This window comes from Vulpes lagopus, chromosome 1, assembly GCF_018345385.1.
Source record: "Vulpes lagopus strain Blue_001 chromosome 1, ASM1834538v1, whole genome shotgun sequence".
Lineage (NCBI taxonomy): Eukaryota > Metazoa > Chordata > Mammalia > Carnivora > Canidae > Vulpes > Vulpes lagopus.
Window position 1 is genome coordinate 66,619,026 of NC_054824.1, and position 132,885 is coordinate 66,751,910.

Here is a 132,885-nt window from a genome sequence, read left to right on the forward strand (position 1 = left end):
CCTGCAGCTCCCCACTCCAGGGGTGTCAGAGGTCCCCTCCCATCCACCAGCTTTTAGACTCATGACAAACACCTGCACTCCATACCCACAGCAGCTCCAGGCAGGCAGAATGGCTCCCTTTTTATCTCCACCTTTGTAGTCTTTGTGCTTCTTACCAATCCCTACACACACACACACACACACACACACACATACACCACCACCAGCAATGACAAACAAACCAGAACCACAGGAAGAATGTCACCTCAGAGTCATATCTGCATGGCTGAAATCAGAGGGTGAGATGCATGAGAGCATTCTTATGGCCTGTTTACAGTCACTGAGAATCAATACTTACTTTTGAGAAAGAAATACACACACCACGTGCACCCACGTGCACACGCTCCACACACGCACACACATATATAGCCATGGTGGATGGATGGATGGATCTCTCTCACCCTGAAAACCATGACAGATGAGTTTTGTTCGGACCTCTATGCATTTTAAAGGTGCATTTAAACTCGCTAAATTAGAATCTGGGTTGGTGGTGGCACCCACCCAGCCCTGGCCTGGCCTCCGCTCTCCCTCAGCAGGGGGGCAGCCAACCAGGGCTTTGTTCAGAATTCAATCTCGCCTGAGTGGTGTGACTGCTTCTCCCTCTGCTCAGTTTCCATAATGAGAAAAGCTGGGCCCTCTCCCCAAGAGGCAAGCCTCGACCAGGTGGGTTTATAAGGGTAAAGGCAGAGGCCCCACTGCCCTGTGATCTTCAGAGGCTCTGACCCCACTGCAGTGGTGACTCCAGGCTGATTGGGATCATGGCAAGCAGTCCACGCAGGCTCCAGAAACACAAAACTCATTCTGACACTCATTCTCTTGCTCAAGAACCTACAGTGGGTCCCAGTTACCCACAGCGGCTAAGCTTCTTCTCCATTGCAAACCATAGGCAGGGATAGAGATCCAAGGCCCAGCGTGGCTCAGCAGGGAGAGTATAATGATTGATTGGCAGCATCTGCCATGGATGAAGGTGGGAGATGGGAAGCACCCGTGCTGAAGAGCTGTCTTCCCTGGATTCCAGAATTAAATCCAAATACCTCTGCTGCTTTTTCAAATCCCTCCACTGGCTGGCCCCCTCTTGTGTTGTCACCTGCTTTTCTCCAACAAGGCCACCTGTCTCATGCCAGGCTTCACACTGTACCTCGTGTGGGCAACCTTGGTCTAGCTTCTGTGCCTTTACTCCAGATGGCACTGCCAGCCTCCTGCCATCTCTCCATCCCTTGCTATGAGTTCAATTCCTACTACTTCCTATGGTCCAATTCAAACCCCCTTCTCCCATTCAGCTTTCTTATCTGCTTCAAACTGTGCTGGCTCTCAAGGCACCCAAGGGCACTACCGTGTATTGAAATATCTATGTCTTAAGCATGTTTTCTATTTCCAAATGCTCATCTCCCCAACATGATTGGAACCCTCACCCCACCATTACCTCCAAATAAGAATCACATCTTAATTTGTCCTTGTACCCCCCCATAGCACTTCACACGATTATGGCCAAGACCCAGCCTAGTCATAGCACTTGCTGATTATGAGGCCTTTTACAGGTTTGAACTAGCACTTTGAGATCTCTGGGGTCGGGATCCCTGGGTGGCGCAGCGGTTTAGCGCCTGCCTTTGGCCCAGGGCGCGATCCTGGAGTCCCGGGATCGAGTCCCGCGTCGGGCTCCTGGCATGGAACCTGCTTCTCCCTCCTCCTGTGTCTCTGCCTCTCTCTCTCTCTCTCTATGTCTATCATAAATAAATAAATAAATCTTTAAAAAAAAAAGAGAGAGATCTCTGGGGTCTTCGAAGCCAAACCCATAGGGCCAAAGATGGAGTCAGAGTGGCTCACCCTGGACTGGGAGTCCCCTTGACCCAAATTCCATCCTTGACTCACTGTGCAACCTGTGGCCTGGGCACAGCTTAACCAAATTTCTGGGCTTTGATGTGCTATCTGCAAAACAGGAAGCCACTTTTTGCCCCCCTCTCACCCTGCCCACTAGGCCAGGGGCAGAGTTTCAACTTCTCAGCCTGCTACCGACAAGCCAGAAACAAGGGGCCTCCTCAAGCTCCAGATCCTCCCCAGTAACATCCTCAAAGGAGAATAGGTCTTCAGAAAGGGTTTGCTCCCTTCTCTGGTCCTACTTCCTGAAGCACAGTGAAGGGAAACTGGGGAGGAGGTAAGGAAGGGGGAGGTGGGAGAGATACAAGGCCTAGCATCTTGCCTTTGGTAATACTTGCCTTACTCCAGAGTTCTCTCTCTCTCTCTCTCTCTCTCTTTCTTTTTTCTTCTGTTGTTGAGAGGAGGAAGGTGGGGAGGAGCAGAGAGAGAGGGAGAGGGAGGGAAAGAATCTTAAGCAGGCTCAACACCCAGCATGGAGCCCTTTGCAGGGCTTGATCTCACGATCCTGAGATCATGATCTGAGCCAAAATCAAGAGTCAGATGCTTAACCAACTGAGCCACCCAGGCACTCCCAGAGTTCCCTTATTCCCTCCATCTCTCCTTTGTCTAGGGAAGGGTTTGGGAAGACAGATATGTTCTACAGAGTCCATAGGGTAGGGGTCAGGGAAGCCCTTAGGCCTCTACTAGCTGAAGGCAGAAAACTACCTTGAGGCCTAGAAGTCAGTCATAGGACAAGTCAAGGGAGATAGGGAAGGCCGAAGGCCCAGCAGCCTCCCTGAGAAGCTGGGTCAAGTGGAGAACGACTGAGAAGACAGATCCCAGTTGGAGGGTCAAAGAAGGATAGAGAGCAGAGGTCCTCCAAGCCAGCAGGGCCCTAGGCCTACTAGTCACAGGCCCCTCCCAATCAGATACACATAGACCCTTCTTGGCCCCAGACAGGGGCCCCCCTCTTCCCCTACAAGTAGACCACAGCTATTCTGTGGTCCCACCTTCCCCCAGGCGGTCACTACAAATGGTGATTACAAAAATTATGGGAAAATATCTGTGGCACAGCTAAGTGCAGAAAGCCGGACACAGCACAGTATGTGCAGTGAGAGTGTGTGCAGTGAGAGTACCAAATGTGCACTGAGAGTACCATAGTGTGAATAATGTTAAGAAGTGATATCCAGCTGACACTAGGAGAACAGGCTCTAGAGCCAGACCACCTGGGTTTAATTCCCTTCTCTGTCTCTTCCAAGCTGCATGACCTTGACAAGGTGCTTGACCTTTCTAAGCTTCAGTTTCCTCATCTGTAAAATAGAGATGACTAATATGACACCCCCCTACCCCCTGCAGTGAGTTAATATTCAGAAAGCACTTAGCACAGTGCTTCATATCACAGTAGAAGCCACTGGCTCAGAAGGGTGCAGACTTTCACCTCTTTGATCTACTGCTTTATCCCTGCACCTAGAATACCACCTAGCACATGGGAGGCATCAACAAATTATATATGAATGAATGAATGTTGGTGGTGAGGGTAGACACACAGATCAATCAGAGGCTGCCACACACCCACACTTGAGAGAAACAAATGTACACTCTGTTACAGTCTATATGAGTCTATCTTTCCACAAACACTGAACATTCACTCTTTGCCAGTCAACGTGCTATGGGGTGGCAGGGGTACCACATGGGGATAAAGGAAGCCAGGGCCCTATGCCAAAGACTGCTAGTTATCTCCATTCCTTTCTCTCCTTCTTCCCTAGTCCTAGAATTTTTGGCAGATCATAAGGCCAAATAGAACAAAGACTAGATGTCCCAGCTTCCCTTGCAGCTAGACATACTCGTGTGGCTAAAGTTTGACCAATAATGTTAAAGGGAAGAGTCAAATGACAGCTTCTGAAAGTCTCCTTAATAGATAGGTGGCGCTCACTCTTCCCTCGGTTGACCGGAAAATGAATGTAATGACTGAAATTGGAGCAGCCATGTTAGACTGTGAGGGGACATTGGTGATGAAAGCCATCTGTCACAGAGCAACAAGATGGTAGGAGCCTGGATCTCAGAGGATCAAATGGAGCAGAGCCATCATACTAGCCCTGGATGCCAGATTTTCCGGCGACAAAGAACTCAAACCTCTAAATTGTATAAGCCAACATTTGGGGGTTTACTATTACCTGCAGCTCATCTCAATCCTAGCTGAATATCTCTCCCATCACTGGAAGGTCATGGTCAACTAGGGGAAATACATAGGAAACAGACCAACTCTGCCCAGTGAGGTGGTAAGGGACATGCCGAGGGTACTTACTACAGGAAGTACGCAGAGGATGGGAGACCACAACCCACCTGGGAGGAGGATGTGGGGGAAAGGGATTTCAGGGAATGAGGAGGAGTTTTCAAGATGGTGGGAGGTGGGAGGAGTGGGAAGGACTGGGGGGATGCTGAATGGGAGAGTGGAGAGAACTCTGGGGGGAGGAGCAGTGGACTTTTGTCCCAAGAGACCAGGGAAGGTTTCCCAGAGTGAGTGGAACCAGACTGAGCAAAGGGATTTTGTCAGGCCAAGGTTGGGAGGAAGGACATTCTTGGCTGAGGAACAGCAAGTGCAAAGGCAGAGAGGCCACAGCTGAGGGACAGGGCTCATCTGGTGTGGTTCGAGCACAGTGTGCATAGGGATGGGGTAGGAATCATGGAGGATGAGTCACAAGTGTCTTAAACCTTGGTTGGAGTAAGACAGGAAAGCTGTGTACCAGGTGGCGAGTGTTTCAAGTGTTGTGTAACATGTGTAAACTCCCTCAGCCTCACTACGACCCAACAAGGCGAGCACTCTTACAATCTCCTTTGCAGCTGCAGAAACCAGGTGCAGACAGACTTAAACCCCTTGCTCCAGACTGTCCAGCAGTGAATGGCAGGCTTCAGATAGGAGCTGGGCAGTAGGACTCCTCAGCCCGCGTGCTCCCCCGAGACTCTACACACTCTCTCAGTCATGGACTTCACGCGGTTGGTACTCTCAGCCTTCTGCCTCCACCTGCCCTGCACCCTGCCCCATCCACACCTGGATCCTCTGAAGGCTCACATCCGCCCCCGTCCCGCTTATAGCAATGCCACGAGATTTTGGTCTTGGTCCTGAAGGGAAAGGGAGAGAAGGGGCTCCACGAAGGCCCAGCAAAATCCAAAACAGCCCGAGAGAGTGGCACGTCTGAAAAGGGGAACTCTCCAGGGTCCTAGTTTCATTTTAGGGGGGATATTTCCCAAAGGAAACATCTAGTATCTAATCTCTAATCTCGTTTGTGCAATAGAGAGGTAACAACCATCTATGTGTTAATCCTTTTCTTACATGTTCTCATTTACCCCTCACATCAACTCTATGAAGTTCATCCTCTTGGGGCCCCTGGGTGGTTTCATGATTGAGCGGCTGTCTTTGGCTCAGGTCATGACCCCGGGATCCCAGGAGACGCATGTCGGGCGCCCTGCATGGAGCGTGCTTCTCCCTCTGCCTCTGTCTCTGCCTCTGTCTCTCTCTCTCTCTCATGAATAAATAAAATCTTAAAAAAAAAAAAAGTTCACACTCTCACCCTCGTTTTATGGACAAGGTGAGGCACAGACATGGTAAGTAACTTGCCTGAGGTTGCCCGACTCCTAAACGATAGAGCCCTTCTGTGTGACCCCAAGCCCGCAAGCCTGCTCTTGGTCTCCTGGCTCTTACCAAGTTCCCTGTCAGAGATCTTTATTTCGGGGACAGAATTCCCTTCAGCTGCTGCTGCATCCTCCCTCCCTGCCCTCCCTGCCCTCCCCTCCCCCTCCCTCCCATCCTGCTACCACAATCTGTAGTCAACATATGCCTGGAAAAGGCGACAAAGCCACAGACATCCTCAGAGGCTTTAAAAAAAAAAAAGTAATATTATTATGCAAGAGCTGAAAGAATCTTTGCTAGAAACACCTCTTGCCTTACTCAGTCCTGGCACGTTTGGAAAACCCGTCCTAAAAGGAGAATGTGAGTGCCTTGGGGCACCGAAGACCTTGAACTAGTCCCCCTCTGTCCCCTGCCTCAGGGAAAGAGGCCTCTTAGATAGGTGCTGAGCGGGGAAGGGCCCCTCTGGCGGCGGCGATGTGCACCCCCTCCAACCCCCCCCCCCCCTGCTGAGCGCCAGCCAAGGCTTTGTAATCACCTCCCCGCAGGGACAGGCCCAGAGCCAGCAGGGCCAGCCTCTGGTGCTGGCTCCGTGGGCAGCAGGCCACCCCTCTCCAGCTGGCCTGGGCCCCTCCGTCCCTGGGGGCCCCACTGACCAGCCGGCGGCCCTCTAGGGCTCCGCAGGGCTCAGGGGCCGCCTGCTCTAGACCCTTGGCATTTTAAGCCCCCACCTGAGGCTGACGCTGGCTGCTGCCGGGCGGCCCACACGTCTGGAGTTCTTCCCGGGAGAAGCCCCAAGTACAGCCCAGTAAATCAATAAACAAATTAATAAGCAAATACTGCTGTCTGCTGAGCCGAACTGGGACTCCCGGCGAACAGATTTCAAATCAACAACAGACGGCCACAGGGCATGCTGGGAACCAGGGCACCATTCCGGGGTGGGATTTTCAAGGCACAACACCCCCCCACACACACCTTGCTTCCAGGACCAGAAACAAGGCTGGGGGCGGGAGTGGAGCCCGACAGAGGCTGTTGTGAGGAAAGCACCCTCCGTCCTGAGCTCACAGCTCGCCTTCATCCTCACTGGGGCCATCCGCCGTTCCCCGCCCAGAGGCAGGCTCAGTGCACAGCTGGCAGCAGCTTTGATCTGGGTACCACAGATGATGATGTGGGTGACAAAGGAGCCCTGAATCACAGAAGGCACCAATTAAGGGACGCGGCCCTCTACTGCTGACTCCAGCTACACGCTGCAGCGTGGGGGAGGGGGGGGCTGTTCACTTCCTAGAGGGGCCCGCAGAGGGAGGAGGAACGGGTCCCCTAGAGGCAGGAGGGAAGCCAGGTGGATGCATGTGCCTGCAGCAGGGCCCCGACCCCCGTGGACGCCACCCCCATCACCCCATTTGTGAGAAAGTGTGCAAGTAGCCGGCGCCTGGGGAAGACGGTACCCCCAGGGCTGGGCAGCCCGCAGCAGGTCCTCCAGGCGGCCAGGCGCTCCCCCCCACCTCCCACCCCCGCAGTGCCCAGGGGCCAGGGTTAGGATGCAGACAGAGATGCCTGGACGGCTGAAAATAGACTCAACCGGACCTCCAGAGAGCCTCCAGCCAGGAGGCCTGCGGCGCCCTTTTCTGAAAGGGCCTCCAGAATGCTCGTGTCTCCTCTTTTGTGCTCACAAATGCCACCCAATCGCCGCGAGGCCACTGAAGCTGAATAATAAGGCAGCGAGAGTGTCTGCCTGGGGCGCCGGCCTCTGGGCTGTCTGCCAGGGCTGTCAGGCCGCCCAGACTTCAATGCCCACAGAGCTGAGCGACAAGAAAACAGCTCCGGTAAAGGCTTGGAAGCCGGGGAGGGAGGTGACCTGTCTTGTGAAGGGACAGAGTTCAGGCTGCCCAGGGCCCTGTGCCGGGAGGCTGCCGCCAGGAGGCCCGCGTGGCCGCCGCCCTGCCTGCTTGCCTGTGGCTCCTCTGCTGAGGAGCCCGGGCGCAGCGTTTCCTTCACAGCCACCAGGAGGGGCCTCGGCAAGACCCCTCCTGCACTCAGAAGGCAGGGAGGGGGCCCCCAAACACCCCTGGGCGCTGGGAGAATTCTGCTCGCCTGATGCACCGGCTCACAAAACGCCCAAGATCTTGATCTGCCTGCCGTTGGCTCACAGAACCACAAGATTCACGAACCTCCCAGCATCCCTCTGCTGATTCAGTCACACGTGCCAGCTCCCTCCTAAGCACCTGTGAGGAAGGAAGGTGTCCAGGGGGTGACAGTGAGCAAGACGGACATGGCTCCTACCCTCCCTGGAGGAGGCCCAGCTTCCAGATTCAAAGGACAGGGTGGGGTGGGCAGGGCACTCTCCTGAGGGAAGGTGGGATTTCTTTTTCTTTTCCCTCTTTTTTTTTTTTAAGGTTTTATTTATTTATTCATGAGAGATACAAAGAGAGAGGCAGAGACACAGGCAGAGGGAGAAGCAGATGCGGGACTAGATCTCGGGACCCCAGGATCACGACCTGAGCCAAAGGCAGACGCTCAATCACTGAGCCACCTAGGCGTCCCAGGAGGATAAGTTTTTAACAGGACTCAGAGGCAGGCTGGGCGGGCTGAACTGGGCTGGGCTGGGGGCAGAATGCATTGCACAGGGTGGGGAGGAGGCTGGCAGAGGGCAGAGGCCAGAATCAACCAGTCAGAGAGAAGAGGAGGCCAGCCTGCCCAGAGAGTGAGGGTGTGGGGCAAACATAAACCTCTCCTTCTTCCAGACCAGGGGAAGCACAGAGGGCCCAGGCCCTGGGCCCAAGCCCTGCCTCCCAGGCCACTTGTCCTGAGGGGCTCCTCCCTAATTGGCACACCACTGCCCACCCAGCCCGGACTGGTCCCATACCAATCACCACATGAGAGGAAGAGAGTGGGGTTTATTTATTTTTTTTTTTTAAAGATTGATTTATTTATTCATTCAGAGAGAGCAAAGAGAGAGGCAGAGACACAGGCAGAGGGAGAAGCAGGCTCCATGCAGGAAGCCCGATGTGGGACTCGATCCGAGGTCTCCAGGATGAAACCCCGGGCTGCAGGCGGCGCTAAACCGCTGCGCACCGAGGCTGCCCTGAGAGTGGGGTTTAAAGGAAGTGAGAGAGGAAAAAGAGATCAGGCCCAAGACAGCTTCCTTGCTGGCCCCAGGGAAGCCAACAGAAGCTGCCTAGCTGTGGAGCACAGACCCAAGGGCCAAATCCTAGCTCTGCCTCTTGCTAGCTGTGTGGCCTTGGGTGAGTCACTTCCCTTCCCTGTGCCTCAGTCTCCTCATCTGTAATATGAAGGTAAAAATAATACCAGTGTTCATAGGTTGTTGTGGGGACTAGATAGGTTCATGTATATGAAGTGCCTGGAGCAGCTCCCAGTGCCTCGTGAGAGCTATGGAAGCGTGCCTCGTTAGTCTGAGAGAACAAGGTGGCTGGGTCTCCTCCTGAGGAAGCTACATTGGGCCCAGCCACTTGGACCATGTGGCCAAAGGGAGAAAAGAAAGAAAGGAGGAGAAGTAGCCCTGGAATGACCGGCTACTTCAGCCTTTTGGATGGATCTTGGAGGACAGGTGGGAACCCACTGGGCTCCAACATGTGTGTGCCCAAGCGTGCATGCGTGTGTGTGTGTGTGTGTGTGTGTGTGAGAGAGAGAGAGAGAGAGAGAGAGTGAGAGAGAGAGAGAGAGAGAGGGAGGGATCTGTACAGTCAAATGCACTAATCTGAAGTGTACAGCACGGTCAGTTTTTACATATGTGTACACGAGTAGAATCACTGTGCAGGTCAGGGTAATATTTCTATCACCCCAGAAGGTTCCTACAGGGACAATGGCCTTTAATACAGTCTTCATCAAGGCAGGGAACCCACACCCCAAGGAGGCATGAATCTATTGGGGTGCCACTTCTTTTTTACCTCATCCTTTTCAATTTGGCTTTTTGTGTGTAGTTTATAATGCATGTAATACATTAGCACAGTTGTGCATGTTTAGAATTAATAGATAAACGTACATTTGCTGGAGATCTAGCTGAATATCTCTCCTGCGCGTCCCGTAGGCTTCCTTGGCCTTCTTCTGCTCCACCCGGCGGCTACCTGCCCTGGGGTTTCAGGTAAGATTTGGCTAATAGGAGGGCTGGCAGGAGGATAGTCCAGTGAGGGAATTTATTCTCAGGCCTCCCTCCCTGCAGGGCCACCTCAGATGGCTGTGTCTCTTACTGGGCAGCTCCTCACAGGTTGGCTCTCTCCCTCCAAATTTTGATACTCATTCCCCCCTCTACCCTATGGACAGAAGGGTGGCCCTTGCTCTGCTTACTGCACAGTCCCTTGTGGTTCCTTTGTATATAAACTTCCTTGGATGACCCTAATTTGAATATGACGTCTTTCCTGCTGGGACCCCAGCTGATACACACGCACGTTGTCAAAAATTATTTACCCACAGGGGTATGTGATCAAAACATTTGGAGATCGCTGTTCATTGCGTAGTCTGCCCAGAAATCTGGACTCCACGGGGCAGTCTTCCTCTTCCTAGGGGAGAGGTGAAGGCAGCAGGTTTCCAGCACTTGCTTCCCCCTCCCCACTCAGGAGCAGCAGGTGTCCAGTCCACTGTGGAGATGGAGTTGACTGAACACCCACTTGTGGCTCTGCAGGGGTTCCTCCCTCTGGGAGACCTGGCCTAGGAGCCTCCTCCGGCTCACCTGGCTGCCTCTCAGTCCTTATTTCCCATTGGTGAAGGGAGCTTAATAGTTTGCTTACAACAGTGTAGACAGGGCTTAGGGAAACCCACAAGGGGTACTGTGGGGTACTAAGGCTGGTGTAAGTGGAGACCCCTGAGAGTAGCAGTGTGGAAGGGGCCGCCTGACACGGGTAACTGCAGGTAGAGGGATGCAACCAGCCCATGGTGATCTCGCCAAGAGAGAACTAGGGTCATAGATTCCCTGTCCTCACTTCTTCCCTGCCTCCAAACCCAATAGGGGGCTGGAGGTCAGGGGATCCCTTGGATGTGTCCAGAGACAACAGCTTTCTGGGCCAGGCAGCAAGGTGTGGAAAAGTGGGGCTCAGATCTGGGAGGACAAAGGGAAGGTTTCATGCCAGCACCAGAAATGACCTCTGTTCCCAAAAGGCTTTGCCGAGACCCCTCAGGGCCCCTGGTCCCCCAGGTGCTCAGCATGACCCCAGCCAGCCTCCAATATAGCCCTCCAGGTATGGAGCAGGAGGGGCTCTCACCCCAAGCAGAGGCTGGATGAGTGAGTGGGGGGTCCTGGCACGTGGAAGGTTGGAGAAGAAGTCTGAGCCTTCCTGGCAGACAGGTGGAGGCAGCTGAGCAGTGATCTAGCTAACTCTCGCCTGAGCGAGATTCCAGCACTGATGGAATCTCTGATTCCTCACAGCCTCAAAGAGAGGAGGTGAGGGAGAGGGGAGCCGGAGATAAAAATGCTGCTGCCTCCAGCAAGCCATTTAAGAAGAGCTTCTGAGCCTTTGTTCACTGCAAATACAAAGAGCTGGTTCCCGCTTCCCCTGGAGCAAGGGTTCTGGTGTTTATGGCAGGGAAGGAGAGGGGAGGGGGGAGAAGGGGAAAGACAGCTGGCAGAGAGGGGGGAGGGAGTTAGTTGGCTCTCATTCATGGGAGACCTCAGACCCCCCCTCCCCCCAGACCTGGCCAGCGGCTAACATCTTTCTAACCGTGTAGCTCTGGGCAGGTTCCTGCATTTCTCTGGGCCGCAGTGTCCTCATCTGGAAAGTGGCAATCATAGCACCCTCTTCCCAGGGTTCTTGGAGGAGTAAATGCGACGACACGTGTGCAAGCATATGTTCCTCACCAGAAGAAACGGAGGATGGTGGGCAAGTGCCATTTTATGGAATGCCCAAAAGGAATACTCATCTCTAAATGCGTCTTGTTGAAATAACAGGATACCCCCCCTATGGGTTTACTGAGTATCTTCCTGCCCCCACTCCCCCACTCTCCCCCCACCCTGCTTGGTGGGCTGCCTGGGAGTGCCCGAGAGGATGGGGGGCTGGCAGCTGGGCTGGAGATCAAACAGACATAAAAGGAGGGAACTCTGGGGGTGGGGACACAAGTTCTGTGTGTGGTGATTCTGGGAAGGGGGGAACCAGGCCAGAGGAGGCAGGGAGTATGCCTAAGCAGTGCTAGAGTCAGAATTCCAGGTGAGAGGAGTCACTCAGGTAGAAGCAGGAGCATTGGAGTAGGAACAGCACCCGGGAAGGGAAGCAAGACAGGGAGCTCTGTGTGCTGGGGTGAGCATACTCTCAACACCACACCACGTGCCTTTTTTTTGTATGTGTAAAAGTTTATTTATTTATTTGAGGGGGGGGGGCGGGATGGGCAGAGAGAGAGAATCCAAGCAGACTCCCAGCTGAGCATGGAGCCCAACCCCAGCACTGGGCTTGATCTCACCACCCTGAGGTCACGACCTGAGCCAAAACCAAGAATCAGATACTTAACTGGCTGAGCCACCCAGGCACCCCAGCACACCATGTGTCTTGAGCAGCATAGATGTAGAGACCCTACCCCGGAAAAGCCTCTTCAAACTTGTGTTCCTCTTGTTTTTTTGCTATTCCCTCTGAGCAAAGCCCCAACCCTGAATTAGGCCAGCCATCCTCCTTTATTCTCCAGACTGCTGATGTCTGCCAGAGAAAGTAATTTCTTCTTGTTAGTCCTGGAGTCCCTACAAATTCATTCATTCATTCATTCACTCACACATTTATTTGTTTAATAAATATTTACTGAACATCTACTACTTATGTTCAATATTTCAGGCCCCAGGGGATACATCAGGGAATGAAATGGAGCCATGTCCTAAGGTAGAGAAACAACAAACAAAATAAATAAGCAAAATACATAGGAGGTGCTATGGAGGAAAAGGAAGCAGAATAAGGGGACTTGGGAGGGGGGTCAATTTGAAGAAAGTAGCTAGAGAGGATCTCATCAGGAAAGTGACTTCTGAGTAAGGGAATGAGAGAGGAAGCCATGTAGGCATCTGGAGGGAGAGCATTCCAAGCAGTGCAAACAGCAGGCACAGACATTGAGGTGGGAGTGTGCCTGGAATATCTGAGCAACGGCAAAGAGCCATTTGCACTGAGAGTGAGCAAAGGAGAGTAAGAAGAGGTAACATCAGAGTTAGTTGGGGGGTTCCAGTTGTGGAGGGTCTTGGAGGCTATCGCAAGATCCTCACCCTCAACCAGGCCCTTAACACTGCATTTGGTTTCCCTCTTTCAAGCCACACGAGTTATTTCAAAACTTCAAAACCCCTGTATCAATTAGGGTACATTTGGCAATTAGGTTACATTTGAAGAACCAACAGTCACTGGCTCAGATCATAAGGATCTATATTATGTACTGGACAAGCGTCTAAAGGTAGTGGGTCCCAAAACTAGTTTAACAGTTCACAGATGTCATCCAGGCCCCCGGCCTCTTCTTGTTTTTTCGTTCTGCTACCCTCTGCTGCTCTAAGCCTTACATCCCCTCTCAACAGCTTCCCAAGTAGAAATGAAAGCCTGAGGCAGAGAAAAATGTATATGTACAGTGAGAAGACAAGAAGACTTTACTCTCACATATGTCTCTTATCATAGAGAAAACAGTTTCCCAGAAGACCTTTTGTCTCATTGGCCAGAATGGGTCTCATGTCTACTCCCAACCCAATCACTAGTAGAAGGCAATGGATGATCATTGTTGATTTGTACCAATCATGGTTCATCTTGGACCTCAGCACATGGACTGGTGGAGAAAATTGGGGCTCTTTTAGAAGGGAGGAGGAATGCTGTGGGGTAGGTGATGTGTAGTGTCTGCCCTGCCCATCCCAGTCCCTACTACACTCCTTCTGGAGCACAAAGAAAACAATGACCTTCAGGCTCCTTCAGCCACACGTCTGCACTCCCAGCCCATCTAAGATCCCTTCAGCTGGAGTCCAGCCCTCAGGGTTACCAGTCCATTGAACTCATCATTGTTATTCCAAAATTAGCCACTCTGCTTGGCTTTCCTGTCCCAGCAAATGGCAACACCATCCACTGGTCTAAGACAGAATTTCATGCTTAATATGTCAACCAGTACACCAGTTCCATACTGCATTAGCATTACATTACTAATGTAATGAATGTGATACAAACAGTTTTTAAGTGTACTTGTATGGTTTAGCTTGGCCTCTTGCAGCCTTGCCATTTTCTGCAAGAAGAGCAAGTTCCCAGCAAGCTGTTACCTCTTCAGCCTGAGTCCCCAAATGAGAGAGACATGGATCAGATGTGAATCTGAGCAGAATCACCTCAACTAACCTCAATTCCTATGAGAAAGAAGTAAATGTTTATTGCTGTAAGTCACTGAAATTTTTTAAGGATTATTTGTTACACAGCATTACTGCAGCAGTAGCTGACTAATATAATGGACATTTAAGTTGTTTCCAGTTCTTGGCTATTGCAACAAGGTACATGCTTATAATATGTCACTGAGTGCAACAGTGTATCTTCAAGTTTTCTAGTAATGCTGATTTGTTTTCCAAAATTTTGGACTAATTTACACTCCACCAGCAAAGTATCAGAGTTTCCGTGGCTCCACATTCTTGACAACAGTTGGTTTTGTCAGATGTCTGCTGACCTGATGGGATGTAAAATTGCATTGTCTGTCTCTTACTCATCTTTCCCTTCCTCTGAGCCTCCTTCCCTAACTCCCCAGCCTGAACTAGGCCCACATTCTCAGTGTTGAGATTCCCTAGCTCCTTACGCTTTCCTCTCTCACAGAGCTGGTAGTCTGTCACCAGACGGAGAGCCCCTGTCCCGCCAGCCCCAGCATACAGATCAGCACTTAGTAGGCACTTAGTCAAAAACTGTTGAATGAATGTTTGATGAGAAACTTTAATCAAGCTGGTCAGCTCCTGAATCTTAGAGTTGAGACAACTGGCTCATCACAGGTACAATACACACATCAAGATGTGTAAAATGTCAGAGACTGATTGCTTTTCATGTGGGTATCTGATTTGGGCTTTGAATGCTGCTGGTTTTTATGCTGAAAATGTGATCAGACCAAGGTGGATCTCAGGGGACCAGCAACAGCTACAGAAGTGAGTGAAAGCTAAACCCTAAGGGCCTGGGAATGTTTTGTGGGAAAATGCGATCTAAAAAAAGCAGATAATAGTAAATAGCTAGAATTTACTATTGTTGCACACTGTTCTAAACACCTATACATATATACATCTATACATATATGGAGGCTTATACAACCCAAGGGGGGTAACTATCAGAGGAAGAAACTGAGAAAAGCAGCTTGCCTGAGGTACACAGCTGGTGAGTGAGGACCTCGACTGGTTTGAACTCAGGCAGCTGGCTTCAGAACCTGAACTTTTAATCACCATTCTCTGCAGCTGTTCTGGAAACCATCACATATACCCCCAAGGCAATTGCTTTAGAGATCATGGAACTTGGCACCTCCCAGAGATCCCTTCCCTGAAACTCTGAGAACCCCTTTGGATGGCATGGTTTTGATATATCTAAGATCATAGTCAAAGGTCAGTGTTCTGAGCCATCCTTGAAAATGCATCTCTGCTGCCAGTCAGAGTGATGGAAAGAACACAGATCTGGGAGCCAGGAGACTTGGGTTTTAATCCACTCTTGGCCACAGTCTTAGTTTAGGTTATTTTTGTTGCAAGAAGAAAAAAAAACTTCAAAATTCCCAAAATGAAGAGGAAAGCTGTATTATAAAGGATGGGTGGTGCTGGTGGGACATCCACCCGTTGAACCAAAGAGTGGTGCACTGATAGGACCATGCGTTCATTCTGTGCCTTTCTCTCTGGGCTTAAGACCAGCATCCCATTCCAGGGTCAAATTCTTGGGTGATGAAATCTGATCAGTCCAGCTTCAGTTAGGTGTTTTCCTCAGGTTCAATCAGCTGTAGTGACAAAGGTAAGATCACGTACACCTCAGGAAAGGGAGATCATTGTGAGCTAGGCAGATATCTCTGGAAAGTGTCTAATAAAGTTGCAAACTCACTGTAGACCTTCAAGAAGCCATCTTCCTTCCCGGGACTCAGTTTCCTCATTTGTGTCTTGTTTACCATTATATTTGCTATGCCTGGCACATAGTAGACATTTAACAAATGTTTGTTGAATGAATGACTAGGGTCAAGCAATCTCTATGTTACTTTCTGATTGTGAGAGTCTGTCTTCTAGAATGCTTATATGTGAGCTGTGGGAGTTCTGCGAGCTGACAATGAGGAAGAAGAGGGAGAGGAAGGTAGACACGCTGGCCAGAGGTGCCTAGGGAAGCCAATTTAAGCAGTCCTTTCTCTGGGCATCTTTCCAGTGTCAATCCTCTGTCCTCACCAAGCAGCCTTCTGGACAGAATTTGGCTTCTTTAATGGACTCTGCCCCTGGAGGGATCGTGCCCTTTATAAGTTAAATTGGCTTCCTGACAATAGCCAGCACAGTGTCATTTGGTAAACATGGTCTTTTTTTTTTTTTTTTAACCCTGGATTTGACTCCATTGTCTAGGCTCTTCTAGTTATTATATGACCTGGGTGGGTCACTTAACCACTGTGAACATCGAAGTCTTCATCAGCCACACAGATATGAGAATATTTGTTCTGCCTCACTCATAGGGATATTGCACGTAAAATTATCCAAAATAATTGAACCACATTTATGATGTGCTAGTTAGATGCTAGGGATAGCATTATATGCTAAAATGGATGATTTTGTATAATCCTCACAAGAATTTTAGTAGGTACCTGGTATTATTATTCCTGGTTTGTTTGTTTGTTTGTTTGTTTGTTTTGCAAATGAGAGAACTGAGGCTCAGATGTTAAGTAACTTGCCCAAGTTCACACAGTTGATGAGCAACAGAACCAGGTTCAGAGCCATTCTGAACTACTAAGCTCCACGGCCTTTGTCTATGGCCCAGCTATAGACAGATGCATGAAAATGTGGTGATAATTATTATTACCAGGGCCTAAGCCCCTTTGGTCAAGCTACACATTGAGTTCCCGGACAAGGGACCTAGGAAACCAAAACTTGGACTCCAGAGAAACAGAACTTTGGGGTTTCTTCCCTCAGAAAAGAAAAAAAAGTCTAATATATATATGAATTGAGAAGTCTCTAGGTTAAATGAAAGAAACTCAGCTCAAACTAGCTTCCTCAAGAAAGGAAATTTACTGGCTTCCATTTTGGGAGGGGGCAAGGGTGAGGACCCTGGAACCTGAGCTCCAAACATCTTCTGGGCACTCTCTCTCTCTCTCTGTCTCTCATAGCTGCTACTTTGTGCATGCTGCCCACCTTCTCCCATCCTTCACATGAGCTTTTTCTTCTGGAAGAGAGTACAGCTAATGTACTTTCTTCTGGAAGAGAGTACAGCTAATTCCAGGATCATATCTCAACAGCTCTACAACCTCAGAGGTGAGATGGGATTTCATTTCCCAGCTAGAGGTTAAAAATCTCAGTGAAGAACTCCATTGGCTCAGTTCAGATAATGTGTCCTCTCCTCTGAACCAATCACTACATGGCCAGGAGCATGTGAGTCTGTGATTGGTTGCCCATCTTGAGTCACATGCCACCCACATGAGCAGTGGGAGTGGGTCTGTTATCAGAAAGGAGGGGACAGTGGAGATAGCTGCACCGATAAGGATTCTGGGGGAGGGGGGTGGATCTCTGAAGCCAGTGGTCACCCCAGTTTGTGTCCTCTCCAGCTGATGACTCCAAACTTGGTTTCCTCCTTCTCAATCCACATGTATAAAATAAAAGTCACCTGATGGTTGTTAGTTCCATATTCTTGCCTTTTTCTTCAAAAGGTATTCAGGTGGTCTTCTAGATAGATGGAGGGGTGGGTCTGTCCTTTCCTGCAAGCCACTTCATCATGGATGTACCTCAGCGTCCTTGCCTGCAAAATGGGACTGATGGAGCCTCTGCCCAACTTCCCTTACAGGAAGGGGTGTGGGAGGACCCACAGAGCTAATGGATGTGAAAATTGCTTTAGAAAGAATAAAGTGCCATATTTACAAACACAGGGTGTATTTATTGACTTACTTATGCTCCTTTGTGTTCCAAAAAAGGATTTGAAGTGGTTTACCAAGACGCACACAATACAGTGAGATAAAAATAGATAAAGTGATAGAGCAAAGGGATAACAAGGGTAGAAGAATAAAGCCAGGGAAAATGCTGGTACATGGAAACCTATGCTCAAAATCCCTGAACAAGTTCAGTTCAGATCTGAGCTTCCTCATGAACAAAAATGTGGGAAGCGTAATCAGTTATGAAAAGTATAGTAACCATTAGTATCTGATCAAATGGATATTATGGATATCAATATATTACGGATTTGCATATTCAAATATTTAGATCTCTGTCCTTTTTCACAATATCACTCGACATCTACTTCAGGGTCTCATGGGGGATTCATCTTTTTTTTTTTTTTTTTTAGAATTTATTTATTTATTCATGAAAGACACACAGAGAGGCAAAGACATAGGCAGAGGGAGAAGCAGGAGCCTGAAGTGGGAATCGATCCTAGGACCCCAGGATCATGACTTGAGCCAAAGGCAGATGCTCAACCACTGAGCTACGCAGGTTCCTCTGGAGTCATCATTTATGATTTGATTTAATTTAGCTAAAAACTAGATACCAATCAAATAGCAAGCAAAAACCTCCCTTCCATCTCTTTTGGCTCTGTTTTTATGGTAAAATGAGATTGGGTGCAAGGAGTGGTACATGAGTTCCCCAGCGAAGTACAGGACAAAAAAGTTCGAGCATCTTGGCTTAGCTGAAACATACAAAAATCACCAAGACATAAAACTGATCCAAGCAGGCCATAAAGACACCGCTGCCTTTGCCTTAGAACTTGGGCTATAATCTGCTGTCCTGGAACAAAATTCAAACATAAATCAGTCTCCACTGTATTTTTAACCACCTACGAAATTCTTCATTTCCTGCCTGAAATGCTTCTGACAGTGAACGATTCCACTCTCCCCCACTCCTGCTCTGAGAAGGTGCCCTCAAGGCAGTGGTGGGAAGGAGAGGCCTGAGGACAAGGTCTGGGCCCCACAGGTCAGGCAAGCCCAGGATGGAACAAGGGGTAGAAGAATGCACCCAAAGGCCTCCGTGATAAATAAGCCAGGACTGTGGGTAGCCTACACAGGGATTTTGTGCAAAGCTGAAAGGGTTACTCTGTAGGCAGAGGAAGCCCTTTGGGGTCCCACCTAGGGGGCCCTCTTCCCCATCTTCAACTAACCTAATCTCGTCTATCCTCTGAGACCCATAGCCTCCACAAAGCCCACGGCATTCTCTTTTTTTTCTGAGCTCCTAATACATCCACAGTACGTACCAGACAGATGGCATTTAATTATATGATGTCTGGCATTCACTATTTCATGTTGTCAGTCTGTCTCTCTAACTAGATCGAAGATATCTTGAGGGTAATGATTGGTTCTTACTTCACATATCTACCTTACAGCCAAGGAGGGCGCCTTATGTCTAAATGCTTTACATATAATGAGGTCATTAAAACAGAATCTCAGGGTGTCCAAGCTGTCTAGTTTCCCCCTGCCCCCTGCCCCCTTCCCCATGCCCATTTCACAGATGAGGAAATTGAAAGTCAAAGAGGGGGCTCTATCTGCCCAAGTCATGCAGTGAGCATCTGGCCTAGCCAGGAATGAACCCATTATCCAGCCTGCCAATGCGGTGCCCTATTTCACTTAAGCACTTAGCTCTAAAACTCACAGATAGACAGTTCACAACCACAGCCCACTAGAAAACAAAGACAGACAACTGGTCCCTAGTAATCCATCTGCATGCGGGCAGAGTTTCCAGCACAAAGCCAAATCCAAGCTGCAGTAGGCTCACCAGTCAGCCCCCATGGGACTCAAAGCTGGTCTTTGTATGTAGCAGCCTCAGCGGTCACCTGGGGCTTTTCAGCCTCCCCAGCACCACCGGATCATGCTGTCTGTAATGTCCGAGCACATGAAACCCATGATTGATGGGCTGGCTCAGCAGGAAGAAGGAGTAGAGAGGTGGAGAGAGCGTCACAAAGGGACACTTGTGTAGGTTGGGAGCTGCCTTTTGCAGGGAACCACTTGATAGCAGGCAACAACCCAACTATTTGTCCCAAACTCCTAACAACAGATAGTCTACAGCAGTGTCAAAGCTGATCGACACTGATATCAAAACAATAACAAAAAAATATAAATGGCAACAGTTGCTAAGCAAACCCCTACAGTGGAAAGCTGGTGGCAGACGCATCAATCCTGCTGAGTCTCTGCTGGTCATTCACAAAGCACAGCACTGACCACTTAGTAATTCTCACAACGACCCTACAAGCCCAGCCTCTTGAGCTCATTTCATTTTGCAAGCACGGAAAACATGGTGTCAGGAAATTTAAGTGTCTTGTCCCAAATCACAGCACTAAGTGGCAGAGCTGGGGACTAGAGTCCAGGTCAGCCTCCCTCACCCCCCTGATGCTACAACCCACATATGCTCTTATTCAAGCCCCATTTCAAGTATTTGTCCCTTTACTAGAACCATGGGACAAGGTCTGATGCGGAAAATTTGAGGCTATTCCAGAGAAAGATGACAGCTTGCCCATCATTTCACAAGGGAGTAGGGGAGAGAGACAAGGGATCGAAGCCCACTTTGATCTCCGTGGCTTTTTCTTGGTGCCAAACAAATGCATAAGGAGCCACTTTTAAAAGAACACAGTGTTTTTCCCTCTCTTCTCACCTCCCCTGGGCCTGAGGCTGTGATAATTGGGAAGTACAAAGTCTGGTTTTTCTGGGATTGGAACCAATGCTGTGAAGAGTGTTCTGACAATAAATGCTGTTGAGTGACAGTTGATGGACAATGTTCTTGAACAAGTTTTTCCTGTGCTGGGTGTTAAGTTGAGAACTGCTCAAAACAACCACTCCACAGCCTGCTTCCTGTTTAGACAGAATTTACTACACTTTCCCTCTGTGGACTTCAGTCAGGCGGCCAGGCAAGATGATATCTAAGGTTTCCTCCAGCTCCATTACTCAATGACTCTATCAAGAAGAGAACACAGATCTGAAAACACCCTCTCTCCCCCAAACATTGAGTCAGGGTTATCATTCACACACAGAAACACAAGCTCCAAAAGGTAACTGGACAGAAAATAAGGAATTTGATTCTGGTAATCCCACTTGTGCAAACTTATCTTAAAGAGCCATGCAACAAAAATGTTTGCTTTGGCATTTGGAAGTAATGTGCAACAGAATAATGTCCAATACAAGAATGGTACGTACTCACCTGGTGGTATATACAGCTAGCACAAATGATGATTGGAAAGATCTGAGGAAGTGTCTGTGACTGGTTTTCAAATTGCAATTCAACATCCATTAATGGATCATGAAATAAACTTAATAGGTCTCCTGCCACCAACTCTTTTTACAAATGAAATGGACTAGAAGAGAAAATATCAGAGTACATCACAGGTGGTAAAGGTGTTTATCAGGAAACCAGTTTCAGTTGTATTGGGTAACTGGGCCAAAATACCCATAGCATTTTTTATCACAGGGTCAGGAAACATCTCGAAGGGCATAGGTCTACAGTGTACTGTACAATAGGATTACAATAGTGTAAGATACTATATCTGAGACCAGGCCTGGAAGGGAATACATAGGAACTAAGACAGGAACCATGCTAAGAGTGGTAGGATAAAGGGTGTTGCTTTCCATTTTAAGTTTTCTGCGATGCTTGTAGGCAGCTTTACGGTTTTTGCTTTTGTTTTTTAAGATTTTTATTTATTTATTTATTTTTATGATAGTCACAGAGAGAGAGAGAGAGAGAGGCAGAGACATAGGCAGAGGGAGAAGCAGGCTCCATGCACCGGGAGCCTGATGTGGGATTCGATCCTGGGTCTCCAGGATCACGCCCTGGGCCAAAGGCAGGCGCCAAACCGCTGCGCCACCCAGGGATCCCTAAGATTTTTATTTTTAAGTAATGTCTACACCCAAGGTGAGGCTCACTCACAACCCCAAGATCAAGAATCACATGTTCCACCTGTTCCACATGTTCCAGGGCCGGCCAGGAGCCCCTGTAGATGGTTCTCACAATAAAACAATAAAAATGAGTGAGAACACCTGGCCAAAAAAAAAAAAGGTGGGGGGGCATACTAACAGGTCATTATTAGAGCCCAGGGGGCCCAGGGGCTCAAGGCGGGGCTCCCTGGAGGAGCAGTGCTTCAGGGTTTGAACGCGGGATGGCCTCAAAATAGGAGGTGACAAGAAGGGATGAAGGGTACAGAAGCAGCTGGAGTGAAACACTGTCTCAGGATGTGAAGTGGTTTTGGACTACGGAGGAGAGGAGCAGCCCCACCCCCGACGGCGGCCCACGGGGCCTCCCAGGCCAACCTGGCCGTCCACCCCGCCCCCACCCTGCCACCTCGAGCTGGAGGTTCCGGCTCGGAAACAGGGCCCCGCCCAGGCCACGCCCCTCAGCAAGATGGTGACTCCACTAGGCCCGCCCCCCGCCTCCTCCGCGGCCGCGGAGAGGGGCGTGCGAGCGTGTGCGCATGCGTGGTGCCACCGGTGGGCGCGTCCAATAAGTGACCGGGGGATCCCCGCAAGTAACATGACCAAAAAGAAGCGGGAGAATCTGGGCGTCGCTCTGGAGGTGAGGCGGCCGGTGGGGCTGGGCCGCGTCGCCAGCTGCCTTCCCCCCGCGGCGGGTACAGCGGGGCGGCCTGGCTGCAGGTTGGCGGACGAGGGGCCGACGCGGGCTTGGGACGGGGCGCTAGGGGCCTGAGGGCGGCCGACGGGGTACCCGGAGATGAGGGGCAGGCTGAGGGGAGCGGCGCCCGGAGATCCCGAGGGGCCGCCAGCGGCCAGCGGCGGGGACAGGGCAGCCGGGGCCTCGACGGGCAGCACGCGCGGAGGGGAAGGGGAAGCCGCGAGGGGCGGGCCCGGAGGGCAGGGGCACCCCAAAGTGAGGGAACCCGTACTGCTGAGGATGTTGCTAAATGGCGTGAACGACCCCTGAGATGGGGAATTTCTCGTCTGGGGTATTGAAGCTCGTGGCTCGAAGATTACTTTGGGAATCTCTGGGAATTTGTGGGGAATTCTGGAATGATGAAGTTCCCAAAGAGCTTAAAAATAATATGCTGCATAAGGAAGGGAAAGAACATTAAGGCTTATTGTGCTACTCCCTTCGCGTACTCAGCCCTCACCACAAGCCTCAACCGATGGGGAAACTGAGGTTTCAGGCAGAGCCCAGGCTCTGGGAAGCGGGGGTGGGGGTGGGGGGGGTGGGGCAGCGCGGGCGATTCGCCCTCTGGCGCCTCTCCTCTGTGTTACAGTCCCTCGATGGCTGCCCGGGGTTACCAGACAGAGACCGGGGAGTGGTCTTCAGGAGCTTACTGCCGGTTGTAATGCTCGAACTTCAGGATGAATGAAGAATGATTTGTAGAGCTTGTTGCAAATGGAAAGTTGAATTGTCTCCCACCCCGAGTAATTCAGTAACATTTGAGTGTACCTTTTCAACAAGAAATAAGCGTTTTTTAAAAAAGGTTTTATTTATTTATTCATGAAACACATAGGGAGAGGCAGAGACACAGGCCGAGGGAGAAGCAGGCTCCCTGTGGGAGCCCGACGCCTGAACTCAGTCCTAGGACCCTGGGATCATGACCTGAGCCGAAGGCAGATGCTCAACCTGCTGCGCGGGGCCCCCCCCCATCCCCCTCCCTTCTTTTTTTTAAAGTGGGCTACATGCGCATCATGGAGCTTGAAGTCATAAACCTGAGACTGAGAGTCCCATGCTCTACCGACTGAGCCAGCCAGGCACCCCCTGGTTAAAAATGCAGATTTTTAACCAGCTACACACACCCATTCTGACACAGGTTTTAGTTTCACCCCTTGAGAAATATTGACTTACTTGGTACAGAAAAGAGGTTGATGGAAGTATGACCCTCCCTCTAAAAGAGAATATGAGGGCAGCCCGGGTGGCTCAGCGGTTTAGCGCCGCCTTCAGCCCAGGGCCTGATCCTGGAGACCTGGGATCAAGTCCCACATCAGGCTCCCTGCATGGAGCCTGCTTCTCCCACTGCCTGTGTCTCTGCCTCTCTCTCTCTCTCTCATGAATAAATAAAATCTAAAAAGTAAAATAAAAGAGAATATGAGTGGTAAAATGAGGTGGCACTGGGTGATGGGAAAAGCATAGACTTTATAACCTGATTAGGACACAATAAGCTGCTGTAACGGTGAAATCCTAAAATTCAGTAGCTTCAGAAAGTTTATTTTATTCTAATAGGGCAGACCAGGAATTGACAGAAGTTGTCCATAAATGATCAGATAGTACATTTCTAGGCTTTGTGATCTCTGTTGCAACTACAGTTGATCCTAATTATTCATGGATTCTGTATTTGTGAATTTGCCTTCTTGCTAAAATGTTTTTGTAACCTCCAGATCAGTACTTGCAATGCTTTTGCAGTAAGCCTCAAACAAACCAGTAAAAAATTAGAGTCACCTGAGGTGCAGCCAAGGTTGAACAAAGCATTGCTCTGCTGTCTTATTTCAGCTTATACCGTAAACAGGTGTCCATTTAGTGCCACATTTTTTTGTGTCTCTGTGCTTTTTGTTGGTGATTTTGTTGCTAAAAACAGCCCCCAAGTGTAGTGCTGAAGTGCTATCTAGTTTTCCTAAACTGCAAGAAGGCTGTATTTGCCTTACAGAGAAAATATGTTAGATAGGCTTTGTTCAGAAATGAGTTATAGTGCTGTTGGCTAGGAGTTCAATGTTAATGAATCAATAATATATATTAAATAAGGTCTCTAAACAGAAACACACAAGAAACAAGGTTTTGTATTGATCACTTGATAAAACTGTTGTGACCAGAGGCTCTTAGGAATCTAACCTGGTTCAGTATTTGATAATTCATTTTTGGGAGCAACTTTATAGAACATAACTATCATGAATAAGGAGCATCAGCTAAGCTTAGATAGGCTATCTCAGCACAAAAGCAGCCATGGGCAATAGAATTAACATAGAATTAATGGGTGTAACTGTGTTCCAATAAATATTACTCTTTTTGTAAAAGATTTTTATTTATTTATTCATGAGAGACAGAGAGAGGCAGAGACACAGGCAGAGGGAGAAGCAGATGTGGGACTCGATCCCAGGACCCCAAGATCATGCCCTGAGCCAAAGGCAGACACTTAACCACTGAGCCACCCAGGTGCTCCCCCAGTAAAACTTTATTTACAAGAAAAAGGCAGTGGCCTGTATTTGGGCCCCAGCTGATAGTTTGCCAGTCCCTGGTCTAGAAGTAGAATATGGCTCTGCCATATTTCCCTCATCTTGTGGTGCTGCCATCCCTCAGTACCTTAATGTCACCTCCTGAATGAAACTAAGTCACATCCCATTGATGTGTACCCTGGCAGAGAGAGAGTAGAGGAAGCATAAGCATCACTGTCTTAAAAGTCACGGGCCTGGGGGCACCTGGGTGGCTCAGTTGGTTAAGTATCCGAGTCCTGATTTCGGCTCAGGTCATGATCTCATAGGTTTTGGGATAGTGCCCCATGTTGGGCTCCTGGCTCAGCGGAGAGTCTGCTTGAGATTCTTTCTCTTCCTCTGCCCTCCCCCCACTCACACGCTCACTTGCTTGCAGTCTCTCTCTTTTCAAATAAATAAATCTTAAGGAAAAAAAAAAGAGTCTTGGGCCCAGTGTGCCTACTTTCCATTGGCAGCAATGTGAGCTAAGACTTGAGACCTCACCCACCTGCAAGGGGCTGCTGGGAAATGCATTCATTGGCTTGGAGAAGGCCACACGGCCAGCTATAACTGCATCACTGCGGAAGAAGGGCCTAGCCTGTCTAGTGGACAACCTGCAATCTCTACTGCAGATTGCAATTTACCTCAAGTGTGGTTGGTTTTAGTTCTTTTCTAAACTCAATTTAGTTAACATATACTGTATTTTTTGTTTCAAGGGTAGAATTTAGTGATTCATCCATTGCATATAACACCCTGTGTTCCTCCGTACATCAAGTGCCCTCCTTAATGCCCATCACCCTGTTACCCCATCCCCCACCTCCCCTCCAGCAATCCTTAGTTTCTTAGAGTTCAACATCTCTTTTGATTTGCCTCCCTCTGTTTTTATCTTATTTTATCTTATTTTTATCTTATTTTCCTTCCTTTCCCCTATGTTCATCTGTTTTGTTTCTTAAATTCTACATATGAGTGAAAATCATATGGTATTTGTCTTTCTCTGGCTGACTTATTTTACTCAGCATAATACCCTCTAGTTCCATTCATGTCATTGCAAATGGCAAGATTTTATTATTTTTGATGGCTGAGGAATACTCCGTTATATATAATATTCCATTATACATATATTCCATATATAATTTAATACATATTTATATATATATATATAAAGCCCATCTTTATGCATTCATCTATTGATGGACATCTGGGCTTTTTCCATATTTTGCTATTATGGACATTGCTGCTGTAAATGTTGGGGTACATGTGCCCCTTGAATCACTATGTTTGTATCCTTTGGCTAAATACCTAGTAGTGCAATTGCTGGGTTGCAGAGTAGTTTTATTTTTAAATTAAAAAAAAATTTTTTTAAAGATTTTATTTATTCATGAGAGCCAGAGAGAGAGGCAGAGACACAGGCAGAGGGAGAAGCAGGCTCCATGCAGGGAGCCCGATATGGGACTCGATCCCGGGTCTCCAGGATCACACCCTGGGCTGAAGTTGGCACTAAACTGCTGAGCCACCCAGGCTGCCCTATTTTTAACTTTTTTGAGGAACTTCCATACTGTTTTCCAAGTGGCTGCACCAGTTTGCATTGCCACCAACAGTGTAAGTGGGTTCCCCTTTCTCTACATCCTTACCAATGTCTCTTATTTCCTATGTTGTTAATTTTAGCTATTCTGAATGGCGTGAGGTGGTATCTCATTATGGTTTTGATTTGTAACCTCAGGTGTGGTTTGAGGATACCATATGTGTGTGAAATACCAGCCAGTGGGTCTCCAACCCCTCTTCCTTTGGCCATCTCCACTACAGAGGTTAGAAAAGCTCAAGAGATGCTTTCCCAGACTGAAATGTGGCTTTGAGGAGATCATATGTGTGAAATACCTAGCATGTGCCTGGCTCAGGGTGGAGAAAATCAACAAACAGTACCCTTATTAGTAGCCTTTATAGTTCTTTTGCAGTCTGTCTTCCATCATGGCTAAGTCCAATCCCCTTGTTCAGGCTTAGTTTCTTTTTCTGAAACATGAAGACCTTGGATTTCAATAGGGGTTATAAGTTCATTGACTGTGATCCAAATACAGATCACAGATATCTTTTGTTTGGCTGACATAGAGGTTCCTAAAATGGTTTAAATTTGGTGGGCATATGCTCTCTGAGTGCCTTTACCGGTCACATTCACTCTTTTTTTTTTTTTTAATCCTGTCAATACCAATGTAGATACTTATATTTGTGATCTAAGGTTACTTTTGCTTGGATATTCTAAGATTCAAGATCTGTAACTGTGCACCTTAGGAAAAGCTTGGCATCTGGCTGTCTCCCCACCTGTTCCTCTGCCCCCAGCGGATCTGAGTATTGAATGTGCACTGATGCTCAATAGCAGTGGATATTGTCCTCTTATTAAAAGTCGTACGCTCAGAGCCAATGAAGTAGTGATTTAATCAAAATGTTTGTTAATCTGACGAGTGCAATAAAACCCCCACAAGTGAGTGATCTCAGCACCTGCAAACAGTCTCTACTTGTTGTAATGAAGCAATTACCAAGCAGGCAGCACTCACCCTGAGGGCTGGCTTGCGCCAGCTGTACAGGGCAGTCACCTCCCAGGATAACCAAGGCACCCTTAGCTCCTCCACTCATGTCTCCTCTCAAGGTCTTTTTCTCTAACTCATTTGCCACCCTGTAAGACCTCAGAGTTGGAAAAAACTGGCTATGAGTTTAGCTTCTGAGAGTTAATTCTGATTAACGAGAGAACACTCAGATGAGAAATCACCAGCTCTGCTACTGATTTTAATGTGTAGAAGGAGGGAAAGTCTGCATTTCAGTCTAATGCAGGATTTTGGCTGATGTAAATCCTGTTTCTGCTTTTGTAACCTCTGATAGTAATGAGCTGTTACTTGGTCATTGTATTTTTCTTTCACAGCTAGACCATCCAGGTTGGTGTCTTTAGATGTTTCAACAGCCAGTGGGTGTTAACAGGTCTGTGGTGTCTTAGCTGACATCTTAAGGGGGTTAACTGGATTAGATTTGGTCCCTAGTACAAAAATCTACCAGTTTGGAAACTTTGGCCTACAAGGTACAGAAAACTGATCTAAGTAAAAAGGAATATACTTTCTTCCCCATAACAAATTTGGAGGTGGGATCCCTGGGTGGCGCAGCGGTTTGGCACCTGCCTTTGGCCCAAGGCGCGATCCTGGAGACCCGGGATTGAATCCCACGTCAGGCGCCCAGTGCATGGAGCCTGCTTCTCCCTCTGCCTGTGTCTCTGCCTCTCTCTCTCTCTGTGTGACCATCATAAATAAATAAAAATTTTTAAAAAAAAGATTAAAAAAAAAATTTGGAGGTAAGCTCTTGACATTGGTTCAAACGTTAAGTCAAGGCCAGCATTTCTGCATTCTCTTAGCGGTTTCCTCATAGTCACAAGATGGCTGCCACCACTCCAGTCATCATATCCAACTTTAAGTCAGAAAGAAGGATAAAGGAACTACAATACTGTCCCTTTTATCAACAAAGCATTAGCTGTCCCAGGAGTCTTCCAGCTGACTTCTGGAACATCTCATTGGCCAGAACTGGATCATGACCATGCCTGGCTGCAGTGAGTATGGGAAATCTTCTCTTGAGCTTTTCTAAGTAGTGGAGGTGGGCAAAGGAAGAGGGGTTGGGAATTAATGTTGTGTTGGCCAACTAAACATCTACTAGAAGGAATACAAGCAAATGGGAGTCATTTAAATTCAGAATCCTTACCAGAAAAAGAGGTGGTAAATTGAGGGGAGAAAATGGCCTAGGCAGATGAGCACCAGGAGGAAAGAACGTTGACATTATAATTATCTGCTTAGTATAAACCACTGCTGTTGCTGTAAGCTCTCTGAAGGCATAGAGGGGCAGAAGCACCAAGTTGTTGGTTTGCACACTGGCCTCCTTCCATGGAGGGCAGAAAGATACCCAAAAAAGAGGCAGACCACTCCAGGTTGGTAGGTGGCAGGTTTACTAAGTAGGGGAACTTACATGTGAGGCTTGTCTCGGGCGATAAATAAGAGGAATAGATTTCTGCACCTGCCCGCCAAATCTTCAAAGTTTGGGTAGAGGCCGTAACTGGGCTGTCACGTCTACAGTCCAGATGGTCTCCACAGCACATGGTCTCTCAAGGCTCTGTCCTTGGAATAGCTCCACCGCGGAAACAGTGGGCAGCACAGTACATTCCAAGGTCAGTGGAGGGAGGTGGAGCCTCCGATGGCCCTGGTCCCGCGCTCAGGTCAACCAGTGGTCATGTCCTCTCCGTTACCTCCTCCAACACAAGGGTGGAGACAGTCACAGTTCTGGAACCAATTTTCTGAGACAAGGGCCAGAAGTAGCTTAGTGGAGCATTAATACTTCCCGAATTGGCTTGAATGGCTGGAGGAAGCACTTGAACCTCGCCCCTGCCGTCCAGGCCCCGTTGAGGGGTTCAGTGGTCAGAGGTTAGGAGGCCACTGTAGGGCAGGCAGTTGGACACCACCTTACCGGGCAGCCACCGTCCAGGGGCTGGGAGAAGGGCTCACAGCATGCAAACACCACAAGGGCCACTGACCATTAAATGAGCCCCACCTGCTGCCTGGCGCAAGCGACAGGTTGCCGTCGGGCAGGTGATTTCTCTCGGCAGCCTGTGTCTGGCTCCATTCCACTTGACGGGGGTCAGGAGACTAAAACCTCATTACCTAACACGGCTGGATGTCAGCATGTGTGGAGTGGCTGTTTGCCAGCATCTTAATTAATGAATTCATAAGGCATGGGGTGGATGCCAGTTCTTGAATAGTGTTTTGAGCCTTTCAGAGATGAAGAAGCTTTTGCTAATTTATCAAAAAATATATATGGGGGGGAAAGAAGAGAAAACATACCCCAAACAACGTCCTGGCCCAGGGACAGCTGCAGGCTTTAGGCAAGGACTGATGTGGCTCTCCTGGTAGAGCAGCATACCAGAAGGCCTCACAAGGCGTCAGAGCTTGCAGGCGTTTCAGCAGAGCCCCTTGTGTTCCTGACCTGGGGCAGGGGCAGTGATTCTCCAGAGAAATGATGAGCTCTCTGCTTTTCCTGAAAATTGTTGGTTGATTAAAACTGGGAAGGTTTACGGTCTTCATCTGCTCGGCCTGGGAGAGAAACTTCTGATGGTTTGGGGAGACATGCATGGAGGTGTTTGTCTTCTGTCTCCACAGAGCCCTGAGCCTCCTCCACAGGAAAACTTCCTTTCAGCAGTGTCAGGGCAATCGGCCCTTTGGGGTTTGAGGCTGGTCACCCGGAAAATCAAGGCCCCTGACTCCAATGTGACTTGGCCCAGTGGCCTGATGGCTTCAGATGGAAAGCCCCAGCACTCTTGCCACAGACCATCTGGGCAGGTGTTCTGGCCTCCTTACCCATTATAATAAATGTCCTGAGGCCTCCCTGACATGTAAAAATGAGTGGATTTCCAGAAATCCAGTACCGAGGCTGCTGGGGCTGGAGATAAAACAGCTGGCACCACTCTCAGGGCTGTGAATTGGCACGTGAAAAGAAAGGCCTTGCTACCGACTTGGGAGAGAAGGGCTTATCAGGCCCACCTGGCTCACCTTTCTCCTCAAAACTAGGTCTGTTTTGTCTGGATTTTGGAGGGTGCTGTGGCTGTCTAGGCAATCTGGGGGAGGGTGCCAGGGATATTGGAGAAGCTAGAAGTTGCGAGGTGATTGCCTTCAACACAGAGCATGGGCACTCTGCTCCCGTCTCACTGCCTCCAAGCAGATTGTGGTCAGGTTCTTCCCTCAGGGAGAGTAGCTGTTACGTGGACAGAGACTAGGCAAAGCCCTTGTACGAGATTATTCAGAGTAGAGACTGTTGAAACCAGATCAACAAGCTTAGATTGGCTTCGACTGGGATGTGGAATGACTTTGTTCCAACAGAACCCTTCTTTGTCATGAATGTTTTCATGAGGGATTTTGGAGAAAGAGCTTGAAGAGTTGGAAAGAACATAAGCTTTGAAGCAGAAAGACTCAGATTCAGACCCTCAGCTCTGCCACTTTCCAATTACGTGACCTTGCTTAAAATCTCCTTCCTGGGAGTTTGCTTCTCTCTAAAACAGGCCCAGGGGCAGCCCAGGTGGTCCAGTGGGTTAGCGCCGCCTTTGGCCTGGGGCATGATCCTGGAGACCTGGGACCGAGTCCCATGTCGGGCTCCCTGAGCCCTGCGTGGAGCCTGCTTCTCCCTCTGCCTGTGTCTCTGCCTCTCTCTTTCTCTCGAATAAATAAATAAAATCTTTAAAAAAAAAATTCTAAAACAGGGCCAGCCCCCTTCCTTACAGAGCTGCTGCAGAGGTTGGTAGTGTCCACGAAGCTGCCACAGGCCCGCCCAGCCTAGGGCACAAGGAGGGCAGTTACTCCCAGGAGCTACGGGTGGCTTCGGGCTGGTGGCGCTCTGGGGGGCGGGGGGGCGGCTAACAGCACAGCCTTGCACTGCCCAGCATCCCCGTGTCCTGGCTGGGTGACCCTGGACAAATAACTTCATCTCCACGGCCAGAGCTTTCTTATCTGACATTTTGTCAGAAGGCGGATGGCGGCCTAACACCGTGTCACAGTGCCTGCGTCATTCATCTCGTGTCGTCTCACCACTTAGGTACCTTTTCCTCTCACATCAGCACAGGAAGGGTGAATACAGGACAGTAAGATACTTTGAGAGAGAGGCTACATTCACATAACTTTCATTATATAGCATTTTGTTGCTATTATTGTTAGTCTCTTCCTGTGCCTAATATATAAATTAAACTTTATCATAAGTATGTACATACAGGAAAAAAACATCATATATATAGGGTTCAGTACTATCCGTGGTTCAGGCATCTGCTGGGCTCTTGGGGCGTGTTCCCAGCAGATGGGGGTGCTGCTGAACTGACGATACTACTTCTCCCCTCACAGGGTTATTGTGAGCATTCTGTGTGTGAGGTGCTCAGCTCGGCGTACAGCGCATGCCGTAGAAATGTTGGCTGCTGCTGGTAGCATGATTTAGTTTTGCATGGGCTTTTGGCTTCTGGAAGCTGCTTTGCCTTGTGCTGTACCATCTAGATACCCCCACACCATGCTCTTTATTAGCAGGTATCTGACCAGGCAGCTGTGGGATATGCCCCGTGACCACTGCCTGACTCCTGAGGTTAACCGTTCCAGCAACTTCTGGCAGTCACTGGCCAGAAGCTCTTGAGAGCAAGGCTGGGAAAACCGGAAATAACTTACTAAACCAAAGAGTAGAATAGCCTACGTAACGCAGAGTTCTAAGTCCTGAGAGTGCGTCCTGCAAAGCCTGACCCCAGACAGTGGCTTGAGGTGGGTGGGGAGCCACCTCCCAGGCTGTCGAGCTGCCACAGGAGCCCCATTCAGCCGGCCTCGGTAGGAGCACCTGCGACAGCCCGTGGCTCATGTCTGTCAGAGAATGAGCTGTGCACGAGGGCCTGGCAGCAGCCTGACCTGGAGCTGCCCCGCCCCAACCCCACGGGGCTGGGCCTGACCTGACCGGTGTGCTGGGCAGTTATCTGTGAGTGAGCTGGCTCTCAGGTTCACTGTCCCCAAAGAGGCAGGGTTTCTATTCCAGGAGGCTCCACACTCCTGAAAAGAAGCCTCACGGGGATTCCAGACGAATTTTACAGTTTCTCTTAACACAGTAGTTTTATGGCGTTATAGGGCCCCAGGGAGACTTCCCTAAAGCTCTGAGAATAAGGTGTTATTCCCCACGTCAGATGGCAGAGGGGATTTTGCTTAGCTGACTCGGGGCTCTTGAACCCCGGGAGCAACACACGGTGCCCACAGCACTCTGAGCCGCATCCCAAGGGCGCTTGAGGAAGGCTACAGGAAGTCTCTGGCCCTGATGACTAGAAATGAAGAAGCCCTTCCCTTGGCACCTGCCAACAGGATCAGTGCCCCACTTGGCTGGGGTGGAGCCTCTGCTGACCTTGACTGGCAGGCTGACTTCAGATCTTCACATTCTTATGCAAGAAATGCAACCCACTCCCACCCCCACCTGCCACTACCACCCCGTGGAGAATCCTTGGTCCTAAATTATTTCACTGAGCCTGCTCCTCTGCCCGCTCTTGAAGCCGCCCACCAGGCTCCAGGCTCTGATTCCTCAGTCCACGCTTAGGTCAGAAAGGCAGCGGTTCTCGTCCCCACTGTGGTGGAATCACTCACAGGCCTTTCCTGATCAAGTACAGATTTCCTGGATCCCAGTTCCAGAGCCACCTCTGGGACCTTCAGCTCCTCCCTACTTAAGGGATGCTCCTTCCCACTGCCTACCTTCTATACTTTTTTCCTCCTGCTCTGCATCTGCCTTTCTGGGCTCAGGCCCGCAGTCCCACCAGGGCACCCTGCACACTCACCACCTACTTCCCGGTCCCCTGAACCGCAGCACACAGCTTTTCACACCTACAAAGTCCTCAACCCTGTGTGAAGTGCCAGAAGGCACAGTTTGTAACTGTGGTAGAGAGCTCACACCCCCAACTTTCTGACTTCTAGTGTCTCTTTGCAGCTGCACTTCACCTGCTGACCATCATCTCAAGTAGACACTGTTCTTTGTCCCTGTGTAAAAATGGACACTTGGTCTTCTGAATATAAAGGTCGTGCATAGACTTTTTTTAATGACGTTTTACATTGAGGGTATCCATTCTCTGCTCCCACACTGTGCCTGAATGAGTGCCGCATCTCAGTGGCCACCTTGGCTGTTCCCACTTTGCCTGTGATGGTGACAGCCAGCAATGCTGCCCTCTAGGAAAGTCTCAGTGCCTGAGTCAGTCTGGGGCTGGCCACACTCCTCCTGCTGGTTGACCCTTGTATCCAGCCTGTTGGGCAGGAGTCCTGGGAGCCTCTGTGGCCTCCAGAGTACAGCCTTCTCTTCCTACTAGAGTTGGTCCAATCTCTTTGATGGGGCCTCTTTCTGCCTTAGTCCTGGGGCTTCACATTCCTTCTCCCAGCTCAGCTGGATGCCAGGCCCTGTAGAGCCATGGTGTGGGTAGACATGGTCTCCACCTGCCAGGCTACACCTGCCTTTCCATGTACCCTCAGATGCCTGTTCCTGCCCAGACCACACCTGAGTCTGTGCGCTTAGACACTGCTCTGGGTGTCAGCCTCAGGTGCCACCAGGCCCAACCTCAGAGCCCCACCCCAGCTTCATCCCCAGGTAGGACATGAGGTACCGTGCAAGCCCTCCCTCCCCACCTCGACCGCTGAATCCCTCCATAGACTCAAAAGGATGGCTGTATCCAAGCTAGACAGCCTCCCCTTCCAGCTGCTGCCAGCCAGTGATAAGTGGAGACTCCTCTCCATCACACACCCCTACTGCTCCCTCCCTTACTCTAACCTCACATTAACTTACTTTTCTTTTCTCTAAAGATCTAGTGAAAACCATTCTCTGCTAATAATGATAGCACATACCTTATTTAACTCTTACGGTGTGCGTACTCGGCACTATTCTAAGCACCTGACATGTATTGCTTCATATCATCCTCACAACTTTATGAAATACGAAACATTAACTTTGTTTTACACAGGAATAAGATGAGGCCCAGAATTACGGAAGTCCTTCAGAGGACAAGTGAGCCACAAGCAGAGGCACCTGATGGCAGCCTATACTCCTTACTGCACTTCTCAGGAACCACAGTCTCAGGCTTCCAGGCACTTGGGCTCCCAACTGCTTGCCTGGCTCTGACCCTATATTTTTAGAATCTTCTTCTGGCCATTTGTCTTCTTACTCTGGTCTTAACCTTGTGTCCTCTCTATTGTCTGTCATCTATAGCCTTTAACCTGGCGACAGAGGGAAAGCTAATCAAGGACTATAGATCTACCCTAGGGAGCCTGCGAAGTACATGATCCACACGCATGCCACCCAGAGTTGACTGAAAACCCCAATGAGCGGCCTCCTCTAAGGCCCATTTCCTGGGTCCTCGCCCCCATTCCTGGCCCATCCAAGTCAGCCCCACTCAGTAGCCACCACTCCTGACTAAAAGATGCATCCTGACCTTCCCTCCCCGCCTTCTCACAGCCAGGTCACCCTGAATCTTTGCACCCATCATTATAGCTGCTGGAGAGCCGGCTTCTGCTTCAGCAAATGCTGCAGGGTGTTTGACTGCCAGCAGGGTCACCTTCTGAGGACGGGTTTGTGGCCTACAGAAGAGCTGCCTGACAGTCTCAGCCTCCCCTCAGCCCACATCAAGCAGCTGGGTTATAAAAAAGGGGAACTTGCTATTTAGAAGGGAATCAGAGGGAGAGCTGTCAGCAGGACATAAATATTCATAGAGGGAGGTTAGAACTTGAGTCCCTAAAACCTTGATTTGTGTTCGTCCGTTTAAGCCTCATTAAAAAGTGGTAAATGAAAGTGGGGATATTCAGTGGAACTGCAGATAAATTGGGCTTGTTCAGATAAAGGCCTCCAACTGCCAGCTCCACAGGCCCTGCCCAGAGCACGATGGCAGATTGGCTTGGCCACTTGTGGTTTGCCAGCCTCAATTTAAAGATTTTGCTCAGCATGAGTTCCCGGCCTTATTCTGGGCCAATTACCACTTATTTGGGCACCTGGTTGCCTTCCAGATGTGTTTAGGGATGGAAATCCCCAACCTGCTTCCCCCCAGAGTGACATGCAAACTGGGACTTGGCCCAAGGGGTGACAGGAAGAAATCTAACCTAGGACCAAAGATTGGCACAGGGTTTTCCACCAAGTACATAATCTATGTGCCTGTGTAGTTGCTTCTCCTTTTAGCTTCCTCGAGCTTCTGTGGGCATGAGGGGAGGAGTTCAGGCTCTGGTTGCTACAGGAGGTCTAGATCTGCCCCTAACTCCTCGGCTCCATCCACGTCCAACCCTAGTTATTCCTCCATAGCTACACACACACAAAGACTGCAGCAGGCCGGGCCTTGTGGTGACCACAAAGGGGAGACAGACAGCCCCCATCCTAGGATGGCAGCTACAAAGTCAGGCACCCTTAGGAGCCAGGCAGTCACATGTGCAAGTGGAATGGGCCAGTCTGGGCTATACAGGATCCTTGGGCCACAAGTTTATACTGTCAGTGGAGGTCCCCAGAGTCCAGGAAGGGGAGGTTGGACACCTGTCGCTGGGATGACCTAGTGTGCTGTCAGCCTTATGAGAGAAGGGCTAATTAATTTGCCAGTGGAAGGAGATGGTACCCTTCAGCCAGGGGCAGCAGAGGTGGCCTTATGGAGGAGGTGACGCTTGGAGAATTAAGCTTTGGGATCTGGTGTGGAATTGGTGCCCTGTGATGTCTACACCATGGGATGGCAGCAGCAAGTCTCAGGGTCCCCAGGGGCTGGGCCGCGCAGTGGCCTGAAGCACATGCTGTTCTCTCCCAGTCCCACTGACCATCACATTGGACTGTCATTGTTCCCTGCGCCTGGCTGCTTGGTGCTTACTTCCCGACAGTGCAGGCTTCAGGATGGCCGCTGGCCGCCACAGGCACAGGCCCAGCTCCTTGCGGAGGCTGCTCCCTAGAACAGTCCCACCTTTGGTGCCAATTAGCAGAGAAGTGACATAATTAAGCAGGCAGTCAACTCAGGGCTCTTCCCTCCCACAGGGCCCTGCTTCTAGAGCTGGAGTCGGCAGCCAGCTGAGGCTGCAGGAAAGGGGGTACATGGAGTGGCACTTGGGCCAGGCGTTGGGACAAGGCGAAGCGGCCGACCCAGAAGTGGCTGAGCTAGGTGCTGGCCAGGCAGAGGGACAGGTGGCTTCAAGTGCAGCTCTCCTGATGCCGGCCCCAGAACACCTGCCTGGGACTCTGGGATCCTCTGCACTTGCAGTCATGGATTACTGTCTCCACAGGGGCCTTTCTGGAAGAGACTGGATAAAGAACTGGCTGAGACCAGTAAGGAGAGGGGTGCTCCAGGCTGATTCCTCAGAAGACTCATTCCCTCTGGGGATCCCAGTCTCCCATTTGTGAACTAGAGGTCATATTTGCTATGACCCAGGGATGTGGTGAGGAGTGAAGTCAGATGGAAGATAGAGCATCCCGGGGACCTGAGGCACCCATTCAGTCAGCTGCCATGAGGAACACAGGGCCCTCAGAACCTTCCCAGCCACCGAAATCTAGGCTCCTGCCAGCAGGAGGTGGCTGAGGAGACACCTGGAGACAGATGGACATGAATTTTCAAAGCCACATGTATGATACGAGTACCAGGCCTGGCCGATCTAGTCCAGTATTTTACAAATCATTTTCCCACAACTCACATTATATGCCCAAGAACACAGCTCTGAAACTATAATCAAAACAAATGGGAAAACTGATACTTTTGGCAGCCAGCCTTTGAGGAGCTTAGCTATTTTGCCCTACAAGTTACAGCTACCTTGATGATAGGCAATGTTTTTGCACAAGAACCAAGTCAGAAAGAAACACGTTTTTTTGAGCTGTGTTTTTTTTACACTCAGTGATTTTTATTGATTCTTATAGCAAAATATATATTCTTAACTTGACTACCGGCAGAAGTGTGTTAATGCAAAAAATACCTCTGCTTTTTGGCCCCTAGATGTCCAACCACTGCGCCCCCCAATCCCTCCCATGTGGAGGGCTGGGGAAAGGCAGGGCCTCACTGCATTCTAGTCTAAGCCTGGGCGGCAGGTGCCTTTTGTGGGGCCAGCTGGGGCAGGTGCTGGGGAGGTGGGGTGGAATGAGGGACTGCTCCTGCCTGCCCCCAGCCCACGCTCGGTCCAGAGGGTCAGGGTGGTTCAGAGAACCTTCTGGCACCCAGAGCTGCCTCTGTGGGTCTCAGGCTGCACAGTGTGGAGGTAGAGGACAGCAAAACAGAGAGGCTGGGGGCCCAGGGGAGCAGGGTGCTGTCCAGGAAGACTCCGAGAGCCTCCTTCCTCCCCATCCCAGGATCCCAACTATTTTGCACATTGAAAGGCTCTGCCACCCATCCTGCTCTGCTGGGTGCTGTGTTGCAGATCGATGGGCTGGAGGAGAAGCTGTCACGGTGTAGGAAAGACTTGGAGGCAGTAAACTCCAGGCTCCACGGGGCGGAGCTGAGCCCAGAGGCCAGGTACTGTGTCTGCCCCTGCCTCTCCTTCCTCCAGCCCCCATCTTCAGCCTGGGGCCCTGGCCCTGGGCTTCCATTCACCCTACCCCTGGCCACTGGATATTGGGGCCCTCGTTCCCTCGTCCGTTGCCCTGGTGTGCCAGCTGCCCCTCAGATGGGGGGAAAAGGGCTTGAGCAATAAAACACCTTTTCCCCTCATAGGAAGTCTCTGGAGAAGGAGAAAAACAGCCTGATGAGCAAAGCCTCCAACTATGGTAAGAAAGTTCCTTTCCTTTACCAAGCCCATCCTCCAGTCCCAGGGTCAAGAGGACAAACAGCCCAGGAGCCCACCAGGTCCTGGGGATCAAGAGGGTTCTTGGGAAGGGAGTCAACCTCACCACCCCTCCCCCTCCACCCACCCCCAGTCCCCGCTGAGGCTATAGGGAACCCACTGTAAGCCCAGCAGCCTGGAAGGAGAGTGGGTTTGTTCCTTTGTTCTGGGGGACATGGAGAGGCCTGTGGGTCTGCTCTTCCTCTGTGGGATGAAAGGGAATGGTTGCCGTCAGTCCAGAAGAGACTCCCGTCCACCCAGACTTGGGAGATCCACCCCCCCATCCCCTCCCCCCCTTGCACTCCATCCCAGGAAAACCCCTGGAGGTGAAGGAAGGGCTACTGTGGGTGGAGCAATGCTGCCACCTTCTGGGCACTGGGGGCAGAGCCAGGTAGAGCCAGGAGGGTGCAGAGCTGGAGGGTGGCTACTAGCACCCCTACCCCAACCCTGCCCCAAGCAGCCTCAGAGGAAGCCGGTCTGCAGAGGTTCATCAGACTTCTCTGTTCTGTTCTCCCCGAGAGACCTGACCTGCCAAGAATCAGCCCTAGAACAGTCCAGGTGACAGGGAACCTCCCAGAGGGACCAGTTTGAATCAACATTGTAAGCACAGCACATGTGTATGCACACACACCCCTACCTGGGCCCTAGTCTTGGTCAGGCCTGCCCAGAGCGGATTTATAGGTACCTACCCACTCCTCTACACAAGGAGGGGAGCAATATCCATTCTCCCTCAAGCCTAGCAATTTCCACAACTGCAGTATCAGCCCTCAGTTTACCTGAGAGGCACCACAGTATCACCCACCTGCTTGTCACACAAGGGGATGAATGGATTCAGTGTGGCCACAGAATAGGACTGGCTTCCTCTAGAAGGGAGCCCAACAACCCTTTGGGCACAGACTGTCTGCTCTTAGCATCCCTGGTTTCCACTTAGCTGGGCCTCCAGCAGGGGGCAGAACTGGAAGCACTGATGGGGTGGCCCCACCCCATACCTACTCCAGTGTCAGGCTCAAAAAGCCCTAGTCACCCTGAGTTTCTAGTTGCCCAGATGAGACCCCCTGAAAGGATGAGCGCCACAAAGCAGCCCCCTCACCACCACCGACAGTGACAGGCCAGAGGACTCACCTGGTGATGCCATGCCAACACCTAGCTTGGCTTTCAGGTGTGGCCTTTTTGATGACCCCCTCATACACTCCATTCTCAACTTCCACTGCATTTGAAGAAAAATGGTTGAGCAGCATTGGGTGGTAGGATTCCTTTGGGCCAGGATCTGTAGCCAGAAGGTTGTGAAAATCTGGGCAGATCAAGGACATTTTCGTGGATAAGGAAGTGGAGGAGCAGGGAGGGAAGATCTCTGCTCTCGGAGTGTCTATACCCATTTGCCAGAGAGGCAGAGGAGAGCAGCGGATGGGCCCAAACTACACGTTCACTGCCCTCTTTTCTCCCAGAGAAGGAGCTACAGTTGCTTCGACAGGAGAACCGGAGGAACATGGTGCTCTCGGTGGCCATCTTCATCCTCCTGACCTTCATCTATGCCTGCTGGACCATGTGAGCCTGAGGTTTCTCTACGGTCAGCGCAGGGTCCCCTGGGCCTCCTGGTCACTACCAAGCAGGCCCTTCAAGCCTCAAGACAGCCAAGGTACAGGAGCATTTCTCAACCCATACACTGGAGGACTGTGTGTTGGTTCCTCCCTCAGCCCAAGGGAAAGGCAATAAAGAACAGCCACGCTGCTCCCGTCTGCTGAGTAAATGTCATGGTCTAACTGCAGCTGGACGGCAGTGGGGATGGCACTTGGGAATCCAGGAAGTAAAGATGTTCAAGGGGAAGTGCTTGGAGTCCCCAGCCTAAGTGGGGAATAATGAGACAGCGGAAAGCAGTTTTCAAGCCAAAACTATTCTGGGAGCCATTTCCAGGGCTTAGGCATTGCGTCACCTGTCCATCGCCCCCACCAAACATACTGTCTTTGCCCTCCAGTCAGTGCCACTGCCTGTAATTATGGCAGAAAAAACTGCAGCCTGTGCACAGAGGGTGACTGGGGACTTGAAGTCATGTGGAGGTCCCACGGGAGCAGAGTTAATCCATCTTCAAGAGGCAAGCAGGGCTGGTGAAGCCTGGCAGAGGGAGTGGGCAGCAAGAGCCATGGTGATGACCAGACTTACAGTGCCGGTGGCCAGTAAATCAGGCAGTGTTCCTTGGAGAAGCAGTAGGGGCAGAGCCAACCTGAGCTGGGGAGGGAGGGGGCAGGAGAGGCAAACAGACTCTACCCCCCTACCGCGCCTGGACTCTGTCCCAGCACCCAGAAGGCCAGGGGTGGGAGCCCAGAGCAAGGCAGATCACAGTAGGGCTTGGCAGAGAATTCACCAATGAAAAAGGTGAAAGGAAAGGACCCTCAGGGCCAGGGTGGAGGAAGGAGTGAGAGCGTAGGCAGGCTGTAGGTGGCCAGCACCGGAGCTGTGGAGCTACAGAGAAGCTCTAGCCCTGAGCGGAGAGGGAGGCGCCATCAGCACCTTCCCGCCTCACCCCAAGTACGGCACCCCCCACACCCTCCCCCGCCAGTGCAGGCCCAGAATGGAGGGGAGGCAGGGCAGGGGTCAGCAAAACCGTCTCTCCCTCCCTCTCTTCCTCCAGTCTAGTGACACTAATTGGTCTGACGCCTCTGTTATTTTAGTCACACAGACTGATCCTGGACTGTCACAGTGCCACCATGGAGTGAGCCATGTGATTTATGTGAAGGGGGCGGAAGGTGCCTCCCTGCCCCGCTGGCTGTAGGTTCATTCATTCTCCAGTTCCTGCTTCCAACAGGAGCTGCAGTTTCTGGACTCTTCCTGGACCCCTCTCTGGCAGCAAGCAGCAGGGCCTGCAGGGCCCAGGAACTTGGCACAGGCTCTGAATAAACCAGCCTGCTTTTTCCTTTTTTTTTGCTTTTTCCCCTCTTAAGCAGAGCTTCCCCCCTTCTCCAGCCCAAGCAGTTTCATCCAAGCCACACAGCACCAAGGACAAACAGCAATAGCCCCAGCACAGAGCCACACAGGCATTAAAAATATGTTTATCTTTAATGATCCAAGATTCTGCAAGACACACTGATATACCCAGAACTGGGTGGAAATACAGCTTTCTCAGCGGTGCTGCCGCCAACCTGGGGACAGGGAGGGGCTGGATGCTGGCTGGAGACCCCCCCCCCCCCAGAGGTAGAGTCCATTCCAACCTCATGGAGAATCTCAGTGCCCTATCTCCATGGAAACCACCCTAGCACTGGGATGGGGCTCTAGGGAGCCCATAGGAGCATCTCTGAGAGGTATTTCCCATTAAAAACCACAGGTGCCCTCCCCCACCCAAAGCTACTGCCCAGCTTCCCCTCTTCCCCCCCTGCCAAGACAGGAAACGGAGTGACCACAAAAGGACAAACAAAAGTGACTGTACTTCCTATTGGGGAAGGGAAGGGTTAGCAAAGTGGCTGTGGCAAATAGGGGTACCATGATTGCCAAAGGGCCAGGTGTGACCCCGCCCCAGGGGTACCCCGTGTTGCCAGAGGGCCCCTTCTCTGGAGCATAGAAAAAGGTAGGTCTTCAAGGCTGCTTCCTCTTTTAGAGCTGCCCAAGGTTCAGACCAAGAGGGGATGGGGTCCAGGAAAGCTCTACAACCCCAGGAGGCAGTCACACCCACTACCAAGACACTACCTGTGTCGTGATGCAGTGTCAGGGATGTGTGGCCCACATGCCTCCCTTTCCCGGCCTGCGGGACTGTCAGAGGTCCGGCTGGGAGGAACTCCAGGGAAGACCAGGACAGGGGTCAAAGAGGAGACAAAATCTTCTCCAGGTTGGCATCAAAACAGAGCAAGTTCAAAGAAACAAAACCTTGATTTGTACAGAGCTGCCCCTGGCCTACACCCACTCAGGGTCGGCCCAATAAAAAGTTGGGCAGAGCAGGAGTGTGGCCACCCTCAGGGCAGTGCATGGAACTCAGAAAAGTGAGTCTACAGGATACAAGAGAGAATGGCAGAGCCAAGACCCTGCTGTCCTCTGACACGTCCTCCACTGGCCGCACTTTCCCTGGGCCCTAACCTCAAACCCGCTGTAGGAGCAGCATCCTTCAGGCTGAGCCCTGGCAGGGAAGACTGTTCCCAGGCAGGTCTCTGGGAAGGGAAGTCTGAAAGGTGTCCCAGAAGAAACATGAGCGTCCGCTGAAGGTCCCTAACTGAGTTCTTCAGGGAGAATGGAGGGACCACCACCATCTCCCACCCCTTATGGCCAGGCTGCAGTGACTGTGCTCCCCAGGCCCTTTCCTAGAAGGGGAAAAAACCGGTACTGTGAGCCCCAGGCAAAGCGCCCTGACTCAAAGAACAACAGGTCATTCAACAGGGGTGGGCACCCCCACACCCTCAGGCGCTGTGTGTCTGGATGAACGAGAGGACATCTTCCTTGGACAGCTTGTCTGGGTCCTGGGGCTTCTGGGAGTCATGCACACGGATGCCATCCCCCCACTCCCAGAAGAGCCTGCCATAGTAACAGATGCTGGGGAGAAGGAAGAGAAAGGAGGTCAGAGGGCTGCACCCAGGTGGAGCAGGACCAAAAGATCACCACCCCAGCCCCAGTGACCACGATTTAGTGGGTTGGTTCTTAGGAGTCAGGTCAGGTGGGGTCAGCAGGGAGGAAGTTCATCTGACTCCAATTAAGGTCTTCCCTCTGGCAGCCAAAAGATACCCAGTAGGCCCTAGCTCCTCCTCCCTGCCTTCCAGAACCAGCTTTTCCCAACAAAAAGCTGCTGCTGCTGATTATGTCCAACAGGATTCCTACCTACAATTACTGATATTCCTGGTGTATCTGACTGCTGCTTTAATAAAACCGTATAGTGTGGCAACAGAAACTATTGTCAGTGGCTAGTTATAAGCACATTAGGGCTGCTGGCTGCTGTCAAAACCTATGACTTAACAATCCTGCAAATGGACATAGGTCCTCATGAGGTATGACTAGGACCTTGAGTCCCAAGGCATAGGGCTGCAGGTCCTCAGTATATTTCCACTACCAGGCCAGTACCAGAAAGTCACGTAAGCAGTGGCTGCTCCAAGGGGCTGCCCACCTGGGACCCCAACCATCACAGCAGGTCCTAGCATCACTCACCTCTCACTGAGCTTCTACCCAGAAGGGGGCCACACCTTAGCGGGGGCCATATCCCCACCCTTGGGAGGAGCCCGGCACATGTTCAGGGGAGCACCTGGTTGGGCAGCCATCTTTCTCGGGACTTGGGGTGTGCCCCGAGAGGGCTGGCATCTTGGCAGGAGCACCAGAAACTGCAGAGGGGGAAGGCATGAAGGAGGACCACTTACTGAAATGGGGCAATGGAGTCTGCAGGGAGGTCAAAGGTAGAGATCTTGGTTTTCTTGTTGTAGAAGAACTTCCTCTTGAAGCTTTTGCTGAATCCCATAGTCCACGGCTCTGACAGAAAGAAGAGGGGAAAGGCCAAAAAGGACACAAATTATTCACAGGGGACAGGGACAGGCCAGCGTAGGGGTGGGTCTTTCTGTGCTCCTGTTCTTCCGTTCTTGTCCCAGAAAGCAGGTAGAGAATGGCCTGTGAGGACGCAGCCTCAATCACCAGTCCACAGGGGTCAAGGAGGACAACGGAGATCATTACCTCTCAGCAACCCCATCCCAGTCCTGCCAACCTGCCACGCAGGCGACGACTCTGGGACCCCGGCAGAGGCAGGGCTCTGTTAGCCAGAGGGTGCTGAAGAAAAGGGACAGTACAGAAGATGCAAATGGCCAAGCTTAAAACTTCCTGCATCTGGTGCCCCCTGAGAAGGTCCTTTTCCTGCCATGAGGACACCATGTACACACAGAGCAGTTGGGGTCCTCTCTCCCCAGCCCCAACCCAACCCCCAGGACCCACCAAGGAACAGAAGAGGCTCGGGAAACATGGTCCCCACTCCAACATACACCTCCAAGACATGCCAACTGGCCACTATGTAGTGGAGCAGGCTCAGTCAGGGTCTGTGCCAGTCCCCCTGGCTGAGGGAAGGAGGTCAGGGAACACTTGTCACCTACCATTCACCGTCCTGACGATGTAGAGGCCGGTGGGCACAAAGTGCCGGTCATCCCGCCCTGTGTAGCTGAGCTTCGGAGTGCCACTGGAGCCCTTGATGATCTTCATTTCTAACCTGATTCCCCCGAGGTGAGTACACAGGGAGTGTGAGTACGTGAGAGCGAGCAAGCACGTATGCCCTCACATTAGTCTCTGGCTAATATCAGAGTCCCACCACCCACAGCATTTTATCTCAGTTCAACATAAACTGAGGCAGAGACATGAGTTGCTCCAGACTACACAGCAAGAGAGTTTGCGCAGAGTTCGATTTAGGACTTGGGCTCTAAACTCTCAACTAAACAATGGAGGCAGAAAAGTGATGGATGCCCCTGCTCTGCTGCTGCTGTCTTCAGTGGGGAAGGGGCCATAGGGTGACACCAGTAAGGGGAAGACCTGAGACCAGAGGTGCCACTGGGCCTTCAGTCCACCACCAAAGGCATCAGAGTGGCCACTGAGGAGTTAACATGAGACCAGGGGACCTGGCCAGGCTCCCATGGCCACATTGGCCACCCACTGGGTCTCAACCCAGGATGAGACCCACAGATCAGAGCACCCCGCACAGTGCTAAGAATGCGAGGAAGCAGTCATGCCCCCTCTATCCCTCCAGGCTCAATTTCTCTGTCAGCCCCAGGAGCTGGGATTTACAGCGTTTCAAGCAGCTTGCTGCTTTGCCCCTCACAGGGACAATCGTAACTATTACAGCATCAATGAGCCCGTATTTCTGCCTGGCGCACACTCGCCTGCTCCCCTCCTGACAGGGTGCTGAATCAGCTCTCAGCTGGGGGGCTTTTGGCTGTAGCGGTGGGGTTAGAGGCAGTCTGTCAGGTCCAACTCACTGCCTCCCCCACAACCCAGTTCTGCAAAAGAATACTCCTCTGAAATCCTGAACTAAGGGAGTCACTCACCTGACAAAAATCTTCTCCATCTCCTCCAGCCTGTATACCTCCTTCACCCTGTGTGGAGAGAAAGAGTTCCTGAGGGCTGCAGGGAGGACGTTCTTGTCTGGCAGCAGCTGGGAGGCAGGAAGCTGCTGCTTCTGGCCTGGGTACCTGCAACCCACCAGAATGAGAACCCCTGGCCAGGTTCACTGCTGTCCCTCACAGACCTGCCATAGCCCAGAGCTACCAAACACTGCGTTGGTCCCACCCCAGGGCAACTGGGGAGCACCACTATGCTTCTAGAAGAAAGCAGAGCATGGTCTGATGCAAAGCTGTCTCTGCTGGATTCCCACCCCAGGCCATCCTCCCCGTCACCAGGGGCCAGAGCACCAAGGTCCAGGCTCTGTCCAGATCCGTCACCATGGGTTTTAGGGGTTCTTGTAGCAGCGTTCCTTCCAAACAGTCTTAACAGGCCTTTTACCATAGGGGGCAGGGGACCCCAACCCAAGTACAGGACTCCACCTCTGGGAGCCCTGGAATATGTCTCTGAAACTGCTCCTGGGTAAGATAAGATCCCCAGAGACCCAACAACCACCACAACCAGCACAGGAAGGGTGCCTGGGAGGTGCCCCTCAGGACCAGGCTGACTGGACATTGTACATCACGTGTAAAAAACACCTCGGTCTCTAGTTCTATGAAGCCCCAAAGGTAGTAACCTCTGATTTGGACACAGCCTGCAAAGCCTGTTCTCCATCTGTCGGCTCCCTGACTGCTCGCATCCTCCTCTCCTCCCTCAAATGCCTGGAACCATCACACTAACATGGCAATAAACTTTCTCTTTTTCATGTTCAAAAGCTCACATTCCCTCAGCACCCTTTTCTTACCTGAGAAAAATGGAAAGACCATGTGATATGCTAACGACATTCAAGCGTGAATATGCGATTCACAAGGGATGTGAGGGCTCCCAGGAATGGGGACCCCTTATCCCCTAGGAATGAATCTCTTCTCTGAGGTTGGCCCACTGGGACTAGGCTGGAGAGGCCCTGGGGTGAAGGAGACACTAATCCTAGTACCCACCCCCCCCAAACAATTCACACTCACCGAGGGTAGTCTTATCTGTAGAAAGCCAACCTTGCCTGGTCCCTTGTCCTGAGCTCTCCCATCCCCCACAGGATGCGGAAGCAGGCAGTGACCAGAAAGCAGCAATGGGGAGCTGGGCTTTGGAGGGAGAGACCATATGCTCACCTGATGGGATTCATGTCAGGTCGACTGGGCTTGGAAACCGCTTTCACAAATTTCTCAGCAAGCTGAATGCTACGGTTCAAACAGAGTCTCTCAGAGGCAAGCAAAAGGCCTCCACCACCAGCCCAGGGCATTTCCACGACAGCAGTGAGGGAGGACATTTAGAAGTGCTCCAAGAGGCAGCACTCCTACCCCAGGAAACCCGCCCTGCCCTTCTCCAGTAACATCTTTACGAGCCCTCCCTCTCCTGGATTCCAACACCAAGTTTGCGACATCTCGGTAGGCTTTCCTGAAGTGTGCCTTGAGCTGGGCTCAGCCCCTCCACTCAAACTTCAAACATCACCTTTACTGTGTATGTCCACTCACCCCAACCCAGTGATAGCACATCACACCCACAGGAAGAAGCAACTTAGGAGTGAGGTCAGCATCACTGCAGTGATGTTCCCTTCCTCCCTTCTAACAACTGATTTAGGCATCCATCCACACGCAAAAGGGATCCAGATGAACAGACTTAACTAGGTCCACCCATGCTTAAGACATGTTCTTCAGAGACCCTTCCTCTTGCCCTAAGGTTATCCTCTTGCTCAACCGTAACACAAACATCACTTGATCTGAACAGCTATGGTAAAATGGAGGGTGCTGGTATCTATAGCAATCAGGGCCCAAGGCCTAGCAAACTATGCAGCGCCAATACTAATTCCTCACCCTGCCCCTGGAAGCATCTAATGGGTGGGAAAGGGAAGCAAAGGACATCCTCAGGCAGAGAAGGCCTGGGTGAGGGGCCAAGCCCCCGAGGCTGCTGCCACAGAGCTGCCCTGGCCTACCCCACCCTCCCGCCCCAGGGTCCAGGTCAAACCGCTGGTTAAAGTGCTGCTCCCGCACGTCGCTGCCGTTCAGCACGAGGACGTCAAGGATGTGGATGGCACTAATCTTCCGCTGGGCCTTCCCCTAGAAGGATAAGTACACTGCCCACCTGGCCAGGCACTGGCCTGGGGCCCACTCTGCCCACTATGGCATGCTGGCCTCCATTCTACTTCTAGCCGAGGAAGGGAAAGACTCTAAACAGGGTATTTCTCTTGCCTTCCCAGCTCATTCTCAGCACCACACTGGCCCAGACTTCTAGCAGAGATCTGAGGCTCCAGGGGATGAGCCCCTGGGGCTCAGTGAGAGGCGGCTGCCATGGCGCTCCAGCCGGGGCCTAGCTTCCCAATCCTGTCAACTGTTCCCACAGACTGTTCTGAAAGTCACCTGTTTGGCTGTAATGGCCAAAGCTCAAGGGGTCCCCGGTAAAAACAAAATCAGCAGCTAAAAAATACCCAGCAGGCCCACTGGGGCCCTCGATGCCCACAGATGATGGAGATCCCTCTTACACACATGAAGACTGTGGTCCTTCCTACCTGAACATATCACAGTTTAGAGCAACTACTGGAGGAGAAGGAATCATTATAAAGCCTTCCCCCAGCTCTGGGCCCTGTTTAGTACCACATACAAGGTAACCCAGTTAACTCAGGAGGAGCTTAGCTATACAGCTTAGCTGGCAGGACCAGACACGTGAACAGAACCACCTCTGACCTCCCCTTTCAGCTCATGGACGATCTCCACAGACAGCAGAGTATCCCGGGGTAGCTCCGTCTTCAGGTCCAGCTTGACCCAGCGATCTGACTGGCGGCCATCCCACGTGTAAATCTGAGACTTCTATGGGCAGAAAGAAACGGCCCCATCAGGCAGACATGGAGAGCAATGGCTGAGAGGCTCAGTTCTCAGAAGGGCTCTTAGTTGGCAGCTATAAGCTGACAGGGCTGGGAAATGTCAGCAGAAAATGTCTAGGAGAGACTAGCCAGTTCTACTTCAGCAACAGGGATCTGGTGGTCTTGGTGGTCGGGAACAGGCCCAGGGCACCATTCCAAAGGACTACATCCATGATAAGTGGCCCTCAGGAAAGATCAAGCTTGGGACATCTCTGAGATGAGCTTGCAGAAGGGTCCAGCAAGCTGGGGAGGGAGGGCGGCAGAAGAAAGATAAAGTGTGAGAGAATGCAGTAAGGGAACAGAGATAAAGCCCCACAGAGATATAACACAGAGTGGAAAGACGAGCAATCATAACTTTACCCAATTAAGATACAGAACTGCCAACGCTTGGGGTGCCTGGGTGGCTCAGGCAATTAAGCGGCTGACTTTGTTTCTGCTCAGGTCATGATCTCAGGGTCGTGATATTGTTGGGCTCAGCCCTGGGTGTGGAGCCTGCTTGAGATTCTCTATCCCCCCTACCCATCCCTGCCCTTCACTCACACACATGCCCTCTCAAAAAAATTTAAAAATTGCCAAGGTTTTCCCTCATCTTAGACTCCAAGGGCGCCAGAGCAAGATGAGATGACGAGGGAAGCACTGCAAAGAAATGGCTGCATGGATTCAAGCCACATTAGCCTACTGACCATCCTGCTAGCCTGGGAAGCTTAATATCACAAGAAAAGGAGCAATGCAGAGATGATTAGGCAAATGTGTGAATAAATGAAAAACTAAATGGATGAATGACACCTGGCTAACTCAGAGGAAGAAAGGAAGTGAAGCTTTAAGAAATACCTTTCCTGGGATCTAAGCCTCGGCTCCCTGGCGCTAAGAGAACATGCACTAAGTGTGGCAGGCAGCTGTCCAGACTCCCACAAACATAGACCAAGGCTCTACCATCCCAACTACTTGATAGGAAGCCAGCAGCAGACTCACCCCCAGGCCGATGAGGAACTTCTGCTCACTGCCAGACACCATGCAGCGGTAGTCCAGCACTGGGCGGATCTTCTCCAGGGTTTTGGAGGTGAGCAGCGTGGGCTTATAGCTGAAGATGTCAATCTCAGTGCCCTGCAGTCCCGGGTCAGAGAAAACATGGCTGAGTTGGGGGAAGGGACAGGCGCTCAGTATGGGTGCCTGTACGGGGGAGGGGGCAGGCCGGGAGAGGCGAGGGACAGGAAGCACTTGCTAAAACATGCCCCCCTGCACCCCCTGCTCTACCTAACCATGCATTAACTGGATCTAATTCCATCTGCTTGGAATGTTCCTTTTAAGACCTATTAGGAGAGGCTGGGAAGGGAAAGAACACTGAGTCCCTGAGTACAGATCAATTTACCAGAGCTATAAGGAAATGTCACCAGAATATAAAAGCCACCCCTTCAATCAAACTGAAGGTAAGGACTCATCAGTAGTTCTGATCAGTAGGTCTGAGGGCCGTTAAATGACCTCTCCACCCCACTCAGGAAAATGTACATATGCTACTCTTTTGAGGTCATCTTGAACCACATTCTCCAGTCCTTGACCTCACAAAACCAGCACAATGGGCCAGATTTAAATGAAGCTCACAGAAAAGCTGGAAGTCAGGTGATAAAAAAAGAACACAGCCCAAGAATTCCAAGGACCAGCTCACCAGAAACACAACGGGAGTCTAGGGTTAGGCTAGCCCCACTGTGGAGCTCCCCTGGCAGCCCCTCTTGGCCCTCTGCCCATCTCCCCTGCCTGAGATCATCCCATACTTGTCTCCCCTGTAGGCAAATCTCATGTGACCCTGAACTTGCCAGGGAGTGCCAGCCAGCCCCACCCTTTGTGCAAGGAGGAATGCTGAGCACATCACCAACATCACATCTTCAGACAACCCGATGGGCACTTGGGGAACTCAAAACCCTACACCAAAGGTTCCCGCCTATGGTGGCCTCAACCCAGGCCCTCAGAGCCTGGGAGGTACCTGCACAAGCCCTACGGAGACCAGGCATCTGGGAGATCTCAGCAATACCTTCCACATCTAAAGTTAGGCCTAACTTTTTATTTTTACCAGATACCAAACTTACCTGGATTAGCTCAAAGAACTTAGATTTGGGGTCTGAGGAAGAAGGAGCAACTCGAGCCTGGTCTGGGATCTGAAAGGAGACGGCAAAGAGCTTTGATTTTCAAATGCACTTTCCACGAAGGCTGTGTGGGAGCATAAGCAGGTGAGGGGATCGGTCCAGACAGGGGAGGAGGCAATGGCACCTAAAAAAGGACGCTAGAAAGCAGGAGATGGATGTGGATAATCCGGTCACCACCCCAATGCAGGCCCTGAGGCTGCACACCACAGAGGCCACTTCCTTCTCTCTGAGGTTCTTGTGCGCAGTGTTGCTGTACAAGCCCCAACAGCAAAATGAAGCCTGGTCACCCAGCACCCTTGTCCTTTTTGACCCAACTGCAAGACTACACTGACAGTGAAAGAGCCAAGAAGGTAACTCCTGACAATGCTGAGATGTCCAGCTCTGGAACATCATGAGGGTAGGCAGACGGTTTCACACTAGCTAAGGTCTCTACAGCCTCCCTGTCCTGGAGCAACAATGGGTTGGGGAGATGCTCACCCCCCAAAGTCGAAGGCACTCTTTCCGGATCTCTGCCTGCCGAGGCTCACTCAGGGTCCTGGGAAAATGAAGCCAACAAGCGATTAAAACCTCCAAGAGGTGCATGCACCCCTCAGAACCCCAGAGAGTGGAAGCCCACGTGAATAAACACGTGCATGCACACACAGAGCCCACGCTGCCCTCAGTCTAGAATGCTAACAATACTCACATAGCTCTGCCCCTTAAAGATGAGAACTCACTTGTTTTACACAAAATGAGATCACTTCCCCTCCCCACAGCAAAGGGAAGGAAGACTATCCTTCTGATCACCCTGGATGCCAGAATTCCCCATACAACCTTCTCCCAACTACCCGTCAGTACTTCCTGGCTCCTCTCTGCTGATACAGGCCACATTAAGTCCATCCCAGTGGAAGTCACTCTGCCCCAGGAAGCTGAATCAGCTTCTGCTCACCCCCTACCAGGGGACTGGTTTTCCTGGACCAGTCCTATCTCCCTTCTTTTGATCTCTCTTTAGTCTGTGTCCCCCAACATTACATATTCCATTCATACTATGCCACTCAACATCCTCTAATGCCCTATTAATAACTCTTCCTGTATCCTTTTCCTGGGTTATTCTTCTCTGCCCAAACAGAAGGTCTTTGAGGGCAAGGTTCTTGCCATATACTTCTCTGGCTTGTTTCACAGACCATAGCAGAATATAAGATAAAAGAGCAGATGTTTTAAAATTAAGTTTGTTGAAATAAATGAAGAGCTTAGGGGGAGGAGCAAAATGAAAAGATCTTCCCTTGAAATAGGTGAATTCTGGGGAGTGGGCAACACTCACGTGTCTTGAACAAAGGCATGGATTTTGGCCAGAGCTTTGATCTGCAGACTGCAGTGGCTAGAGAGAGAGGGGGGGGGGGGAATGATTTAATTTCAGAAGGATTACCAAAAGGACAGCCAAAAGATATCAAAAAAGAGAAGTTCAGCCAGAGCATCTGTATTTGGGGGAGAGGGGTTGGACGACGGAAAGAGAACTCCTTCAACCACACGAAGTTACCGTTACACGGGGCCTGCTGAAGGCTTACAATAAAGCAGAACTGAGTCAAGCCCTCCAGACACTCAGCTCCCAAGTCCTGCTAAAAGTAAAGTTCTGATCCCATCCTTAAAAATATGAAAGCAATAGTGAACTAATTCTAAATAAAGCAACAACAAAATCCAGACCCAGTTCAACTGCAGACTAAACCCACCTATACTAACAGCTGCCCTTTCTACTTTAATCCCCAATGTTCTTTTACACACAATGTCTGGCATTAAATGAAAAAGCATGTGACATGTGATAAAGCAAGAAAATGTGACCAACTACAAAGCGGGCGAACAATTCAACAGCATAATAAGACCCAGAAAATGGTCGGAATGTTGGAATTATCAGACCAAGCCCTTAAAATAACTGGAAAACATGTTAAGGAATCTAGCAGAAAAGATGTACAATGCACATGCAAAATAAAGAACTTTAGCAGAGATACAGAAACCACATTTCTAAAAAGCAAAGATTCTAGAAATAAAATATATGATAACAGAGATGAAGAATGATTTTGATGGGCTTATCAGTAGACTGAAAACAGCAAAGGAAAGAATCAGTGAACTTGGGAACTGAAACATTAAGAGAGAAAAAAGTGAAAAAAACACACCAGCACTGAAGCTCTATAGGACAATAGCAAACAGTTTAACACAAATAAGTAGAGCCTCAGAAACAGAAAAAAGAATAGGACAAAAATACTGACAAGATAATAGCCAAGAATTTTCCCAAACTGGTAACAATGAAATCAATCTACAGATCCAATGTCAGAGAACCCCAAGCAGAATTAATACAAAGAAAACCATACATAAACACATCATAGTCAACATGCTGAAAACAAAGATAAAGGGAAAATCTTGAAAGCAGTCAGAGGAAAAAGGACACGTGGCATGCACAAAACAGTAAGAATAATGACTGACTTTTCATCAGAAACAAGGCAGACAGAGAACAATGGAACCTTATCTTTCAAGTGCTGAAATAGAAACATGGCCAACCTCAAATTCTATATCCAATGAAAATATCCTTCAAAGATGAAAGGGAAATGCACTTCCAAAGACAAAGCTGAAGGAATTACTCCAGCATACTTGCCCAACAAAAATAGACTAAAAGAAATTCTCTGGGCCAGAGAGAAATGATTCCAAATAGAAACCTGGGTCTGCAGGAATGAAGAACACCAGAACAGGTAAATAGGTCAGTAGATATCAAGGAACTTAAAAAAATTTTTTTTTTAATTACATATATAGGCATACCTTGTTTTATTACTCCTCACACATTACTGCACTTCACATATAATGCATCTTTTACAAACTGCAGGTTTGTGGCAACCTTGTGTCAAGCAGATCTATTGGTATCATTTTCCCAACAGCATTTGCTCACTTCAGGTCTCCATGTCACATTTTGGTAATTCTCATAATATCTCAAACTTTTTAATTATTATTATATTTGTTATAGTGATCTGTGATCAGTGAACTTAGGGGCCCGAAGATGTGACTGAATTGCTATAAAACTCGAACAGATGAGAAGCTGCTTCTCATAGAAAAGCAAAGAAAGTTGTTTCTTGCGACAGAATCTACTCCTGGTGAAGATGTTGTGAAGACTGTTGAAATGACAACAAAGGATTTAGGATATTACATAAATTTAGTTGATAAAGCAGTGGTAGGGTCTGAGAGGACTGACCCAATTTTGAAAGCAGCTCTGTTGATAAAATGTTATCAAACAACATCACATGCTACAGAGAAACTGTTCATGAAAGGAAGAGTCATTCAATGTGGCAAATGTCACTGTTGTCTTATTTTTTAAGAAACTTAAAACTTATTTTTTTAAGCCACACCAACCTTCAGTAACCACCACCCTGATCAGTCAGCAGTTATCAGCACTGAGGCAAGACCCAGCACCAGCAAAAAGATTGCAACTTGCTGAAAGCCCTGACAATGCTCAGCATTTTTTTAGCAATAAAATTTTTTTAAAGATTTTATTTATTTATTTGACAAGAGAGCGAGTGAGCATAAGCAAGGGGAGCAGCAGGCAGAAGGAGAGCGAGAAGCATACTCCCCACTAAGCAGGGCTCAATCCCAGGACCCTGGGATCATGACCTGAGCTGAAGGCAGATGCCCAACTGACAGTCACTCAGGCATCCTACAATAAAGTATTTTTGAATTAAGATTTGTACATTGCTTTTTGTATATAATGCTATTATACACTTAACAGACTATATTACAGTGTAAACATAACTTTATATGCGTTGGGAGACAACAAAACTAATTTGTCTTGCTCTATTGCAATATTCACCTTATTGCAGTGGTCTAGAACCAAACCCACAGTATCTCCAAAATATGCCTGTACAGGCATGTGTACATTTAAATCTCTTTAAAAGACACTATGGACTTTACAGTTTAAAATAAAAATAATAGCAAGGTAAAGTAGGCTTTAATATAAAGTAAGAACATAAAGGCAGGACTGTAAATGCATATTTACTATGGTAAGGTTCTTACATTTTTTTTTTAAAGATTTTATTTATTTATTTATGAGTGACAAAGGGGGGCGGGCAGAGACACAGGCAGAGGGAGAAGCAGGCTCCATGCAGGGAGCCTGATATGGGACTCAATCCTGGGTCTCCAAGATCACACCCTGGGCTGCAGGCGGCGCCAAACCGCTGCGCCACCGGGGCTGCCCAGGTTCTTACATTGTTCATGAAGCAGAATACTTTTTGAAGGTAAAGCATGATAAAGACGCATATTGTAATCTCTGAAGCAGCTAAAACATAACAGGTATTTAAAAAAAAAAACCAAGGAGATATAAAGGCATTTTAAAAAATGCCAAACTTTCCCCCCAAAAAAGGGTGGGAAGAGGAACAAGAGAAACAAAAAGAAGACAGGATAAACAGAAATCAAACAACCAAGACAGAGGATTTAAATCCAAACATATCAATAATTATATTCCATGTAACTATACTAAACACTCTAATTAAAAGGCAGAGACTGTCACTTTGGATAAGAAGGTAAGACCCAACATATGTTATTTACAAAGACAAAGACAGGTTGAAAATAAAAGGGACATAAAAAGACAAACCAAGCAAATACTAAGCAAAAGAAAGCTGATGTAGCTATATTAATACCAGACAAGGCAGACTTCAAAACAAAGAGTATTGCTAAAAAAGGATATTTCATAACGACAAAAGGTCAATTCATGAAGAGTAACAGAATACAGATCTAGAGACTAGTATCTCTCATGAACACAAACTCAATAAAATATTAGTAAAATCAAATATAGCAATATATGAGGATGATACTCATAATCAAAGTATATCCAAAAATGCAAGATTTGTTTACCATTTCAAAAATCACTCAATGTAATTCACTGTATTAATGGAATAAAGAAAAATACAATTTCTATAGATACAGAAAAGTATTTGACAGAATTAAACATCCATTTATGATAAAAACTCTAAACAAACTCAGAATAAAACTGTCAACCTGATAAAGGACTCTCTAAACAAACTTACTAACACCATACTTAATGAATGATTAAACACTTTTTACTTAAAATGAAGAATAAGGCAAGACTGTCTGCTTTTATCACTTCAATTCAACAACAAACTGGAGGAATTAGTCAGTGCACTAAGAAAAAAAAAAAAACAAAAAACAACATAACTACCATATGATCCAGCAATTCCACCTGTGGGTATATATCCAAAAGAACTGAAATCAGAATCTTGAAAAGGTATCAGTACTCCCATGTTCACTGTAGCACTATGCACAATAGCCAACATGCAGAAGCAACCTAAATGTCCACTGACAGAGAATAAAGAAAATGTGATAATACATGCATGATGGAGTATTTTAAAAAATTTTTTATCTTAAAAAAATTTTTTTATCTTAAGTAAACTCCATACCACATGTACGGTTCAAACTCACAACTCCAAGATCAAGAGTCATATACTTACTGAGCCAACCACAGGCACTCCTACATACAATGAAGTATTATTCCAACTAAAAAGAAATTAAGCAACATGAGACAACATGAATGAATCTTGGGGACATCATGCTAAGTGAAATAGTCATTGAAAGACAAATACTGCATGATTCCAATTATATAAGGTATCTAAAATAGTCCAATTCATAGAACCAATAAGTAAATTAAGCATTCTCACAGGATACAGTCAGTACACAAAAATCAATTGTATTTCCACACACTAGCAATGAACTAGAAAATGCCATTTTAAACATACTACTTACAATACATCCAAATGCACAAAATTCTTAAGGATAAATTTAGCAAAAGATGTGTAAGACCTCTATACTAAAAACTATAAAATACTGCTGGGGAGACATCAAAGAAACTAAATAAATGGCTAGCTTTTAAATTTATTGATATAAAGATTTAATATTGTTAAGATGTTAATTTTTGCCAAATTGATTCATAACCTCAATGTACTCTCCATCAACACTCCAGCAGGCTTTTTGCAGGAATTGGCAAATTCTAAAATTTACATAGAACTACAAAAAACCCCTAGACTAGCTAACAGTCTTGGGGGGGAAAAAAATCAATGCTGGAGAATATATACTACCTGACCTCAAAGTATCTTGTTTCAAGGTACAGTCATTAAGAGAATATGGCAAAAGACAAACAGATGGACAGAACAGAGCCCTCTAGATATAATCAGTTGCACATATTTATAGTCAAATAATTTTCAACAAGAGGGCCAAACCAATTAAATGGAAAAAGCAAAGTATTTTTAACAAACAATGCTGGAACTGACTATCTATAAGGAAAAAGAAAGAACCTCGATTCCTACCATCACACCACATGAAGAAATTTATTTCAGGTAGACTACAGACCTAAACGAATGAAACTTCTAGATGAAAAGAGGAAAGTATTTTCCGGATTTTAGTATAGGCCAAGACTGTTTAGGGGAAAAAAAAATCACTAACACAAAGAAAAAAACTGATAAATTGAATTTCATCATCAAAATTTAAAAGTTCTAGGCATCCCAACTGAAAGAAAAGTAAAATTATCTCAGTACAGATAACATGACCTTTTATGCAAAAAACCCTAAAGTTTCCACCAAAAACTATTATAATAAGCAAATTTAGCTAACTTGCAGGATACAAAATCAACACACCAAACCAGTCATTTCTATACACTAATAATGAGAATTCTGAAAAGGATTAAGAAAACAACTCCATATACAACAGTGTCAAAAAGAATAAGATATTAGGAATAAATAAATTAAAGAAGTATAAAACTTATACACTAAAAGCTACAAAACACTGCTGACAAAAACGGGAAAAGAAATAAATGAATGGAAAAACATCCTGTGATCATGGATTGGATCAATATTGGATCAAAATTGTTATTAACAGGACAATACTATCCAAAGTATAATCTACAGATGCAATGCAATCCCTATCAAAATCTCAATGGCAAAAAAAAAAAAACAAAAACAAAAAAAAACAAAAAAACAAAAAAAAAAAACAAAATCTCAATGGCAATTTTTGCCAAAACAGAAAAAGCCATCCTAAATAAAGTTCACATGGAATTTCAAGGGACTTCATAGCCAAAACAATCTTGAAAAAGAATAAGGGGAGCCTGGGTGACTCAGTTGGTTAAATATCTGCCTTCAGCTCAGGTCATGATTCCAGGGTTCTGGGATGGAGCCCTACTTTGGGCATCTTGGTCAGTGGGGAACCTGCTTCTCCCTCTCTCTCTCTGCCTGCTGCTCCACCTGTTTGTGTTCTTTCTCTCTGTCAAAAAATAAAAATCTTAAAAAAGAAAAAGAACAAATTGAAGTTCTCATACTTCCTCATTTCAAAACTTAATACAAAGCTAGAGTAATCAAAACTGTGGTACTGGCATAAAGACAGACAGAGCAATGGAACAGAATAGAGAGCCCAGAAATAAACCCTTGCATATATGATCAAATGATTTTCAACTAGGGTACCAAGACCATTCTATGATGAAAGAACAATCATTTCAACAAATGGGTTGGGAAAACTGGGTATCTACATGCAAAGAATGAAGCTGGAGTTAATACAAAATTAACTCAAAATGGATCAGAGACCTAAACATAAAAGCTAAAACTATAAAACTCTTAGAAGAAAACATAGCAAAATCTTCATGATGTTGGATTCAATCATGATTTCCTGAGTATTACATCAAAAGCATAAGCAATAAAAGAAAAAATAAATTGAACTTATCAAATTAAAAACTGTACATTGAATGACATAATACAGGGGGAAAAAAAGAATGAAAAAAAATTTTCAAATCATTTATCTGATGAGGGATTAATAACCAGAATATATAAAGAACGCCTATAATTCAACAATGAAAAACAAACCAATTTAAAAAGTGGCAAAGAACTAGAATAGGCATTTCTCCAAAGATATACAAACAGACCAATATAAATATATGCACAGTATCATTAGACATTAGGGAAATGCAAGTCAAAACTACAATGAGATACCATTTCACACCCATTAGGATGGCTATTATAAAAAAAAAAACAAAAAAGCAAAAACAAAACAAAACAGAGAGAGAGAGAATAACAGGTGTTGATAAGGATGTGGAGAAATTGGAACCCTGGAGCATTATTGGTGGGATTGTGAAATGGGGCAGGTGCCATGAAAAACAGTATGGCAGTTCTTCAGTAGCTTCATCATTTAAGCAGAATTACCACATGATCTAACAATTCCATTTCTTGGTGTATACACAAAAGAAGTGAAAGCAGAGGCTCAAACAGTTATTTGCACACCAATATTCAGAGGAGTATTATTCACAACAGCTAAAATGTGGGAACAATCCAAACGTTCAACAACAGATGAATGGGTAAACAAAATGTGATATATATATATAGGGAATATTATTTAGCCCTGAAAGGATTGAAATTCTGACACCTGCTACAACATGATGTTTTTTTTGAAAAAAAACATGCTAAATGAAATAAGTCAAACACAAAAGAAAAAACAATGTATGATTCCACTTATATGAGGTACCTAGAATAAGCAAATTCATAGAGCTAGAAAGTATAATAGAGATTACCAGGGGCTTTGGGGTGGTATAAATGGGGAGTTATTGTTTAACTACAGAGTTTCTGTTTTGGATGATTAAAACATTCTGGAAATATACAGTGATGATGGTTCTACAACCATATGAATGACTAAATGCCACTGAATTATACACTTAAAAGGGTCAAAATGGTAAACTATTTTATGTATATTTTGCAATAAAAAAAATGATTAAAAAAAATTTTTAACTTCAAAAGATACCATTAAGAAAATGAATAGGCAAGTCACATATTAGGACAAAATATTCACAACATGTTATTTGAAACCAGACTTGTATTCAAAATATAGAAAGTGTCCCTATAATTTAATCAAAGGACAAATCAATTTTTAAAAGGTCTAAAGACTTGAAGAGACACATCAAAAAAGAAATATACAAACAGCCAATAAACACATGAAAAGAGGTTGAACATCATTAGCCATCACAGAAATACAAATCAAAACCACAAGAGATACCACCTTACAGAATGACTATTATCAAAAAGAAAAGAAATATCACGTGCTAGTGAGGATGTGGAGAAAACGGAATCCTTGCGCAGTGGTAGGAATGTAAGTTAGTGTACCCACTATGGAAAACAACAGAGTTTTCTCAAAAAATTAAAATAATTACTACCACAGTCCAGCAATTCTACTTCTAGTATCCAAAGAAAACAAAAACACTGATTTGAAAAGACATATGTGCCCCTAGGTTCATCACATTATTATTTACAACAGCCAACATATGGAAGCAAGCTAAATGTCCATTAATAGATGAATGGATAAAGAAGATGCATGTATATACAATGAAGTATTACTTGGCCATAAAAAGAATGAAATCTTATAATCTGCAACAATAAGGATGGATCTAGAGGCTTATTATGCTATGTGAAATAAATCAGACACAGAAAGACTAAAACCATGACTTCACTTATATGGGGAATTGAAAAAACAAAACAAATGAACAGATACAAACAAAACAGAAACAGACTTACAGATACAGAGAACAAACTAATGGTTGCCAGAGGGGAAGGAGTAGGGGGGGATGAACAAAGTAGGTGAAGGGGATTAAGAGGTACAATCTTCCAGCTAGATAAATAAGACACAGGAATATAAAGTAGACCATAAGGAACATAGTTAATAACATTCTAACAACAATGGTGACAGATGGTAACTAGACTTATGGTAGTGAACATTTCATGTATGTATATAAATACTGAATCACTATGTTCTACACCTAAAACTAATACAATATTCAATTTTAAAAATATACAAAAAAGGGATGTCTGTGTGGCTCAGTGGCTGGGTGTCTGCCTTTGGCTCAGGTTATGATCCAGGGGCCTGGGACTGAGTCCCACAATGGGCCCCTTGCAGGAAGCTTGCTTCTCCCTCTGTCTTTGTCTCTGCCTCTCTCTGTCTCTCTCATAAGTAAATAAATAAAATCTCAAAAAAATAAAATAAAAATAAAAATATACAAAAAAATAAAACCACAATGGTCTAACACTACACCCCCACCAGAATGGCTAAAATGACAAAGACTAACAATATCAAATGTTGGCAAAGATGTAAAGCAATCAGAATTCTCATACTCTGTTGGAGGATTTATAAACTGGTACAAGCACTTTAGAAAACTGTATGGCAAAAAATAAATAAATAAATAAAAATTAAAATTAAAATTAAAAAAAAGAAAAAAAAAAGAAAACTGTATGGCATTATTAAAAAGTTAAATATACACCTAACCTATGACCCAGAATTTCTGTTCTTGGATATTTACCTAAGAAAAATGAAAACATCTGTCCATCAAAAGCCCTGCACAAGAATGTTTTTAGCAGCTTTATTCATAACAGCCCCAAACTAAAAATATCATTAAGTGTCCATCAAAAGAATAATAAGGGATCCCTGGGTGGCGCAGCGGTTTGGCGCCTGCCTTTGGCCCAGGGCGCGATCCTGGAGACCCGGGATCGAATCCCACATCGGGCTCCCGGTGCATGGAGCCTGCTTCTCCCTCTGCCTGTGTCTCTGCCTCTCTCTCTCTCTGTGACTATCATAAATAAATAAAAATTTAAAAAAAAAATACCTTTTAAAAAAAAAAAAAAAGAAAAAGAATAATAAATTTGGTATGCTCATATTATGGAATACTACTCAGCAATAAAAAGGAACAAACAAATCCCACATGAAAGAATCTCAAAAACACTATGGTAAGGAGAAAAAAAAAAAAAACAGACACAAAAGTGTCTATGATTCCATTTATACAAAGTTCTAGAATAGACAAAACTGATTTATGATGATGAAAATAAGAGTGGTTATTTTAGGCTTGATGGATAGGGGCACAAAGAAATTTTCTGAGGTTACAGTAATGTTGTTGTTCATAAAATAAAATGTAGGCTACATGGATACATACATTTGTCAAATATGACTGAAGTGTTTACATAAGATCTGAATTTCAATTATGGAATTCTACATTGATCCTTTTAAAAAAGAAAGAAAACTGATTCATTATAGGACTGTTTAAACACTGCACTATTGGGAGCACTGAGAAGTCCAGTTGTGCAACATATCCACACACACTCATAGCAGCTGGCAGCACAGTTCAGCAAAAAAGAAGTCCAGAAATATTACAAAGCCCTGGTTTTGCTGACTCTAGGCCAGTTCATACCTGTTTCCTCACATATAACATGAAGCTCAGTATCTGCTCCAGTTTGGTATCTGGCATTACCATCAAGATGAGAGCGTTGTGACAGTACCGTGGAAAGTTAAAATACTGTAGGATGATGGTAAATGGGTAAAGACTACCTCTCCTGTAATTCTCCAGGGCCACCTATACCTTCTCTGGGAGACAGGACTCTACACCCTTAGAAATGACCTTTCCAATACCTGTTTTGCCCCATGAGAAAGCACTTGGTGATTCACTGCTACTATACAACACTCCAACATACCTCAAAAACTTTTCTCTAAGGCTTGACCACTTAGAAAACTCAGCCAACTGTCACAACTTTAAATTATTACAATCATTACAAAATTATTTCAAGGGCGGGGGGAATCAAAGGTTTAAAACAAAACAACACTGCATTCAGATTACCCATCTGGGAAATTTATGAACTGGCAAAAAAGCTTTAATATTAGAAACTTCCAAAGTATGCCGCATACTTGCTTCCTAGCCATCTCCTGTCTCCAAACAGGGAGCTTCAGAAGGCAACAACCATGACAGCCTTTCACAAACAGAAGCAATTAAAGAGTAGTTACTCCGCCTCCAGGAACACAGGACAAGGCTGCACTCTATCAGAGTTCACTATCATACTCAGGTTCCCATGGGCAGGGCTGTGACAACCAGGTTCCCAACAGCCACCCCAGGGACAGAGCAAGGGAGGACGAGGTGTCAAAATCCCAGAGAGTCCTGGAACAAGCAAACCAATCCTAGTTACCAATTTTTTATGACTGACAAAGTGATACCAAGAGCCAGTCATTCAGTTCTTCATCCTCTAGTCTTCCTTGATACCCCAGTGGTGTCAGCAAAAAACACCTGGTTTGCTTACCTCTCATTGGACCGTATCATGTAGTCAGTAAACTCGTGGTCTCCCTTGATCACCTCCAAGGGGACCACAAGGTTGACATCAGAATCGGTGTTCTGCAGCTGATTGAGTTTAATATTGACTGAGAAGAGGTAATCCCGCACGTCATCGATGCCCACCTTCAGGCCCTTACACACGACATACCTGGCAGAGAACACCGTGTCAGTCCACTGAGCAAGGGCTTCTCTCCCACATTCATCCTCCCTAAACTCCTTGCTGAGCCATAAAGCTCAACAGCCTTCAGTCTATGCACAAAGAACAGCACAGACTCTGCTGCAAAAGTTCAATTCAAGTCCTTCCTTCTTATGCTGGGCTGTATTCCTACTCTTTGTGGCAGCGGTTCCCAAATGCCCTATGCCAGGCTGGCTGTATCACCATCACTAGGGAGTCTGGTAAATTATAGACCTAATTAACTGTAGGATTCTCCAGCAATGGAACCCAGTAATCTGTGTTTTTACATAAGCCATCTAGCAATTAAGACTGGCCACATCTTCTCTCACATCATGCATGATGTGTACTGTGTCCCTACTGGGATAGCAATAGTGCCTCTGGTTGGCAGCCCCTTTACCCTTGCCCAGCCCATGTCCCTTCAGGTGCGGCTTCTTTTGGTCACCTTCTTCCTGGACCAAGCCAAGGATCCCCCACAAAGTGTGAAGAATAAGGCTCGTAGAGAAGGAGGCAGAAGCTGAACTGGCACATCACAGAACCATTAAGATCTGAATCCTGACTCCTATTGACTCTAATAACTTCCTTAAAATCAGGGTTTTAATGTAAGCTTGAGTAGTTACGCCATAGAGGTGCATCAAAATTTGCTGTTCTAACATTTAGTCAACTAGTCTGATTAAAGTGGAGAGGAAGGCCTCACCTCTCTGAGTTGGCAGGACGGCTGGTAATTGGCTTAAAGAGACACACTCGTTCAAAGCAGCAGTACAGCAGGTAGATGAGCCCCACACTGAACGGTGTGAAAAGGTCAAAGGTTTTACAGATGAAGTGGCCTCCTAGATTAGAGCAAAAACACCAACAGTAGTCAGCGGGTTCTATCCCAGGAGGTGATAAGGTAATCTCAGGGAGTAAATGTGACAAAACCAGGGACCCACCAGTTGGGCCCATTATAAAGAGGCAATTTAAGGGGGAGATTCAGCTTTAAAGGGGAATTTGGCGATTCTATTGCACTTACTTCTCTATATTCCTTGTTTAACCACCTGTTTATATTAGATATAAACAGTTTTTTAGTTTGTTTTACTCCTAAGCCTTGTATATGCTCTTGTCCAATAGGGCCTCTAATGGGTCCTAGGCTGAGGAAACATCACCTGTTCGGACCACGGACAGGGCCATGAGGAACTGACAGAGCAGCAGCTGCTTGCTGAGGATCTCTTGCAGGTTCTCCTGCCCCTCCACTGAGAACCCCTGCAATGAGTATAAGAATTGGAGTAGGAAAGAAAAGTGATGAGGACTTCATTCATCCCTACCCTACAAGTGTTTTCATTGATTTCCACCATCTGACTGATAAAGATATGGCTCAGTGTTTAAATTATTTTGGCATGGTCATATGGCACCTCATGCATGAAGCTAGAACAAGGATCCAGGCCTGACTACTAGAACAGTGCCGCTCTTCTGCTCCATCACTCAGAGGAGATAGAACCAAGTCTACCTTTCCGAAGAGATGGTCCAAAAAATTTTAAAACCCATGGGGGAAAACAAAACAAAACAAACAAAACAAAACAAACAAACAAACAAACAAAACCCCATGGGAGAATCCAGGGGGAGAGTAAAGGAGGACAGAGCGAAAATACTGGCTGGTCATAGGCCAACTACAACATAGGAAACAGAATACCCTGGTCAGTCCAAGACCCAGAGAGGGTTATGAATACTCTGCTTGGGCTTACTCAGCCACTGTGCTGACCACTGAACAGGCCCCAGTGTGGTGACAGGAGTAAAGTTAACACAACTCTGCCAGTCACAGCAATTTCTCTCTCTGCTGACCAAAACTCCCTTCCTATCTCAGGACTCTCCCTCCAGCCTGCAGGCTCTCTGGCCAGGGTGTTTGTTCAAAGAATATGCCCTGCTATTCCTGAAGTGGCCTCCCTCCCTGTGAGATGCCAGCAAGGGGCAGAGAGCCAAGCTCACAGAGAAGTCAAGGAGGCCAGTGGCTGAAGGAGGAGGGAGAGGAAAGTTATTGTTTACTAGCTACAGAGTTCCAATTTCACAAAAAGGAAAAAAGCAAGGAAATCCGTTTCATGAAAATGTGAACATACTTAACGCTATTGAGCTATGTACTTAAAAACAGCTGAGATGGTACACTGTATGTTTTTTATCACAATAATTTTCTTAAAAAAAAGTATAAGAGGGATCCCTGGGTGGCGCAGTGGTTTGGCGCCTGCCTTTGGCCCAGGGCGCGATCCTGGAGACCCGGGATCGAATCCCACATCAGGCTCCCGGTGCATGGAGCCTGCTTCTCCCTCCGCCTGTGTCTCTGCCTCTCTCTCTCTCTCTCTGTGACTATCATAAATAAAAAATAAAAAAAAAAAAATTAAAAAAAAAAAAAAAAAAGTATAAGAGGCTGACCTCTGTTAAGCTGGGTCCAGCCAGATCAAGTCTCTCACTCAGTCCCAGAAAGGTAACAGCTAAAAGACTCAGAATCAAAAATTGTTTAGCAATGCCCTTTTTATAAATTTATAGATGTTTCCCAAAATGCATGTCTATTTGTAGAGTCAATTAAACGGGGGGGGGGGGGGGGGGGGCATCTGGCTGGCTCAGTGGTTGAGTATCTGCCTTTGGCTCAGGTCGTGATCCTGGGGGTCCTGTGATTAAGTCCCGTATGAGGCTCCCTGCAAGGAGCCTCCTTCTCCCTCTGCCTATGTCTCTGTCTCTGTCTCTCTCTGTCTCTCATGAATAAATAAAATCTTTTTTTTTAATAAATAAAATCTTTTTAAAAAACAACAAAAAAAAGCCCAAGTCTCCAGTCTATGTTGCCTAAGCAGAAAGACAACACTTGAGTTTGCACTCTGGCTGCCACATGGCACCTCAACTGCCTCCCAAGCATTATTGGGCCCCCACATCTACTCAGCTGGAGTAGCCCCTCCCTCTTCTTCCCTGTCTCTCCATTGTTCCCTGCTGTGCATAATGCTTTGGTAAACCAGGGCATCTTCAGATCCTGACATCCAGCATATTCCTTCACCTTTCCACATGATTACTGCTTGAGAGGCCACCCAAGGAGCTCTAGAGGCTCTTCTCAATTCTAGCCATGTGACCCTGGAGCAATTGCCATATTCTCGGTCCTTCTTAGAATAAGTGGTGCCTCACTCCAGAAAAGACCACCCACAGCATCAGATTGCTAGGTGAGAAAGCTACAGTGGGATGTCCTAGGTAACTCCAGCAGCTGCCTAAAGAACAAGGCTCCCTGAATATTCACTTCAGTTCAACCACTGACAGAGTCTCCTGTGGATTCCCTTGAGCTGCTGCCTTTGGTTATGTGGTCATTTGTCAGCCATCCAGAGGCTCAGGAGCTTAAGGACAGCCTCTACCAGGAGCCACACCCAGGTGACAAATGATGGAAATGTTCTTCCCAATCCATTTTGCCTAGCCCATCTTAGTCATAGTTCTCCCCTAGCATTTCTCATCAAGGTCCTCTGAGAAAGTAAGCGAAGAAGGGCCACTTGCTCCAAGCAAAGGTGTCCAAAACATTACAACGTTGACGAAAGTATCATTGAAAATATGTGCAAAAAGAATAAAAACATACATCATACATCCCTACTATCTGAACAGTGAGCTACCACGATCTGGGGCAGCAAAGGACCAAATAAAAAAGCTTCTAACAAGATAAATACCTAAAGCATCACCCTATGGAGAGATCACTTACCCCATCGGCCATCAGAAAGTGGACGCCCTTGCGATCTGTGTTATCTAGGACAAAATTCCGAAAAGCAGTGATGTTCTCTGGGCGGGTAATATCTCCATCTCCATCGATTCCACCCTCACCTGATAGGATACAAGATTCACAGTTAGCTCATCTGCCCTGTGTGTCTCAGGGGCTGGGACACAAGCTCTCTGGGGTTGTGAACACACGTTCTCCTCAAGGACCAAGAGAAAAGGCCCTGTGAGGAGCAACCCACTATCAGCATCTTTTCTGCAGAGCTGCCTTGCAGTGACGGACCAACAGGCAAAAACAGGGCCCTGCTGTAATAAAGCAGAATTCAAAAAGAGTTGTCCAGCTATGAGTCATCAACTGAAACACAGGTTCTTCCTCTTCAAGACTAAAATTGTGTTTAAAGCATCTACATTTAGGAACTGATATCAATTTTTAACTAAGAACTGTTACAAAAAAACTTGAGATCTGCTGCCAAATCACAGCAATCAAGAAAGAATGGAGGGGACTGCCGTGGGGCTGCTGAGCTGTCTGTTACCCAGCGCATTCCACACGCGGTGCACGGTGCCGGAGACAGGCATGGGGTTTGTATTGGTTAATAACCCTGCCAATTCTAAGCTGGAGATCAGGCAATTTCATTATCTCCTGTCACCACAAGAGAAGAAAAGAGGATTTAATATGGTTTTGATGAGAGTTTGCCTAGTGGAGTGTTTAACCTGCATCCTCCAGGCCTGGGATAAAAAGGGACAGTCTAGAGGAAACCAAGACCTTCACGACATAATCTGGGAACCCCAGTCCGAGAGACCTGGTAAAGAAAACATTCTCAGGGGATAATAACTGCTTCTGATCTCAAGTCCCCACAGAGGATCATTTCTCATCACCACCAGTACCCTCCTCCTTCATGTCCCTACCATAATAGGGTTCGAAGAGCTCACTGGACGCCGAATAGAAGTCCTCCAGTTTGAAGTCATTTGGGCCCTTCAGAGTCATTCCAAAGCCCTTTGCGTGCCACTTCTTCCTCCACAGCACATACTCCGAGAAACCGCCTGGGCCTGCGCAGACGTCAGCAAAGTAGAGAAGCTCAGCTTCCCGGTCCTTTACCAGTGGTTTCTGCAAAGGCAAGTGGAGGACAGGGGAGGAAGGGAAAAAGTCTGGCTCAATGGGGAACAGGAAGGAGAATGCAGGGGGAGTAAAATGAGCCTTTCAGCAAACATAACGCAGAGCTCCCACCAAGGCCACAACACCCAGGATATGATCTCCTATGGTCATCACCCTCTGGAGTTGCCCATCCCTACCTCAAAATACCCCTAATGCTTTTCAAGCATAGGGTCTACCTCAGACTTATAATAAAAGCATCTTAATAGGGATCCCTGGGTGGCGCAACGGTTTGGCGCCTGCCTTTGGCCCAGGGTGCGATCCTGGAGACCCGGGATCGAATCCCACATCAGGCTCCCGGTGCATGGAGCCTGCTTCTTCCTCAGCCTGTGTCTCTGCCTCTCTCTCTCTCTCTCTGTGACTATCATAAATAAATTAAAAAAAAAAAAAAAAAGCATCTTAATAGGAATCTGAGTATGCATTTTTATTTCTCAGAGTCTTTTCCTTACCAAATCCTGCCTTACAAGAGTCCTACTGAGTGGAATAGATGCTGCATGCCCCACTTACAGACAGGGAAATAAAAGACACCAAGACACAAAGCAACCGGTTCACAGACTGTGTGCAGCAAAGCTACATGAGAATCCAGTCAGCCTGGCTGCTGGACTCAGGTCTTCCTATCCAGAGCCTGAGGGGCTCTAACATCTCCCCCTCATAGTCACAGGGTCTACCTTTCCAAACCACAGCCTTTGCTTCCCTTCTCCCCCTCCTTCTTGGCTCTCCCTATTCTTTTCCAATTCACTTTTTATTTTGGAATAATTTTAGGTTTACAGAAAAGTTGCAAAGACCAAGTTCTCATATACCCTTCATCCAATTTTGTTGACATCTTGCATGGCCATTTGTCAAAAATAAGAAACCAACATTGGTACACTGCTATTAACTAAATTCAACTTGATTCAGATTTCACTAGTCTTTATTTTGTTTCAGAATCCAATCCAAGTAATCACAGTGCATTGAGTCTCCCCTTTTTGCACTCCCTTCTGCCTTTAATCCTCTGCTAGCCAGGACATGGGGCAGTGGTGCAGAGGACGGAGGCTGACAGGCAGAGGGCAAAGGAAATGCTGGTGTGTAGCCTCCAGACAGCCCCCAGAGTACCCACCCACCTCAGGAATAACTAAATTACAATAATCATTTGAATTATTGCTGGGTTTTGGTCACTCCAGTACCTTTTAACTCTTAACCTGAAATTTATGCTGGACCCAATACTGGCCCATACTGTGTCTAAGGCAGAGGGGATATACCATCTGCACTGGTGACAAGAAGTTGAGCAGGTAACTACAGAGGTCCCCGAGGAACACCCAGCATCTAGAAGGAGCTTAGTTAGCTCGGCCTTCCCTCTCCATAGGTTTGTAATGGCTGAGTACCTGTCCAGAGTTCTGCAACTGCTAGATAAAGACCAGAAAGCTTTAGGAGAGACAGTTTTAAGAAAGAAACGGAAAATACTAATGTTCATAATCCAGCCACTTTCTGGGTTAAAAAGGGCCATGCCTCTGATGATGGCTACCCAGCTTTATCAAAACAGTGAAGAAGTCTCTGGAGAAACTGACTTCAGCTGAAAATAAACTTTGTCATCCTATGACAAGCCCACCCAGGTACAGCTGAGATGTATCAGTTCTTTTCTTCACCAATCTAGTCCAGTATTCTTTGTTCCTGAGCCATCAATTATTCATATTTTTGGATTATATTCATTTGCACACACAAAAAACACCTAACAGCATTTGCGGAGAACATTATGTAGCATTTTTGAGGCAGTATAGTGGGGATGAGGCAGGGATCACAAGTTTAAGGCCTACACATACTGGAAGGAGGAAAAACAATGTTCCTCACCGCTAGCCATGCTCTAGCCCCAGGCTCTAGGCTCTACGGGGAGCCACTGGCCCACAGGAAGACTGGGCAAGAAAGGAAAATGAATCAATGAAAGAATCTCACTTCCAAAAAGAGGGCATAAGTATGCATAAGTATGATCTCATTCTGTAATTTCCAGACATGTGGCCCTCACAGGTCATGGCCAGAAGGTCTTTTCAGAGAAAGGACAGCTAGAGTTCTCACCTCTGCCACTTACTGGCTGTGCACTTAAGGGCAGCATACAATTTACGCCTTTAAGCTTGAGCTCTCAACTGTAAACTGGGACTAATGTAGGCTCTCCAGGCTGTTGTAGGATTAAAGTACCATATGTCAAAGATGTTTATAAACTCTAAGTACTGAACAAACATAAGATGATACAATATTCAACTGGATCAACTTCCTTGGAGTCAAAACTCTTGTCCTTTTCCATCTTCTTCCTTTTCCAATGTCTCGTGCAGTACTCCGGGCTCAATGGGCACTTTTTAAGTGCTTCCTAATTCCCTCTAAGATACCACCACAACTCAGAGACCCACATTCAATTTTTGTCTTCTGTTAGGCTTCACAGACAATGTTTACCTACTTCAGCAATATTCCCAGGCACACAAAGCCTGCACATAATGTTATGGTTTATTATATGCTAGCATATACCTAAAGAATCTAAACTCCCTTCTTTTCCTTGTCTCTTCCAGTTTGTATTTACAATTTGTTTCCCTACCTAGTCTCTCTTCTTTTACCACAACCCACAGAACCAGAATGCCAGTGAAAAACCTCGTCGTCCCATCCACCTCCCACCTCCAACCTCCCCATACCTGCTCAAGCTTAAATTTCTCAATGCTCTTATTCCAAAATTTGCCTGATCCAAGAGTCACTGAGACCCTAGCAAACCCAGGTGTGTGTCTGGGCCCTCGGTCACTTCCATCTCTGCTGGTGACTGCTCTAGAGCATCTTGACTCGCCTGGAAAACACACCAAGCCTACTGGGCTTGGCGGTCACTCTGGTCCTCAGGGAGAAGAAAACACTAGGGGCTGGAAAGAAATCACTTTTTATAGTGGAGTGTAGAGAAACATCTCTGAAAAGGCAATTTTCCATGGCCACTAACAATCAATTCAGGTCAAGAAGGTGCCTGAAGCATTACAAACACAGCTGCCTTTTCCTATGTAACGAACATCTCCACCCTTGACCTGAATGGTACAACCCTGGTGCCTATTTCATTTTCCTGACAGCAAAAGACAATAACCAGATACCAGCTGCTGGAGGCATTTATACTCAAAAGCCCAAAATGATGCTGTGACTTCCCAGCAGCTTGACAGAGCTCCTCTGCCAGGCAGGGGTTTAAAGGAAGTCATTTGGAGCTCAGAAAATTAAAGCAACATTATATCAACCTAATTTTCTCAAGATGCTAATTCCTAGAGCCCTTTTGCACTGCCTGCTGGTCCTAGAGAACAGTGAGGGAGGCCTGGGAGAGAGAAATGAATATAGGCTAGAGGGGTCCACATGCCAGTTTTGCCAGCATGGAGGGAACCAGTTAGGGAGGTAGAACTGAAACATGAAAGAACTTAGAAAATAAGTTCCTTTAGCAGGTGGATAATCAGGGGGCCTAGTGGAAGGAGAGTGAGTGAAGCAGAAACAGGTTTGGGAACAGCTGGCTCCTGGCCCTTCACTGTCAAAGAGAACTAACTTTCTAGGACTGAGTAAAAATGCTTTGAAACCCTGAAGGGAATGCTAGAATGAAATTTCCTTTCTTCTTTCTCTATCATTATGGTGTGTCTGTGTTCAGAGAAACGAGAGGTAGCAGAGTAGAAAATCATTTTGCTCTACCACTTCTTGAGAAGGGGCAAAATCTAATAATTATGATCCCACACAAAGCTGATTCAGAAAGGCAGAAAGGGAAAGTGGCCACATCTGAAATCACAGGTCTTAGAACTGGAACAGATCTTAAGGGCCTCTGGTCCCACCCCAATCCTCTGACAGGTTAGTAGGGCTAATTTCAGGGATGAGGCAACTGAGGCCCAAAGAAGGGAAGAACTTAAGTGACACCACCTACAATGTAAGTGCTGTACTTCCTGCCTCACAGTGCCTCACTGAACACCACAGCCTAGATTTTCAGACATGATACTGATTTTTAATACACCAGTGAAAGGATCCAGATGCCTACATTTCATCCAATACATTTCCCCAAGCACTCCCTTCTCATACCAGAAAGGGCACCCCAATCAGATGATGTCACAAATTTGAATTTGAAAAACAAGCTCATTGTAAGGACTACATACTCACCCTGGCAACAACTGGCCTCTACAGAAGGGCTTTACAAACATCCTCACCTTGCACCCTTACCAGTTCTTGAACTCACCAAAACGTCCAGAACCTAAGTGCCATGAAGGAAGAGATCACATCTATCTCATTCAAAATTATATTCCTAGTGCCTGGCACAAAGTGGGAGCTGGATAAATACATGTTAAATGGAGCGGGAGGGCGCAGGCTCTATCTCATACACTCCCCTCTCTGTTCCCTATACCTATAGATGTCACAACAGCTGATTTTGCCCAGAAATGTCCCTTTGCCACTGTTGCAAGCCCTGCTCTCCTCCACCTGGGGCAAGCAGCAGGATCTGCAAAGCTGGAGGCTAGAGCTCTGGGCCTGAAGCCCTCGAGACAACTGCTTACTGGACCATCCCTGGGACCATAGGAAGCACCATGGGACCTAATTTGAGGAACTCAAAGCAAAATCTCTGTCACAGAGCAGGAATACTCTACTAGCATCGCACAAATGGCAATTTCTGGGCCACTGAAGCTTAAAGCCATTTAGGGCTATGAATTCAGACACAGAATCTTGTTCTCACCCCACAAGAGTCCCGTGGATTTGTAAACATGTGATCAAACACAAAATCCATGTTAGCCATCTTCATTGCTGCCCTGCAATAAAGACAGAAAAGCGCAACTCAGTATACTAGATGTATAGAAAGCTGAGGCTCAAACGAAGAAATGGAACAGTGCATGTCAGGGGAGAGGACAGGTAGGGAATGTCAGCAAACCTGTTTAGGAAGAACACTCCTCGGATCATCTCGTAGGGATTGGCCCGGGTCCGAGCTCGCCGCATCTCCTCTCCATCCAGGACATCAAACACACTCTGTCCAGTGAGAATCAGAACCTCAAGGTGAGCACCACCCTCCAGGATGGGGCAGGGGGCTTAAGAGCTTGAGGAGTGCAATTCAGCCCTCAAAAGAGCTACTATACTGCTGCATCCCAGCTCTGAAATGACCAGTTGTGTGACCCTAGACAAATTGCTCAACACTCTGACTCTCAACCACTTCACCTGCAAAGTGGTTAAAAAAAATAAAATAAAATAAAATGTAATTAGATCCTGTACAGTAAGTGGTTAATAAATGGCACCTGTGGGTAGGCACAAACCACCTGTTGGCATCACAAGTCCTCAGAGCAAATCTGTTTCTCCACGCCATCATCAACTTGCCTAGGGACTAGAATTCTGATATTAAAGCTTCCTCAGAGGACAAAACAAATCGAGACCGGTGTTTTGTGATGGCACCTACACACACAGCAGGGACCCTATTCCCTTCTCCAATTTTCTCCCTGAGAAAAAAAAAAAAAGCCTCATTTTACATGAGTTCTAGGCACCTTAAGGATATTCCCAACCCTCTGCCTACAAAAAAATAAGTTTGGTGAGGCTGGTCTTAGGCCTTGCTTCTTCTCCAACCCATTTCTTCCTCAGAGTTTCCCTGGCTCACTCTACCCTGGGCAATGTGTACTTCCTGATACAAAGTCATGCCAAAAGCTATCAAGGAGAGATTAACATTTGTCCAAGTAGTAGGAGCTTCACGCTGACTATCCCATTTAATTCTCACAACAATCCTGGGAAGTATTTTTTTCCCATTTTACAGATGAGGCAACACAAACTCAGAGCAGCTAGATCAACTGGCCCAGGGTCACACAGCACGAAAGTTAAAAAATGAGGATGTGAATTCAGGTCTATCTGACACTAAAGAATAATCCAAACCTTTCACTACGCCAGGCCCCCTCAGGACTGTAATGAACCAACCCAATGAGGTTAAGTGGAGCCTTTCCTGGCTACTGGCCACAGGGACAGTGCAACATAAGGCCCCAGAAAGAAGGATACCTTTGGAGAAATGTAGCAAGCCAAACATCCAATCTCCAGGAAAAATCTTAGCTAAATTGGAGCTCTCCCTCACAATCAATTCAAAAGACCAGAAGAGCCCAGCACATGCACTCACACTAGGTTTTCCAGCCCAGCTCTCGCCACAGGCCTTACCTTACACTGCAACACACTGTGAAGCAGCTCTTCCCCACAAAACTCTGTCTCGTCTTCAATAACCATCTTTCTCTACAGAAAGAAGAAAACAACCAATATTGATCACGTATGACTGCATTTGGGGGAATGAACGGAGAAACAAGGGTTCCAAGTGAGTAGAGCAAGAAGGGGCTTGAGTCTCTGCCAAGAACATCAATCCCTGAGGGGCAGGAAAGGGAAAATCCTAACTCCCTCTGGCTATACTCCAGATGGCTGTGAGATGAAGCAGCCTCCTGGGTGCTCTGACTAGAGCACCATATGGATATAAGACTCGTGAATGCTGAGGCTGAGAAAAGCAAACAGGAAGGAAACTTCAAGCTGTCAGTCCCCAGAGCATGGAGGCAAAAGGATGGGGATGCCTTAAATGACAGAAGCCTGTCCTTCAACCAGAAAGCTTCTTGACCTATAAAGGGGACAAACGTCGGACACCAGACACTGTCCTGGTAACATCAGAGAAAAAAGGGCTCAAGCAACCCTCACAGGGGTGTCATATCCAACCAGATGGTTGAGTGAGGCCATCTTTAAACCAACAATGCTCAAACTTGGGTGTTCTCAGGTTTTACACAATTCAAAATCACTGAAGATCCCAAAGAGCTTTTGTTTGTGTGGAGGATATACACATACCAACTTTATTATTAGAAACCGAGACAATTTTAATTTATTCAGTGTGAAAGAACAACACATTAACATAGATAACATATTTTTATGAAAAATAACTCTATTTCCCAAAAAAACTTTAACTGAGAAGAGTGGCATTGTTTTTCATTTTTACAAACCTCCACTATCTAGCTTAATGTAAGATGGCTAGACTCTCCTCTCTGCATTTGCATTCATGGTTGTGATAAAGCCTCTGGAAGACTCCACTGGACACTTGTGAGAGAATGAGTGAAAAAAGCAACTTTCCAGTACCATTATGAAAATAACCTGCACCCTATAGAGCCCCTGAAAGGGTCTTGGAGATCCCTTGGGGGCCCTACACTTTGCGAACTGCTCTCCAGACCATACTGATTTGGTAGCTATGTACTAAATTCTTACAGTTTTCCAGAAGGAGATTAAACAAATTCTCTCTGTAACAACTCCCTCATTATTTTCTGAGGACAGAGACAGCATCTTTTCATCTACCTGGAACAGTGCCCAGCAATGAATGACCAGAATACATACAAACGTGTAAAAAGCTACTCTAAAAAGCATCCATGAGGAAGACCGAAGTTATGCATTTTGTGCTGCCTTGCACAAATGACTCTCCTAAATGACTAGGAGAAAAAAATCCTGTCACATCTCCCAGGGGCATAGCTGTAAAGCCCTCGACACACTATCTTGAAAAAACTTTATTCGGGCAGCCCCGGTGGAGCAGCGGTTTAGCGCCGCCTGCAGCCCAGAGTGTGATCCTGGAGACCCAGGATCGAGTACCACATCAGGCTTCCTGCAGGGAGCCGCTTCTCCCTCTGCCTGTGTCTCTGCCTCTCTCTTCGCTCTCTCTGAATGAATAAATAAATAAATAAATACATCTTTAAAAAAAGAAAAGAAAAAGAAAAAACTTTATTCTTGCCAGAATGGTCAGATTCACAATTTTCTTAAACTGAGTATACATACATACACACTGGACTCAAGAAGAAAAGTCAGGAGGTAAGTGCCAAAAATTCAGGGTACACTTTCCTGAAATCCTACCTTTCCCATAACCATCCAATCGCTCATTTCCTGAGTGTCAGGAATTTCGGTGGTACATTCTGGAAACCATGATACCTGTTCACAGGCACTGGGCTACAAATAAAAAAGAGGCAAGTAAGTCAAGGAAGATGGCTCCTCAGGGCTATGCCCCAACTTGAAAGGGCTTCCCCAAAACAATCAAAAAGGACTCAGAAATATTGGGAAGGCCCCAGGAAGCTGAAACCAAAATGTGGTGGTCAGACATGAGAACTGAGAGCCAGGATGCTGAAGGTTAACTTCTGAAGGCCAGGTACAATTCTAGTATGAATCTTTAGAAACTTCCCAAACCTTCAAAGTTTCTTTCATTTGTTCCAATGTTATTTCATAAATACGTACTATGGGCTAAGTACTCAGAATGCAGTAAAAAAGACTTGGTTCTGGACCCAACGGGCCTACAATCAGAGCACTGGAGACACAGAGAAGTACATATAGTAAGTAAGTCTATGAAAAAGTAACTATACCAGGAAGACCCAATGTTAATGGGTCTCACCTCCTGATGCCTTTCCAAGTGTTATTCACAAAGATTTCTTGCCTATTCATTCCCAGAGCAGAAACTGGCATCTCAACTGTGCTTTCTCTTAATTTTTGAATTATATTATACATTAGAAATATCTAGAGTCTTTTGTTTTCCCTAAGATTTTATTTGTTTTTAAGTAATCTCTATACCCAACATGGGGCTCGAATTCACAACCCTGAGAGCAAGAGGTGCATGCATCACCAACTCAGCCAGCCAAACGCCCTCTGCAGTCCTTTTAAAAAGTACTGATAACAAGGCCCCACCCTCAGAGTATATGAATCTGTCAGTTTGAGGCAGAAACTGGGTATAATCACATTTTTAGAAGACCCCAGATGATTCTAATATGCAGCCAGAACTATGTCCACTGGGCTAGAGACGTGGATTATAGAACCTAGACAGGTGGCTAACCTGCAGGGTACTCTACACACTGCCTCCCAAGCAAGTGTGGAGATTCACCACTGCAAACTGAAGCAATGTAATTAAAGGTAGTATTACATGCTCTGAAAGGCATAAAATGGTAACACAATGGAAGGTCCTAAGGGCAAGCCAACCATCAACAACAGAAAAAAAGTTTAAATTTACTGAAGTCCTTTTTTCAATGAATCTGGCAGTGAATTACGCCCCCACCCCAGTCAAATCTATCACCTTTAACCATTTATAAATGGTTATAAGTTATAAACTCTATGGGAAAGAAAGCTCATATACATTGAACGTGTCCCTTTTGGAGAGAATAAGCAGACTCAATCTCCCATCTCCAGAAATGTGAACACTAAGAGCAGAAATGGACTGCAAAGTGGACTTTGTTGGACTTTGTCTGAAGGGTCAAACCTTGCACTCTCTATTCCTGGGTTGCAGCAGCCACCAGGCACTTCCTCTACAGTGACTGCGGGACTGGACAGTCACCTGAGGCAACCCAGACTCATCTACCTTAAAGAAGTGGATACCAACTAATAGGTAAACCAAGAAATAGGGCATCTTTTGTATAAGAAAAACTGAATCATGGTAAACGATAATTAGGACAGCCTTGCCTCAAAAAGGAATTTCAATAGCCTGTCTCCATTAAAAACAGAGATTTTATAGGCAAATTTAAGATTCTGAGTTTAGGGATCCCTGGGTGGCGCAGCGGTTTAGCGCCTGTCTTTGGCCCAGGGCGCGATCCTGGAGACCCGGGATCGAATCCCACGTCGGGCTCCCGGTGCATGGAGCCTGCTTCTCCCTCTGCCTGTGTCTCTGCCTCTCTCTCTCTCTCTCTCTCTGTGTGACTATCATAAATAAATAAAAAATTAAAAAAAAAAAAAAAAAGATTCTGAGTTTAGCTTAGTTCTAATTCTGCCTCACTATGAGTATCAAGACTATTTACCGGTTTTCATACAAATGAGGACACAGAAAGCACCAAGAATTTCACTGAGGTAAAAACCTACATCTAGTACCCAATTACAAATATTTACCCTATCCTGCACTTTCTCATCTGCTATTCTGCTGGTCTCATCTCCTCACAACTACAAGCCAACACAGCAGGCCTAGCCCCAGAAGCCATTAGCTCCTAGCTTGTCAGTATCTTACTCTGAAGCCTTATTAGGTTTTTATCATGTGCAATTCATGGAAGTTCTTTCCTGAACTGGAACATCAGAGAGACAAATAAAATATCAATTCTCCAGAGTTCACAGCCACATGTGAAGTTCAACTACATCAGCTTATATAGAAGACTAGACATTTGTGTTCTATTTTCTCTAGTTTCAATTCTATAATGGTAGTATTTCATCATTAGTTTTAGCTATTTTATTATATCTACTTCAAATTCTCTGTAAAATAACATAGGAGATAAATCAATGAATAAATACAAAATCTCAACATCACCTGTGCCATGAAAAAGGGTGTGTGTCTCTTTTGACAGCTTAAAAGAGGGTTAAAACACAGTGGTACCCAAGCAGATAAGCAGACTAAAGCCACAACAGGAAAGCTCTACAGTATAAACAAACATCTACATAGAGCTGGTATCAGAAACCCACAGAAGTGCAGAACCTTTGAGGGCACCTAATGCAATCAGTCACCTAGTGGGAGAGTGGGTTCTCATTCAACTCCTTTGAATCCTTTCAGCAGAGGGAACACATTACCTCGTGAAGTACCCTAGCCACTAGTGGAAAGGTGTATCTATTTATTAAAGTTCTTTGTGGAGCCAAACTGCCTTCCAGCATCTTCTACCCGCTGGTCTTTAACAGATCCACACCCTAGCAAGTCTCCCTCAGTATCTCTCTTCTGTTTCCATTCTGGACATCCCTAATATCGTCCATGTTAAAAACCCAGTTCCAAATCCCACTGCCTCTGGAGACTTCTAGTTTGTTAACATGGCTACATAAAGTCATGCAAACAAAAATACAAGTTGGCTTTCCTGTCTCCTCCTCCCCTCATCAGTTACCTCTGGCTCATCTCGCCAGTCTACATTTAGCTCTTGATCAAAGCCTTGCAGTGTCAGACCCAAGCCTCTTCGACCTTTCTGATTAGAGGCTTCAACGATGTCCTTCCGACCCTGGCTGTATTTCCCCAATCCTTCGCCTTCCTTGAAGCCCATCTTGGCCTGAAAAAGAGACAAAATAGAGCATTTACACAAATAAACAGATAATAATGGAGCACTTATATAAACAAACAGCCCCTATCACATGTCAGACATTATGCTAAACTCCGAGAAACATAGATGAGGAAAGCCTTAAGTTTTCCTTGTAACCTAATGAAGAAAATAAGCATAGTAAGTCACTGCAGTTTAACCATGGGCCCAGTGGCTGTCTACTCCGGAGGTGAGAGTCTAGGGCAACCAAAAGTTGGATAAATGAGAAGAGACCTCATAGCTGTAATTAAAAGCACCAAGAACACTTAATCTCACTGGACATTCACACAACTACCCTTACAGCTAATTTGTCTGATTAAGTGAAAAGCAGAGCCAGAGTTGAATTGGTAAAGAGAAGATAATTTACAAATGGAACTGTTTCAAGCAGCAACTCTACCTTACCCTCAGCCACTCAAATAGCCTTACTAGATAAAGACAACGAGAGCCTAGAGGAGCCCACTTAATCAAGATACTAACTGAAAACTCACTTTATGTAAAACTGAGGTATGGATCTGTAGGTACTATAAGATACTGGACAGGAACTTTTTTTTTTTTTTTTAGAGAGGTGGAGGTAGGGGCTAAAGAAAAAAGAGAGGGAATCCAAGCAGAGAAAAAGAATCCCAAGCAGACTCCACACCCAGGGCAGAGCCCAAAAGAGGGCTCAATCTCATGGCCCTACAATCATGACCTGCACCAAAATCGAGAGTCAGATGCTTAATTGATTGAGCCATCCAGGTGCCCCAGAACATTTTTTTTAATGACACAACTGTCTGTAAGCTCACAATAAACTCTAGAGTCACTAGGCCCATTATATACCCCCAAAATCAGAGACCCAAATTCCCAAAGCCCAAGAACCCTTATCTAATAAAAGAACTCCAATCCTAAAAAAAAAAACATAATCCCTCCTTGAGGGTCTATACTCCTTTTGGAAGGGGCATTCAAGAGGGCAACTCAAGAGCTGGACAGAATTCCTGTAGTACCCACAAATCTCTCCCCAGTCAAAAAGGCTGATTGAAGGGGTACCCTCTCTCCCCCTTCCCTCTGCCCCGCGCCTCTCTCACACGCTCACATGCACTCTCTCTCACTCTCTCTCAAGTAAATAAATCAATCTTTGGGGGAAAAATGGCCGACTGGGTCACAAACCTCCCCATTGTCCACTACCCCAAAGTTTGTGTCCCCAAACTAGAATCCTGACTATGAGTTCAGAAGTGGCAATTCTCATTCCTAAATGAGTCCAGAAGAAAATGGAGGAGTCAGCTGTAATATTAAAGCTAGCCAGAAAGCAAACTTGAATTCCCTTAAGCTTTGTGCACATGCACTAACATTTGATAAAGAAGGCAAGCAGGTCTCCCTAGTCACTTTCCTTCTTCTAGTATATCAATGGGATATGGAAGCTGGGAAGGAGAACTGGACCTTCTTTTTGAAGTAATATAAAAAAACCATACTACTCCAATTTATCTTAGGCACCTGAGAGTGAGCAGGATTTTAGTCATTTCTTTTGAGATCATTCACTAGAGCAAAAACTCACAGCAGGAAGCCTCTTTACCCAACCACACACATCCATGTGTAGGAAGTACATTCACATGTACTCATGATGAGCTTTCATTACTAAGGAGACTAAGCGTGATCCAGCTCTGGAAAGGACAGGAGAAGCAGGCCTGCACAGACACTTCCCATGGATAATTCAAATGTGACACATACTTCTATTAAGAAGAGGGTCACACTCTCTACTCTCTACAAATTTCAGTAGCTAGAAACCAGAGGAAAAAACTCATGCCCTAGCTTTTCTTCTTTTCACACCAATACAATTTCCCTTCTCTTACTCCTCTGGTGGAGCTTTAGAAACCCAATCCAAGCACTGACATACCATAAGCTTCTGGGAGACACTATTATACATGGAATAGCGAGAAGAAGTTCCTTCCACAAGGGAGTCTGCTTTGAACGCATCATCGAAAGAGTCAGAGCTGTGTTGCTTTCCCTCAGTCTCACTGTCAGACCCACTTAGGCTCGTGGCAGATGCTGGCAAAGAAAAAAAAAAAGAAAATGTTCAGGTGAGTTCAGGCTACCAAGTAGCCTTTAGAAGTCTAAGTTTCATTTATTCACCTAGTGTTCAGTACATGCATTGCACACATCAAGTTCATTAAATGACCCAGGGTCAAATGTATTCTCTACCTCTTACTAACGATATCTTAGACAAGTCACTAAAATGAAAGTTCCTAGGCATTTGACACATGAAGGGAGCTCAAAAATATTAGGTGTCTTTTCCCATTCTTTCACTTTTTCCCCTACAAAACTGAGATGGTAATACCTATCTCATGGGCTTATAGGAAGGTTAAGTGAAATAATGTGTTTAAAACTACACTGTCAAATATAAAACATGTTTACTGAAGATACGATTATTATTTCTGCTATTATTTGAACATCAACTTCCAAACACTGATACCTAACTTCATTTCAATGTTCTATCACAAGACTAACAGTTTCTGATTGTTTAATCTCATAGCTGCCTTTGTTTTCACCGTCTTTCAAAATTACAGGTAAGAGGATAGGTCTATAGCACTGCCCCTCGGAGAAGAGCTGGCTAACGGGGGAAAGGTGTAAGAAGAGCAAGGGATGAGAGAAGGGTGAGAAGGAAGGAAAAAGAGCAGGAAGAGGGAAAAGAGAGGAAGGACAGGGAAGAGGGAAGGTGCTTATGGAGCAGCATCACCTGGATAGAGGAGCTACAACTAAATGTTCTAGGAGGAAGCTGGTGGCCTGAGTAAGTTAAACTATTATCTTCATGGTGAACAACCTTGTTACCAAAGGACTCTAAACAAGATCACCTTACCAGCTGCCAGAAGTGGTCGATTACCTGTCTCCTGGTTCAAAGTGGCATGACTCAAGCTCTAAATATTCACTATGTCTGTCTGGCTTTTCCCCTCTCTTTTATTGATATATGAATTCCTTAACTTGAAAGCTATTTCAATACGATACAGTTTATTCAGGTCATTTCTTAGGCAAACCCAACCAAATTTGGAAAGAGACTGTATCTCGAAAATCTGCTTAATAATTTCTGTATATTCCCATTGAAGCTGGTATAAATTATAAATCAGGAGGCACGCAGAGCAGAAAATGAAGATGGTGGTGTCTAATCTCATCCCAAAGCTTAAGATGTTATTCAGTGCTCAACAGTGTACACATTTCCTTAATAAGTAACTGTACTTATTTAAGAATAAAATCAAATTTTTTTCAACTTACACATATTTTTCTTTCAAAGATATATTAGTTGTTAGGCTATAAATGCTTGTTATTTGGACCTAAATACTTAGTAATATGACTTTTAGGTATTGTTTTTGGCCTGGAGCATGGTGAAAAAGTTAAGGCAACGCTGAGGATACCAAGGACCAAAAAAACCTGGGAGCCTCTGCTCTCTATGCACTGCAATTGGTAGATCACCAAGACACGCTGTCGAACGAACAGAAGAGCTAGACTATATGCATGAAACACGATACCCTAACTCGTGTACTAAAGAGAGAAACTAAAAAAAATAAATAAAATAAATAAAGAGAGAAACTAAGAATATGTATTTATGTTTCTTGTAATGGCAAAAAAAGCTTTTAGAAGGAAATATATAGAAGATCATCAAATAAAAATGATTATCCACATATGCAGGGGTTGAAGCATGGATACAGAATACCAAAATGATCACTTGGAACGAGTCAAAGTGAAAAACATGCCATTTGATTTACATTTTGTATCAGTGGAGTTTACATTTACTCTCTTTTTATATTTTTTGATTTATGAACCATGTGAATATACTACCTATTAATATTTAAAATAAATATAAAAAGAAACCGACTAGCACAATTCCATTAAGGAAGAAAGGAAATCTGAGAAGAGATGTCTATACAAAGCCTGGCTGCTTGTGGGAGGTGTTAAGGAAAGCCAGCCATGAAAATAATTCAATGACGGTCACTATTCAGGTATTCATAACTTGCAATTACATCATAATTCTAAAGCCTATCTGCACTGATCCCTCCACTTCCCCATGAGAACACAAATTTGTTAAGGGTTAGCATTTGAGAAGAGCAAAACCTTCCTAGCACCCCAGGCCCAATTCTCCCTCACACTGTGCTCTAGGAGCAGCACTACCACCAGCACAGCACCCATCACAAACAGCATCCCACTGGACAGGGTCACTCCTGGAGAGCAAGAACTGTGTCACACTCAACTTTCTATCTCCAACACCTGGACCGAGTCTTTCCACTTAACAAAAATTAAGTACTCACTACAGTGAATTTTAAAAAAATTTTAAGTCTTGATTGACAACAATATATTAATTACTAATACATTTGTTTACAGAATGAGGCATGTTCAAAGTAATCTAGGAGTTGTAACATACTTAAATTTTCTGTTCAGTAATGTCATATAAAAAACTTGAAAATAATAATACCCATAGGACAAACTCTGTGCTATTACCAAAAAAAGCTTGAGTCCCATTTAGGTACATTTAATTTTGTTCCAGGATTAAAACTTTGACAAAGATGGTCTTAAATAAAGCTGCTTTAAATAAATAAACAAATAAATAAAGCTGCTTTATAACCTGGTGCCATTTAAAAAAAAAATTAAGTCTTTAATTTTTTTTTTAAAAAGGTTAAACAACAAAGAATTTAAGCATGAGTACCAAAATATCAATTATCTTAACAGAGAATTGGGCCTTCCTTGGACTACTATTTAAGAACTCCCAGTTCCCCACCCCTCTGACCAGTAGGCTGATATAGGACATCTGTCAGACCTGTCATAGAACAAAACACTGGTATTGTCGAATTGATTAGACAATAACTTTGGCTCAGGACATGTTCTATAAAAGGTCAATGCCATACACAATGGGGCACTCTCCTAAAGAAATATTCCTACCCTCACAGAGTTTAAAAATCAAATAACTAAGGTCCAGGTCAAAAATGGTAGTGACAGCTGGGTCTTGGGTTTCTAGGCTGCTAGGTAGGTCTGGGGCATAGCTGGGGCAGTCCATGTTGAGTGGTGCTCACAGCAATGAGGAGGGCTCAGCTCAGATGTGGAAAACACTCCCCTACTTCGTAGAGCTCACCAGTGAGGGAGTGAGTATGCTGAACGTCTCCCTGAAGTCACACCTGGAGAGCATATAGAGCCTCGAGTTCGCTGCCTATGACTATCTCTTCATCAGGTCCAAGCCCTTTCTCGGGGGAGATGGTTCACACTCCATTCCATGAACTCTCATGTGAATCCACTTCCAACTGGCTATGAAAATTAATAAAGAGAATCTGGACCACTACCCAGTGTGGACCACAGCACTGGTTTGGACCATGACTCTGCAGGAGGACCAGAAAAGTATATGGGACTTTAAGCTCCACCTTCCATCCCTTTGCTTATGGTAGGAGATAGCTTAAATAACTTAGATTGGTTGATGGAAAAAATATAAAATAATAAAACTTTGAAAAAAATCAGATAGCTAAAATAAATATGCATTTTCTTTTAAGAATATAACACTTTGCACAAGAAAGAAAAGGCCGAGGAACATGTTTGAAAAAATTAGAATAAACTGAAAACCAACATTCTGGCTCCTAAGCAATTAGCAAGGAGAAATTTTGGTTGAGAATATCCCTAGATGAGAGGCACCAAATCTACCCCTTCCTCTTGTTTTTTTCTTAAGACTATTTATTTGAGAGAGAGAGAGAGAGAGAGCACAAGCAAGGAGGAGGGACAGACAAGCAGACTCCCCACTGAGAAGAGAGCCCAATGCAGGTCAGGACTCAATCCCAGGACCCTAGGATCATGACCTGAATGGAAGGTAGACACTTAATAGAGGCATTCAGGCACCCCTACCCCTTCCTCTTAAGGAACCTATCCAATTCCCTCAATAAGGAGCCAACTTGTTTACATAGACCAACGCAGCACATGTCACAGAGTGCCAGAGAGTGCCACTCAGAAGGAAAAACCCAGAACATTAACAATGAGTAACCATGGAAACTGTGAGGTGAGGTTATATTTATTTTCTGTTTTGTACTTTTCTGCATTTTCTGTGTGAGAAATAAGAATATATTCATTTGAAACTTAGAGTTTAAAAAATAAAGCTATAAAGAAATGAAGTACCATGCCAAGCCTTGAGAAGAATTTGGTTCCTTCCAGACCAATCTTGAGAGGACAGCAGATCTAAGGGGAAAGACCACTCAAGTGGCTCAAGACTAATGCTGGGTCTCTCATCTATAATCTCCCATGCAGGGGAAGAGATGCACTCTACAAGAGAGGGCCCACATGCTGAAGAACTATGCTTCCAAAGGTGCAGATTTCTCTTCACTCTGTTGCTTCCCTGCCTTCAATCTGTACTGATTGAAGAAAGAAGGGGTACCAGGAATGTGGGTAGCTCCCTGAGCAGAGCCCTCAAGTTTCTTTCTGTGAAGCCCAGGTATCCAGGGTCCTGACTGACGAGAAGCTACAATGTTAAATCAGTACTATTCTTTTCACCAGCTTTCTGGGGATTCATAGGTCTACCTGTGAAAAGGTTAGGAAAACCTGGTATCCTTCAAAGGAGAGTATGCCCTTGGCCCAGCTCTAGGTGGTTACCAGGCAATTAGGTTTGCTTGAGGACCCATCAGTGGGCACACATCAATGGTATACTATCCCTCCAAATGCAGGGTACAAACCACCCTCAGATCTCAGAGAGAAATCTTCTGTTTTCTTTGTCTTCATAACACTCTTGGACCAAAATGACAGGGAGAACCAAATTTGGGTGGAGGGCTCATTAGGCAAATCAGTGGTGAATCTGGTATAAAATATCAACACCAGAGTCTGGGACAAAGATCTTTCCACTCCATTCCTCCTCCCTAGGTGTTACCTCATGTGCAGATGTCTGTACAGGTTCTGAGAGTGAAGCTGAATGGAAGCTAAAATACCATCCTACTAAGCATTTCTTTGTGAGACCAAGAAAGTGTGCTGGGTAAGCCTTATTTCTTTTATTTCTTATGGTATTTGAAGTCAATTCTTAGCCTGACATGATTTAAGACAAAGTTGCCTAGATTAGTCCTAATGTCCACAACAGCCACAGCCATTGACCACTTTCACCCCTGGGCCTTCAGGGCCACTCTTTTCAGATGGAAAGAAGACAACCATTATGGCTGCAGCAATAACTAAAGAGGAGATTTCATCCCCCAAGACTGGTAAGAATTCAGCAAACACAGAGCAATTTTGTAATGAAGATATAAATTAACAGAAGCAATAAGGTCAGTCTATTAAAATGATTAGTTTCATTAAGAACTTGCCAAAGCTGGGTGGCATTACCATTTACCTTCCCGTGAACTCCCCTTCAAAACCTAACAGAAAGCCCAAAATATTATTTAGAGTTTTCATTTAAGATTTCTTCTCCACCTGTTAAATATCATTACTCTTAAGTCATTTTAAAGAAGAAAAGTTCAAAATTATTCACATAGCAACAGAACAGTAGGGCAAATTTTTTTACATGGCAATAGAACAGTAGGGCAAACATGCCAAGATTAAAAATGACAGTGACAACACATACGGAGGGGCAGCTCCACCCACTAATGGCCAAGGTGAGCAGCACACAGATACAAAAGAATAAATTATGGATTTTAATAAATATCACATCCTGCCTAACAACTGCTGTGGAATATACTCATTCCTGTTTAAAGACTCAATTTCTCCTTCATGTCAGACAAAATGGTAACTCGTTAGAGCAATTTAAACAGATACCGATAAAGGAAGTTTTTGATTAAGGTCATGAATCTGGGCTGACAAGAAAGCGATGGTGTTTCAGGGAGAATAGCCTATTTAGGGAAGAATTAAACCTGGTGGAGGGGAAGGCACTAACTAGTGTGGTGCCAGCAAAAGGGCCTGGCAACTTCCAAAGCAACACGCTGTGGGAGGGCCAGGAGCCCACACTGGATATACAGCTAAGGATAAAAGGAAATTATCTTGGAGTCTAGACCACAGTTTCCCTGAGAGAAACAACCAAAAAGAACAAAATGACCTCTCTCTGCCTCTTCTTACTTCAGAAGGTTGTTATTTAATAGTGAATTTCCAAGAGTTTATTTAGGCTTTAAAATGCCTTCAAACTCTGCCTAAAATACTCAAAAGAACACAGGATGCCACAGTGGCCATTACATTATCCCTTTTATTCTTTACTCTGGTCAGACATCAATCTTTGACCTGGCAATGTACTTACCTTGTCAATAAAGTAAAATAAACAAACTGATTAAACTAAATAGATTTATTAATGAGTCATCACACTGATCTAGCAGAGAAAGGTACAAATAAGGCCCAGAAAGACAGAAATAGTAACTATCTTTTTTTTTTTCTACGTACTCCCTTAAGAGCATCTTTCAATCATCTATTCAGCAGTATGTCCAGGTGGAAGTGGTCGAAGCAAAAGGAAACACATTTGCTTTAATCCAATGACTTGACTAGGAAAGCTGCATATAAATTTCAGTGGATATGTAGTCTAACAAGACAGTAAGCTACCGGGGCACTGTCCAGGGGACACTTGGGGGGCTCAGGTCATGATCCTGGGGCTCTGAGATTGAGCCCTACATCGGGCTCCCTGCCTGGCGGGGGGAGGAAACCTTCTCCCTGCCCCTTTACTTGTGCTCTCAAATATATAAAATCTTTAAAAAAAAAAAAAAAGCCAACTTCAAACAGAGATAATATAAATGCTAAGTATTTAATGAAATGATCTTCTATAGAATGGAGGAGAGATAGGCAAAATGAAAAAGGTAAAGCAGGGATCCCTGGGTGGCTCATCAGTTCAGCGCCTGCCTTTGGCCCAGGGCGTGGTCCTGGAGTCCCGGGATCGAGTTCCGCATCAGGCTCCCTGCATGGAGCCTGCTCCTCCCTCTGGCCTGTGTCTCTGCCTATCATGAATAAATAAATAAAATCTTTAAAAAGAAAAAGGTAAAACATTTTAAGCTTCTTGGAAAAGATACTACTGTTGCCTTCGATAAATTCTATTCAGTAAATATTTATGGAGCATTTATTCCATGCCAGGTATGGGGTGGGTGGAATGTCACAGAGAGCAATCTTGCTGATGAAGACACCAGACCCCCAGCTCTGTTTTTTTTTTTTTTTTTTTTTTTTTTTTTTTTTTTTTTTTTTATGATAGTCACAGAGAGAGAGAGAGAGGCAGAGACACAGGCAGAGGGAGAAGCAGGCTCCATGCACTGGGAGCCCGATGTGGGATTCGATCCCGGGTCTCCAGGATCGCGCCCTGGGCCAAAGGCAGGCGCCAAACCACTGCGCCACCCAGGGATCCCCCAGCTCTGTTTTTGTGACAATACTAAAGCTAAAATAAGCTAACAGGGAAATCTAACAATGTTTATTTGCCTCTGCCTCCTGCCTCATTTTCTGAAAAATAAAAAGGACCAGGGACCTCTGGGTGGCTCAGTAGGTTTGTCATTGACTCTTGATTTCGGCTCGGGTCATGATCCCAGGGTCGTAAGACTGAGCCCCACATCAGGCTCTGCGTGGGGCCTACTTAAGAGTCTCTCTCTCTCCCTCGGCCCCTCCCTCCCTCTCTCTCTCATTCCCTCTTAAAAAAAAAAAAAAAAAAAAAAAGACCAAATGGCCTATTGCCAAACTCATACAAAGTACTGGCCATTTAGATTTCCATCCTGTACTCACAAGAGCAGTAGTCAATCCTAACTGAATCACATGGTGCTACTTCCAGAAAAGGTTAAAGCTACTTGGTATAATTAAGGGAAATGGGGGGGGGGTGGATAATCTCAATTTTAAAAGCCTGAAATTTAAATCAGACTGATTCCTTTAAAAGATCCTTAACCATACCTCCCTCTACCTGTGAGGGAGGTATGCTTCAAAAAGATGCCCCCTGAGATCTGCTTAGAACTAGATACCTCAACACCTGAGTACATTTATTCTCCCAGATGTGCTCTCCCTTCTTCCATTGTAGGCCACCTTTCCCAATAACCCAGGTAGCTCTACCTAAGGAGACTCTACCTTCACCATGCTGCTCAAATCCCAGGTGAAAAAAAAAGAAAAGAAAAGAAAAAGAAAAAGAAAAAAATCCCAGGTGAAAAACAAAACTCCCTTTCTTCAACAGTCCCTAGAGCCACTACACCCAATATGTTTTTGCCCCCCCATGTAGTAACCTCAATTACATAAAGCCTGGAATCCACGGTGACAACTTTAAAGGCACTCATATCTCCACACACAAGGTTATAAGAGTCTCTTATTCAACTGGGACCACAGCTGCACCAAATGCTTTCAGCTGTACTGCCTGTTAAGCTTCTCTGAACCAGCTTCTCAGCACAACTGAGGAGTAACTGCCCTTCAATTAGCCTACCACTTGTAAAAATAGTACTTCCTGCCACTCTCAAAGGATGCTTCACACCCTTTCAGTTACCAATCTGTTACTAAATTTCATTCTAATTTATTAGTAATCCAGCAAAGGATCCCCAAATGCAAAACTGCTGTTGTTCGGGTTGAATAGTGTCCCTTTTTGGAAGGACAGGACCAAGGAACATGACGTTTAGAAATATGGTCTTTGTAGATGTAATCAAGTTAAAATAATATCATACTAGATTAGGGTGGGCCCTGATTCAATGACTGATGCCCTTATAAGAAAAGGAAAATTTCCAACAGACCTACACAGAGAGAACACAGAGGCAAAGACTGGAGTTATGCTGCAATAAGCCAAGAATACCACAGACTGCCAGCAACCACCAGAAGCTAGAAGAGGCAGGAAGGATTCTTCCCAAGAGCCTTCGGAGAGAGCGTGGCCCTGCTGACACCTGGATTTCAGACACGTAGCATCCAGAACTATGGAGAATAAAATTCTGTTGTTATAAGCCATCTAAGTTTGTGGTACTTTGTTTCAGCAGCCCCAGGAAATGAATAAAGCTGGCAAGTCAAGGTAAATGCAAATAGAGCTGCTTCTAATTGCTTGGTCTTTGAGGCAAGCAAGCTCCTAGGCACTCTACAATTTCTTTCACAGAAAGGCATCTATGGACATTGTATGTCCATAACCCTAAAAAACAGGCAGAGTAAAATGTTAGTTTCAACCAGATCAGTGAAATCTTTTGAGCTTAGTGTCAACAGTGAATACTCCAACTCATTTGGGTGTTTCTGATCACAACAGCTGAGGGAATTGAGAAAACAGAATGCAAAAACCTGAGGGGAATTAGGTCAGCTCGTGCAGCCAAGAGTCCATCCCCTGTGAAAGAGCCCCAGGATCATTAGCAGCAATTAACAGCACAGGGCACTCAGTGCTCACCACTACTTCCAACTGGTTGGAAGGCAGCAAAAGAGTGCCACCTACTGCAAGACTAGCCACAGAACTAAGACAGTACTGTTAACATTCCAATTTTTTATCTAAAACAAGTTGCCATTCTTAGTAGACTAGCAGAAGGGAAGAGAGGCTAGAGCCAACATCTCTCTGTAGAACTTGCTCAACTTCCCTCAAGGGGTAGCTGACCGTGTTCTGCCCAATTCAGGCACCTGGGATTCAAATAACCAGATGGCCAGTGGCTTCACATCACATGGGCAAGCATACCTTTTGCTCCATGATTGACAGAAGAGGGAGGTTCGTCATCAGACGTAGAGCTCAGGTTCAGGGCAAGCTCTGCAACTCTTTTCTTCTGTTTCTTGATAGGGGCAGTGCATTCTGGATCATTTCTCCTCCTCATTGTTACTGCAACCATAAATCCAGATAGTCAGCTGCCCTTGTCAGAGCCACTAGGATCAGAGTAGGGATTCCAAAATATAAATCATCAAAGGGATGGGATTTGGCAATTCCAAACAGATTCCAGTGCCAGTTTCTCAAACTGAGGTCCAGGAAGGACGCTAGCCAAGCTCTAGTCTTCAATAATAGCTGTTCGTTTTACTGGAAAATGTGTGGTGCTCACAAACTGAGAGGCCTCAGGGCCTTGATGTCAGATATCAAAAAGTCACAAGCCACAGGGGGGTAAAAGGTCTTGGGTACTTATTATTCTATACTTTTCATGCAACATTGGCCATGTGTATACTGGACATTAATTATGAAACCTAATGAGTATCAACCAATATTTACAAGGTGAAGGAACCATCCCAGAATGACTGCTCCATCACCATTATAATTTTTATCCAGACAATTAAGAGGTTACACAATATAATACGAATACTGGTTTTGGTTTATTTCAGGATGTTTGAAAACATGAAAGAATTGGGAGTTTTCAGTGAGGGTAAGGAATGGAAGCAGTGGTTACTTAGGACTCAGGAAACAGAAGAGTGGGAAAGTTATTGAAACCAGAGGTAGCCGTATCATAGGACTCTGGTGTGAAAATAATTTTAAGAGGGATCCCTGGGTGGCGCAGCGGTTTAGCGCCTACCTTTGGCCCAGGGCACAATCCTGGAGACCCGGGATCGAATCCCACATCGGGCTCCCGGTGCATGGAGCCTGCTTCTCCCTCTGCCTCTCTCTCTCTCTCTGTGACTATCATAAATAATAAAATAAAAAATAATAATAATAATTTTAAGAACACCAACACACCTCCATGAAAAAAGAATGGAAACAATCAGGTACCAGGTCACCATTATCCATGCCCATGGGTAGGTACATGAGAGGTAAGATTGAGGGGAAAAAATAGATGGAATGAAGTGATTGTGACATTTTGAAACCTTAAGGAATGATCAAGTTAAAGAGCAAGCGAGAGCAGTAGTGAATCGGGTGTGGTTCACATACAACTGATGGGCTAGAAGAAGACTCAGAGAAAGAACTCAAAACGTAAGAGCAGACAGGTGGGTGACCAACTGGGCTGCACTTCCTTGAAGAAGGGGAGGTGCAGAGTGACAAAACAGGCTTTTAACACGGACACGGACACAGCAGCCAGAGAGCAACGCAAGGCAAAGACACCGCTGATGCCCTCAACCTCACAAAACCCTGAGTCACATGTTTCGCTTCTCTACAACTCAAGGATGAGCCAGTCAACCCAATGCATGATCTTATTCTAAGGAGGCAATCTCTCTTACTAGCCACAGGCAGGGGTTATCCTGGGGAAGGAAGAACGGGGGACGCTGAACAAAGAGAAAGCAAGACCACGTTTCACTTTAAGCCATCGTCTTAAATGCCGCCCCCGCCAAAAAAAAAGGCCCCTAACAAAAGCAAAAAGGGCCATCTGATTCTTAGCGACTCTGGGAGACTGCAAGCACGGGAAACTCAACGTGGACTGCGTTGGGGTGGGTGCAAAAAAAGGGGGGTGGGGTGGGAGAGTAAAGAGTTGTGTGAAAGGCAGGAGATACTGATGCTCCTCCCCAGGCCACCTTGGATCGGGGCCTTCCAAATCATCTACTCCGACGCTCTCATTTTCCATTGGGAAAACCTGAGGCGCAGGAGGGAAGGCCGCACACCTTAACCAGTGGCCCGCTCAAGTGACCCGCACAGGCCAGAGGAACGTGCCCCGGCAGCGAACTTCTACGTGGAAGCCGCAAGGCCTGTTTCTAGCCGCTGCTCCCTCAAGGCAGGGGCTCACACCCCCTGTCCAGTCGTCTCTCCCAAGGTGTCGGTTTGGCACTGCCACCCTTATCCACGGAGCGAGAGGAGGTCGCAGCTCTCCCAGCCAGTCTTTTCATTTGAAAACAACGTGAGTGTGTGAATGTGTGCGCACAGACGTTCGTCGGCGGCGACTCGGGCTGCCGGGAGCCGGAGGGCGGGTGGGGGCGGGGAGGGCTGAAGGAAGCGGGGGGGAGGGGCGGCGAGGGTCACCACCGCCGGTGCGCGGCCGAGGCGGCGGTGGAGGGGGAAGGATGCTAAGCCCGCGCGCCCGCCCGCCCGCTCGCTCCCCCCGGGCCGCGCGTCGGCACTCACGCTGAGGGGAGAGAGTGAGCTGCCTGGGAGCGGAGAGGCGGGGGTCAGGCCGCCGTTGCCGCCGCCGCCACCAGGCCTGGCCCTGCCGCTGCCAGAGCCGCCGCCTCCTCCCTCAGTTTCGTTTCCCCACCAGCCAGCCGGGTCCGCCGGCCGCGCTGTCGCGCTCGGGTCCCGCCCTGCGGGCTGCGCAGCTTGATGACGTCACGGGCCGCCCGCACCCTCCGCGCGGCCGGGTCCTGGCCCCGGGGAAGAAGGCTCAGGTTCGGGCCCGCCCCACCCCCACCCCACCCCACCCCACCCCACCCGGGGCGGGCCCGGGCGCCTGCGCGGAAGAGCCTGAGGGGAAGGATCCCAAAGCCACGGTGCCCGAGGTGTCCTCGCTTCCCGCCCTGGGGGGCGAGCAACAGACGTAGAAATCAGAAGAGCAGGTGTCGTCACGTCACCTCATTTCATTTGATCCCGTTATTATTTTCATCTTGCAGATTAAGAACAAGTCGGGAGAGGTAAACGGCGAACTGGTTAGGGGCAGAAACCCAGTCTTCGGGTCCACCGCTGTATCCCCAACATCCCGCGCATCGTACATCTTCAACAGCTGTTGAACGAAGGTCGGGAGGAAAAAAGGAATGCTGCCTGTGGCATCTTCCCGTACGGAAACCGATGGCTTCCCATCCCAAGCCCCCTTCCACTTCTCTGGCCAATATGGCCAGAAGTCTGCTTCACATCCTTACTCAGTCACTTCACACCCATAAATTCAAATCTGACTTTATGCTCTCCTGTAAACCTGCTCTTTTTCCAGTGAATGGTGCCACCGTTCATCCTGTTGGTCCAACCAGAAATCTGGGATGGCCCTATCTCCCTCATTCCCCAGAGCCTCCGATACACACTTCATTGAGTTTACCTCCTAATTGTCTCCCAAATCCATACATTCTTCTCCATCCCCATTGGCACAAGCCAGACACTCACCTTCTCTCAACAGGATTCCTCCAATAATCTCCAAATCATTCTTCCTGTCTCCAGTGGTGATGCTTGTAGTATAGAATTTTAAAAATGTATTCTGATCTTGTCATAACCTATCAATGATTAAAACCCGTCAATGACTTGACCTCCCATTTCTCTTGGGTTGAAACTCATGTCTTGACGATGGCTACAAAACTCTTCAGTCTGACCCCATCTGCAGTCGTGCCTTCTGTTATTGGCCCTTTCTCCCCATCCCCATGTCTCTTAAGGGTACAACCCCCTACCTGGATAGTCTTCTCACCCTTTGCTTGGCTAATGTCCACTTATCCCTGAGATGTTTAGCATCCTTATCTGGAAATCTTTCCTAACTCCACAAGTCTGGGTTGGGAATCCCACCCCCAAGTTCCCATAGTTTTTTGTCTTTCTGCTATCAAAGCACTTATCACAGTGTTGTGTAATGACCCCTTGACTCACTTGCCTCCTCCATCCAGTTGTAAACTTTGTACAGGAAAGGTTATCTCCATCTGTCTGCATTAAATCTTGTGGATTTAATATAGTAGCTGGTAGTAGGTGCTCAATAGACATTTATTGAATCTGTGTAAGTATGGAAGGTGAATAAAGGTTAAATGATGTACCCAAGGTCACAGAGCTAGGAAGCAGCAAATGGACATTTAAACCTAGGCCTCTTTGATTGTAAAGCTAAGTGTTTTTCCACCTCACCAGGGATTCTTAACATATGTGTGCCTTGGACACCTTTGGTAATCTTGTAAAGCTTATGGACCCACTCTCAAAATATAATTTGAAGGGCATAAAATACAATACAAAGGAAATTAAGAGTTTCAAAGGAAATCAATTATATTGAAATATAATTATTTAACAGATTTTGTGATTTGTAATTTAAAGTAAAACATTAAATAATGCATTTAAAAATAGAGAAAAGATAAAATTAGGTTTTAATATATATGAGTAAAATCAATGAATAGGGCTGGAACAACTAGATAAATATATAGACAAAAGATGAACCTTGATTTCTACCTTACACCATAAGCAAAATTAAATCAAATGGATCAGACCTACACATAAGAGCAAAAATGATAAAGCTTATAACAGAAAACATTAGGCAACTATAGTGAACAATAATATATTGTTTATTTGAAAGTTACTAACAAAGTAAATCTTTTTTTTTAATTTTTATTTATTTATGATAGTCAAAGAGAGAGAGAGAGGCAGAGACACAGGCAGAGGGAGAAGCAGGCTCCATGCACCGGGAGCCGGTCTCCAGGATCGCGCCCTGGGCCAAAGGCAGGCGCCAAACCGCTGCGCCACCCAGGGATCCCTAACAAAGTAAATCTTAAAAGTTCTCATCACAAGAAAAAAAATTATAACTATGTGAGGTGATAGATAGTAACTTATTTGTGGTAATCAGTTCATAATATATACATATATCAGGTTATGTTATACACTTTATTTTTTTTATTTTTTTTATGTTATACACTTTAAACTGGATACTATATTATATGTCAATTATATCTCCATAAGCAGGGGGGAAAAGGAAGTTAAAAAAAGAAAACATAAGGGAATATCTTTGCAGACTTAGAGGAGACAAAGATTTTTTTCAACAAAAGACCCAAAGAGCATTAATCAGAAGAAAAAATTGTTGAAATAGACTTCAACAAAATTAAAGGCTTTTGCTCATCAAAAGATACCATTAAGAAATTGAATAGGTAAGCCACAAACTGAGAGAATAATATTCACAATACATATATCTGACAGATGACTTATACAAAAAAAAAAATATATATATATATATATAATACTCAGTAATAAAACCAGAAAGTTGCAATTCTTGTCAAAATGGAGAAAACAAGGATGCCCGGGTGGCTTAGCGGTTGAGCATTTGCCTTTGGCTCAGGGTGTGATCCCAGATTCCCAGGATCGAGTCCCACATGGCGTTCCCTTCATGGAGCCTGCTTCTCCTCCCTCTGCCTGTGTCTCTGCCTCTTTTTCTGTGACTCTCATGAATGAATAAATAAGATCTTTTTTAAAAATATAGAAAACACATTCCATTCCATTTCTCCCACTGAAATGCAACTAAAACCTAGGCAGAATGAATGGAACATCTATCTAAGGATGCTGAAAAGTAAATGGTAGCAGGATTATTAGGGAAGGAAATCAGAAGTCAAAGAACCACCAAATCGGAAGTAAGTTTCCTAATTGTTACCCTGCATCTCCTGGCTAGGAATGAAAGGTAGCCTGAAACCCACCACTATGTAGCAGATGAAGATAGAGCTTCAAGAGAAACCATGTATTTCTCATCCCAGAAACAAGAAAGATGTTCCTACAGATCAGAGAAAGTGGGGGGGTTTGTTTTGTCTGTTTCCTTAATCCACTTCCATCCCAGTCTTCAGACAGTCACAAGATGACTATGATAGCAAAGCCTACAGCCCATTAGAATCACAGCCCACAGAAGGTAGGTAGGAAATTGTGGTTTGGACCTACCTGAGCCCTGTTGAAACAAACAAACACAAAACAAAACAAAAAACAACCAAACAGAAACAAATAAACAAAATCAACATTCTCCATAGGATTTGAGCAAGACCCAGAGTCACATGCATAATTTTTGAAGTGTACAAGATAAAATCCAAAATTACTCAATATACAAAGAATGAGGAAATGTTTAATATTTTTCAACATAAAAGAAAATCAACAGGCTCTAGCCTTGTGAGGATACATATGTTGGAATTAGTGTTTTTTTTTAATTAGTGTTATTTTTGTTTTTATTAAGACTTTGTCTTGGGACGCCTGGGTGGCTCAACGGTTGAACATCTGCCTTCAGCTCAGGGCGTGATCCCAGGATCCAGGATCAAGTCCTGCATTGGGTTCTTCGCAGGGAGCCTGCATCTCCCTCTGCCACTCTCTCTCTGTCTTTCATGAATAAATAGTCTTAAAAAAAAAAAAGACTTTATCTTTTCTAGAGCAGTTTAAGGTTCACAGCAAAATTGAAGGGAACTTCTCCCATTATCAACATTCTCCAGAAGAAAGGTATATTTGTTACAACTGATGGACTTACATTGACAAATCATAATCACCCAAAGTCCATAGTTTACATTAAGGTTCACTCTTGGTGTCGTATATTCTGAGGGTTTAGAAAAATGTATAATGACATGTATTCATCATTATGGCTTCATACAGAGTATTTTCACTACCCTAAAAGTCCTCTGCAATCTGCCTATTCATCCCTTCCCACCCCAAACCCTGGCAACCACTGATCTTTTTATTGTCTCCATTTTGTCTTTTCCAGAGTGTCATAGAGTTGGAATCATATAATAAGTAGCCTTTTCAGACTGGCTTCTTTTAGTAAGTAAAATGCACTAAGTTTCCTCCATGTCTTTTCATAACTTAATAGCTCGTTTCTTTTCAGTGCTCCATAATATTCCATTGTCTGGATGTACCACACTTTCTTTATCCATTTATCTAATGAAAGATATCTTGGTACTTCTAGGTTTTGAAAATGGTGAATAAGCTGCTATAAACATCCATGTGGAGGTCTTGGTGTGGACATTTTTCTTGGTGTGGAAGTTTTCAGCTCCTTTGGGTAAATACCAAGGAGTACAATGGCTGGCTCATATCTTAAGGGTATATTAAGTTTTAAAAGAAACTACCAAACTGTCTTCCCAAGTGGCTGTACCATCTTGCATTTCCACCAGCATGCATGAGAGTTCCTCTTGTTCCACACCAGCACCAGTGCTTAGTGTTGTCAGTATTCTGGATTTTGGACATTTTAATATGTGTGTAATACTATCTCATTATTTTAATTTGCATTCCCTTGGTGACATATTATGTGGGGCATCTTTTCATATGCTTGTTTGCCATCTGTATATTTTCTTTGGTGAGGTGTCTGTTAAGGTCTTTGACCTAATTTTTAATTGAGTTGCTTGCTGTCTTATGAGTTCTAAGAGTTCTTTATATGTGTTAAATAGCCCTCCTTTATCAGATGTGTCTTTTTATGAATATTTTCTCCCAATCTGTCTTCTCCTTCTCTTGACATTGTCTTTCATGGAACAGATTTTTTATTTTACTGAAGTCTTTCATAAGTCATGCCTTTGGTGGTGTATCTTAAAAGTCATAATTATACCCAAAGTCATCTAGGATTTCTCCTATGTTCTCTTCTTGAAATATGTAGTTTTGTGTTTTACATATAGGTATGTTATCCATTTTGAATTAATTTTTGTGAAAGGTAGGGATGCCTGGGTGGCTCAGTGGTTGAGGGTCTGCCTTCGGCTCAGGGGTAATCCTGGAGTTCCGAGATCGAATCCTGCATCAGGCTCCTTGCATGCAGACTGCTTCTCCCTCTGCCTATGTCTCTGCCTCTCTCTCTCTCTCTCTCTCTCTGTGTGTGTGTGTCTCTCATGAATAAATAAATAAAATATTTTTAAAAATGAATATGGATGGGGGATCCCTGGGTGGCTCAGCGGTTTAGTGCCTGCCTTTGGCCCAGGGCGCGATCCTGGAGTCCCGGGATTGAGTCCTGCATCAGGTTCCCGGCATGGAGCCTGCTTCTCCCTCTGCCTGTGTCTCTGCCTCTCTCTCTCTCTATGTCTATCATGAATAAACAAATAAAATCTTAAAAAAATGAATATGGATGTCCAGTTACTCAGATACAATTTGTTGAAAAGACTTTCTCCAATGTATTGCCCTTAATCTCTTGCTAACGATCAGTTGGCAATATTTGTGTGGGTCTATTTCTGGGTTCTCAATTCTGTTCCATTGATCTATTTGCCTATTCTTTTGCCAACACCACATTATCCTTACTATGGCTTTATAGTAAGTCTTAAAGTTGGGTTATGTCAGCCCTCCAACTTTGTTCTTCTCCTTCAATAATGTGTTGGCTAGGGATCCCTGGGTGGCGCAGCAGTTTGGCACCTGCCTTTGGCCCAGGGCCCAATCCTGGAGACCCGGGATCGAATCCCACATTGGGCTCCCGGTGCGTGGAGCCTCCTTCTCCCTCTGCCTATGTCTCTGCCTCTCTCTCTCTTTCTCTCTCTCTCTCTGTGACTATCATGAATAAATAAAATATATATATATATCTTAAAAAATAATGTGTTGGCTATTCTGGACCTTTTGTCTCTCAATATAAACATTAGAGTCACTTTATCAATAACCACAAAATAACCTTCTGTGATTTTAATTGGGATTGCATTGAATCTATAGGTCAAGTCAGGTAAAACTAATACCTTGACAGTATTCCTATCCATGAATGTGGAATATCTTTCTGTTTATTTAAATCTTTGATTTCATTGATCAGAGTTTTATAGTTGTCCTCCTATAGATATTGTACATGTTTGGTAGATTTATATCTAAGTATTTCATTTTTTAGGGTGCTAAAGTAAATAGTATTCTGTTTTTTAAAAAAGGTTTTATTTATTGATTCATGAGAGACACAGAGAGAGAAAGAGGCAGAAACACAGGCAGAGGGAGAAGCAGACCCCCATGAAGAGCTCAATGCGGGACCCGATCCCAGGACTCCAGGCCCACGATCTGAGCCAAAGGCAGACACTCAAATACTGAGCCACCCAGGCACCCCTAGTATTGTGTTTTATCTTCAAATTCCATTTGTTCATTCTAGTATAAATGAAAAAAAATTGACTTTTGTATATTAATCCTATATCCTGCAAGAGACAAAAGTTTGTAATGATTTGAATAGATATTCCAAAGAGGAAATATAAATAGCAAACAAAAATATGAAAGTATGCCCAATATCAGAAATCATTAGAGAAATGCAAATCCAAACTGCAATGAGAAATCACCTCACACTCATTAGGATGATCATATCAAAAATTATATAAGGGGAACTGGGTGCCTCAGTCAGTTAAGTGTCCAACTCTTGATTTCAGCTCAGGTCATGATCTCAAGGTAGTGAGATCAAGCTCCACACTGGACTCCAAACTCAGCAGGGAGTCTACTCGGGATTCTCTCTCTCCCTCCCCCTTGGTGGAAGACAGTTTGGTAGTTTCTTATAAAACTTAGTATACTTGGGCAGCCCCGGTGGCACAGCGGTTTAGTGCCGCCTGCAGCCCAGGGTGTGATCCTGGAGACCCGGGATCGAGTCCCACATCAGGCTCCTTGCATGAAGCCTGCTTCTCCCTCTGCCTGTGTCTCTGCCTCTCTCTCTCTCTCTCTCTGTGTCTCTCATGAATAAATAAATAAAATCTTAAAAAAAAAAAAACTTAGTATACTGTTAAGATATGAACAAGCAGTTGTACTCTTTGGTATTTACCCAAAGGAGTGAAAATTTATGTCTACACCAGAAGCAGACCCCTCCCACTCATGGTCTCTCTCTTATGCTCTCTCTCTCAAATAAATAAATAAATCTTAAAATATATGTGTGTATGTGTGTATATTAACAGAAATAACAAGTATTGATGGGAGCATGCAGAAATTGGAACCCTAGTGCACTATTGGTAGGAACGTCAAATGTAGCCACTGTGGAAAACAGTATGGAGGTTCCTCCAAAAATTAAAAATAGAATTACCGGGATCCCTGGGTGGCGCAGCGGTTTAGCGCCTGCCTTTGGCCCAGGGCGCGATCCTGGAGACCCGGGATCAAATCCCACGTCAGGCTCCCGGTGCATGGAGCCTGCTTCTCCCTCTGCCTGTGTCTCTGCTTCTCTCTCTCTCTCTCTGTGACTATCATAAATAAATAAAAAATTAAAAAAAATTTAAAAAAATAGAATTACCATATAATCTAGCAATTCCACTTCTGAGTATATATCCAAGAGAATCAAAAGCAGGATCTCAAAGAGATATTCGCACACCCCTGGTTATTGAAGCATTATTTGCATAGTCAAGAGGTAGAAGCAAACCAAGTATCTATCAATGGTGAATGAATATACAAATGTGGTACATACAGACACTGGAATATCATCCAGCCTTAAAAAAGAAAGAAATCCTGTCACATGCTAAAACATGGATAAACCTTGGGGACATTATGTAAAGTGAAATAAGCCAGTCACAAAAAGACAAATACTGTATAATTCCACTTACATGAGGAATCTAAAGTAGTCAAGCTAGGGATAGCTTAAGAGTTTTTACTCCTTCTTACATCATGGTGGCTCAGTTGGTTAGGCATTGGACTTTTGATTCCAGCTTGGGTTGTGATCTCAGGGTTGTGGGACCAAGCTCTAAGTCAGGATCCCTCTCTCCCTGCCCCTCCTTTCTGCTAGCTCTCTCTCTCTCTTTTTCTCTTTCATAAATAAATAAATAAATAAATTAATTAATTAATTAAATCTTTTTAAAAATTAAAAAAAAAACATAGTCAATCTCATAGAAACAAAAAGTAGAATTGCACTTTACAAAGACTGGGGGAGCAGGAAATGGGGAATTGTTACTCAATGGGTTTTCAGTTTTGAAAGATGAAAAGTTTCTAAAGATCTGTTGCACAGGGATGCCTGGGTGGCTCAGCAGTTGAGCATCTGCCTTCGGCTCAGGGCATGATCCTGGAGTTCCTGGATCAAGTCCCACATCAGGCTACCTGCATGGAGCCTGCTTCTCCCTCTGCCTGTGTCTCTGCCTCTCTCCTTCTGTCTCTCATGAATAAATAAATAAAATCTTTTTTAAAAAATCTGTTGCACAATATGAATATAGTTAAAACTGTTGAACTGTACATTTTAAAATGGTTAAAATTTTAAAAATGATGATAAATTTTATTTTATGTGCTTTTTACCACAATTGAAAAACATGTCCATTATAACCATGATCTAAGAAGGAGTAAAAACTCTTAAAACGAATAGGAAGATAGCAAGTCTCCACAGAGAAAGAAAAAAACATAAAAGAGAACCTAAATAGGGATTTTATTTTATTTTTTAGATTTTATTTATTTATTTATTTGAGAGAGAGAGAGAAAACAAGAGACAGAGCATGAGCAGAAGGAGAGGAGCAGAGGGAGAAGCAGACTCCCTGCTGAGGAGGGAGCCCAGCGCAGGGCCCCATCCCAGCACCCTGTGATCATGTCCTGAACCTAAGGCCGATGCTTAACTGACTGAGCCACGCAGGCACCTCCCAAATAGGGATTTTAGAATTGAAAAATACAGTAAGAGAAACAAAATAATTCCCCTAGATGAATTTAACATCAGAGTGGAAATGGCAGAGGAAGAGTCATTGAACCTGAAGATAAATCAACAGGAACTATCCAATCTGAACAACAAAGAAAAAAATGAACAGTGTCAGAGGGAAAACACCAAAAGGTGCTATGCTTATGTCACCAGTTCCAGAAGGAAAAGAGAAAAAAGAAAATTTGATGTGAGGGGTTCCTGAGTCAGTTAAGCGTCTGCCTTGGGCTCAGGTCATGATCCCAGAGTTATGCCCCACATTGAACCTTTCACATCAGCTCCCTGCTCAGCAGGGGTCTGCTTCTTCCTCTCCCTTTGCTCCTTCCCCCGACTTGTGCACATGCATGCTCTCTCTCTCTCTCTTTCAAATAATTAAATAAAATCTTAAAAAAATATTTGGCGCAGAAAAAATATTTGAAGAAATAATGGCTGAAAACTTCCAAAAGATGGGGGGGGGGGGGGCACATAAACTTAAAGATTCCAGCTCACTCTCCAAACAAGAGAAACTCAAAGAAATCTATTCCCAAATGCTTAGTTTCATAATCAAACTATTGAAAACTAAGGCAAAAAAAAAAACCTTAAAAATAGTCGAGAAAAACTCAGTATCACATATAGAAAAACAATAATTATAGCAACTGTGAATTTCACAATGAAGGAATGAAGGAGGAGTGATAAAAAATGGCAAATATTTAGGTAAATGCCATAAACTCTTCTTTCTCCTTTTAAGTTCTTCAAAATTTACGTGAGAGTTGAAAGCAAAGAATATGACGTCTGATGGAGTTTTCAATGGATGTAGATGTACTCTATAATGACAACTATAGCATAAATGAAGGAACAAGGTTTCTGTATTCCACTGAAAGTTGTAATATATTAATTCTAAATAGACTGAAAAGTACATATATTGTAATCCCTAGAGCAACACCTTTAAAAAGATTTAGGAATTTCAACTTCTGGAATGGCATAGTAAGGACCTCTAAAAGTACAGTTTTCCTGGGGCACCTGGGTGGCTCAGTGGTTGAGCCTCTGCTTTGGGCCCAGATCCTGATCCCAGGGTTCTGGGATCAAGTCCCACAACAGGCTTCCGGCAGGGAGCCTGCTTCTCCCTCTACCTGTGTCTCTGCCTCTGTCTGTGTGTCTCTCATAAATAAACAAACAAAATCTTAAAAAAAAAAAATACAGTCTTCCTAAAAGCAAAGAAAACAGGCAGATTTGTCAAAATCAATTTTTTTAGAACTCAGGAAATTAACCAAATACTTGCAGCCATCGAAGGAGGGCTTCCTCAGGAAAAAAAAAAAAAAAAAGTTTTGGTAAGAACAATGAGCTTTGTAGCATTTTAACTTGCCCTAATCCTATCCCCTTAATCCCCTTATCACTTGCTCTGTGGTAGACTAAAAAATCAACAACATCCCAACTGTGGTAGCTATGAAAACCAGCAATCCAGCAGCAACTGGGAGGACAAAACATGTTTGGAGCTCCTCCAAAGCCCCACCCTCAGAGAATTATCTCTATTTTAACTGTCTGGTAGCTTGCTGAAAAATTCCATTCTCAGAGCATGTCTTTATTTTATCTGAGCCAGAGGTTACTCTGTGCAAACAGTTCTATTTGCAAAGCACTATCAAAAAGCATCAGTGGCAAGCACTTCCTGAGGTGGCATTACCAGTTGGAGTTAACAAAAACTGAAACTAGATTTATGAAAATGAGTTGCCCAAAGGGGTCTCTAAAAATTCCAGGATATTCCTAGGTATCTAGAAGGCTATGGGAGTATGTAGGACTGTGCACATGCTAGGAAAGACCTGAGAAGGCCCTATTAGCTCACACTTAGACCAACTGTGAGGCTTTGCACAAGCAGGAAGTGAAGATTAAGGCCGAGTTACTTGTAAACTGCCTGTCAGAACATTGAAGCCGTACCCCAACATGCACACACAGACCTCCACGAAGGCTAGGTTTGTTGGTTCAAAGCATTTAAGGAAATCTGTCCAGTCATTAGCTATAAACTAACCGCACAGAGAATTCAGTGGCCATCCACAACAAAGAATACAAACTTTAGAGAATTCATTCAGGAAAATCACTAAAAAAATAGCAACAAAACCAAACCAGTGTGCATGTGTGTGTGTGATGCCACATTATTTTAAACGTTCAGTTTTCAACACACAAAGAGATAGTAAAGTATGACTCCTGCAAGGCATGGGGGTTGGGGAGGGAAGCAGCCAGTAGAAATATATCAGTGAATGCCCAGAAGTTGAACCTAGTGGACAATGATTTTAAATCATCCATTATAGGGATCCCTGGGTGGCGCAGCGGTTTGGCGCCTGCCTTTGGCCCAGGGCGCGATCCTGGAGACCCGGGATCGAATCCCACATCGGGCTCCCGGTGCATGGAGCCCGCTTCTCCCTCTGCCTGTGTCTCTGCCTCTCTCTCTCTCTCTGTGACTATCATAAATAAATAAATAAAAAATTAAAGACATTTAAAAAATAAATAAATAAATCATCCATTATAATATATTCAAAGAATTGAAGGAAACTATATCCAAAGAATTAAAAGAAAATATGAGAGAAGTGCCTCACCATAGAGAGAACATCAATAAAGAGGTAGAAATTATTTTTAAAAAAGAACAAAGTAGAAATTCCAGCATTGAAGAGCATAATAACTAACATGAAACTTTCACTGTTGGAACTTATTATGGACTGAATTATGGCAACCATAAAATTCATATGTTGAAGTCCTAACTCCCAATGTGACTGCATCTGGAGATAGGGCTTTTAGGAGGTAACTAAAGTTAAAATGGGTTATAAGGGATCCTCAATAAGATTAACAGCTGACTACGTATCAGAAATCATGGAGGCGGGATGGCTGGGTGGCTCAGAGACTTAGCGCCTGCCTTCAGCCCAGGGTGTGATCCTGGAGTCCTGGGATAGAGTCCCACATCAGGCTCTTGGCATGGAGCCTGCTTCTTCCTCGACCTGTGTCTCTGCCTCTCACCCCCCACCCCCGTGTCTCTCATGAATAAATAAATAAATTTTTTTTTTAAAAAAAGAAAGAAATCATGCAGGCTTAGGGTGCCTGGATAGCTTAGTGGTTCAGCATCTGCCTTTGGCTCAGGTAGTGATCTGGAGATCCTGAGATCGAGTCCTGCATCCGGCTCCCTGCAGGGAGCCTGCTTCTCCCTCTGCCTATGTCTCTGCCTCTCTCTGTGTGTCAAATAAATAAATAAATAAATAAATAAATAAATAAATAAATAAAATCTTTTAAAAAGAAAAGAAATCATGGAGTCTAGAAGGTGGTAGAATGACATATTTAAAATGCTGAAAGAAAAAAAGGCTGTCAACCAAGAATTCTATATCCAGTAAAACTTCAAAAAAGTAGCAACAAAAACAAACTGGGGAGCAGAGGTCATAAAGAAGAAATTGAGACATTCCCAGATAAACAAAAGCAGAATTTGTTATTATTAGACCGGCCTTACAAGAAATATTGAAATGAATCCTTCAAGCTGAAAGAAAGAGCACTAGACAGCACATTAAATCCACACAAAGAAATATATAGCACCAGTAAAGTTTGCCTCAAATCCATTTGGGAGTAGGCAAATGAAAAAGAGTAAATAAATTACACTCAGAGTTCTCTGTCTTATATTCCCTGCCATTTTCATCCCTGTCACTTAATCAGAAAACAAAGTAACTTGAGAGGATGTATTTTTATTTCTTACTTTAAAAATGAATAATAGGGATCCCTGGGTGGCGCAGCGGTTTGGCGCCTGCCTTTGGCCCAGGGCGCAATCCTGGAGACCCAGGATCGAATCCCACGTCGGGCTCTCGGTGCATGGAGCCTGCTTCTCCCTCTGCCTGTGTCTCTGCCTCTCTCTCTCTCTCTGTATGACTATCATAAATAAATAAATAAATAAAAATTTAAAAAAAAAATGAATAATATGAATTTTTTTAAAGTATACACAGAGATATGGTAAAAAAAAAACCACTATATCAATTAAAATTGAATTTTTTTACTTTTATAATTTATTTTATTTAAATTCAATTAGTTTACATAGTGTATCATTAGTTTCAAATGTAGAGTTCAGTTATTCATCCATTGTGTAACACCCAGTGCTCAGTAAATCATGTGTCCTCCTTAATGCCCATCACCCAGTTACCTCAGGCCCCTACTTAACTCCCCTCTAGCAACCATCAGTTTGTTTCCTATAGGTAACTCTCTTATTGTGCCCCCCCCAATTTCATCTTGTTTTATTTTTCCCTCCCTTCCCGTATGATCATCTGTTTTGTTTCTTTAATCCCACATATGAGTAAAACCAGATGATGACTGTCTTTCTCTGATTGACTTATTTCGCTCATAAAATAGATTTTTAGTTTTTTAAAAGATTTTATATATTTATTCATGAGAGACACAGAGAGAAAGGCAGAGACATAGGCAAAGGGAGAAGCAGGCTCCCTGTGGGGAACCCAATGCAGGACTCCATCCTAGGACCCCAGGATCACAACCTGAGCCCAAAGCAGAGGCTCAACTACTGAGCCAGCCACCCAGGTGCCCCTAAAATGGAACCTTTTAAAACTTCAAATAATCCAAAATAGTCAGGAGAAGGGAGACAGAGGTGTGGAAAACAGAACAAACTAAACATAAATAATAAAACAGCAGATCAGTAGCCAAATATATCAATAATTGTATTTAGTCTCAATGTTCTAAACACAGCAATTAGACCAAGATTGTCATAAAGAATGTACGCTATCTATACAAATCCACTAAATGTAAGGTCAGTTCAAATTAAAAGAATCAAGGGCACCTGGGTAGCTCAGTTGGTTAAGCATCTGCTGCTCCCCCTACTTGTGCTCTCTCTTTCTCAAATAAATCTTTTTCTAAAGATTTTATTTATTTGAGAGAGAACGAGCACAAATTAGAGGGAGAGGGGCAGAGGGAGAAGCAGGCTTCCTGAGAAGTGGGGAGCCTGACACAGGGCTTTTTCCCAGGGCCTAGGATCATGACCTGAGCCAAAGGCAGATACCTAACCAACTGACCCACCCAGGCACCCCAATAAATAAAATCTTTTTTAAAAATTAAAAGAATCAAGAAAGGATATACCAAGAAAACACTTGACTAAAAGAAAGATGAAAGATCTAGAATAATATCAGTCAAAGTGACTTCAGAGTGAGGAAAATTACCAGGAATAAAGAGAGACATTGCATGGGGTACCTGGGTGGCTCAGTCAGTTAAGGGGCCAATTCTTGATTTCAGCTCAGGTCACGATCTCAGGATCCTGAGATAGAGCCCCACATTGGGCTCTGTGCTGAGCGTGGAGTGCTTGAGATTCTCTGCCTCTCCCTCTCCCTCTGCCCCTCCCCTCACTTGCACATACACTCTTTCTCTCCCCAAAATAAATAAACAAACAAATAAAGACACTGCAAAATGATAAAAGGGTAAATTCATCAAGAAGACATAACAACCTTAAATATGTATGTCACAGAGCGTCAGATGAAAGTTTTTAAGACAGAAATGAAAGGAAAAGTAGACAACTCCACAATTATGGTTGGTGACTTCATTTCTCAGTAATCAGTGAGACAGGAGATGGAAATCAACAAGGATATAGAAAAACTGAGCAACTTCATCAACCAGTTGGATCAAGCAAACAGAGAACACCTGACCCAACAATGGTGGAATACACTTTCAAACACACATATGCACCAAGATAGACCATATTCTGAATCATTAAACAAAGCTTAATGAATTTAAAATAATTGAAATCATACAAAGTAAGTTCTCTAACTATGTAACATTAAAGTAGAAGTCAGCAATAGAGAGATAACTGAAAAAAATCTCAAAATACTTGGTAGTTACTTTAATTATTCCAAATGATCTATGGGTCAAAAAGAAATCTCAAGTGGAATTAGAGGATATTTTGAACAAAATAAAAATAAATATACAACATAAAAACAATTACAGGATGCAGCTAAATCATGCATCAAAGTAAATTTTATTGCATTGAATGCATATGTCAGAAAAGAAAAACTGTATTCAATAATCAAACCTTCCATTTCAAGAAAATAGAAAAGGAAGAGCAAATAAACCAAAGTAGCAGAAGGAAATAATAAAAATAAAAGGAAAAATCAGGGATCCCTGGGTGGCGCAGCGGTTTGGCGCCTGCCTTTGGCCCAGGGCGCGATCCTGGAGACCCGGGATCGAATCCCACATCGGGCTCCCGGTGCATGGAGCCTGCTTCTCCCTCTGCCTGTGTCTCTGCCTCTCTCTCTATCTCTCTGTGACTATCATAGATAAATAAAAATTAAAAAAAAAAATATTTAAAAAAAAAAAGGAAAAATCAATGACATTCAAAACGGAAAAAAAAAAATTAAAAGAGATCCTTCGGTGGCTCAGTTGTTTGGAGCCCGCCTTCGGCCCAGGCCATGATCCTGGAGTCCCAGGACTGAATCCCACATCGGGCTTCCTGCATGGAGCCTGCTTTTCTCCCTCTGCCTGTTCTCTGCCTCTCTCCCTTCCCTCTCTCTCTCTCTCTCTCTCTGTCTCTCATGAATAAATAAAATCTTAAAAAAAAAAAAGAAATTAAAAGCTGGTTCTTTGAGGGCCACCTGGGTGGCTCAGTCAGTTAAGCATCCTACTCTTGATTTCAGCTCAGATCATGATCGCAGGGTCATGATATCAAGCCCTGGGAGCACTGCGTAGTAAAGTCTGTAGTCCTTCTTGTTGGCTCTGTGCTCAGCGGGGGGCTTGCTTAAGATTCTCTCTGCCCTTCCCCTCCAAAAAAACCCCCTTAAGCCTAAAAGCTGGTTCTTTGGGAAAAAAATCAGTAAAATTAATAATATTTTTGCCATACTGACTTAGAAAAAAAAAAGAAAGCACAAATTTCTTTTGGGGAAGTCCTGGTGGTGCAGAGGTTTAGTGCTGCCTGCAGCCCAGGGCGTGATCCTGGAGACCCGGGCGTCCCACGTCAGGCTCCCTGCATGGAGCCTGCTTCTCCCTCTGCCTGTGTCTCTGCCTCTCTGTGTTTCTCATGAATAAATAATCAAAATCTTTTTTTAAAGTCTTTTAAAAAATAAAATAAAATAAATTTCTTTTGCCAGGAATGAGGAAGGGAGTATATTTTCTAGACCTTGCAGACATTAGAAACATAACAAGGGAATACTAAGAGCATCTCTACACATATAAATGGACCAATTGATATCAACCAATTCTTGCAAACTACCAAAACTTACCCAAGAAGAAATAGATACCTAAATAGTTCTACATCTGTTAAAGAAATTGATTTCGTAGTTTTAATTAAAAAAAATAAAACTTCAAAATAAAATTGAGGGGTTGCCTCGGTGGCTCAGCGGTTCAGCGTCTGCCTCCGGCTCAGGGCATGATCCTGGAGTTCTGGGATCGAGTCCCACATCAGGCTCTCTGCATGGAGCCTGCTCTCCCTCTGCCTGTGTCTCTGCCTCTCTCTGTGTGTCTCTCATGAATGAATAAATAAAAATATCTTTAAAAAAATAAAATTGAGGTCCAGATGGTTTTACTGTTTAATTCTCCCAAACATATAAAGAAGAAATTACATCAATTCTACACAATGTCTTTCAGAAAATAAAAGAAGAACACTTTCCAAAGTATTATATGAGGTCAGCATTATCCTGATGCCAAAATAAGATAAGGATGATAGAGGAAAAGAAAATTGCAGACCAATATCCCTTATGAAAATTAGAAACAAACATCCTAACCAAAATGCTAGCAAATCAAATCTACCAATGTATAAAACAAATTCTACACCATGGCCAAGTAGGGTTTATCCCAGGAATGCAACACTGATTAAATACTAAAAGATCAATCAATGTAATCCATCATATTAACAGACTTAAAAATTAAACTTCATGATAGTAATTGATGCAAAAAAGTATTTAACAAGATTCAGACTCACTTATTATCAAAAACGAATTTAAAAATATATATAGCCATATATTAATTATCATAATATAATATAGTGATATGCTGTAGAAGATGTCAATTATCTTTAAATGATCTGTTAATTTAGAGCAATTTCAATAAAAATTCCAGCAGGAGTATTTACGGATATAGACACATTGATTTTAAAATTTATGTGGGGGATGCCTGGGATGGTACAGTGGTTTAGCATCTGCCTGCAGCTCAGGGCGTGATCCCAGGGTCCTGAGATCGAGTCCCACATTGGGCTCCCCACAGGGAGCCTACTTCTCCCTCTGCCTATGTCTCTGTCTCTCGCTGTGTCTCTCGTGAAATAAATAAATAAAATCTTAAAATAAAATAAATGTGGAAAAGCAAAGAAATTTGGATAGCCATAAACAATCTCAAAAAAAGAAGAGAAGTGGAGAGTTCATACTCTATGATTTTAAGACTTACTATAAAGCTTCAGTGATCAAGGTGGTGTAGTATTGGTAAGGAAATCGACACATAATCAATGGAACAGAATATAAAGGTCATAAATGGACTTGTACAAACACGGTCAATTGTTTTCTGACAAAAGTAACTCAGTGGAGAGAAGGTTGTCTTTTCAACAGATGGTGTTAGAGCACCAATTAAAAATCCATATACAAGGGATGCCTGGGTGGCTCAGCGGTTGAGCATCTGCCTTTGGCTCAGGGCATGATCCCAGAGTCCCAGGATCGAGTTCCACATTGGGCTTCGTGCATGGAACCTGCTTCTCCCTCTGCCTATGTCTCTGCCTCTCTCTCTCTGTGTGTCTCTCATGAATAAATAAATAAAATCTTTTTAAAAATCCATATGCAAAATCATCATCGTCATCATCATCTTGAACTAAACTGCAATTTTATACAAAAATTAAACCGAAATGGATCACTGATTTAAACATAAAATCTAAAGCTATAAAACTTTTAGGAAAAAAGTAGGAGAAAATCTTCATAATGTTGGTTTAGGCAATGAATTCACAGTTATGACACCAAATCATGATGATCCATAAAAGAAAACATTGACAATTGGACTGCATCAAAACTGAAAAATACTGCTCTGTAAAAGACGCTGTTAAAAAAATGAAGACAAGCTATAATCTGGGAGAAAGATTTGTAAATCATATATCCCACTATGCACTTGTATCCAGAATATATTAAAGAACTCTCAATATTCAAAAAACAACTCCATTTTTCAAATGGGCAAAAGATTTAAGCAGATAACTTACCAAACAAAATATATGGATGACATATAAGCACCTGAAAAGATATTCAACATCATTAGCCACTAGGGAAATGCAGATTAAAATCACAGTTAGATACACACCTATTAGAATGCCTACAATGCCTTAAAAAAATCTGATAATTCTAAGTGTGGTGAAGATGCAAAGCAATTGAAATTCTTATATGTTGCTGCTGAGTGTACAAGATGGCACAGGAAATCTGGATAAACTTTATTTGGTAGTTTGGCAGCAGTGTCTTATAAACTTAATATTATATACATACCTTCCTACCCAGCAGTCACACTTACCTATTTACCCTATATAAATGAATCTTTTTAAATTTAAATTCGATTTGCCAACATGTAGTATAACACCCAGTGCACATCCCATCAAGTGGCCTCCTTAATGCCCATCACCCAGTCACCCCAACCCCCACCCTGTTCCCCTTCCACACCCCTTTGTTTGTTTCCCAGAGTTAGGAGTCTCCTATGGTTTGTCTTCCTCTCTAATTTTTTAATCTTTTTTTAAAAGATTTTATGTTTAAGTAATCTTTACACCCAAAGTAGGACTCGAGTTTACACCCCCAAGATCAAGAGTCTCATGTTCTTCCTACTGAGCCAGCCAGGTGCCCCTATAAAATGAATCTTATGTTCACACAAAAAGCAAATACAAATGTTTATATAGCGAGTAGCTCTATTCATAACTGTCAAACTCAAGAAAGAATTGAAGTGTTCTTCAATAGGATAATGGATAGACAAACTATGGTATACCTATAGAGTGGAATATCACACAAGCAATAAAAAAAAAAAAAGAGGCAACAACATGAAAGAATTTCAAATGCTGGGTAAAAGAAGCCAGACTCCAGTGATTACATACTGTATGATTTCATCTACACGACCTTCTGGAAAAGACAAGCCTATAGAGACGAAGAATAAATCAGTGATTGCTAGGAATTAGGAATGGGGGTGGGGGTGGGGGGAAGGTTTGACCATAAAACAAAATGGGATCCATGAGGGATTATTTAGGGTGATGGAACTACTTTATATCCTGATTGTGGTGGCAGTTACACAAAGCTATAAAGCTACTGTGTTAAAACTTCCAGAACCCCACACCAAAAAGCCAATTTGATTGTATGTTGTTAGTTATCAAGAACACACAAATTTACCATAACGAGGGGCATCTGGTTGGCTCAGTCAGTTGGATGTCAGTTGGTTTCGGCTCAGGGCATCATCTTGGTATGGTGGGATAGAGCCCCGTGAGGAGTCTGCTTCCCAGGGCAGCCCCAGTGGCTCAGCGGTTTAGTGCCGCCTTCAGCCCAGGGTGTGATCCTGGAGTCTTGGGATCGAGTCCCATGTTGGGCTCCCTGTGTGGAGCCTGCTTCTACCTCTGCCTATGTTTCTGCCTCTCTGTATCTTCGATAAATAAATAAAAAATCTTAAAAAAAAAAAAAAAAGGAGTCTGTTTCCCTTCTCCTTCTGCTCCTCTCCCCGCCCCCTCCCCCACTCATGTGCACTCTTTCTCTCAAATTAATAAAATAAAATATTTTTTAAAAAGACTCTCTGTCCCCCACTCTCCCTTTGCCTGTCCTCCTCTCTAAAAACAAACACACAAAACATAATGAAACACCACTTTACACCCACTAGAATGCTAAAATTAAACATACAGTACACACAAAACCACATGTTGACAAGGATATGGAACAACCAGGACTCTCATACATTGCTTGGAAATCACTGTGGCAATTTCTCATCAAGTTAAACATAAATTATTCTATGACTCAGCCGTTTCACCTCTAGCTATTTACAAAAGAAATGAAAACATGTTCACATGAAAAGACTTCTACATGAATGTTCACAGCAGCTTTATTGATAACCACCTCAAAAATAAAATACTATGCAAAAGAAGCCACACATAGAAGAGTATATACTTTACGATTCCATTTATATGAAGTTCAAGAGAAGTCAAAACTAATCATTGGTGATATCAGAACAGTGGTTGGCTCTGGAGCAGAAAAATTGATGAAAAGGGGTATAAAGGAACTTTCTGAGGTGCTAGAAATGTTTTACATTTTGATTGAATTGGTGGTCATACAGGGACATATGTTGTCAAAAGTCGTAGAACTGTTCACCCTTAACAATGTGATTTAACTGGATGTAAAATTTACCTCAATAAAAAAATTACCATATGTATCATATATATGTATGTCAGTGAGAAAGCTGTTATCTAGCTTAAATAAGAAAACTGAATTGTGAACTTGTCTTTACACTCATATTTTGTTGAACAATCAATTTTTAATTTTTGTTTTGATGGGCAGAAGTGTTGAAAATCCCCACTTGTAGATTCATAAAGATCTATTGTTACAAATGGAATCAAAGCTTTTATAATGTTTTTAAAAATCAAGGCAAGAAAAATCCTATCTCAAGGAATACCAGAATTCTTCAAGTATGTTTGAGTTAAACTTCGATTATTTTTTGGTCTAAGATCAATGAATTCATCTTCAGTTGGGTCAACATCTTAACATCTTTGATTCAGCTTATGCAAGAAAGAAATGGATTGCATATCTATGGTTCAATTTAGGAGCCATCAAGGTAGAAATAACTTTTGAAGGACTTCTGAAGTGTTTTAGAAATTTGCAGATTTCTCTTTTCAAAGAAATTGCCAGATTTTTGTATCACAACTCCATCTCAGACAAGCATACCCTCCAGTTTCTTCTTTATCGATTGTTTAAACAGCTATGCTTTACATTTTTTAGGACGCATCTGTAGTATTGACTTCATAACATTGAATTGGAAGCTCTAACTCAGGGGACATCTGGGTGGCTCAGTGGTTGAGTGTCTGCCTTTGGCTCAGGTCCTGATCCCAGGGTCCTGGGATTGGATCCTGCATTGGGCTCCTGCAGAGAGCCTGCTTCTTCCTCGATGTCTCTGCCTTTCTCTGTGTGTCTCTCATGAACAAATAAATAAAATCTTTAAGAAAAAAAAAAGAAAAGAAAGGTTTAACTCACTCACATGGTTAAAAGTATATGCCAGTTAAGTCAATACATACATAAAATTCCTTTTCTCATGTCCCAAGGGTGGATTTTTTTTTTCTTTCTCTTTTTAAAATATCAGTTAAAGTAAAACTTCTGCCCTTAGAACGGGGGAAAGAAAAAGGAGAGAGGAAAACAAATCATAAGAGACTCTTAAGGATAGAAAATGAAACAGTGTTGATGAAGGAAGATGGATGGGCTAGATGGTGATGGGTATTAAGGAGGGCACTTGTGATGGGCACTGGGTATTGTATGTAAGTGACAAATCACTGAATTCTACTCCTGAACCCAATATTGCACTGTAGGTTAACCAACTAAAATTTAAATAAAAATTAAAAACAAAAACAAAAACCTTCTGTCCTTAGTTTGAAAAAGGCCTTGAAGGCATATCCTCTCGAAGGCCAGTGAATTTCTGTGTGGTAGAGAAGGAATTCGTATTTTGCTTTTATCTTTACAGCAAATGTTAAAACGCATTTGACTCAAAGATCTTCCTCTGATCAAGTTGATGACATTTATGACTATTGACAAAACTCCTTTTTCAAGGTTATTAGAAAAATCTTGTAAGGGTTTGTCTATGTAAAAAGACAATGAGTGATATGAAAAATTTCCTTTCTCATGAGAGTAGCAAAACTAGATGCATTACCATGCTTCTCAGGGCCTCCATCTGTGCAGAAAGTAAAGATTTTTCTTTCCAAAGTTTTATTTGGCAAAAAATATTTTTACCATTCTCAAAATGTCCAAAGCCTTTATAGCTTCCAAAAAGACTCAAAATAAGAATTCTTCCTTGACGGCACCCGCATGTGTATAGGAAACAGAGAGGGAGCTAATCTGTGGGGGATGCCTGGGTGGCTCAGTAGTTAAGCACCTGTCTTCGGCCCAGGGCATGATCCTGGAGTCCTGGGATCGAGTCCCACATCGGGCTCCCTGCATGGAGCCTGCTTCTCCCTCTGCCTGTGTCTCTGCTTCTCTCTCTCTCTCTCTCTCTCATGAATAAATAAAATCTTAAAATAATAAAATAAAATAAAATAATAAAAAAAGAGAGATATCTGTGGAGAGACACATCTTATTTAGGTGTCCTTTCAGGCTGGACAGATGTGAGATGCTCTTTCAATTTTGCTGGCATTATACTTCAATTCACATTAATTTTTATACATATACATGCCTTGCTCTGGCCTTTGTGTTCCATCACATTCGAGAATGCAAGTAAAATAATATAATACATGGTCTTCATCGTCTGTCCTTTTCTTTGACATTTCATTTTAAATTGGGTTTGTAAAAAAAATATATACAAAATAAAGCTAAACTAAAATATTTGATCCAATTTACTTAGTTTTCTTTATTTTGAAATAATTTAAGACTGCTAGAAAAGTTTCAAGAAAAATATGAAGAATTCTCATATACCCTGGACTGTATTCTCCAGTTGTTAACATTTTACCACATTTACTTTATCATTTTCTCACTATAATACGCCTATACCACTTTTTACATATGAAGTTTTCTCTTTTATCATTTCTACAAAAACACATACACATTCATCTCTATGGAAATATGTATTGTCTTTTATGAACCATTTGAAAGTAAATTGCAGACATGATACCTCTTTATCCCTAAATATGAAGTATGTATTTCATGAGAACAAAGATATTCTTTTACTTAAGTGGAGTATAAGTATAACTGGAGTATAAAGTGGAGTATAAGTGGAGTATAATGATCAAAATCAGGAAGTTAACATTGGTATGCTACTTTAATTTACAAACTTTATTTATATTTCACCAATTATCCCATAATGTCCTTTATAGTAAATAAACAATATTTTTTGGATCCATAAACATATCTACTATTCACACACATACACACATGCACACACACACACACACACACACACACACACACACACTGGAATGAGGAAATCCTGTCACTTGCAACAACATGGATGAACCTGAAGGGCATTATGCTAAATGTAATAAGCCAGGCAAAGAAAGACAAATACTGCATGGTTGTCACTTATATGGGGAATCTGGGGTGGGGGGAGGGAGGGGAGCTCATAGAAACAGAAAGTGGAAAAGTGATGCCAGGGGTTGGGAAGGTTGGGGAAAGGATAGAAATTGTCAGTTATAAGATGAATTAAGTTCTCATGTACAACATGTATAATATTGTATTGTATAATTGCAATTAACTAAAAGAGTATGACTTAAATGTTCTCAGAAAATAAAAGAGAAATATATGAGGTGTTAATTAATTTGATGGGAGGAATCCATTTACAATATACACATGTATCAAATCATCACATTGTACACTTTAAATATTTTAAAATTTTGTCAACTATACCTCAATGAAGTTGGAAGAAAAATTTCTTCCAAATGGTCCAATCCAGGATCATTTGTCAAAATATGTAATGTCACTTTAGTCCTCTTTAATCTGGAACAGTTTCTAAGTCTTATTCACACTCTTGATGTTTTTTAAAAAGTTATTTTGTGGAATGCTTCTCAATTGTAATTTGTCTAATGTTTCCTCATGATTGAATTGGAGTTATATACTTTTGACAAGAATACTATAGATATGATACCATGTTCCTCTTATTGGTGGGGAACATGATGTCAATTTGTACCATTGTTAGTGGTGGTAACTTTGATCACCTATTTAAGGGGGTGTCCATCCAATTTCTCCACTGTAAACTTACTATTTTTCCTTTTGCAATTAACAAGTACTTGGAAACTATACACAGGTGTGTCCTACTCATCAAATTTTTACTAACTAGTTTTAGCATCTGATGATGACTCTTGGCTAAAGCAGTTTCTACTGTGATATCTACTAAATGGTTACTTTCTTAAAAAAAAAAAAGATTTTATTTATTTGAGACAGAGAGAGCACAAGTGGGAGGAGGAGCAGAGGGAGAGGAAGAAGACTCCCTACTGAGCAGGAAGCCCAGTGTGATGTGATGAGTCTCAGTGCAGGGCTGAGTTGAAGGCAGACGCTTAATCAACTGAGCCACCCAAGCACCTCTAAATGGTGACTTTCTAATTTTATTATTCCTTCTGACTTTAATGGTTGCCATTGTATTGTAAGAAGTTTTCTTTCTCCTTAATGTATGTATGTATGTGGTAAACTCAGTTTTTGTATGATTTTTAAGTAAATTGTTTTTCATGACCTAGAGAGAAATAAGTAATCTACATGTTAGGTAAAATGATTTTCAAGAGATATGTGCAAGTTATAAAACAAGGCACAGGGCAGCCCTGGTGGCGCAGCGGTTTAGTGCCGCCTGTGGCTCAGGGTGTGATCCTGGGGACCTGGTGTTGAGTTCCACATTGGGCTCCTTGCGGGGAGCCTGCTTCTCCTTCTGCCTGTGTCTCTGCCTCTCTCTCTCTCTGTGTGTCTCTCATGAATAAATAAATAAAATCTTTAATAAAAATAAAACAAGGCACATTTTATACTTTATCTGGTTTTATCACTTTCATTGACTTTTAACCCTCAAATAGGCATATGGATTATAGCAGCAGAAGCTCAAGAATTATATCCTTCAGTAGTGCTGATGCTCCCGGTATGTGGTTTTCCTCTTGCTACATTCCGATTTTTCTCTTTGTCTTTCAGCAGTTAGACTATGATGTGTATAGGTATGCATCTCTTTGCATTAATCTTACTTGGGGTTTGCTACATTCTTGCATATATAGATTCATGTTTTCATTGGATTTGGGAAGTTTTTGACCAGTATTTCTTTTTAAAAAAGTCTTCCCTTGGGATGCCCGGGTGGCTCAGTGGCTGAGTGTCTGCCTTTGGCTCAGGGTGTGATCCTGGGATCTGGGATCAAGTTCTACATCAGTCTTCCTGTGAGGAGCCTGCTTCTCCTTCTGTCTCTCTGTTTCTCATGAATAAATAAATACAATCTTTAAAAAAAAATTTTAAATTAAAAAAAAAAGTCTTCCCTTTTAGCTCTCTCTCTTTTTCCTTTCTTCTTCAAATGCAAACATTAGATATATGTTGGCAATCTTGATGTTGTCCCACAGGTCTTGGAGCACTGTTTATTTTTCTTCAAATTTTTTTTCAATCTTCAGATTGGGTAATTTCTTTTTTAAAATTTTTTATTTTTTAAAGCTTTTATTTATTTATTCATGAGAGACACACAGAAAGAGGCAGACACACAGGCAGAGGGAGAAGCAGGCTCCATGCAGGGAGCCGATGTAAGATCAATCCCAGACCCCAGGATTACGACCTGAGCCAAAGGCAGACGCTCAACCATTAAGCCACTCAGGCATCCCTCTTTTTCTTTTCTTTCTTTTCTTTTCTTTTTTTTTTTTTTTAAAGATTTTATTTATTTACTTGAGAGAGCATGCATGAGCGGGTGTGTGGGGGGGTGAGCAGAGGGTCAGAGGCAGAGGGAGAAGCAGACTCCCCATTGAGCAGGGAGTAAGCTTCATCCCAGCACCCTGAGATCACGACCTGAGCCAAAGGCAGACACTTAACTGTCTGAGCCACCCAGGCACCCCCAGATTGGGTAATTTCTGTTTATTTATATTCAACTTCATAGGTTCTTTCTTTTGCTATCTAGAATCTGTTGCTAAACCCGTCTAATGAATTTTTTTATTTTATTATTGTACTTTTTTGTGGTAAAACATACATAACATTTTAACCATTTCTCTTTTTAAAAGTTTTTTATTTATTAATGTAATCTCTGCACCCAACATGGGGCTTGAATTCATGACCCTGAGATCGAGAATCTCAAGCTCTTCTGAGTGAGCCACCCAGGCGCCCTGCCCTCTAGCCATTTCTAAATGTAGTTGTGTCATTGAGTATATTCACATTTTTGTACAACCATCATCACTATTCATCTCCAGAACTTTTTCATCTTCCCAAACCAAAATTCTCTTACCCATTAACCAATAACTCCTCGTTCCTCTCTCCCCTAAGTCCCTGGAAACCACATTCTACTTTTTATCTCTATGAATTTGCTGCTTCTAGATACCTTATGTAAGTGGAATCCTACAGTATTTATCCTTCTGTGACTGGCTGTCTTTGTTGAGCATAATGTTTTTAAGGTTCATCCATGTTGTAGTCTTTGTCAGAATTTTCTTCCTTTATACGGTTGAATAGTATTCCAGTGTATGTGTACACTGCATTTTGTTCATCCATAATCCATCAATGGGCATTCAGGTTGCTTCCAGTTTTGGGTTATTATGAATAGATTTTTTTTTTAAGATTTTATTTATTCATTCATGAGAGACACACAGAGAGAGGCAGAGACATAGGCAGAGGCAGAAGCAGGCTCCCTGGGATCCCTGGGTGGCGCAGCAGTTTGGCGCCTTCCTTTGGCCCAGGGCGTGATCCTGGAGACCCGGGATCAAATCCCACGTCGGGCTCCCGGTGCATGGAGCCTGCTTCTCCTCCCTCTGCCTGTGTCTCTGCCTCTCTCTCTCTCTCTCTGTGACTATCATAAATAAAATAAAATAAAATTCTTTAAAAAAACAACAACAACAAAAAAAGAAGCAGGCTCCCTGTGGGCAGCCTGACACAGGCAGGTTACTGTTACTGAGATTTTTTTTTATTTTTTTATTATTATTTATTTATGATAGTCACAGAGAGAGAGAGAGAGAGAGAGAGAGAGAGAGAGAGAGGCAGAGACACAGGCAGAGGGAGAAGCAGGCTCCATGCACCGGGAGCCCGATGTGGGATTCGATCCCGGGTCTCCAGGATCGCGCCCTGGGCCAAAGGCAGGCGCCGAACCGCTGTGCCACCCAGGGATCCCTGTTACTGAGATTTTTGTTTGTTTGTTGTTTCCTTGCTTAATAATTTGTCTAGACTAAACCCAAGAAAACTATCTCTCTTCCAGTATATAGGACTGATGTCTCTGTTCTGGTTTGTTATTTTTTTTTAAGATTTTTTAAAAAATTTATTCATGAGAGACACACAGAGAGAGAGGCAGAGACAAAGGCAGAGGGAGAAGTGGGCTCCATGCAGGGAGCCCAACGTGGGACTTGATCCTGGGACTCCAGGATCACACCCTGGGCCGAAGGCAGACACTAAACAGCTGAGCCAGCCAGGGATCCCCATGATTTGTTATTTTTTATTCTTTTTTTTATTTCTGGATTCCTAAGGGTTGTCCCATGTCTGGGTGTAGTTTAGTGGTTAGCCACAGGTCACACAGAGGTTGTGCTAATCACCTCAAGCCAGTGAGTCTTCTGTCCTCTACTGACAGAACTATGTACAGGTAGGGCAGTGAATTCAAAGTTTGGGTCATTTTTCAAGTCAGCTTTTACTTTCTGTTGGGCCCTTTTGTATCTCCTCTGCACATACACATAACCTCAGGGTTGGTCAACAGTGCATTGGGGACTCGGGCTGTCTCTGATCTTCTCTGCATGCATGCAGCTTCAGCCTGGAACATGCTTGCCCCAAACAAGAGTACAACTTCAAGCTAGTAGAGCCAATGGCCCTCTTTACTTGCCTGCGCCTGAGATTGTCACTTTCACCAACAACACTGCTGGGTGTGGTAACTGTCCACTGCTCCAAATTGAGAGAGCCCCCTAGGACCACAGCAGAGAAGATTCTGGTCCTGATTGCCCCCATATCTTGAACTTCTGTGTCAGATGACAGAGAAGTGTGATGGAGCAGCCTCAGGCCAGAACACTATAGATTCCCACTATTCTTGCTGAAGTTCAGTGATTTTTTAAGCATAAATGCTTCTCAGATTGTTTTATGATTTTGTTTGGTTTCTGGGGAACCGAAATGGCTGTTTCTCTCAATTTTTCTTTTTGTCAACTATTGCTCTTGTCACTAGTTTCCTTCAGAGGAAATGATTTGCTGATCTTTTCACTCGGCACACCTGGAAGTCCTGCCTCCAGTTTTCTTATTTTAAATGCTCAATATTTTCCAAAGAGAAACAGTTTGCAAATACCACCTGTACAACATACTGTGTGTTCATGTCTTTACTTCAAAACATAGACAATATACAAAAAAGGGAGATTAAGGGGAAAAGTAAAAGAAAAAAAACCTCTGTTACTCACAGAACTTGTAACTGCATACACCTCACCTGTATTATAGGTTAGTAATAATAAATTACCTCAAATAATATTCTCTAACAGTCACCTAAACTACTAGACATGTTTTGAACTGCCTCCTCCACACTTCTAGTCTGCATTCTTGTTCACATTACAAAGGGCCAAGCTGCCTCATGGGGAGTTAAGAATTTGAACTGTCTGGTTTGCAGAAGTTGGCCAACAATGGCCACAACTCATCTTGTTTGTTTGATTGATCAACAAACGATTTTTAATAGAAATTCCTAAAAAACGGAGCACGTGGCTGCCTCGGTTGGTAGAGCATGTCACTCTTTTGTTGTTGTTGTTGTTAAGATTTTATTTATTTATTCATGAGAGACACACAGAGAGAGAGGCAGAGACATAGGCAGAGGGAGAAGCAGGATCCCTGTGGGCAGGGGGGGGGTGGCGGGAGAGAGCCTGATTCGGCCTTGATCCCAGGACTCTGGGATCACAACCTGAGCCAAAGGCAGACACTCAACCACTGAGCCACCCAGGTGCCCTGAGCATGTGACTCTTAATCTCAGGGTTGTGAGTTCAAGCCCTACATTGTCCATGGAGCCTACTTTAAAAAAAGAAAGAAAAAAAGAAATTCCTAAAAAGCAACAAAGATATTTGGGTTATCAACATGAGAAACATTGATCCCTGCATACAGAGTTGCACAATGGTTGGCCAGCTATACCACACAAATGTAAGTAGATGGAAGACTGTAACCAAGCATTATCTAGAAGGAAAGAGCAAAGACCAGGGGCTTACTTTGAAAGCTATGAAAATATTTTGAAAAGGGAGGAAAACTGAGCACTTGTGCATTCTGTCCCAGGTCCTGACTTTTTTTTTTTTTTAAGATTTTGTTTATTTATTCATGAGAGACACACAGAGAGAGGTAGAGACATAGGCAGAGGGAGAGTAGGCTCTCCCTTGCTGATCTTTCAAAAGATCAGCTGGGAGCCTGATGCAGGACTCGGTCCCAGAATCCAGGGATCACAACCTGAGCCAAAGGCAGATGCTCAACCACCGAGCTACCCCCAGGTCCCAACTTCTAAGATGCATGGTATGTATGCTCTGAGGAAGCTCCTTGTAAGAAGCCATTTGTAAGAGGGTAAGGCTAAGGACATGTTTCTCTGTTCCTTGAGCTTTATTTATTTATTTATTTTAATTTTATTTATTTATGATAGGCACACAGTGAGAGAGAGAGAAGCAGAGACACAGGCAGAGGGAGAAGCAGGCTCCATGCACCGGGAGCCCGACGTGGGATTCGATCCCGGGTCTCCAGGATCGCGCCCTGGGGCCAAAGGCAGGCGTCAAACCGCTGCGCCACCCAGGGATCCCGAGCTTTATTTTTTTAAAGTAATCTTTATGCTCATTGTGAGGCTCAAACTCCACTCCAAGATCAAGAGTCTCATGAGCCAGCCAGGCCCCTGAGATTTTAAGGGAACTCTTTCCACTCCTTCTTGTCTCTCACCTCCTTTAGCTTTTGGAATGCCCCCTCTCATCTCACTCAAAGTTTGTGAGGGATGAAAATGGACAGAAGGGAAGAGATGATAAACCTATTTGCTTTAGATTGTTATGAACTTGGAATGCTTGGGTGGCTCAACAGTTGAGCATCTGCCTTTGGCTCAGGGTGTGATCCTGGGGCCTGGGATCGAGTCCTACATTGGGCCTCTTGCAGGGAGCCTGCTTCTCCCTCTGCCTATGTCTCTGCCTCTCTCTGTGTGTCTCTCATGAATAAATAAATAAAATCTTAAAAAAAAAAAAAGAATGTTATGAATTTAAAAGAGAACCTTCAGTGGGTGAAGGGAAAGGGGGAAAGGAAAAGGAAGAGGGGTACCATCAATCAGCAGTTTAACCCGTTGTTCATTACTCAGACCTTTGAGGGACATTCCAAATTCTATAACCAGAGCAGGTCAGAGTGGGCAGTGCCCTCTCATCTGTTAGAAGAGGTGAGGTAGGGTAACTGGCTATGGGTCACAGAGTAAGTAAAAAAGACTTGATGCTCATACTCTTTTTACCATCACATTTGCTACCTGGACATGTACTTGTATGTCTTCTCTGGAGAAATGTCTGTTCATGTCTTCTACCCATGTTTTAATTAGATTACTTGGGGTTTTTTGGTGTTAAGTTGTATCAACTTCTTATGTATTTTGGATACTAATCCTCTTCCTCTATCAGATGTGTCATTTACAAGTATCTTCTCCCATTCAGTAGGTTGTCTTTTAGTTTTGTTGACTGTTTCCTTTGCTGTGCAGAAGCTTTTTATTTTGATGTAGTCCCAGGAGTTTAATTTTGCTTTTGTTTCCCTTGTCTCAGGAGACATATCAAGAAAAATGTTGCTATGGCTGATGTCAGAGAAATCCCTGCTTGTGTTCTTTTCTAGGATTTTTATGGTTTCAGGTCTCACATTTGGTTCCTTAATCTATTTTGAGTTTATTTTTGTGTGTGGTGTAAAAAAGTGGTCCAGTTTCATTCTTTTGCTCGGAGCTGTCCAGTTTTCCCAACACCATTTGTTGAAGAGACTGTCTTTTCCTCATTGTATATTCTGGCCTCTTTTGTCGAAGATTAATTGACCATGGAATTGTGGGTTTATTTCTGGGCTGTCTATTCTGTTCCATTGATCTATGCACCTATTTTTGTGCTAGTATTATACCACTTTGATTACTACAACTTTGTAATATAACTTGAAATACAGGATTGTGAGATCTCCAGTTTTGCTCTTCTTTTTCAAGATTGTTTTGGCTACTCAGGGTCTTCTGTGGTTCCATACAAATTTTAGGATTATTTGTTCTTTTTTGTTGTTGTTCTTTTTTTTTTTTTAAGAGTTTATTTATTTATTCATGAGCAACACAGAGAGGAGAGAGAGAGAGAGAGAGAGGCAGAGACGCAGGAAGAGAGAGAAGCAGGCTCCAGGCAGGGAGCCCAATGTGGGACTTGAACCCAGGAATCTGTGATCACGCCCTGAGCCAAAGGCAGGGTGACTCAACCACTGAATCACCCAGGTGTCCCAGAATTATTTGTTCTTATATAAATTTCTATGTAACAAATTGTAAACTTGTTAAATTATTAAATGTATTATAGAATACAATAGTAATAATTTATTATATACATATAAATATATGGTATATATTTAAGAAGAACACCCAAGACTATTTCCATAAAGGAGAGTGCTCATGGAGCAAGGCCCATCATTTTCTCTTATGATGAGGACATCCATGTTTGGTTGTAGAACTTTTCCTGCCTTTAAATCCTAAATCCACACCGGAGTTCTCTGACTTCTAGCTCTCTCCTTCAGATCTAATTCTTTCACTGCAGGTACCTACTCCAGGCTCCAAACTCATCTACTTTCTGCTTCCCACCCCACCTGTCTTCATTTACTATTCCATCTAGCCTTGAATCCAAGGTCACTACTTCATTCCCTCTACATCACCATGGTACCCTCTTATCAAAATCCCAGCCCTGGATCCATGCAGCTCCATTTATCTCCAGACAGAGGGAGCTGAGCCATGCCAGGAAAAACCACAGAAAAGTACCTACTGGTGCCAAAAGACATCCATGGTCCCCCCCCTTGTCAGCACGCCCCCATGCAGCCCAGCAATCATTCTGTTTCCCTAGTGAGCTGTCTCTCCTATTCTCTGCAGCAGCTATTTCAAACCTTCTCCACCTTCTTTCAGTGTCCAACCCCAACACTTCTCCCTTTCTTCACTCAGATCAGAGATCTTTTCCAACTTCATAGAATAAATCAAAACTATCTAGAAAAAGTCCTCAACCTCTCTTTACTATATTTTCAGACTTTTCTCTCCAACTGTATTCTATCTTTGCCTCTCCCCTCCTGAAATATAACAAGTCCTTATTTCTCACTCACTTCCTAATGCAGAGCAAATGGTAGTTTTCCCCACCATGTTACTAAAACTGCTCTTCCGATGAACGCCTGGATGCTAATCCCATTGATATTTTAAGTTCTTCTCTTGCTTGACCAAACAGTAGATTTTAGCCTTCTTAACCGCTCCCTAATTCCTGAAACGTTGCCTTGCTATACTAGTCAATGTTCTCTTAAGTAACAGAACCAATAGACAGGTAGGTACTACTAACAGATGATAAATAGATAGATAGGTAGGTAGATAGATATATAGATAGATAGATAGATAGATATAGATAGATAGATAGATAGATAGATAGATAGATAGATAGATAGATAAACTTAGTATAAGGAAATAGCTCATGTGATTATGGAGGCTGACAAATTCCAAGATTTGCAGCTGGCAAGCTGGAGACTCAGGAGAGCTGAAGGAGAATCATTCCAGTCTGAAGGTCTATGGGTGAGAGACTCAGGAAGGACTGATGTTTCACTCTAGTCCAAGGGAAGAAAAACAGAACAAAATAAAACACGTCCAGCTCAAGGGAGTCCAGCAGGAGGAAACTCCCTCTTACCTCCCAGAGGGTCAGCCTTTTATTCTATTCAGGCATCTACCTGACGTGGTGGGTACTCCCACATGGGGAGGGCCAATCTGCTTTATTCAGTCCACTGATTCAAAGGTCAGTTTCATCCAGAAACACCCTCACAGACACCCAGAATAGTGTTTGACTGAATGTCTGGCAGCTCATGACCCGATCAAGTTGACACATAAAATGAACCATCACATTTACCCTCTGAGATATACCACCATTTATTTCTCCTACTTTGTGCCTATTGCCCTTTCTTGATCTCTGCAGGTGGCTCCTCCTGTATATCAATGGTCCTCCCTATTCTGTTTGGCGTATTTCTCCCTTCAGCCTCCTCTCCCTGAGGGAATTTATTCTCCCTTATGATCCCCCTGGTTCTCTGTACACACTTGTATCGCTAGCCCAGGTATTACCTCTGAGTTCACAGCTCTATGTGGAGAAGACTCAAAGTCCTTGTGGGTGACACCATGTCCTCCATCCCAGAACAGTAGCTGTCTCATGTCCTGATGTGGGTTAGCAATTTTGTAAGATCACTTGATAGGGCTTTTTTTTTTTTTTTTTTTTTTTTTTTTGTCACAAGTGTTGAACACTGCTTACTTGAGCATCCTTCATGGATTTTTCCACAACTGTGTGTGAAAGATCTTGAGTCAACAGTTCTTCTGCCCCAGCACTTTTGCTCTCCCAGTTTGCGAGTATTTATCTTGTCAGCCAATTTAGTGGGTGTTGAAATGGATAGAGATCTGATACCATGTGGCACACTTACTGCCTTCAGGCATCGTGGTAGAGTAAATTCTCAAATACACCTGATAACAGTTGAATTCCTAAAGCAGCTATCTAGGACTACTTTAATTATTTCCAGCCATTAGTATGGAAGATGATGTCCAGATGATTGGAAAAATTTAAATGTGTGTGGACTTAGGAGGGGAGCATACTAATTAGCATGTGTAAGGACTTTGTAGTCACTCCAGGCAATTTTCTTTTTGGCATTATCAAACTCAATAATCCCAAAACAGAAATTCATGCTTGACCAATATGTTCCCCAAAATATTTGCCTCTTCCTGGGTTATTTCAGTGAAAATTGAGATCATTGTCCAAGGCAGAAACCCAGTCACCACCCTTAACTCTAGATCTCCTTCATCCCTACATCAGAAGTCTTGCTTGATACAACTGATAAATATCTGTGAAATCATTGGCTTCTCCCCACCCCCACCTGCCAATGCCTTACTTAACTCAGGCCATCTAACCTCTTGCTTGGATTATTGGAATTGCTTAAGTGGTCTCCCTGGATCCTCTGTCTCCCCTGCCCCCCCTTTTTTATTTTAATTTTTTAGATTTTATTGATTTATTTGACAGAGGGACAGAGAGCACAAGCTGGGGGAGCGGAAGGTGGAAGGAGAGGGAGGAGAAGGAGAGTCAGTAGGGAGCCTGACTGGGGAATCGATCCCAGGACTCCGGGCTCACAACCGGTGCCAAAGGCAGATGCTTAACTGACTGAGCCATCCAGGTGCCCCTGTCTTCCCCCTTTTAACCTACCCTCCACACAGCAACCAGATTGATCTTCCCAAAATAGAGGAAAATGTCACTCCCCCCAATTATCACCTTCAACGATTGCTCACTGTTCTTAGGATAAGGCCCTAACTCCATAGTCAGAGCTGATCACTTTGTCAGCCGTGTTTTCTCTACTTCCACAAATGTGTGTGCCCTTAGCCAAGTGACTTAGTGTCTCATTGCCTCCATTTTCTCATCTATAAAATGGAATTATAACAGGGTTGTTATAAGAGTTAATTCTTCTAAAGTGCTGGAAACAGTGCTAATTATCTATTATTAACTAATATTACTTCTCTTTAGGAATTCTACAATCCAGCCACACAAAATGCCTTTCACTTCTTCAAGGATGCCATGCTCTCTCTCACCTCCATGGCTTTCCACTTCTACCTAGAACATTTCCTTCTCCCCTTGCCCTATTCTCTCCTCACCCTTAACCTGGTGACCTCTAGTTGTCCTTCAGGTCTTAGCTTAGATGTTTAATGATCCAGCAAGCCTTCTGTATGTCCCTTAGTTTGTCTCTTTCTGTGCTCTCTTGGCTCCCAGTACTATTTCCTTATTTTAAGTAGGCTCCATGCAGCGTGGAGCCCAATGTGGGGCTGGAACTCACGACTCTGAGAGCAAAACCTTGAGCTGAGATCAACAGTCGGATATTTAAACAACTGAGCCATCCAGGTGTCCCCCCAGGACTATTTCTACAAAAACACTCATTACTCTGTGTGTTCTCCAGACAAGTCCCATAAGGTCAGAGATAATGGTAAACACTAGAATCTAGCACAGTACCTGGCATGTAGTAGGTATTCAACAAAAAATATTTGTGGAACAAATGAATAAATGCTGAGAACTTCCCCAGGGGTTCAGAATTATTAGGATGCTGCCTAAGACAACCTGTGGCCATGCTGGAAGAAACCAAAGCTGGCTTGTATGGTGGGAACCTCCTGAGTGGGAAACTGGTATCCCAAGAGGGAGGGCTAATATCCAGATTCATGTGGCTCAGAATGAAATGTGGTTCACACCATCCAGCACTAAGTCTCCAGCCTTGGAGAGATGCCCAGTACCCCAGCCATGGTGTCCGTGTTCCCACTGTTAAAGGACTCCTTTAGGAAGACAGCTTGAGTAAGAATGTTGGAACACACTGACTGATGGGCCTACTGAGGACCAAGGCTCTGGTGCTGATGATTCTATCCTTGTCCTCCACCAAGTATCCATGTGCATTCATGGCTATGAGAACTCAGGTCATGGAAGAAATGGGGATGCAGGGGGCATGGCATCTGCTTTCTCCCTGGGCCTCCAGGATTAGGTCTGGTCCCAATGGTTATGGGACTGATGGTCAGCAGCAATTTTGTTGAGAAACTGGAGATTCTGAAAATGTCAGTGATTCCAAAGGTGACTAAGTGTGGCCTAGAGTTGTGGAGGAGGCTGCTCTGACTCTGCAGGGACACCACTGCCATCTGGAACCATTTTAGAGCACCGAGAAGACAGCACCCTTGGCCTGACTAGTGGTTTTTTCACGAAAACTGGTAAGACTCAGGCTGAGAAGGCCTTAGGAATCAACCATGTGGGGGAGATGCCAGTGATATTCTGGTAAACATTTAACTGGCTATCCCAGTGAGGTCAGGAGGCTCCAATTTGTGGCATTCTGCCAATTTTCATGGTGTAAATAATCCCATCGTGCCTGACTTCAAAATATCAACATGACTTCACTGAATGGAATTAGGAAGAGATCCACACACACACACACACACACAAAAAAGGAAGCGATCCACACAATCAGCCCTTGAGAGTCAGGGCACCACTAGAAGAATGCTGGGTAAGGAGCTCAGGAAATGACAAGAGAAATAGGTCAGGAGAGTCCTCACAGCTAGGCATAAACTCACAAAGGCACGTGTCCTGAAAACCTGCCAGGTCTCACCCACTCCCAGGTACACTGTGGTTTCAATACTCACTTCAGACACATTTGGCTGTTACCTACCTGGGCTGAAGTAGTATCACCTGAAGCTCCCTCAGTGGTCACTGAGGTAGCTGCCTGCATAGGGCTGTGGTGGTCTTATGCAGTTCTGAGGGGATCTTCTGGGCCTGCCTTCCATGTTCTGAGGGCCCAAACTTGCCTCAGACATGCCTTTGAAGGCTAGAGCTGGGAAGGGGCTGATCTCCCAAGAACTGGTCTCTACATCCTAAGGGGAGGCAAATGAACAGAGAACACTCTGGCAATCCAGGTCCTAAAGGTATACAATCCAGCTTTATATCTTGGAGTGGGTCCAGTCTGGAGTTTGAGGAATGTGAAGACACATCTGACATGCTAGCTCCATGGGCAGCACTGCTAAACCCCTCCCACAGGAGTCGGATAAAACCTTTGCAGGAAGCTTTTGACCTTGTGACCCCTCCTGGAACAGAACACAGGCTCACAGCAGCTTAGTTTTTTCAGTGCCATACCCCGAACACCTAGAGCACTGCCTAATCAAAAATGGGCATTCAATAACTATTACTGAATTTACTGGAAATATCTAGAATTCAAATGGCCATGGTATGACAAAAAGGTTACCCCATACTTAAGTATTCACCACAGAGCTCAAAGGAAGTGGGTAGTAGAGACAGTGGGTCTGGAAATTGGATCTGAAGTAGGGATCTGTGTTAGACTTTGGTAAAGCAACCGCAAGCAGGAAATAATATATAGAGATTAAAGTAGAGAGCTCTGGTAACCCCTAGTGGGTACATTGTTCGGGGGTGCTGCAGACAAGTTATACAACATGTATTTACTGAGCTCCTAGTGTAGACCCAATCCTCCTGGGATTCATATGCTCTTCTAAACTGATAAAATCAATGGAACAAGACAGGTCATTATTTTTCATTAGTACAAGGACCATCTTCCCCAGAAGCCCCTACTCCTACTGCCTCAACTCCCATTTACAGAAAGAGTCAAAAGAATTGAGCAAGTGGGAAGTTTAATTGGTGTTCAGAAGAGCAAGTCCTTGGCCTACTGTTTCTAGTGGCAGCATTCTGCTTAAATCAGGCCCTGCACCTGTTAGCAAGACTGCATCTCTTGGTGAGGAGCAGTGATTGCATGATTCTCTACTTTCTTAGATTCTGAGGTTGGGATCACAATGCAAGTTAGATATTCCTTCTCTTAATTTCTGTGTCAAATAGTTAATCATTAAGATTCTTTAGAAGTGTAGAATGTGCTGTTGAGATGAACATACTTCGGGCATCCCTAGGTTTCTAGGTTGCCCTTAGATATGAAGTGGGGAGACTCTATCCAGAATAAGGATGTAAAAAGGAAACAGGCAGTTGGAGAGAACTGCCTATCCTAGGCACTCTTTTATATATATATATATATTTTATTTATTTATTCATGAGAGACAAGGAAGAGAGGCAGAGGAAGAAGCAGGCTCCATGCAGGAAGCCCAACATGGGACTTGATCCCGGGTCTCCAGGATCACACCCTGGGCTCAAGGCGGCACTAAACCACTGAGCCACCTGGGCTGCCCCATCCTAGGTACTCTTACAGCTATCCTGACTGCCTGGATAGCAGTTCAGAGGAAAAAGTAGTAAGAGGAGGGCTGGAGATAGGTAACAAGGGGATTTAAGCCTTTCTGTAAAAACAGCAGCTTTCAATCCCAGAAGCAGATGATGAATATCCAGCTATCTAACCCACAAAGGGCAAAGTCCCCTGCCCATCCAGGCGCGGTCTGATTGCTGAGATGAAGCATGCCTAGAGACGGAGTAAGCTCTTTCTAGGTTAACGTAATCAGATGTATATGGGACACCTGCCACTCACTGCAAAGCGCTTCACACAGCTAGCTGGCTACATTCATCCGTGTAATAAAGCAGAATCTGAAACAAACCCTCTTTACTCAGTTTCTTAGAGCCCTGTTGTAGAGAACATGACTTTAATTAGAGCCAGACTACACAGTGGTGGGGCTCAGCTATACTGTGGTTTGGTGCTGCAGGCAGAAAAGTTACTGTGTATCTTTCTAGGCAAGCAAAATGTAGATATCTGTTTAATATCAGATATCTCTCCAGGGAAAAAACACAATGTAGCTCAGAGAAATAATGCAAAAGTTTAAGTTAGTTTTTGGTTTGTGTCTTTTAAAAATAGAACATTCAGGTTTTTGTTTGTGAGCAGTGCCATAACCAGGATAATTACTTAGGCCTCACAATTACACCTCAGGGTATTTAAGGGATGAAGAAACTGAGAGCCCGGAGAGGTTGAGTAACTTACTCAAGGTCACACAGTTACAAATGGAAGGGCTGGGATTCAAACTCAGCTAGTCTGATTTTTAAATGTTAAGTTTTCTTTTTCTTAGGTCTGCATTTAAGAGCTCACTTTCTTAACTTGTATGGCACACTGGAGAAGAACGTGGTGTTCTGAAGGCAGAGGTTGTATGTCACCCTGTGTCTGTCTAGTAGCTGAAGGAGGCAATGGTCAGTCTGAGATTTGTCTTTGCATTTGGCCTTCAGGCCCTTCCAGTCAAGATGTTTCTTTTTCAAGGATCTTTCATTCGACTATAAGAGTGTTCGCTACAGCACTGCTTTTTTTTTTTTTTTTTTTTTTTTTTTTTTTAGCACTGCTTTTAAGAGTAAAAAGTGGAGGCAGCCCGAGGGTGGCTCAGCGGTTTAGCGCCTGCATTCTGCCCAGGGCATGATCCCGGAGACCCATGATCGAGTCCCACATTGGGCTCCCTGCATGGAGCCTGTTTCTCCTTTTGCCTGTGTCTCTGCCTCTCTATCTCTGCCTCTATAAATAAATAAAATCTTAAAAAAAAAAAAAAAAAAAGGTAAAAAGTGGGACACACTGGTCCCTAACGTGCCCAACAGCTCCTGGGTGACCTGAGGCTCATGTCAGTTACCAGGGGACCTTGGAGGGTTACCATCATTGGGGGCAAGGAGATACAAATGTGAGAACCTCAAAATGCGGCAATTTATTTATAAATATCTAAAACAAACAAAAGAACCCCCAAAACAATGCTATGCAAGACCAGTTAAGTATACAGACTACACAGCTCATGCTGTTTTCTAGCATTCAAGACAACTTATAGGGATTTCCATGGCAATGAAATATATTTTACCGGAAATGAAGTCTATTTTCTCAAGTTCCCAAATGTAAATGGCTCTTTATACAAAGTAATAGCTGTACTGTCTTTTTCTTGGATGACTGGGAGATCAATTTTATCTTGGATACTCTGCCTTGAGTTTACTGAAGTTCTGTACCATAAGGTTTTGTGGAATTGGGAACCTAAATGATTTCATTTCTATTTCAATGCAGATTGTTGGACCTTTAGATGGAAGTAGTTATAGATTCTTATGGAACCAGGCTTACAAGACTATTACTAATAAAACATAGGAAAATAGTTACAACCATAAACATTTTTGAAAAGAAACAGACTAAGTCTCCTTGATTTAAATAGAGAACTCCCAGGATGTGGATTTCCAGACTTTCCTTTTTTCTTCTTTGCATACCATTTTACGGGTTCTATGTGATTTAAAAAAAAAATTTATTTTGTTTTAATTAAAAGTATATATTCTGAGATTTATTTAATAGGACTTTAAGAAAAAAAAGTAAAAGGTATATGGGGTTGCCTGGGTGACTCAGTCAGTTAAGCATCTGTCTTTGGCTCAGGTCATGATCCTGGGGTCCTGGAATCAAGCCCCACATGGGGCCTCCTTGCTAAGCAGGGAGCCTGCTTCTCCCTCTGCCCCTCCTCTCCTACTTGTGCTCCATCTCAAATAAATAAATAAATAAATAAATAAATAAATAAATAAATAAATAAAATCTTAAAAAAAAATTAAAAGCAACCTAGATCAAAAACAGACTGGAAAAACAAATTATGGTACAAACACACAACATAGTAATAGGCAGCTATAACAAAGAAAGAGGAAGTTCCTCATGTTCTGATATGGAACTATCACCAAGATATAGCTGAAAAAAATCAAGGTACAGAATAGTGTACAGTCTGTCACAATTCATGCAAAAGGGAAAAGATTGTATTATTGCATGTACAGTCAGAGAAGATCTCTGGAAGGATACCCAAAGAACTGGTAACATTCGTCACCACTGTGCAGGGAAGTGGTCACTGGGGAACAAAGGTGACAGGCTTTTCATTTTCAGTCCTTTTGTACTCTCTGACTTTAAAGCAAGCGGCCATATTACCTATTCAAAAAATGTATAACAAAACCAAACCAAAATATACAGGGGTGCCTGGGTGGCTCAGTTGGTTAAGCATCTGATTCTGATTCTGGATTTCGACTCAGGTCATGATCTCAGGGTCCTGAGACGGAGCCCTGTGTCAGGCTCCATGCTCAGTGAGGAGTCTGCTTGAGGATTCCTTCTGTCTCTCTCTGCCCCTCCTTCCCACTCATAATTTCTCTCTCACTTTCCCCTTCCAAAATAAATAAATAAATCTTTAAAAAAACCCAACCCAACAGAATATACAAAAATTTATATATGCACAATCATATATACAAAATACATATACAGGAGAAATTCAGTATTACATCAAGATGGTAATAATCTTTTCCTTTTCTCTACTTCTCCAGGATTTTTATGATGTGGTAAGAATATTTTTCAAGT

The 132,885-nt window shown here is 44.6% G+C and overlaps 2 protein-coding genes, 1 long non-coding RNA gene and 1 pseudogene across 3 annotated transcripts; 3 read left to right on the forward strand and 1 right to left on the reverse strand.

The window, feature by feature from the left end:
- Nucleotides 1–21,969: 21,969 nt before the first annotated feature.
- Nucleotides 21,970–39,750, forward strand: CCDC167 (coiled-coil domain containing 167). The gene is made up of 4 exons (XM_041757881.1): nucleotides 21,970–22,118; nucleotides 37,621–37,715; nucleotides 37,914–37,966; nucleotides 39,468–39,750. Exons 1-4 carry the CDS (start codon nucleotides 22,077–22,079, stop codon nucleotides 39,569–39,571), a joined length of 294 nt encoding a protein of 97 aa, XP_041613815.1. The 5' UTR covers nucleotides 21,970–22,076; the 3' UTR covers nucleotides 39,572–39,750.
- Nucleotides 39,751–41,054: 1,304 nt separating this feature from the next.
- On the reverse strand, nucleotides 41,055–92,276 carry CMTR1 (cap methyltransferase 1). The gene is made up of 24 exons (XM_041757877.1): nucleotides 92,077–92,276; nucleotides 89,788–89,925; nucleotides 80,122–80,273; nucleotides 78,069–78,227; nucleotides 75,097–75,189; nucleotides 73,390–73,461; nucleotides 72,137–72,231; nucleotides 71,945–72,017; nucleotides 67,020–67,218; nucleotides 66,103–66,221; nucleotides 63,554–63,650; nucleotides 63,109–63,241; nucleotides 62,208–62,387; nucleotides 51,404–51,460; nucleotides 50,581–50,638; nucleotides 50,047–50,115; nucleotides 48,938–49,069; nucleotides 47,790–47,912; nucleotides 47,074–47,165; nucleotides 46,221–46,289; nucleotides 45,003–45,050; nucleotides 44,061–44,173; nucleotides 43,344–43,452; nucleotides 41,055–42,531 (listed from the first exon to the last, which is right to left on the reverse strand). Exons 2-24 carry the CDS (start codon nucleotides 89,918–89,920, stop codon nucleotides 42,399–42,401), a joined length of 2,508 nt encoding a protein of 835 aa, XP_041613811.1. The 5' UTR covers nucleotides 89,921–89,925; nucleotides 92,077–92,276; the 3' UTR covers nucleotides 41,055–42,398.
- LOC121471830 lies at nucleotides 83,195–83,523 on the forward strand (annotated as a pseudogene).
- LOC121492732 lies at nucleotides 91,173–93,185 on the forward strand. The gene is made up of 2 exons (XR_005988267.1): nucleotides 91,173–91,852; nucleotides 92,559–93,185. It is a non-coding gene; the product is annotated as an uncharacterized LOC121492732 (long non-coding RNA).
- The last annotated feature ends 39,700 nt before the right edge of the window (nucleotides 93,186–132,885 follow it).

What these genes read in the sequence shown, in the direction of transcription:
- CCDC167 (XM_041757881.1), top strand. Translation starts at nt 22,077, where the DNA reads ATGACCAAAAAGAAGCGGGAGAATCTGGGCGTCGCTCTGGAG. An exon ending in GAGCTGAGCCCAGAGGCCAG is followed by an intron (nt 37,716 to 37,913) that starts GTACTGTGTCTG and finishes TTCCCCTCATAG; the next exon opens with GAAGTCTCTGGAGAAGGAGA. An exon ending in GAGCAAAGCCTCCAACTATG is followed by an intron (nt 37,967 to 39,467) that starts GTAAGAAAGTTC and finishes CTTTTCTCCCAG; the next exon opens with AGAAGGAGCTACAGTTGCTT.
- CMTR1 (XM_041757877.1), bottom strand. Translation starts at nt 89,920, where the DNA reads ATGAGGAGGAGAAATGATCCAGAATGCACTGCCCCTATCAAGAAACAG. An exon ending in ATCCACGGGACTCTTGTGGG is followed by an intron (nt 67,219 to 71,944) that starts GTGAGAACAAGA and finishes TTGCCTTTGCAG; the next exon opens with AAACCACTGGTAAAGGACCG. An exon ending in CCTGTCCGTGGTCCGAACAG is followed by an intron (nt 63,242 to 63,553) that starts GTGATGTTTCCT and finishes GCTCTAATCTAG; the next exon opens with GAGGCCACTTCATCTGTAAA.